Below are 144179 nucleotides of genomic sequence, written 5' to 3'. Positions count from 1 at the left end.
TTTATCCTTATTCCCTATTCTGTCTTTTCCATAGAACTTTGCAACTTTATAGTTAATTGACTGCCTCCTCAGTATGTAAACCTTTCTCTATGTCTTATATAAACTTCTCAATATTTTGTCTTACACTCTCCGTCCTTCACATTGTGTGTTGTTTTATAAACATGCTAGCAATAATCATGTATATTTCATTTGGATCATCCTTTCTCTTTCCTGGTGACATTTGTTTTTCCATTTCAGATGAAGACATCAAAACTACAAATGTGAAATCTGCTTCAAGGCAAAAGACTTCTTTAGGCATAGAACTGCATTGCAGTGTTTCCAATATCCTTCATATGAATGCCTCCCAGAGTTCCACATATAGAGGAACCTATGAACAAGATGGTAGGTTTGAAAAGAGACAAGGAAACCCTTCTTGGAAAAAACAACAGAAATGTGATGAATGTGGCAAAATCTTTAGTCAGAGCTCAGCCCTTATTTTACGTCAGAGAATCCACAGTGGAGAGAAACCTTATGCATGTGACGAGTGTGCAAAGGCATTCAGCCGAAGCGCAATTCTGATTCAGCATCGACGAACCCATACTGGTGAGAAGCCCTACAAGTGTCATGACTGTGGCAAAGCCTTTAGTCAGAGCTCAAATCTTTTTAGACATAGGAAAAGACACATTAGAAAAAAAGTCCCATAAGTATCATGAGGGAATCAAAGCATTTACTCAGAGCTATTTCAGCACAAGGGAAGACACAAGATGCAAACGCTCCTTAGTACAAATCAGTGGTCTTAGTAAGCACCAGTCTCCTTTCAAGAATCATGAAAGCCACAGGAGAGAAGGTTGAAGATCTCATGTCAGCATTATTTGCTTTTCTGCTTATCAATGCAGTCTCAATTCTGACGTTTGCAATTCCAAAGCTTAATTCAGATTTCCATCCCTATGCAGCCCTTGAAAAGGCATTCTCAGACATGTTCTACTATTTTCATTATTAACACATATAATGAATTAATATATATCTTTTTAGACAAGTATGTTTTTTCCCTCATTGAGAAGGAATGTGTGAGTTACTCAGTGTAAAAATAGACATTCTCCTCCATTTCATAACTTGAGCACTAGAATTCTAAAGACCAAAAATTAAAGCACTCAAAAAGAATTCCTGGCTGGATGCGGTGGCTCATGCCTGTAATCCTAGCACTTTGGGAGGCCGAGGCGGGCAGATTGCCTGAACTCAGGAGTTCAAGACCAGCCTGGACAACACGGCGAAACCCCGTCTCTACTAAAATTCAAAAAATTAGCCAGGCATGGCAACGTGTACCTGTAATCCCAGCTACTAGGGAGGCTGAGGCAGGAAAATTGCTTGAACCGCTCAGACAGAGCGAGACTCCATCTCTAAAATAAATAAATACATAAATAAATAAATAAAAATAAAAATAAATTCCTATTTTGTCTTCTGTTACCAGATTCAAAATATGAACATGTGATGGCAGAGGCCCAAAAGAATATGTACTTCAAGACTAGGCTGAAGTGTCCCAGGTCACTTTCAGGAGGCAGATAAATAAAGGGCCTTATCTTATGAAAGCACACAAGAGCCTCCATACTATTAATATCAAGTTAATTTCCCGTGTTGGAAAAAAATAATCTCCTTTGCAATGTAATTTGGAAATAAGTCAATGGAAACATGAAAATGACTGCTTGTCTACAAGGAGTCAGCTAAACATAAGGAATGTTTTCATAACAATATTAATCTATGGGTGCTTCTGTAAGATGGATGATCATCTTAATATAAAGAAAAAAGGGAGATGAACAAAATTGTCAAACAAGACTGATGTACCACAAGTGTTGTCAAGTACAGTGTATGTCGGAGAGATGTACCACAGCTTAACTGGAAGAGGAAGACCGTAACTACTGATGACAATAATTTCAGTGTCCCCTTTTCTGGCATAAATCAACTATGAATATGTTTCAAGCATCACAAGACAACCTTTTCAGAGTCTTCTGTATTCTTAGTAAGATGAGTTTCTAGACACGCTGTCATGAAATGAGACCCTGGATTTTGATGCTCTTGTACATATGGACAAATCACTGAAGTTCAATTTAAAGGGTCCACTGCAGTCCCTTATAAACAATTGTTGAACCTAACCATTCTAGTTTATAAGTTTTAAGACATTTATGGGATATCTTATTTGGCTTATCTATGGGATATGAGTAACTATGTTTTACCTGCATTTAATTCAGCCAGATTCCCTGTTTAAAAATAAAATTACTGAATCGTACATTATTAAAATTATTCTGACAGTATACAAACAACATAATTATCTATTTTCCAGAGATTCTTGATAAAACTCTGTAATGTTACTACAATAATACATGTATTGTGTTTTCCATGGTGCTACAGTTACCCAATATGGAGGCAAACATCAGAAATCAAAGTCCTTGGAATAAGGGAAGAGACTCATAGTAAACTTCTTTGTCTGGTTGGGTTCCTCATAAAGTATAAAACATTGCATTCTCAGAAAATCCAACCATATCTTAGAGTATCTCCAGAAACTGGCTTAGAGGAGCTCCAAATATGTGGAATTACCACACTCTGCTTAGTTAGTATGCTGATAAATGTAAGAGTAGTAGGAGGAGAAGTGAATGTAAATTTTATTATAGAATTTTCTGATAGTGATTATGATTTGTAGCTCTAGTGAATATGAATTTTATATTGAGTTGTGTGTATCTTGAGTCACTAAAAATGTAGGATACTTTTTATTTGGGGCTCATTGTCTTTGTAATTACGGAGAGGAACAAACCATCTATTGAAACAACAAGTGCCTCAGAGATGTATATATTGTGAATTACTGCTTAATTACGGAAAGAGTTTCTTAGGTTCTATGTGAATAAGATGGCAGAATCTAAATCAAGTATTTTGAAGGAAGCACCCATCTTCACTTGGTGCTGCCATCAACTTTGTAAGATTGCATTCTATTTATTGTGAATAATTTGAGTGTCTCCACAAGAAAGTGGTATGAATCATATCGTCTAAGTATATGATGAATCTTTAAAGGGTGTTTCTGTGTACTTTGAATTATTTTGCAGTTATGTAGGTATCCTAATGAGTGAATGGTACTAGTTTATATAAAAGGAGAATTCGTTGAGCTAACCTTGGTTTTAAAAATTAGCATTAGCACCCCCATTATATTAATTTTCAGGGATAGTATATACTCCAAAATGAAATTGGTATTGTTTTATGGCTTTCACTTCATCTGGGCCTTCAAGATTACCAATAATCCTATATGGTTTGTTTGTTTTTGTTTGTTTTTGTTTACCACTCCCATTCTCTTCAGAGACCAAGTCAAATGTTCATCACTGTCCTTACAACAGTGGCTTAAAACAGCAAGCCTTTGTGTTAGGAATGCTTCTGGATGCAAAATCCATCTTTGGTGGTTTAAACAAATAGGAATTTTCAACCTGAAATCTGGAAGGTGGGTTGCTGGCTCTCAATCTGCAGCTGGAATGACGACTGGTCTAACTTTACCTCATGCTATTTTGTCCGATTTTCGAGAGAGCTGTCACAGCTCTAGGAACTAGGATTAAGTCAGGAAGAAAGGAGAAAGACAGCCATGCTAAGCAAAAAGCTTTCCAAAAACCTTAGCAAAATCTGGCTTATGTTTCCTTGTTGCAACTGTGTCTGGTAGGGCAAGCGTTTTCAACCTCTAGAGGGAAAGCAGGCCAGATGGGGGTTGAGGACGACATTGGGTTAGCCAACCGTGTTTGCCATACTAATCCTTTGCCACCTTCCTCCTTACGGGCAGACAACTATCTTTTGCTTCCTGCATTAAAGGAAAAAAAGATAAGAACTCTTACAAGTTCCTATGACTAAATTTGCCAAATTATTTACACTTTACCCATCATTTCCTCTCCCTCTTCTGAGAATGAGAGAGGGGCCTCTCCCCCATCTGAGAATGAGAGAGGGGTCTCTCCCCTCTGAGCCTCAGCATTCTCACCTCTGAAAGGCCTTGGCTGCCAGTCATTCTTCCTCTCTTCTATTTCTTCACTCTCTGCCTTCCTTCTGCATCCATCCCTTCAACACTTAAATATGCTGTTGTGACCCTGCCTCCTACCCTATATTTTTCCAGCTTACACTGGCAAAATTCAAGATGGTGGCTAGTCCCTGAGTGAGGGGAATTATGTGGCCCTTAACTTTCCCCTCTTCATATGCATTCATCTCTCAACCAGAGTAATCTTGCTAAGGCATACATTTTATCATGCCCTTTCCCTATCTAAGACATAGGCTTTCCCTTGTTTTAGGATAAAGTCAGAACTGCTAAACAAGATTGTTAAGGCTCTTTGTGATCTGACCACAGCTTACCACTTCAGCTTCAGCTCTTGCCATTGCCTCTATGCTTCAGCCATTTTGAAATATCAGAAGTCCTCTAGCCTTTGGACCTTTCCATGTACTCCTTTTGAACTCCTATCTAGCTTTCACATGTTACCTAATTCCTGTGTGTTCTTCATGTTTTAGTTTAGGTACCACTTCTTCCCTAATACCCAAAGAGTAGGTTGGAGAGCACCACCACACTCTTATGTTAATTGCATATCAGTCTGTTCTTATCCTTACCATTACATTTATCTCATGAAATAAAATATTTTTAAAGTATTAAATTACAAGTATGGCTGCAAGGAAGAGGAGAATAAATGACACCTTGGGATGGAAAAACTTATGGAGTAGCAAAAAGAAAAATTTTTAAGGCTCTCCTAGTCCTGGGAAGAGTGAGTCAATGAGAGGGTCAGGCACAGGGTGTCCTTTCACCTCTGTTGCCCAACCCTGCAGAATTTTGGAGGGGGTTAGGGGAGAATCAAGGGGAGAAGGCTGTGCCCCCTTGCCATTGAGTGCATTGGGAGGAAAATTGTTGAACAGACTGCTAGTGCTCCAACACTGAACTCTCATAAAAACGGCCATTCAGTGTTAGGTAAATGGCTTCTATCAGCTAGTATGTGGCTTGAAAGAGATATGGCAGTTCTCTGTGCCCAGTGGGAACCTTGGAAAATAGCTGACTATAGAGCTGGAAAGTTGGGATAGTTGAGCAAGCAACCTTGTGGATCCTGTAGCTAAGAGCCGCAGGGCCCACCAGACCTTACTGGGGACCTATAGCTCTTCCTAGAAACAAAGTGGAGGCAAATCACCAAGGAAGAGACACTGGCCCCCAGCCCAACCAAAAAAACAGATGATTTGTTGCTGCAGGTTTGGTGAGCAAGCACCACAGAAGACCAGCTGCCCAGAATAGAAACCAGAGAAGATCAGAACAGCAAGCCCACCTAACACCTAATCCATAGCACCACCTCATCACAGGGAATGTATGCCCCCCTCACCTTCCCAAGCAGGTGGCAGAAAAGGGCAGAGTGAGAAATAGCCATGAGAGGGAGTTGAACTTAAAATGGACTGAATAATTCAATTTAATAATAACTAAATACAGCAATTTAATTCAGCTCTTTCACCACCCACCCACCCACCCAATGGGGCAAGGATTCAAGAAAAAAGATTATCAGTTATAAAAAATAAACTACATTTTCCTTTGCTTATTTGAGAAGCAATGTGATAACTTTTTGCCCTGCTAAATGGAGATTATATCTATTTCTGTATTGACTCCACTATTTCATGCTGCCTGAGGACATAAGCTGCCTCATTTACCATTGTTTCCCAAGCATCTGGCACAGTACGTGGCCCATAATAGGCACTCAAATACTTGTGGAACAAAAATATTTGAAAATTATATATCTGATAAGGGATTACTATCTAGAATATATAAAGAACCCCTCCAACTCAACAACAACAGAAATTTCAAAAATGGGCAAAGGTCATGAATAGACACTTCTCCAAAGAGGATACCTAAATGGCCAATAAACACATGAAAAGATGGCCAATGTCACTAATCATTAGGGAAATGCAAATCAAAAGCACAATGAGATACCACTTCACAACCATTAGGATGGTTATTATTTTAAAAAGAAACAGGTATTGGAAAAGATGAGGAGAAATTGGAACCTTTGCGCTTGCCATTGGGAATGTAAAATGGTGTAGCTGCTATGGAAAACAGTTTGGTGGTTCCTCAAAAAGTTAAACAAAATTCTCATATGATCCAGTAATTCCACTTCTATGTATATATTCAAAAGATCTGAAAGCAGAGACTCAAACAGGTATCTGTATGCCAATGTTCATAGCAGCATTATTTGAAATAACCAAAAGGTGGAAACTACACAAATGACCATCTACATATGAATGAATAAACAAAATTTGGTATAGACATACAACAGAGTATTATTCAGCCATAAAAACAAATGAAATTCTGATACATGCTACAAGGATGAACCTTAAAAACACTATGCTAAGTGAAATAAGCCAGACATGAAAGGGCAAATGTGATTCTGCTTATTTGAGGTAACTAGAATAGGCAAATTCATAAAGACATAAAGTCAAATAATGATAATCAGGGGCTAGAGGAAAGGGGGAATGGAAGTTATTGTGGATACATGGTTTCTGTTAAAATCATGAAAAAGTTCTGGAAATGTAAAGTGGTGATAGTTGAATAACATTACAAATGTTCTTAACACCACTGAATTGTACACTTAAAAATGGTTAAAATGATAAATTTTTGTTACGTATATCTTATCACAATGAAAAACAAAAGCATTGGAAGAAACAAAAATGAAGCTGCTTTTTTATAATCCCTGCCATAATAAAGCTTATATTCTAGCAAAGAAAAGAAAATCCTGTGGAATGAATGTTATTCAAAAGCAAAGAATCTGAAAGATAAAATCCAGATGTCCTTGGTGAAAGGACTGACTGACTGTAAGCCCAAATAATGCTCCCTTTGCCACTAAACATTGAGGACAGGGGATGATGAGATTATCCAAGGAGCCCTGGAAGAATGTTCAAATGGACCATATAGGCCACAAATCCTGAATGGCTAGGAAATAATATAAAAATTGGTTGTAATTTCTTAGACTCAAAATTATTTTCTTATATAAATCTATATGTTTAATTACTTTGCTGATTCCTGAGATTTTGCTCAATGGATGTACCTTATTGTCTGGGTGTATTAATCTTAGTTGTGTTTGAATCTAAATGGTTTGTCTTCAACTGAAGGGTCATTTTTATTCAAAGGTGACAATGACATTGAGAGACAGCTTACATAAGGTGTGGACTCTAGTGTCATAGTTAATGATCAACCACATAGACATTTGGTATCTTTTCCTATATAGCTTTGGGGGCTCCAGTCTATCCATCTTAGAAGTAGTTGTCAGGATTCTAGGTAGAATATCTCCATTTGGACATGTTAATGTGCTGCATCAGAAATGGATCAGCCTATTAAATTTTTTTAATTTTTTGGCTATTACCAGTCTTGTCACCTAGGTGGTTTTACGGTTTGACTTCTTAATACTTTTTCTACCCCAAATGATTAGTCCAAGCCAATCATGATCATCCAATTCCACCTGTGGGCCAGGCATGGTGGCTCACACCTGTAATCCTAGCACTTTGGGAGGCTAAGACCAGAGGATTGCTTAAGCTCAGGAGTTCAAGACCAGCTGGGCAGCAAAGCAAGACCCCATCTTTTTAAAAAGAAAAAAAATTAAAACAAAAACAATTCCACTTGCCTGCTTTTGGTTTAGGAATGAGTATTTCACCCAATCCAGGCCAATGAGACATCAGGAGAAGCCTGCCCCCTGACTTCTGGGAAAAGCTTGCTTTCTTCTAAAAAAAAAAAAAAGAGACATACAGATGATATCGTCCTATTCCCACATGTTACTGTGAATGGTTATGATGCTAGGAAATGCTGCATCAGCTGGAAGATGAAGCTGACACATGTGGAAGAAAGAGCTATGAAAACTGCAGGATTTTAAGCACATAAATGTGAAGGGAAAAAATAGAAAACAACAGGAAAGCACGACTGAAGCCCAGATGTACCATTCCTTTAAATAGCTATAGTAAAAGAGAATATTTAAAATGAATTATCTAATCATCCACCTTAATAAACTAGAGGGGAAAAAAAACAAAAAAGCAACTTAAACCAAGTAAGTAGGAGGGGGCGTAGAATGATAAAAACAAGAACAGAGGCTCTGACTCCAGGGAAGATAGAGTAAGCACACTCCCCCTTGTCAGGCCTCTGAGCCCAAGCTAAGCCATCATATCTCCTGTGACCTGCATGTACACATCCAGATGACTGGTTCCTGCCTTAACTGATGACATTCCACCACAAAATAAGTGAAAATGACCTGTTCCTGCCTTAACTGATGACAATATCTTGTGAAATTCCTTCTCCTGGCTCATCCTGGCTCAAAAGCTCCCCTACTGAGCACCTTGTGACCCCCACTCCTGCCTGAGAACAACCCCCCTTTGACTGTAATTTTCCTTTACCTACCCAAATCTTATAAAATGGCCCCGCCCTATCTCCCTTTGCTGACTCTCTTTTCAGACTCAGCCCGCCTGCACGCAGGTGAAATAAACAGTCTTGTTGCTCACACAAAGCCTGTTTGGTGGTCTCTTCACATGGACGCACATGAAATTTGGTGCCGTGACTCGGATTGGGGGACCTCGCTTGGGAGATCAATCCCCTGTCCTCCTGCTCTTTGCTCCATGAGAAAGATCCACCTACGACCTCGGGTCCTCAGACCGACCAGCCCAAGGAACATCTCACCAATTTCAAATCCGGTAAGCGGCCTCTTTTTACTCTCTTCTTCAACCTCCCTCACTATCCCTCAACCTCTTTCTCCTTTCAATCTTAGCGCCACACTTCAATCTCTCCTTTCTCTTAATTTCAATTCCTTTCATTTTCTGGTAGAGACAAAGGAGACACATTTTATCCGTGGACCCAAAACTCCGGCGCCGGTCACGGACTCGGGAAGGCAGCCTTCCCTTGGTGTTTAATAATTGTGGGGACGCCTCTCTGATTATTCACCCACGTTCCATTGTTGTCTGATCTCTGCGGGGATGCCTGCCTTGATCATTCACCCACATTCCTTTGGTGGCAAGTCAATTGCGGGGACGCCTGCTTTGGCTGCTCACCCATGTTGCAGCCCAGGGCTGCTCCCCACCCCCTTCTCCGTGTCTCTACCCTTCTCTTTAAACTTGCCTCCTTCACAATGGGCAACCTTCCACCCTCCATTCCTCCTTCTCCCTTAGCCTGTGTTCTCAAGAACTTAAAACCTCTTCAACTCACACCTGACCTAAAACCTAAATGCCTTATTTTCTTCTACAATGTCACTTGACCCCAATACAAACTCGACAGTGGTTCCAAATAGCCAGAAAACAGCACTTTTGATTTTTCCATCCTACAAGATCTAAATAATTCTTGTTGTAAATTGGGCAAACGGTCTGAGGTGCCTGATGTCCAGGCATTCTTTTACACATCGGTCCCTCACTAGTCTCTGTTCCCAATGCAGCTCGTCCCAAATCTTCCTCCCCTCCCACTGGTCCCCTCAGTCCCAACCCCAAGCGTCGCTGAGTCTTTCTAATCTTCCTTTTCTACAGACCCATCTGACCTCTCCCCTCCTTGCCAGGCCGAGCTAAGTCCCAATTCTTCCTCAGCCCCTGCTCCTCCACCCTATAATCCTTTTATCATCTCTCCTCCTCACACCTGGTCCAGCTTACGGTTTCATTCTGTGATTAGCCCTCCCCCACCTGCCCAGCAATTTCCTCTTAAAAAGGTGGCTGGAGCTAAAGGCATAGTCAAGGTTAATGCTCCTTTTTCTTTATCCAACCTCTCCCAAATCAGTTAGTGTTTAGGCTCTTTTTCATCAAATATAAAAAACCCTGCCCAGTTCATGTCCCCTTTAGCAGCAACCCTGAGATGCTTTACAGCCCTAGACCCTAAAAGGTCAAAAGGCTGTCTTATTCTCAATATACATTTTATTTTATTACCCAATCTGCTCCTGACATTAAATAAAGCTCCAAAAATTAAATTCCAGCCCTCAAACCCCACAACAGGACTTAATTAACCTCACCTTCAAGGTGTACAATAATAGAGTAGAGGCAGCTAAGTAGCAACATATTTCTGAGTTGCAATTCCTTGCCTCCACTGTGAGACAAACCCCAGCCACATCTCCAGCACACAAGAACTCCAAATGCCTGAACCGCAGCTGCCAGGGGTTCCTCCAGAACCTCCTCCCCCAGGAGCTTGCTACGAGTGCCAGAAATCTGGCCACTGGGCCAAGGAATGCCCACAGCCCGGGATTCCTTCTAAGCCATATCCCATCTGTGCGGGACCCCAATGAAAATCCGACGTTCAACTCACCTGGCTGCCACTCCCAGAGCCCCTAGTACTCTGGCCTAAGGCTCTCTGACTCCTTCCCAGATCTTCTCGGCTTAGCTGCTGAAGACTGACACTGCCCAATCGCCTTGGAAGCCTACAGGACCATCACAGACACTCTGGGTAACTATCACAGTGGAGGGTAAGTCCATCCCCTTCTTAATACGGAGGCAACCCACTCCACATTACCTTCTTTTCAAAGGCCTGTTTCCCTTGCCTCCATAACTGTTGTAGGTATTGACGGCCAGGCTTCTAAACCTCTTAAAACTCCCTAATTCTGGTGCCAACTTAGACAATACTCTTTTAAGCACTCCTTTTTAGTTATCCCCACCTGCCCAGTTCCCTTATTAGGCCGAGACACTTTAACTAAATTATCTGCTTCCCTGACTATGCCTGGACTACAGCCACACCTCATTGCCGCCTTTTCCCCCAGTTCAAAGCCTCCTTCACATCCTCCCCTTGTATCTCCCCACCTTAACCCACAAGTATGATACCTCTACTCCCTCCTTGGTGACCGATCACGCACCCCTTACCATCCCATTAAAACCTAATCAACCTTACCCCGCTGAATGCCAATATCCCATCCCACAGCACACTTTAAAAGGATTAAAGCCTGTTATCACTCACCTGTTACAGCATGGCCTTTTAAAGCCTATAAACTCTCCTTACAGTTCCCCCATTTTACCTGTCCTAGAACCAAACAAGCCTTACTGGTTAGTTCAGGATCTGCACCTTATCAACCAAATTGTTTTGCCTATCCACCCCATGGTGCCAAACCCATATACTCTCCTATCCTCAAAACCTCCCTCCACACCCCATTATTCTCTTCTGGATCTCAAACATGCTTTCTTTACTATTCCTTTGCACCCTTCATCCCAGCCTCTCTTCACTTTCACTTGCACTGACCCTGACACCCATTAGGCTCAGCAAATTACCTGCAAGAATTCACAGACAGCCCCCATTATTTCAGTCAAGCCCAAATTTCTTCCTCATCTGTTACCTATCTCGGCATAATTCTCATAAAAACACACGTGCTCTCCCTGCTGATCGTGTCCAGCTGATCTCTCAAACCCCAACACCTTCTACAAAACAACAACTCCTTTCCTTCCTAGGCATGGTTAGATGCTTTCAACTTTAGATACCTGGTTTTGCCATCCTAACAAAACCATTAAATAAATTCACAAAAGGAAACCTAGCTGACCCCATAGATCCTAAATCCTTTCCCCACTCCTCTTTCCGTTCCTTGAAGACAGCTTTAGAGACTGCCCCCACCTAGCTCTCCCTGACTCATCCCAACCATTTTCATTACCCACAGCCAAAGTGCAGGACTGTGCAGTCAGAATTCTTACACAAGAACCAAGACCGTGCCCTGTAGCCTTTTTATCCAAACAACTTGACCTTACTGTTTTGCCTAGCCCTCAAGTCTGCATGCGGTTGCTGCCGCCGCCCTAATACTTTTAGAGGCCCTTAAAATCACAAACTAGGCTCAACTCACTCTCTACAGTTCTCATAACTTCCAAAATCTATTTTCTTCTTCACACCTGACACATATACTTTCTGCTCCCCAGCTCCTTCAGCTGTACTCACTCTTTGTTGAGTATCCCACAGTTACCATTTTTCCTGGCCCAGACTTCAGTCCGGCCTCCCACATTATTCCTGATACTACACCTGACCCCCATAACTGTATCTCTCTGATCCAACTGACATTCACCCCATTTCCCCATATTTCCTTCTTTCCTGTTCCTCACCCTGATCACACTTGGTTTATTGATGGCAGTTCCACCAGGCCTAATCGCCACACACCAACAAAGGCAGGCTATGCTATAGTAAAAGCCACTAGCCCGCCTCTTAGAACCTCTCATTTCCTTTCCATCGTGGAAATCTATCCTCAAGGAAGTAACTTCTCAGTGTTCCATCTGCTATTCTACTACTTCTCAGGGATTATTCAGGCCCCCTCCCTTCCCTACACATCAAGCTCGAGGATTTGTCCCCACCCAGGACTGGCAAATTGGCTTTACTCAACATGCCCCGAGTCAGATAACTAAAATACCTCTTAGTCTAGGTAGATACTTTCACTGGATAGGTAGAGAGAGGCCTTTCCTACAGGGTCTGAGAATGCCACCGCAGTCATTTCTTCCCTTCTGTCAGACATAATTCCTCAGTTTAGCCTTCCCACCTCTATACAGTCTGATAACAGACCAACCTTTATTAGTCAAATCAGCGAAGCATTTTTTCAGGCTCTTAGTATTCAGTGAAACCTTTATATCCCTTATGGTCCTCAGTTTTCAGGAAAAGTAGAATGGACTAAAGATCTTTTAAACACACACTTCATCAAGCTCAGCCACCAACTTAAAAAGGACTGGACAATACTTTTACCACTTTTCCTTCTCAGAATTCAGGCCTGTCCTCACAATGCTGCAGGGTACAGCCCATTTGAGCTCCTGTATAGATGCTCCTTTTTATTAGGCCCCAGTCTCATCCCAGACACCAGACCAACTTGGACTGTGCCCCAAAAAACTTGTCATCCCTACTATTTTCTGTCTAGTCATACTCCTATTCTCCGTTCTCAACTACTCATACATGCCCTGCTCTTGTTTACACTGCCGGTTTACACTGTTTCTCCAAGCCATCACAGCTGATATCTCCTGGTGCTATCCCCAAACTGCCACTCTTAACTCTTAAAGTAAATAAATAATCTTTGCTGGCAAGGCTATGCTGAACCTCTTTAGGCACTCTCTAATTAGATGTCCTAGGTCCTCCCAATTCTTAGTCCTTTAATACCTGTATTTCTCCTTCTCTTATTCCGTTTAGTTTTTCAATTCATACAAAACCGTATCCAGGCCATCACCAATAATTCTACACGAAAATGTTTCTTCTAACAACCTCACAATATCACCCCTTACCACAAAATCTTCCTTCGGCTTAATCTCTCCCACTCTAGGTTCCCACGCTGCCCCAATCCCGCTTGAAGCAGCCCTGAGAAACATCGCCCATTATCTCTCCATACCACCCCCCAAAATTTTCACCATCCCAACATTTTACTGCTATCTAGTTTTATTTTTCGTATTAATATAAGACAGGAATGTCAGGCCTCTGAGCCCAAGCTAAGCGATCATATCCCCTGTGACCTGCAGGTACACATCCAGATGGCCAGTTCCTGCCTTAACTGATGACATTCCACCACAAAAGAAGTGAAAATGGCCTGTTCCTGCCTTAACTGATGACATTATCTTGTGAAATTCCTTCTCCTGGCTCATCCTGGCTCAAAAGCTCCCCTACTGAGCACCTTGTGACCCCCACACCTGCCTGCCAGAGAACAAGTCCCCTTTGACTGTAATTTTCCTTTACTTACCCAAATCCTATGAAATGGCCCCACCCCTATCTCCCTTCGCTGACTCTCTTTTCAGACTCAGCCCACCTGCACCCAGGTGAAATAAACAGCCTTGTTGCTCACACAAAGCCTGTTTGGTGGTTTCTTCACACAGATGCGCATGAAATTCCCCACTTGGCATCTCTTTGCTTATACTCAAAGGCAGCCTGAAACCCAGAAGTGCACACCGAAAATGAATAGAAAGTTCCAAGATAAGAGTTCTGTCTCTGGCCTAAGGAATTGTACACTTAAAATGGTTAAAATGATCAATTTTCATGTTACATATATTTTACCACAATGAAAAAGAAAAGTATTGGAAGAAACAAATTGAAGCTGCTTTAAAAAAAAATCCCTGCCCTAATAAAGTTTGGAGTGGGAAAGCGGGGTTCTAAGGGTCAGAGAGAATGGGGAAATCCCACATACAGTATTCTTCGCTTTATTTCCCTTCTCTTCTACCCCAGTCTTCAGGGAATAGTATGGCAGTAGCATTGGCATCAGCAGCATTGCAATGGCAGTAGTCTTTTGGAAGGCATTTAATTAAATTAATTTATTTAATGATCTATTTATTTTAGAGACAGGGCCTCACTCTGTCACCCAGGCTGTGGGAAGGCACTTTAAACTCAGAGGGAGATGAACACTTTGTTCTGAACAGAGTTGCTTTGGTCCCAGAAGCATGGAGCAAATCCTCATTGCTTTTATTTTCTCTGTGTCCTCTGGCTGCTTGGACCAGGATGCAGAATGCAGCTGGGAGAAGTAAACAGCAGAACTAAACCAGGAAACTAAAACCCCAGCTTTCTAACTGAAGAACTGGTAAGAGAGACCCCAGGGAGCCAGAAAAGTGATAAAGTTATTGCAAAGAAGATGGAGATCAAGTGAGATCCCCTAAAGTTTTGTATGAGCGCTGTCTGCTTGCCTCTAAACTGCGCATGTGTGAAGCTGACCCTAACTGGCACATCACAGGCATTGAGAACTGAGCTACAAGATAGACTACCGCTTAGGCCCCAGATTGGCCACTGGGTGGCAGACACAAAGACCCAAATTGAACTGGAGATGTTTGAAACCTGAACTGACATTGGAACTACAGCCCACACAATGCAGATCAGAACTTGCAACCTGACCCTAACTAGGGCAGTTGACTGTTAAAGAAAAACATCAACATTCTCCTTATGACTTAAATAATGCCCAGGATCTGACAGCATAATATTGAAAATGTGCAGGATACAATGCAAAATTACTAGGCACAGAAAGAACCAGGAATATCTCCACTTGCAAGAGAAAAAAAAATCAAGTGATGCCAACACCTAGATGATACAGACATTAGGGTTCACAGAAAAAACTTTAAGGCAAGTTTTATAACCATGCTTTGAAAGTAAGGGTGAATGAATGGAAGGATATATATCAGGAAAGAAATGGAAGATATAAAGAGGAAATGAATGGAAATTTTTGAAGTGAAAAATACAACAATCCAAATAAAATATTCACCTGATGGGTTCAATAGGGAAACAGAGATGACAGAGGAAATAGTGATAAATCAATAGAAATTACTGAATCTAAATGACACAGACAGTAAAAGACCAACAAACAAAAAAAGGTCAGTACAAGAAAACTACAATCCAATATCCTTCATAGACATAGGCACAAAACTCCTCAACAAAATACTAGCAAATTTAATTCAGCAATGTATAGAAAGGATAAAACATCATGACCAAGAGGGTTTATCCCAGAACTGTAAGGTTGACTCAGTACTCAAAAATCAGTGAAGCTAATTTACCATATTAATAGTCTCAACAGGAAAAACCACATGGTCATATCAATTGATGCAGGAAAAGTATTTGACAAAATTCACATCCATTTATGAAAAGAATAGAAGGAGGCTTCTTCAAACTTGTAAAGGTTATCTACTAAAAATCTAGAGTTAATATAACACTTAATTATGAAAGGCCGAATGTTTTTCTCCTTAAGACTGAGAACAAAAAAAGGGATGTCTACTCTGCACTCCTATTCAACATTGTAATTGAAGTCCTAACCAGTACAATAAGGCAAGATATGAAAATTATGCACAGCTTGGCATGGTGGTTCACACCTATAATCCCAGCACTTTGGGATGTCAAGACAGGAGGATCACTTAAGGCCAGGAGTTTGAGACCAGCCTGGCAACACAGCAAGACCCCATTTCTACAAAAATTTTTAAAAAGCCAGATGTGGTGGCAACACCTGTAGTGCCAGTTACTCAGGAAGCTGAGGTGGGAGGATCACTTGAGCCCAGGAGGCTGAGGCTGCAGTAAGCCATGATCACGCCATAGTACTGCAGCCTGGGTGACAAAACGAGACCCTGTCTCTAATTTTAAAAATTAAAAAAGAAAGTTATGCAGGCTGTTTATTTTAAAAATAAGTGCTCCCAATTTGCAGGTAACTTGAACATCTACCTAAAAAAACCCACTGAATCTATAAAAAACTTCCTAATAATAATAAGGGAGTATAGCAAGATTGTAAAATATAACGTTGTCTTAGTGAGTTTGGGGTCCTATAACAAAAATACCATAAGCTGAGTGGTTTAAACAACAGAAATTTATTTCTGTACAGGAAGCATGATGCTAGCATCTGTTTGGCTTCTGGGGAGGCCTCAGGAAACTTACAATCATGGTGTAAGATGAAGGGGAAGCAGGTACCTCTTACATGGCTGGAGCAGGTGCAAGAGAGAGGTGGGGAGGTGATATACACTTTTAAATAACCAGATCCCTTGAGAACTCTATCACAAGAAAAGCACCAAGGGGGATGGTGTTAAATCATTCGTGAGAACTCACCCCCATGATCCAATCAATCACCTCCCACCAGGCCCCACCTCCAATATTGGGGATCACAATTTGACATAAGATTTGGGCAGGGACACAGAACAAAACTCTATCATTCTGCTCCTGGCCCCTCCCAAATCTCATGTCCATCTCACACTGCAAAATACAACCATGTCTTCCCAACAGTCCCCAAAGTCTTAACTCATTCCAGCATTAACTCAAAAGTCCAAAGTCTCATTTGAGACAAGGTTAGACCGTTTCACCATAAGCCTGTAAAATAACTAGTTACAACCAAGATACAATGAAGGTATAGGCATAGGGTAAATACTCCTATTCCAAAAGGGAGAAGCCCACCAAAAGAAAGGGGCTACAGGTGCTGTGCAAGCCCCAAATCCAGCAGAGCAATCATTAAATCTTAAAGTGCCAAAATAATCTCTGTTGAATCCATGTCCCACACCCAGGGCATGCTGATGCAATGGGTAGACTCCTAAGGCCTTGGGCAGCTCCACCCTGTGGCTTTGCAGGATTCAGCCCCTACAGCTGTTCTCAGGGATTGACACTGAGTGCCTGTGGCTTTTCCAAGTGCAGGGTGCAAGCTGCTGGTGGATCTGCCATTCCCCCACTAAGCAGTGCCCCAGTGGGAGTCTGTATGGGGGCTCCAATCCCACATTTCCCCTTTGCACTGCCCTAGTACAGGTTCTCCATGAGGGATCCACCCCTGCAACAAGCCTCTGCCTGGACCTCCAGGCTTTTCCATACATCCTCTGAAGTCTAGGTGGAGGCTCCAAAATCTCAACTCTTGCACTCTGCATTCCCACAGGCTTAACACCATGTGGAAGCTGCCAAGTCTTATGGCTTGCACTCTCTGGAGCAGTGGCCCAAGCTGTATCGGGGCCCCTATGTGACGTGGCTGGAGTTGGAGTGGCTGGGATGCAGGGAACAGTGTCCCAAGGCTGTGTAGGGCAGCAGGGCCCTGGTCCTGGCCCAGGAAACCATTCTATCCTCCTAGGCCTCCAGGCCCATGATGGGAGGGGCTACCACAAAGGTCTCTGAAATGCCTTCCAGGCCTTTTCCCCATTGTCTTGGCTATTAGCACTTGGCTCCTTTATACTTATGCAAATTTCTGCAGCCTGCTTGAATTCCTCCCATGAAAATGGGCTTTTCTTTTCTACAACATTGCCAGGCTACAAATTTTCCAAACTTCTACCCTCTGCTTCCCTTTTAAATGTAAGTTCCAGTTTCAGCTAATTTATTTGCTCATGCATATGAGCATAGGTTGTTAGAAGCAGCCAGGCCACATCATGAATGCTTTGCTGCTTAGACATCTCTTCCACCAGATACCCCAAATCATCATTCTCAAGTTCAAAATTTCACAGATCCCTAGAGCAGGGCACTATGCAGCCAGGCTCTTTGCTAAAGCATAGCAAAAGTGATCTTTACTCCATTTCCCAATAAGTTTCTCATCTTCATCTGAGACCTCCTCAGCCTGGACTTCACTATTCATATCACTGTCGGCCTTTTGGTCAACAAGTCTCTAGGAAGACTTCAACAAGTCTCTAGAAATTTCCAAACTTTCCCTCATCTTCCTGTCTTCTTCTGAGCCCTCTAAACTCTTCCAACCTCTTCCCATTACCCAGTTCCAAAGCTGCTTCCACATTTTCAGGTATCTTTATAGCAATGCCCCACTCCTCAGTACCAATTTTCAGTATTAGTCCATTCTCACATTGCTATAAATAAATACCTGAGACTGGGTAATTTATAAAGAAAAGAGATTAATTGGCTTTTGGTTCTCTAAGCTGTACAGGAAGAATGATGCTAGCATCTGTTCAACTTCTGGGGAGGCCTTGGGAAAGTTCAAATCATGGTGGAAGGCAAAGGGGAAGCTGGCACATCTTACATGGCTGGAGCAGGAGGAAGAGAGAGAAGAGGGGAGGTGCTACACGCTTTAAATTACCAGATCTCATGAGAATTCTATCACGTGAACAGCACCAAAGGAGGATGGTGCTAAATCATTCATGAGAACTTGCCTCCATTATCCAATCACCTCCTACCAGGCCTCACCTCCAACATTGAGGAATCACAATTCAACATGAGATTTGAGCAGGGACACAGATCCAAACTATATCACCTCCTAAGGCCTCACCTCCAAATACCACCACATTGTGAATTAGGGCTTTAACATACAAAGTTCGGGGTAACACAAACACTTAGTCCATAGCAAAAGCCAATATACAAAAATCAATTACATTTATATATACTGACAATAAACACTGGAAATCAAAAAATTTTTAAATACTATTTAAAGGCCAGGTGCAGTAGCTCACGCCTATAATCCCAGCACTTTGGGAGGCTGAGGCTGGTGGATCACTTGAGGCCAGGAGTTTGAGACCAGCCTGGCCGGCATAGCGAAACCTCATCTCTATTAAATATACATACACACACAGATTAGCTGGGCGTGGTATCACTTGCCTGTAATCCCAGCTACTCAGGAGGTTGAGGAATGAGAATCCTTGCACCCAGGAGGTGGAGGCTGCAGTGAGCTTAGATTGCACCACTGCACTCCAGTCTGGGTGACAAAGCAAGACACTGTCTCAAAAGAAAAACATTTAAAATAGCTCATAAAACACTTAAGTATTTAAGAATAAATTGAACAAAGCATGGGTAGAATTTGTATACTGAAATCTACAAAATGATGATGAAGAAAATCAAAGAATATCAAAATAAATGGGGAGATGTAGAGTGTTCATGGACATCACTAAATTGAACAATAGATTTAATGTAATTCCAATAGAATTTCCAATAGAATAGGGTGTTTTTGTAAATATAGGCAAGCTGATTTTAAAAGATATATGGAATGCTAAATGGACTCAAACTACCAGATTTTTTTTTTTTAAACAAACAGGGTCTTGCTCTGTCACCTAGGCTGAAGTACAGTGGCACAATCGTAGCTCACTGCAGTCTCAATCTTCTGGGTTCAAGCAGTCCTCCTGCCTTAACCTCCTTAGTAGCTGGGACTACAGGTGTGCACGACCACATCCAGATAATTTTTTCTATTTTTTTGTAGAGATGGGGGTCTCTCTATGTAGACCAGGCTGATTTTGAACTCCTGGCCTCAAGTGATTCTCCCACCTTGGCCTCCCAAAGTGCTAAAAGCACTAAAAAATAAATTGATGTTCATAAAAATTAACAAGTGTTGCTCTGCAAAACACACTAGTAAGAGAAGAAAATATAAGCTACAGACTCAGATATTTTCAAATCACAAATTAGACAAAAGACTTATGTCCAACATAGAATTCCCAAAACTCAATAGCAAGAAAAAAAATTTTAATGGGGAGGGAGACTTGAGCAGACACTTCATAAAAGAGTACTTATGGGTGGCAAAAAGCACCTGAAAAGTTGTCCAACATCATTAGCCTTTAGGGAAATGCAAATTAAAACCATGATGAGCTATGACAACACATACATTAGAATGGATAAATGGCAGCAGCAAAAGACAATACCAAGTGCTGTTAAGGATGGGGAGCATTTGGAGCACTCATGCATTGCTGGTGGTGCAAAATGGTGCAGACACTCTGGAAAACAGTTCAGCAGTTTCCTTGAAAGTTAACCATGTACTTACCATATGACCCACCAATCCCACCTCTAGATATTTACTCTAGAGAAATAAAATCTATGTTCATATAAAAACCTGTCCATGAATTTTTTTTTTTTTTTTTTTTGAGACAGAGTCGCACTCTGTCGCCCAAGCTGGAGTGCAATGGCGCAATCTCGGCTCACTGCAACCTCCGCCTCCCAGGTTCAAGCGATTCTCCTATCTAAGCCTCCCAAGTAGCTGGGATTACAGGCACGTGCCACCATGCCCGGCTAATTTTTAGTTTAGTAGAGACAGGGTTTCACCATGTTGGCCAGGCTGGTCGAACTCCTGACCTTAGGTGATCTGCCTGCCTTGGCCTCCCAAAGTGCTGGGATTACAGGCATGAGCCACCACGCCTGGCCTCTGTCCATGAATATTTATAGTAGTTCTATTCATAATCACCCAAATCCAGAAACAACCCCAAAGTCCTTCAGTGGTTGAATGGATAAACAAACTACGATAGATACAAGTGGAATATTACTCACTAATAGACTGGAATCGACTATTGATACGTGTGACAACACAGATGAATCTCAAAGGCATTATGATGAATCAAAGAAACCAGCCTTAAAAGATAACATACTTTATGATTCCATTTTTATTACATTCTGGACAAGTCAATACTATTGTGACAGATGACAAATCTGTGGTTGCCATGAATTGGGATGTGGCGAAGGCATGAGTACAACTTGATGGAGTTTTATAGAATGATGGAACTATTCTGTGTCATGATTTTGGTGGTCGTTTCACAAATCTAAAACTCAGAAATATCTGCCCCCCAAAAAGTGCCATATTTTGCTGTCTGTTAATTTTATTAAGAGAAGAACTCCATAAATAGAGAACAAATAATGAAACAAACAAAGCCAAAAGTTGATTCTTTGAAAAATTAATAAAATTGATAAGCCTCGAGCAAAACTTGAAGTCTTGATTAAGAAAAAAGAAACCAGAAATTAGCAATGTCAGGAATGAAAGAGGGGACATCCCTACAAACATTAAAAAGATATTAAGGAACTCACATTAATGATATTAAGGAAATAATTGTGAACAACTTTATGCCAATAAATCTGACAACTTAAATGAATTAGACAGATTTCTTCAAAGATACAAACTATTTCCCCTTATATCTCATGGACCAGAAATGCATCACATACTCATTCCTCGGTGCCAGCAAGGCAAAGCGAGTGTCTGGCACAGGGAAGCAGAATGGTCATGGATAGCTTAGCTCAATTACACTTTATTGCTTACAGCTGGGCACACTGTTCCCCCTCTCCATCCAAAAAAATCAGGAGTGTATTAGAAGCAAGGGAAAGCACTTTGTGTGGGAAGCTAACGATGCTTGCCTATTAGGTTTTCAGTCACTTGCAATCAAAAGACTCCTCATACTGTATACTTACTAGCTAAAATGGAATCTTTAAGCAATGTACTTAAAGTGCCCAGAGGGAGATACTTTTGAGCTGAAGGGGACTGAGAGCTCCAAAGCCTGGAAAAAAAATCAGTCTTGGATGGAATCTGATAACACCAAATCTGAAGGTCTACGCTTTCCTTCCAGTGTGAACACTTTTTTTTTTTTTTTGATCAGGATCTCACTCTGTCCACAAGGCTTAAGTACAGTGATGCGATCAGAGCTCACTGCATCCTCAACCCCTCAGGTTCAAGCAATCCTCCCACCTCAGTCTCCTGAGTACCTGGGACCAAAGGTGCAGGCCACTATGCCCAGCCTGAAAACTTTTCTGGCTGGCTTCCTCCATTTCAGGGTGCCTCCCTTCCCTCTCAGCACACTATCTCATTTAGGAGCCCTTACAGGCCTTCTGCTTTTCTCTACTGTAGCACTTCTACACTGCCTTGTGAATACTTGTTTTTTTCTGTTGTTGTTGTTGATTTCCTTAACAAGATGGTAATGTTAAAAGAAGGAATCAAACTGGACATGGTGGCTCACAACTGTACTCCTAGCGTTTTAGAAGGCTGAGGCAGGAGGATCCCTACCAGGAGTTCCAGGCTGCAGCAAGCTGTGATTATGCCACTGCACTCCAGCCTGGGCAACAGAGTGAGATCTCATCTCTTTTAAAGGGAAAAACAAAGACGGAATCATGACTTCATTTTATTCATCTCTATTATCTCTGGTACCCAGGTAGTATCTGTCTGGTCATTTTGTTCGTTTTACCATTAATTAATGAATCAGATGTTTGGTATCAAGGCAAGGTTGAAAGATTTGGCTGGTAAAGAAATGAACCCTTTTTGAATTTAGACATATTATTATTTGCACAGACATTGAAAGCAAAAGCAAGTGCCAGCTCTCCATGAGCTTTTGTCTCAGATACCAAAATGATGACACCAAAACAGAAGGGGCTGGATGACTACAGCATACACTGTGGACACCTTGTTGCTGAGGGGTTAATGCCATGCTGCAGCTAAGCCTTGTTATAACCTGCAGCTGTACTCTAAAAGGGTAAGGCAGAATGGCTCATTGGAACCCAGGAAGCAATAGAAACTGCTTCATGATAGTCTCTTTGGAAGACAGAGAGCTGAGTGGGAAATGGCCTTGCACTAGCTGCTTACAAGCCTCTCATGCACTCATCTTCTGGGAGGATCCCAAGGTGTTCTGCCAAGACTCAGATCAGCTGTGGTTCAGGCATTGCCTATGTGGCCTATGTGGATATGTGCAAGGTTGTCAGGCCTGGGTATGAAGCTGCTCCCTCCATTCAGGTTGTCCAGAGGAACATGTTTTATCTTGACTAGATCTTTAAGATGGCAACAAGGGCCACCATTCAGGAAAAAATCCCAGAGGACCTCAGAAGGATGGTGTTTCAAAGCGGGTGTTAGTAGCCCCTGCCCTCAAAGGAGTAACTTAGTGAGGAAAACCTTACTGTGGTTTCCATTTAGTAGTTTACAAATAATTAAGAATAAAAGAATGGAGGCCAGGCACGGTGGCTCATGCCTGCACTCCTAGCAATTTAGGAGGCCAAGGCAGGAGGGTCACTTGTGCCCAGGAGTTGGAGAGCAGCCTGGGAAACATAGGAAGAACTCATCTCTGAAAAACAAACAAACAAACAAACAAATTAGCTGGGCATGGTGGAGCACACCTGTTGTTTAAGGACTTATCAAAAGTGTAAGTCCAGCCTTCCATAAGCATTTCAAGATAAATTATTACAGCATAAAATGGAGGCCTTTAAATAGGAGAATGAAGTGGTTTGATTTGTAATTTTAAATGATTGCATCAACAGCTGTTTTATGGTATAAAATGCCCAGTTAGGAGGCTGAGGCGGGAGGATCACTGAGTCTGGGAGGTTGAAGCTGCAGTGAGCCAAGACTGCACCATTGCCCTACAGCCTGGGTGACAGAGCAAGACCCTGTCTCAAAAACAAAACAAACAAACAATATAATCACAGGAAAAGGGTTTTGTAAAATTTTGCAACATTTTTAACTTCCTCAAGGTTAGGTTTGAGATTTATTATTTTTGTTTTCCAACATTAATTAGATGTAAAAACTCTTAAAACAAAAATGCCTTCAGCTAGCCTTTACGAATCAGATAAGAGGGAAAGGTTGGGAAGAGCAGCCAAGTTGCTTAGGGGCCGTATCCAAGTAGCAGAGTGAAAAGGCTGTATTTCTGAAGCTTCCTGCAATGGAGAGAAGTGTTAGCAGGGGTTGTGAGAAGAGCTCTGGTCGGAGTGAAAAGCAGTTGTATACCATCAGCTGCTCGCTCACTTGCTCTCTCATGCACGAATCCAGCGGAGCCTGACGGCACTTTTCAGAGGGCATTTTCTCCAATGAGGCAAAAAGTCAAAGCCTGAGGATCTTGAAATGCTTATGTTAGGCTGGATCTACACTTTTGACCAGTCCTTAAACAACAGGGCTCCTTTGTGTGGTGTCTGATGCCAATCATGTGACCTAGCTAAAGGCAGCAATGTAACCATCCCACAATTCATTTATTTATTCAACAAATATTTATTGAGTTCTCTATTTACCACGCAGTCAGCTTCCAGGATCTAGGATGGGATACTGTGGTGAACAAGACAGACAAGGTCCCTGCCCTTAAGGGACTTAAAGACAAAACAAAACAAAACAAAAAACAAGTAAATAAATGAGATCACTTCCATTAATAACAGTGCCATGAAGGGTCATGAGCCATGAAAGGCAGGCGGTGAGGCTGAGGATCTTGGGCCACAATGAGCCGAGGAGCTGAGGTGACTGGGGGCGCCAGGGTCTGGGGGTGCGGGCAGGCAACAGACCACAGGGGACTTACAGGCCATTATAAGGAGTTTTTATGTCATAAATTATTATGACATAAATTGGAGGGCTTTAAATAGGGGAGTGAAGTGGTCTGATTTGTAATTTTAAATGATCGCGTCAGCAGTTGTTTTATGGTATAAAATGCCCAGCTTTAAGATGACCATGCATTCTACAAATTCACCGTGACATCACTGCCAAAACTCTTAACCTGTCTTATCTAGTTTTCCTGACAGATAAATAGGTCGGAATAAAGCTCCATGACATAACTAGTGGGAGCCAAAGATTTGAATCACGTCTTGGTTTCAAATCTTGCTACCCACAAATGAGTTGTGAGCTCTTGTCAGGTTATTTACTGTATTTGTGCCTCAACTATCTCAGCTGTGAAATGGGGATAATGAAAGTTCCTACATCATTTATTTGTGAAAAAAAAAATGACATGTAAAGCACGACGAGAGCGCCTGGCACAATGTAGTAAGCTTTCACAAATACTCGCTTTCATTCCTTCTTGCAGGGGATTACTGAGAGGATCCACAAGATAATGCACGTGAAAGGGCTTGCGAAATTGTAAGGACTATCTTAATGGTAGAGTCCTCTTTATGTTTTCTTTTAAACGGTCCAGAGGACGCTGGGCTGTTCGAGGAGAGGCGCGAGGCCAAGCGCAGCCTCAATGCGGTCATTGTCGTGGGGCCGCCCCTCCCCCGCCCGGGGCGCTTCTCCATGGCAACGTGGGCTTTACCTCTCCCCGCCTCCTCAGGCCCGCAGACCGGAAGCAGCCCGCGCCGGGGGCTTCTGGGAAAAGGCTTGTGAACGGCGTTTCTGCGTCTGCCGTGGACAGCGAAGCTGCTGCGGTTCCTGAGCCGGAGGTTTGCGCCGGTGTGCGGGGAACGTTATGAGAGGGAGGGGGACACCGGGCTAGGGTCTGCGGACCTCTTAGCAGGAGCCGGCGGGGAAGCCTGTCCGGGACCTTCCTCAGCTTCCCGGGAGGCGCGGGGAACAGGCCGCGGTCTCCGCGCCTAGCAGTTGTGGGGCGGGAGAGGTAGGCGGCAGGCCTGCTTGGGTCTTCGGCATTTGCAGAGAGCTCTCTAACCCCCTGTGTCCTCCGAGACCCTCACCTTCCCCCTCCCCCACCGGCCGGTTTTGTTCTATTTCGAGGCCCTGGCGTCTCGCGGAGGGTTCTGGGAGTCGTGATGGGAGGAGGTGGTAGTGGGACGAGACTTGCGCGGGGCTGCTGGGATTTGTAGTCTCACCGGCCGCAGGCGGAAGTGCCGTGGTTCCGACGCTGTTGTCACAGGGTGGCCTTTGGTCATCTGAAATCCGCCGTCCTGAGTGCTGGGAAGAGGGGCTAGAGGACGTCGGGCCGGGGCCGGGGCCGGGATACACAGCAGGTCTATGCAGCAGTAAGGTGGGCGATCCACCTGGGACGAGGTACCCTGCCCAAACGTTGTCGGGACCGTGGGCCTTCCCTCCATTTCCCACAAGCAGTATGCTCTACAGCATAAAAGGAAGAGAAAATTATGTAGAAATACTTGCACCGTTGATAAGCAGGGTCTTGGAATAGGAACGAATGAATGTTGGCTAGACCTTATTTATAAGGCCACCACACTCCAGGGTATTTAATTAAACCAGTATGTATTACTTGTCTGATAAGGCCTTTTCTGATTCTAGTCTTCATCTTGCTTGGGTTACAATAAGTTTTTTAAGTTGTTATTGTTCAGATTTTGGGCCCTGAATAAATAAATAGGCTGAATGGCTCATTGCTAGTATGTGTCGTAAACAACAGCACGGGCATGATCGTGCAAATAATAAAGGTCCAGAAGCAGTATACAGTTTCCCTGAAGGTAGAAGCTGGGGAAACTGTGAGTCCTCCAGTGTAAGGACAAGACACTGGACCACTGCAGGAAGTCAAGGTGCTTATGCGAGTGCCTTTTCTTAGTAGAAGTTTCTGTGATTAATGCCTATCATTATAAATATAAATGTACGTATGGTGTGGTGGAAGACTGAATATTTACGTATTATGTGCAAGATAATTTTTCAAAATTATGTGATCTGTTTTTCACATATGATCTTTTCAATATTATGTGATCTGCTACTCAGCAAGTGAACATTTTTTCACATATATTTTAAGTCCAAGGAGTTCTTAAACACCTTAAAACTATTTTTTAAATGGTAAAGAAAAATTTTTTAAGCACATAATAATAAAGCGAACCTTCCTTTTGAGTTGACTTGTGTGTGTCAGGAAACACCAATCCTGAATTGGAAATAATGCGTTCCAGGGTCAGGCACATTTAGAAAGCACTGAAGTAGTCTGGTTCTTACTTGGATTCTTTTGATTATTGACATAGGGTTTGTCGTCTTAGTAGGTCATGATTGGCAAACTTTTTCTGTAAGCGGCCACATAGTAAATAAGGTCATGCATAACTCAACGATAGTGCTATGGTCTGAGAAATGTGTTAGGCTATTTCATCCTTGTGCGAACGTCATAGAATGTACTTGCACAAACCTAAATGGCGTAGCCTACTACACACTTAGGCTATCTGGTATAGCCTATTGCGCCTAGGCTACAAACCGGTACGGCATGTTGCTGTACTGAATACTGTAGAGAATTGTAACACAATGCTAACTATTTGTGTATCAAAACATAGAAAAGATAAGAGTAAAATATGATATAAAAGGTTTGAAAAAAAAAAAAGATATGCCTGTACAGGGCACTTACCATGAATGGACCTTGCTGGACTGGAAGTTGCTCTAAGAAGTCAGTGAGTGAGTGGTGAATTTGGAGGCCTGGGACATTACTGTACATTCCTATAGACCATATAAACACTGAACACTTAGGCTACACTAAATTTATTAAGAAAACATTTTTCTTCAATAATTAACCTTAGCTTACTGGAACTTTTTCACTTACAAACTTTTACATTTTTTTTAACTTTTTTACTCTTTTGTGATAACACTTCACTTAAAATACAAACACATTGTACAGCTGTACAAATATATTTATATCCTTATTCTGTAAGCTTTTTGCTTTTTTTTTTTTTTATAGACAGAGTCTCGCTCTGTCGCCAGGCTAGAGTGCAGTGGCGCGATCTTGGCTCACTGCAGCCTCCACCTCGCGGGTTCAAGAGATTCTCCTGCCTCAATCTCCCCAGTAGCTGGGACTACAGGCGCAATCCACCACGCCCAGCTAATTTTTGTATTTTTAGTAGAGACAGGGTTTCACCATGTTGGCCAGGATGGTCTTGATCTCTTGACCTCGTGATCTGCCTGCCTCAGCCTCCCAAAGTGCTGGGATTACAGGCCTGAGCCACCGTGCCCGGCACAGCTTTTTGCTATTTTTAAATTCATTTTTTAGAGACAGGGTCATACTCTGTTGCCCAGGCTGTAATGCAGTGGTGTGATCATAGCTCAGTGGAGCCTTGAACTCCTGGTCTTTAGTGATCCTCCTGCCTCAGCCTCCTATAGTGCTGGGATTACAGGTGTGAACCATTGCACCTGGCCAATTTTTTTTTTCTTTTGGAACTGTTTTTGTTAAAAGCTAAGATAAACACATACATTAGCTTAGGCTTACACAGGGTCTGGATTATCAGTATCATTGCCTTCTACCTCCATATCTTGTCCCACTGGAAGGTTTTCAGGAGCAGTAACATACATGGAGCTGTCATCTCCATAATAACAATGCCTTCTATAATACCTCCTGAAGGACCTGCCTGAGGCCATTTTGCAGTTAACTTTTTTATTTAGTAAGTAGAAGGAGCACACTGTAAAATAATATAGTATAAAAAGTATAGTAAATACATAAACCAGTAACATAGTCGTTTATTATTGTTATCAAGTTTTATGTACCATACATAACTGTATGTGTTAAACTGGCAACACAGCAGGTTTGTTTACACCAGCATCACCACAAACATGTGAGTAATGTATTGACCTTACAACAGCTACAGTGTCACTAGGTGAATCTTGAATTTTTCAGCTCCATTATAATCTTATGGGAGCACTGTCATCTATGTGGTCCTTCATTGACCCAAACATCATTTTGTAGTGCATGACTGTGTTGGGTTTTTTTAGGCCATCTAGTCTGTTGAAACTACTCAACTCTGCTATTGTAGCGTGAAGTATGAATAAGTACAATTATTTATGGACACAGTCATGTTAATTTCATATCATTTTCACGTGTCATGAGGTATTCATTTGATTTTGGGGAGCTCCATTCCCTAAATATCATTAGGTATTCATTTGATTTTAGGGATCTCTGTTCCCTAAGGCACTGTGATGAAGACCACAGCCATTTAAAAATGTGAAAATTATTGTTGGTGCAAGTGTTGTACAGAAATGGGTGGCAGGCTAGATTTGGCCGTGAAGCTGTAGTTTGCCAATTCCTGGTGTAGGTTATTGATTGGAATTTTTAACTCAAAGAACAAGTATCTTTTACTTTTACCAGTATAAGTTCAAATTCTTAGGATATTTTTGCTTATTTATATATCTTTTATTTCTTATGCCTCAGGAGTGCCTGTGAAGAAAACGGGGTATTGCCCTGAGGCTTATATTCTGCCTCAGTTGTCTTTTCTTGAAATATTATAAATCAGAATGTCTGCACAGTCAGTGGAAGAAGATTCAATACTTATCATCCCAACTCCAGATGAAGAGGAAAAAATTCTGAGAGTGAAGTTGGAGGAGGATCCTGATGGCGAAGAGGGATCAAGTATCCCCTGGAACCATCTCCCAGACCCAGAGATTTTCCGACAGCGATTCAGGCAGTTTGGATACCAGGATTCACCTGGGCCCCGTGAGGCTGTGAGCCAGCTCCGGGAACTTTGCCGTCTGTGGCTCAGGCCAGAGACGCACACAAAAGAACAAATCTTGGAGCTGGTAGTGCTGGAGCAGTTTGTTGCCATCCTACCCAAAGAGCTACAGACTTGGGTTCGAGATCATCATCCAGAGAATGGAGAGGAGGCAGTGACAGTGCTGGAGGATTTGGAGAGTGAACTTGATGACCCTGGACAACCGGTGAGCCTGCTTGTGTCATTTCCTGTGTCAGAAGCACTGGCATAGTTAGTAGGCAAAGCTGCTGAATTAATTCCACTCAACTAAGTTAGAATTATGTTTATGCCTTTTCCCCCATTCCCCTACCACTCCTTGTTATCTGTGCCGCTTTGCCATCTAGGCTTCTGCAGTATTTGTTTCATGGGGTTTCTCTTACGTGTTTTTAGTTCTGATTCTCATTACAGTTCCTTCTCTGAATCAAATCTTTCTGTTTTCAGGTTTCTCTCCGTCGACGAAAACGGGAAGTACTAGTAGAAGACATGGTATCTCAAGAAGAAGCTCAGGGATTACCAAGTTCTGAGCTTGATGCTGTGGAGAACCAGCTCAAGTGGGCATCCTGGGAGCTCCATTCCCTAAGGCACTGTGGTGAGGACCAGAACTCTGTGTGGGCTAGAGGGTGAAAGAGAGTATAGGCCTTTTGTTCAGAACTTTGCTTGTTCTCACTGGTGGGGGGATCATATCACTCTTAATCTAATATCTCGGTTTTTTTCTGATTAAGTTGATTTTGCTGGCCTCAGACCTTTTATTCCTAGACATTAACATCTTCAGCCTTTTCTTCCCTTTCAGTCTCCTTCCTAAAAAGAGTTGCCCATGTCAGGCTAGCATTTGCCTTACTTTGAGCCAGCACCCACCCATGGACCAAGTCCCTCTATTTTGCATTCAGTATTACTTGTCATCTGTTTTACATCCTTTTACTTTCAATCTCCTGCCTAATTCCATTGGTACAGTAAGCTTACCTGAAAACCTCTTCTAATCTCTTTGTTGTATATCACTGAAGTCTTTCTAAATATTTATTTCTGATTTCCTTCAACGTCTACCTAGAGTCATTTTCTTCTAAGAAGCTTCTTTTGTAGAAATATTTGGAGTAATTTTTTTCCTTTTTCTAAGTATTTATGCAAAAAAAGCCTCCTTAGCTATAACATGCTTTAAATGCAGAAAAAGCTTTTTTAAAAGCTCAAAGTTGTATTAATTCACGAGACCAGTCTTTCCCAATATATTAGCCATTAACACCATATACTTATGTGTATCCTTTGATATGGCCCAGTATATTCCTAAAACTGCTAGATTGCTTTCTCATGTTTATGTGAACTAAAATGAAATTTTGTTTGACTCTGCTTTAGTAATCATTCCTTGAGGTAGTTGGAGATGGTGCTGGTATGCCACTGAATGAGGTCTGAGCAGGCTTTCTTCACATCTGAGGGGACAGTGCCAGCCAGTCAACTTTTGGGGTGGGGCTGAAGTCTGCTGAAAATCTGCAGTTTTACATGTTTCATGGGACATTCTTCTGTGCAATAAAGTTTGAGAAGTATCATTCTTGATATATGGGGGTGATATTTTCAACTTCTCATCATCTGAATTTTAGAGTGACTTTTCACCTGCGTTCCTTATTTCAGCTGTCTAGTCTCTTCCACACTTGGGAATTTCTGTTTCCTGTGTGCCGTTTGTCTCCACTTAATCTTCACACTCCTCTGTTTTTCAAGTCTCCAAGCCTCACTACCCTCCTCTAACCTTTCAGTCTCTCTCTCTTAGCCTTATCTCCTGACTTGATCTTTTTGTTAATTATTTACTGTTTTCCTCTTCGCTGAAGGCAGTTGCTAACCCTGTATGAACTGGATCTTTACTCCTTAAGGCATGAAGTTTTAGAAAAGTCTTAAATGACACTTGCTGTTATCTCTGCCTGCGTGTGAGTGATGCTAACCCATGTTGGTAATTCAGGCTTTTCTTTCATTGGACACGTTTCACTGAGGCTTAGAAATAACCATTTTTCTAAGTACCATGACAAATACCACATGGGAGAAGCTTCTTTTATTGGAAAACTTTCATTTATTAGGGGCATACTGAATTTTTATGTCATGTCTTTGGTTAACACAGGAGGCCCCCAGCTTATCTTCAGCCCCTTCTTGTCAAGACTCCTGTGTTCTGCTTTTAGGCTAACATTGGCTGTGACCTGACTTGGCTTGTTCATTTCAGAAATAGCCACTTTCTGACATGTTTTTTTAATTTACATCTTTGTATTTTGATGTAATTTCTCCCTTTCTCAAAGTAAAAGAACATTATAATGATTTCCTAGTGGCCAATTTTATTTTATTTTTATTCTTACAAAGTTTCATCCATACCTAGCCACATCACTTTGACTATCTCCCTAACCATCTTAGAATCTACCATCTTTCTGACCTTTGTTTTCTGACTACCATTTGTAAACCACTTGCCTATGTTTTATTCAGATATCTCTTATATCATGATGTTATACTGTTATTCAGAGTAATTTCATTTTTTCTTTTTTGAGAATAGGCCTTAACACCAGTGTCAGAGTGGTTTATAGATGTGTGCTAGCTATCTTCGTTCATTAAAAAAATTTTTTTTTAGGTTTCTTTTTCCCTTAATAGATAATGAATGATATTTACATTTTCTGTTTATTTCAGATGATGATGGTAGGACTGAAAATGGAGCACTAGCTCCAAAGCAGGAGCTTCCTTCAGCAGTAGAATCCCATGAAGTTCCTGGCACTCTCAATATGGGTGTTCCTCAAATTTTTAAATATGGAGAAACCTGTTTCCCCAAGGGCAGGTTTGAAAGAAAGAGAAATCCCTCTCGAAAGAAACAACATATATGTGATGAATGTGGAAAACACTTCAGTCAGGGCTCAGCCCTTATTCTTCATCAAAGAATTCACAGTGGGGAGAAACCTTATGGATGTGTTGAGTGTGGGAAAGCATTCAGCCGAAGTTCCATTCTTGTGCAACACCAGAGAGTCCACACTGGAGAAAAACCTTACAAATGTCTTGAATGTGGGAAAGCCTTTAGCCAGAATTCGGGGCTTATTAATCATCAGAGAATCCATACTGGGGAGAAACCTTATGAATGCGTTCAGTGTGGGAAATCGTATAGTCAAAGCTCAAATCTTTTTAGACATCAGAGAAGACACAATGCAGAAAAACTTCTGAATGTTGTGAAAGTTTAAGAAATTGAAAAAAAAAAAAAGAATCAGCACTCAGGTCTTTTTCTTCAGAAATGAAGACAAAATTTAAAATATGAAATGATGCAGAATAGTTTTTTCCCTGTTGACTGTCAGAAAATCCACTGGGAAATGTAAAAATCTTCACTCACCATTATGATATTTATCTTGAAAGAAATGGTGTCATACCTGCCTAGAAACTGAAATTTTAAACTTAATTCAGGTCTTAATGCCTAAATTTTCCATGTGATGTTTATAGTCTGTATTACTTCTCCAAATAATGAACTACCTGATTCATTGTCCCTTTCTTGAAAGTTTCCTTTTTTTAAGACAAATACATTATTTCTGCATTGATCATTGAAATGTTCTTTATATGGATACATTCCCTTATATATTAAAAGGCAACAGGAATTACAAAGTCTGAAAACCATTTTAAACCATCTTTTAAAAATTTACCCTTGTTTCCTTTTACCTAATTTGAATATGCATTTGAGAAAATAAGAGGATAAAGGATGGCTAAGAGCCTCAAAATGAGCCATAAGATCTCAGATAAGAAGTGATGGTGATAAAACATCAAAAAGTGAATGGAACACCTTGATTGGGGAAGATATGCAAATACTTTGATCTAAGAATTGAAATGTATCAAGAATTTATATTTTGCCTGCAGGAAAATTCAAAAGCTACTCATCCTCTCTATAATTTGGAGTCATCTTACTAATGAAAATAATGTTTTCCCATATATTATTAAAAAGCATACAGTCTAAATAATAAACAGTTGTAAAATAATGAAGGTAGAAATTATAACACTAGGGAAAAATTTGTAGCGGATGGCAGTGTTGAAGGCAAATGTAAACATAAGGGTAATGGTCTGTCATGGCTTTTAGAAAAAGATGATCGAGTTCATTATTTTGCCTTCATCTTTGTTAAGGACAGAAAATTCCCTGACAGGTGGGCAAGTATCAGGTTACCTATTTTTTATTCCTTTGGTACAAAAGGGTTGAACGTCAGGCTAAAAAAGTAGCCATGCATTTATTATTAAACATTTTCTACCGACAAGGCACTGTGCTAGGTACTGTAATCCTACCATAAGTAGGTAGGTATTTCTTCCACTGTAAATCATAGGGGTTTGCTGTTTTATGTGAGTTAGCCTCTTCCCCTTGTCTGAGCATTCCTCAGGGGAGGTCACCTGTGAGGTTCCCAGAACTGTAGTTTTTTTTTTACCAGGGTGTTGTATTTGGAGGGGGAGGAGGACTCGGCTCAAAAGAGCTAGCTGGCTCTCCAGTGTTGAGAGGTGAGTCCACGATACTCTTACCACAATTTGGAAGTTTGTGAATCTTTTTAAAGAACTAATCAATCTCTAATAGCATTGAGGTTGTACCTACATATTAAGTTGAATGGACTGTTCTATTTAAAAAATAAACAACTAGACAATTAACTAGTTTATTAACCTATCACAATTGAATTTTTTTTTAATTTTCAGTCTTAACACATTTTTTAAAATGTATTAAAGTAATACATTGTAGTAGTAGGATTATATACTCCTTGGCTGAGAATTCCAAGTGCTGTGGTTCTACTGTTTAGTGGAAAACTCTGGAAGTTAAAATATAGAATATGAGAGGAGGCTTTTTTATAATGGGCATCATTGTGTGGAAAATGACCCATGTGAATACAAATATTTCCTAGTTCAGAGATTTTGGTTATATCTGGTGCTTGGATCAAGTTTAAAAATGGAAGGTGAGATTTTGCATGAGCCTATTAAAAAGCATAGTAATAAATGCAAGGCCAGCTGGTGGAAAAGTGAGGCAGAATGGAGCTTGTTTATAGGTTTTCTGATAACAATTATAAAAAATGTGCTTTATAGATTAAGATTTATTGAAGTATAAATATGTAGTAATGATATAATGTATTTTAAGTTATACAAGAAAATGTAGGGACTTTTGTTTGGGTCTTTTTCTCTTTGTGGCTGAGGGGAAACAAGTCAGTGTCCAATAAAGCTGTAAACTCCTCTGCTCTAAGATAAATGATGTGATTTATTTATTTATAACTGGCTTCTTTCCAAGTAGGTTTTGAGGTGGCATATTTGGAAGACGGCTGGGATGACAGAATTCTTGTATCAGAGTAGGTAAGAAGGGAGCAACCTCTCAATGGCTATTATGTCATGCTTTTTAAGATCGTATGCGGTTCCTATATACAAGGAAGCTTCCCTGTGGTAGATTTGTCATAAATGCCAAAGATATTTGGTAATGTGAGTGTAGAAAAAGTAGTATTAGGGTTGGCAAATACTGTTTTTGTCTTGGCAGCTCTAATATCTGCATTGTTCAGAAAGGATTCTGAGGCTAAGGCAAAGCTCTGTGGGAAAAAGGGACTGGACCAAAAAAAACTGGATGGTGGCACACAAGAAGAGGAAATGATGAGATGTGTACTTTCTATCTCTGGTTAGGCTTAGTCCCCACTAGACAAATTGATTTTAAATACTATGTAGTGATTTTTAAATTCCATCCACACATTCATTACCCACACAGATAATCATAGAAATTTGGGGGAGTGCCTAGCTTCTGATGAAGTGGTGATATGGCAGTTGCCAAGCAGTGGCATCGCCAGAGTATCTGTTTGGTTAGCAAATGAGCAGTCATTTTAGGTCATGCAGATTGCTGATATCTGCCCAGTAGCCACTGAGCATTTGCTGGTTTTTTCTTCTGGCTTTCTTGGAGGTTAAGCTCTCTGTAGTCATACCCAGTTGGTACTTGATCTTTAGCAATATGTCTCATATTCATGTAAATTGAAGGGAGGGTTACATGTACTGAAATAATCTGCATGCTAGGCATTGGCTTAGACACCGTACCTATCTCACTTAGATTTGTGGACTAGGAAAGCAAGATTCAGAGATCATGTGACTTGCATGTGGCCTAGAGATAAAATTCAAATCTGGTTCTGTAGACTCCAGGGACATATTCACCATGCCATGGGTGGTGGCTATTAAACCTTGATAAATTTGTGTTTATGGTTAACAAATGTGAAAGCTATTAAACATTGCTGGTTTGAATTTTTTACAGTGCAGAAATGTAAAATGAAAAAGGATATTTCCTTTCACAGTGTTACCCAGAAGTCATGATAATTTTGTTTGTTCTTCCAGATTTAGGCATATACTTATTTAATCAATAATGTGTTAATAGCTGACACCTGTGGTTGCTGTGACAGGCACTATTTGAAGTGCTTTATCATGGATTAACTCTTAATCCTCAGCTACCGTATAAAGTAGGACATAACCCCATTTCACATGCACTACACTGAGACTTGCCTCCTCTCCCCCCACATTGAAGATGTTCTTTTTTCATAACTATATACTATTCCATTGCATGAATATTCTGTAATTTATTTAATCCCCTATGGATTGATAATTAGGTTCATTATAGATAGAAGTGTAATTAACATTCCTGTACATGTATTTTGCTACTTATGTGGGTATTTCTGTAGGATGAATAACTAGAAATTTATTGGATCAGGTTTCACATTTGCAGTTTTGAAAACTACTACCAAAAAGATTTCACCAATTTACAACTCCATCATTAGTAAGAATGCCTGTTTGCCTATAGTCTGCCAACCCTGAATCCTTAAAAATTTTTGCCAATCTGGTAGGCAAAATTTCTTTCTTTTCTTTGAATATTAATGAGGAGGAACATCTTTTCATGTTTCTTGGCCATTTGCATTTCCTATTATGAATTGCTTTTGCCCATTTTCCTTTTTTTAATTATGAAAGTCTAATGACTACCTTCTCATTGTATAAAAAACACAGTTCTTTGAATAGAGAGACCCTTTTCTCCAATGCTACCAATCACATTCCACTTACCACAGTTTAACATACATCCTCTAGTCACCTTTCCGTACGAATATACATACACATAAAAACACTTTTTACATAAATAGGATCTCATATTCTGTAGCTTTTTAAAATTTTGGTCTCAAAAAAAGATAACAGGTCTTTAAATTTCTTTAATGGTTGAATATGATTAAATACTATGAAAATGCCATTATTTAACTATTCCCTTAATTTTTTTTCCTCTCGCTATTACATTGCCAAAGTAAACATCCTATTCAGATGTCTTTGTGCATGTGTGTGAATATTTCTTTAGTCTGGAGTCCAGTAAGGTGGATTTTTGGATCAAAGGGTTTGTTCTCTGTCCACCTTCAGTCTTCCCAAAGGCCTTCATAACTGTATTTTCACCAAGTGTATGGAGAATGTTCATTTCCCCATATAACCATACCTACACTTGATAGTTTTTATCTGTTGGGCGAAAAAGAATCTTTTCTTATTTTGCATTTCCCTGATTATTAAAAAAAATGGTGAGATGGGGTTATTTTCATGTTTATTGGCCATTTATAGTTTACTGTGGATTGTTTGTATCCCTTACCTGCTTTCTATTGGGTTATGTGTGGATATATTGTTTTTATTTGTTCAGCATCTCCTTCCCCATCTTCTGGTAACACAACCTTTATTTATTTGTGGGGAACCTATTCCCTGTGGCTTAGGTGAGCATGTGACCAGGCCTGGCCTCCTGAGTCCCACAGCTTCCTAGCCACAGTGATAAAAGAATGGGTATATAACTTAAGCCAGGCTAAGGAAAGCCCTTAACAGAACTTCTGCTGGAACTACTGGAAAGAAGGCTTTATGGAGATCCCAGGAACCAAGGACCATGTAAGCCTGAATTTGTGCCATGTGGAGAGAGTCTGTCTGAGGAGAAACTCGGATGCTAGCAGAAATGGAAAGAGAACTAAGTTCTGATGTCATTTTTCTGGAGGCCCTAGATCCAGCTGTGCCTAAAGCCTGCCCTACCTCCGGACTTTAAAGTTTTGTGAGCCAATAAAGTCCCTTTCTTGTTTAAGATAATTGAATTGGGTTTCTGTTCTGATTAATATAGGTTATTTGTATTTTCTTATTGATTTGTAGAAAACCTTTGTAATTTTAAATTCTAGACTTTATGCACTATATAAGTTAATAAAATTAGCATGGCCTTCCATGATTTGGCCTGTGTCAACTTTTGCCATTTGTTACTCCATTCTCCCTATAACACACACCCCACATACATACACTTTACATTCCAATAGTAACTGAACATTGATGTTGGGAATGTGGATGAACAGCTTTTTACACAATTGCCTCTTTGGCAATTCTCTTCTTATTCTTCCTCTAGACTCATTAACCTGGGACTTTAAGGGTTACACTGCTGAGAGCTGTACCCATCTCCTACCATTGTTCTTGGGGGATTCCCCTCAAGCATTCCCTGTATACAACCCTTGGAGCCCTTCCAATGACCTCCATCCCAACTCCATGGTTCTCTGGCTCTTTGTTTCATTCTCAGGCCTGTGGACTCAAGACGTGAATGAGCACACACAGACCTGAGCAGCCTCACTCTGTGGGCTCTTTTCTATGGCCAGAAATGTAGCAGTGCTCTATGTCACCTGGCACCTCTATTAATCACATCTCCTAAGATGGAGTTTTCAAAGAGATGTCTTTCAAATTTGAGGAAAACATTTTGCAAGCTTTTATTCAACACATTTAAATGCCTACTCTGGGTCAGGCACTGTTCTGGGATTTACATCTGTTGCTTGTGTGTGTGAAAAACTACACGTGGCAGTGGAAAACCAAAAGTAAATGAGAAACAGTTTTTTAAGAAAGCATATTGTATATCATATGATGAGAAGTGGTTAGGGAGAAAATAGGAAAGGGATACAAAATGTCAAGAAGGAAAGATAGTGCAATTTAGATAGGCTGGCCAGGGAAGGTTTTCACTGAGAAAGTGACATTGGAGAAAAGATAGTATAAGGAAGCAAGCCATGAGACTGGAGAATGTTCCAGGCATGAAAACACCAACTGCAAAGCAAGCTGATGTAAGAGCAATGCCTCATTTGTGCAAGAAACCAAAGAGGCCTGTACGGCTAGAGCAGAATGAACATGGGGGGAATTAGGTGAGGCCAAAGACAAATGTAGTGAGGGTGGCAGGGAGAAGCTGGATCATGGAGGACCTGGTTAGCCATTGATAGAACTATAACTTTTTCTTTGAATGTAATGAGAGCCCATTAGAGGTTTTAAGCAAATGAGTAATGTGACAAGGTGCTGAGAACAGCTGAACAAAACAAAATCTCCATCTAGTTTATCTAAATTCTTAAAATATTTCTTTACATATTATAAAGGTAATATAATAGGAAAAGTTTAGAAATAAAAATCACCCAAAAAGTCATGTGAATCCATAATCCTAATAACATCCCAGTAACATTTTTTATTCTCTATACACCTATATAAATGTTCTATCTATATACCTCTCCCCATCTATATCACACCATTATTCACAACAAATACATATTTAGAAAAAAAAACGTGTGTCTATATGTCTATATACGGCTTCCTTCTTTCCTCTGAACTTTAGATCAACTGTCTGCTTCTGCCTAAGGCTAACCTCTCCACTGGATCCAAGCTGTCTTCTCACACCTACGGAAAAACATACTCCAATAATCCTCACCTTTCCCACATTTCAGTTTTTCCTGTCTTCTGAACTTCTCTAATTAACATAAAAATATGCTGTTTTTATCACACAAAAACCTTCAGGCCAAGATGGAGTACAGGGATCAGATCTAACCTACCTGAATAAATAAAATATCAGACAAAATGTAGCAGACAGAGGCAAAGAATGGGAAGATGGGATTCCCAAGAGACAAAAAACAAATGAGGCAAACTTGGATTGCCCATTTACTTGCCTGGGGAGAATTTCCAGGCCTCAGCACAGGGAGGGTGGCTCAGGCAGAGACTGGCAGTTTTCTTAAGTTGAGAAGATGGAGCAAGAAGTCCTGGGAGGCCAAGGTGGCTAGCTTTTGCAGGACAGAGTATCAGAGAGGAGATAAGTGCACAGAAAGACAACAGTGGAGATCTGCAGAGTCCCTCTCAAGTACTCAGTTGAGTACTTAATAAACATATATATGTAAGGAGACTACGTGAGTTTGGGAAAAGAACTATCCAAAAGGATTAGAGGGAAAAATCACCGGAACTCACAAAGAGACAGGAATGGTATCAGCCAGAGTAGAAAACCTCATAATTCGTAGAGCATCAGAGCAGTGATTCTCAAAGGCAGTTCTGTCCCCCAGGAGACATTTTTGGTTGTCACAACCAGAGGAGATGGGCACTACTGGCATTTAGTGGGTAGAGACCAGAAATGCTACTAAGTATCCTACAATTTATAATAATGAATTAGCCCCAAATGGCAGTAGTGCTGAGGTTTGAAAAAACTCCTGGTTAGAGTACTAGGGAAGGATCTTGCCTACTTTGTGGAGAAAAATCCTAAACACTGCTTAAAACTTAAAAGCAAGACCTGAGAAGATAAAACTTAAACACATCCCAGAAGAAAGTTCAAGAATACAATGTCCCTGTATTGGACACGAATGTGTGTATGTGTGTGTATTTTTTAAATACCCAACACCTGGCCGGGCGCATTGGCTCACACCTGTAATACCAGCGGCTCACACCCGTAATCCCAGCGGCTCACACCTGTAATCCCAGCACTTTGGGAGGCCGAGGCAGGCGGATCATATAAAATGCTCAATTAAAATCACAAGACCCATGAGCCAGGTGCAGTGGCCCATGCCTATCGGCCCAGCTACTCAGGTGGCTGAGGCAGGAGGATCTTGAGACCAGCCAGGCAACATAGTAAGACCACATTTTTTTTAAAAAAGAAAAATCACAAGAGGCATAGAAAGAGCAGAAGACAAAAATAGTAACAAAAAACAAGGACAACAAATAGAAAACAGTAACGAATATGATGGTAGTTCAAGTATGTCAATAATCACTTTGAAATATCAATGGTCTAAATGCATCAATTGGAAGAGATTGTCAGAGTCGATCAAAAACAATACCCAAGTATATATTGTCTACAAGCAATGCAACCCACCTTAACTATAAAAACAAAAATAGATTAAAAGTAAATGGATGGAGAGAGCTGTGCCATACTAATGTTAATCAAAAGAAAGTGGAAGCATCTATATCAATTTCAGACAATGCAGACTTCAAAACAAGGAAAGGTATCAGGGACAACCAAGAGTATTACAAAATGATAGAGGGATTAATTCTCCTAGAAGACATAACAATTCTTAACATGTATGTGCCTGACAACATTGTCAAAATACATGAGGCAAAAACTGATGACACTGCAAGGAGCAATAGATGAAAGCACCATGAAGTCACACTTGCAGACTTCAATGCCCCTATATCAGACATGAACAGATCCAGCAGGTAAGGACATAGTTGAACTCAACAACACCAATAACTGGATATAATGAACATCTATATACCATTTCATCTAACATGGCAGAATACACATTATTCTCAAGTTCACATGGAATATTCACCAAGATAGGCCACATTCTGGGCCAGAATTATCTATCTTAATAAGATAGAATAAGAATAAAGAATAAAGTAAACCCAAGATAAAGAGAGGAAAATAAATAAAGATTAGATTTGAAATAAAGATTAGATTTACATTTACTACCAAAACGTCCTTTGGTAGGTGAATGGATAAATAAACTATGGAATATCTAGACAGTGGGATATTATTCCCACTAAAAATAAATGGGCTATCAAGCCATGAAAAAACAGAGGAAATGTAAATGCATATTATTAAGTGAAAGAAGCCAGTATGAAAGAGTTACATACTGTATGATTCCAATTATATAACATTCTGGAAAATCAAAACTCTGGAGACATCCAAAAGATCAGTGGTTGCAGGGGTTGGTAGAGGGGAGAGAGGATGAATACAAATGAATACACAAAGCACAGAGAATTTTTAGGACAGTAAAACTACTGTATATATTATAATAGTAGATATATGTCATTATAAATTTGTCCAAACCCTTGTAGTGTACACCACCAAAAGTGAACCCTAATGTAAATTATGGATTTGGGGTGATAATGTAGTGTTAATGTAGGTTCATCAGTTGTAACAAATATACCACTCTGGTGGGGGATGTTGACAATGGAGGAGGCTATGCATGTGTCGGGGTAGGGCGTATATGGGAAATCTCTGTACCTTCTGCTCCATTTTGCTGTGAACCTAAAACAGTTCTTCAAAAAATATATATTAAAATTATTATCATCATCATTAACTTCATCATCATCTATGAGATACAGTCAAAGTATTACTTAGAGGGAAATTCATAGCAATAAAGCAATTATAGTAGAAAAAATTTCTCAATTACCTCAGCTTCCAACTTAATAAGATAGAATAAGAATAAAGTAAACCCAAGATAAAGAGAGGAAAAGAAATAAAGATTAGATTTGAAATCAATAAAATAGGAAACGGAAAAACAAAACCAAAAAATGAATTTCTATACTCAATTTAAACCAAAAGTATCTTGTAAAAATAATAGTAAAATTGATAAACTTCTAGCCAAACTGATCAGGAGAAAAAGAAGATACAAATTTTATCAGGAGTGAGAGGTGTGACATTATTATATATTATACAATTTTTCTCAACATAGAGTTCTAGCCAAGTTTGATAACCTCAGTGTTGATGATTCCAATTCTCATTTCTCAGACTTACATTGCTTACCAATGAATAGTATTTTGTATAATTGACATATTTTAGTTTGGCTTCCAGAACAACACTCTTGATTTCCCTCTACCTCATGAGCTGTTTCTTCTCAGTCTCAATGCTGGTATTTCCTCACCTCTCTGGACTTCTTTCTACATATTGGAGTGCCTGAGGGCTCAGTGTTCAGCTCTCTTTTCTTTTCTAGCTATATCCACTTCCTAGTTGATTTCATGGTCTTATCTTGTTAAATACTATCTACAATCCAAAATCGATATCCCCAGCCCAGAGACCTCTTCTCTGAACTTCAGACTCATGTATCCCTTTGCCTAATAAACATCTCCACTATGAAACCTGTCTTAGTCTGGATTCCTGAGAAAATAAGGCCTAAGACAAAACCTTATTACTAAGACAATATTAGGGTGATGCAATTCAAGAAAAGCATGACTGAAGGTAAATGAGAAGTGAAGCAGAGGAGAGAAAGCAAATATGAGTAGGTGTTACTGAGCTGTCTGTACCTTCTAAAGGCACAGCTGTTTGCTTAGTCTCACTGATCATTTTCAGGGCACAAGCCATGTGAACTAAAGTACTGCATCTTACCTTACTGTGGGGTGAGGAAGAAAGAGAAGACTTCTCTGCAGACTCCTCTCTCCATCTGGTCGATTTCCACCACAGAGCATCAGCTACACCGCACTTCCAGGTTGCACCATTCAGTCTCTCCAGCAGCAATCACTGAGGAGGTCAGGCTCCAAGAAAACAGCACAGGATGAGTGGCAGGCCAGCAATCAAATGGGAGTCAGCAACCTCCAGGGTGGATGGTGCAATCTTAGACAATCATCAGTATCGTAAGAGCAGAAAATTCTGGCCCTGAAAACATAAGGAGCCTTATAAATTGGCTTTGGTACCATGACTGATTAGGCATAATAAACCTAATATACCCAGAAGCAAATTTCTTCCCCAAACGTGTCCTTCTTTAGTCTTCCTCCTCTTAGAAAATGGTAATTTTGTCCTTCCAGTTGCTCAGGCTAATAGCCTCCCTGCTTCCCTGCTTGCCCTATGTTACTCAGTTCTCAACACAGCCCCTAGATCATATAAGTCAGACCATGTCACTCCTCTGCTCAAAATGCTCTCCCATTTTACTCTACATAAATGTCAAAGGGGCATAGTGTCTGCAACTTACTCTTAAATAATTCAGACAAATATTCTACATATGTGGGGCAATCATTCTGTGATTCTCCCCGTGTATACATGTTAAATAAATTTGTATACATTTTCTCCCCTCCAAAATTAAATATATATACATATAATGTATATATGTACATATTGCATATATATAAAATATGCCTAGATAGGTATATGTAACAGTAATAGGTATAGTAGTATGTCTAGATGTGTTATATATAGATATATGTCTAGATAGGTAAGTAGATTAGATAGAGTTGGTAGGATGGAGAATTATAAAGTAAATATGGTAAAATGTTAACATTCGAGGACTCTGGGTAAAGGATATACAGGAATTCTCTGTATTATTCTTTCAATTTTTATATAATTTTGAAATTGTCAAAATTCAAAGTTAACAAAACTTAATGTCTCAGGAAAAGAGCGAATTACTTAAAGGAAAATCAGGGCAGGTGTGGCTACTGAGAAAGCTTGGGTCAGGGAGGGGGAAGGAGGAATATCAAGAAAGGAATTACTAACATCCACCCATTATAGACATAAGTTTAAATGATGTTATAGAGCTATGTTATGGACATGTAAAATATGACATAACAATAGGAAAAAAATTAGTTTACCATTATACATACAATTTGCTAAGTAGGCTTCTGGCAATAAGTGACTTTTATCTTTATTCTCTTACATGTTATTTTTTCTTTTCTTTTTTTTTTTTTTACAATAAGCTATCAGTAAATTTATAATCAGCAGGAAATCAGTAAAACATTTTAAAAGGAAGAAAATTCTCATTTAGATCAGGGGTCAGCAAACATTTTCTCTGAAGGACATGATAGTAAATATGTTCAGCTTTGAGACCATAGAGTTTCTGTTCCAAGTATTTAACTCTGCCATCATAGCAGAAAGCAGCCTTAGATAACATGGGCATGACTATGTTCCATGAAAACTTTTTATTTGCAAAAACAAGTGGCTATCTGGACTTCCTAAAATAGTTTGCTAACTCATGGTTTATATAGCCACTTATTTCCCCATAGCATGGCTTACTGGGAAGGAATGTTCGCTTTGCTTTGGAGCTTCCTGTGGAGCCCCCTAGACCAACTGGCAGTCTGGAATTTTGACTGGTCCTGTGTAATTAGTTATATTATTGAGTAAACAGACCAAAAGAAATTAAATGAAAACCATCTTTACAAATAACAAGCACCTTGTGTACAGGAGTGTAATGTAAGTGATAAATGTATATTTTGTCACATTGTAGATAGTTAGTTAGATTCAGTCTGCCAGAGAAGTGAATGCTAACTGTTGGAAAGAGATTCCTTTAAATGATGATGAAAGGCTCAGCAGTAACTACCTGACAAAGGCCTGGAGGGTGTCCTGGGGAGATGTGAGGAGAATTCTAGGGAAAACCAGGCTCCTTCTGGTCTTGTTTGAGGGAGGAAATCTTCCTTTCTAAAGAGCATAATCCACAGATTCCATAAAATTAGTTGGGTAGTATACCATCTTTTCCCATTACCTTGAAGAGATTGCGTACAATTAATTATTTTTTCCTTTAATGCTGAAAGTATTCTTCATTGAACTATCTAGCCTAGAATACATTTTATGAGCAAATTTTAAACTATAATTAATTTCCTTAAGAGACTCAGAGCTATTCAGATTTTAGATTTCTTCTTGTGTATATTTTGGACAGATTTTCAATTTTTTAAGGTTATTTAATTTATTTATTTAGAGACGGAGTTTTGCTCTTGTTCCCCAGGCTGGAGTGCAATGGCGCAATCTCAGCTCACCACAACCTCTGCCTCCTGGGTTCAAGTGATTCTCATGTCTCAGCCTCCCGAGTAGCTGGGATTACAGGCATGCACCACCATGCCTGGCTAATTTTGTATTATCCCTTATATTATATCTGTAATGACCACAGGATCTGGGCTGATGGACATTTTTGCATTCTTTGTTTGACAAATAGTCCTTTTTTTCTTGATCAGTTTTACTGGGAGACTATCAATTTTATTATTCTCAAAAAATCCACTTTGCCTTTATTTTCCTTTTTTAAATGTTTATTTTCTATTTCATTAATTCATACTCCTTACCATTTAACTCTTTCTACTTTCATTAGATTTATTTGCTTTCTTTTTATAACTTCTTGGAATAGTTAGATCATTGCATTTTAGCCTTTTTCCCCTAATACATACACTGAATACATTTATCTTTAATCAGGACTTTAGCTGTATGCCACAATTTTTACTATCATTCAGATAAAAATATATTCTAATTTCTATTGTGCTTACTTCTTTGACCCATGGGTTATTTACACTGTATGTGTGTGAGTGTGTGTGTGATTGTCTAAATATACGGTGAGTCTGTGCTTTCCAATATGATAGCCATAACCACATGTGGCTATTTGAACTAATTAGAAATGAAATTTAGTTCATCAGCCACACCAGTCATATATTAGTGTTCAATAACCACATCTGGCTAGTAACTGCTGTGTTGACTATACTGACTACTGTATTCAACAATATAAATAGGACAAAAATAGTCCTATTGGACAGCACTACTCTAAATGATTTCCATCTGATGAGATTTGTTGTAAGTTGCTTTATGAACCAGTTCATGCTAAGTTTTGTAAATTTTCTCTGTGCATCTAAAAAGAATAAGTTTTCTGCCATTGGTTGCACTGTTATCTATACATCCGTGAGGCCATTTTGTTAATTAAATTGTCAACCTACACTGTAATTCCTTAGAATTTTTTTTCTGTTTGTTCTATATTTTACAAATGTGAGAGTTGTTTCAGTGTGTAGAGGTCATGATAATAAATACATAAAAGAAAATATTGTGAGAATTGTGAAAGTCTCCTACTAGGATTACAGAATTATCACTTATTTTAGTTTTGTCAATTTAAGCTTTATATATTTTGGAGTGAAATTATTGTTATGTACATGAGGTTCTTGGCTCTCAATAGAAATTAGTAATAGAAATGAAGATGAGGCCAGGCAAACTTTTCCTAGACAAGGGTTATTAAGACTTACCCCCAGAAAGGTTGGGCATAAGGAAGACAGAACAGGAAAAAGTTCTTGGGCTGACACCCCAAGGGGAGTGCATCGTGATGTCTTAAGGAGGGTGGCATGCAGAATTCATGAGGTAGGTGAGTGTCACTATATGTGCAGGGTAGAATGCAGTGTGCAGATACAGTAAGGAATCTTGGTAACATATATGACCATAAAAGGGCAGATAAGCCCCTCCTTGGGCAGGAATTTTAGTATTATAATGAAGCATGGGTCAAAGATTGGTCATTCTTCTGGTTTTGTGCACATGTAGGTGATAGGGTTAACTCCTTTGAGTGAAATTCATGTTTGGATGTTGCTTATTGTGGTTTTTCAAAGTCCCACAATCAGCAGATATGGTGCCTTGAGTAAGATTTATGGTGGGATGCTGCTTATCTTAGTTTCTTCAGAGAGTTTGCAAGGTCTGGTCAGCAGGTATGTATGAAAAAATACATTGGTGGGGGCTGGCTGAGTCCCACCTCTACCCTGTTTCATTCCCCCTGAGAGATTTTACCCTCCTTATTCTTAAGGAGAAGGGGATGGAGGTCTTGTCTTCTGGAGCTGCTTCTTCCTGAACTGGACTGTTGTCGTTGCCTAACATTGGAGGTTGTAAAAATCTCTTGCTGACTGATCTAATGATTTATAGGGACTTAGATACTCCTAGTATAGTATATGTTGTTCCATCATCAGCTTGACTGGGGACTGTTGAAGCCTGGAAGATACGAGCTTCAACCATCCACACCCTTGTTGAGTCAGCTTCCTAGTCCTGAGAATAGATTAGTTTAAACAACTGTGTCTCATTCCAGGAGGTGGCATTGCAAACAGGCTGAGCCTCTATATTAATGAAGGCAAACAGGTTTTTAATAAGAGGCATTTCTATGGAAACAGAAGAAAAACAAAGGTTAATGTTGGACACAATGTATCTAGATGTTAGACTCAAAATATCTTTAGTTACCAGGGAGGAAGGTGGTGGCAACCTGACACATTTTTCTTGCCTATATCATGAGAAATAAGCTTCAGCTTGCAGAGCCTCAGGAACATGGGGGCAGCAATTTCATTGAGTCCTAGTCTGAAAAATAGAAGAAAATTTTGAAAATGTTGGTTTGGAACCCAGAAAGAATTGAAGAGCCAATCCAAATTGTAGAAAATAATAAAAACTCAAAAACAACAGACAAGAACTGGAATCCAATAACTGGTGTACTATACATTTTCTTTTTAAACAAAACGTAATCTTCCTGTCCAGTCTCCCAGTTTTACCAAAGATAAATCATGCTGGAACATGGTATAACAAGACTAAAACTTATCTTGCGGTAAGTTTTAGTCTTTTTTTTTTTTTTTGAGACAGAAGCTTGCCCTGTCACTCAGGCTGGAGTGCAGTGTGCACTCTCAGCTCACTGCAACCACTGCCTCCTGGGTTCAAGTGATTCTCGTGCCTCAGCCTCCCAAGTATCTGGGATTGCAGACGTGCATCACCATGCCCAGCTAATTTTTGTATTTTTAGTAGAGAAAAGGTTTCTTTTTCCATGTTGGCCAGGTTGGTCTCGAAATCCTGGCCTCGGGTGATCCACCTGCCTTGGCCTCCCAAAGTGCTAGAATTATAGGTGTGAGCCACCATGTCTGGCTGTTTTATCTTATTATACTTGGTGTGATTATTTGTATAAAGTACAGCAAGAATAATCATTTGCCATATAGTATCCTTTTTTTAAAAAAAATTGGTTTTGCTGAAACTTCCATAGGAATCTCTGGTTAGACTTTTTAAAGCCTTGAGCCCCACTGTGGATGTATTTGCGCCTACAAATACTTGTATGAATTGGGTGAACTCCTTTCCTCTAGAAGTCTTATAATAGTTTGGGGGCTCCTGGACCTGTCAGAAAGTGACATTCTTTTCCACAGGTCAGGAACCCTGTGCAGGGACTGCATAGACAAAGTATGAGACCATTTCCTCCAAGGAGCTTTTATTGGTTCTCTAAGTAATCCCCAATTTTTAAAAGCAATCTGAAAGCATGCTATCCCAGTCAAAGCCTTAAAACAAAAAGTGTCTCTAATTATGCCTGTTACAAAAGAAGACAAATTCTTATTGCACTTAGGCAAACAACTATATTGCTGCAAGTTAGGAATACTCACAAATAATTTTCAAATTCTGGAGAAGTTAACTAGACAGAAAGAAATAATGCCCCAAATTTTGCTTACAGAAGTCTACTTTACTCAGTTGTTAAAAGGTATAAATAGCTTAAAAGAGAAAAAAGTTTTCTTGATTCTGAAAAACTTAGAAGGATCAGCAATGTTTTAAATAAAAAGGTCTAAGAAAGATTATTTCAGTCTTTTTTTGTTGTTTTGAAACAGGGTCTGGCTCTGTCACTCAGACTAGAGTGCAGTGGTGTGATCACAGCTCACTGCATCCTCATCCTCCCGGGCTAAAGCAACCCTCCTACTTTAGCCTCTTGAGTAGCTGGGACCACAGGCATACGCCACTATACCCAGCTTATTGATTGATTGATTGTAGAGACAGGGTCTCCCTATATTGCCCAGGCTGGTCTCAAACTCCTGGGCTCAAGTGATCCTCTGGCCTTAGCCGCCCAAAGTGCTGGGATTACAGGCATGAGCTACTGTGCCTGGCCTATTTCAGTCTTCTACTAGGTAAGTCCATGCAATTAACTCTTGTTCTGCCCAATATTGGGCCAATAGTCCGCATGAACACATTGGCTCTCTACGCAAGTCCTGGAAGTTTTTTTTTTTTTTTCTATTTCAATGGCACAACCACTAAAGTTATCAGAAACCTTCATTCAAGGGCACCCATGAGAGTTTTATAGCTGATTATAAGCCACCTTTTGAAAAGGATCAAGACAACAATTATCCATGGATGACAAAAGTCTTAGGACAGTCACAGTTAAAGACACAATTAACAAGGAAATCTAGCCATCTCTGTGGCACACAGTAATTTCACATAACCATAATTATTACTGATAACAAATACTGAGACAAATCAGAATTATAGACAAATCAGAATGAGAATTAGGAAAAAAATTGTATTTTGTTCCAAAAATACAATTTTGGAATACAAATTAATAACATTTATATGATTATGACCCAAAGAAATTTAAACACCGTTTTATATTTGACAGTGTTTTCTATATGATCTTAATATACCAACTAAGCTCAATATGTCTTTTTTGGACTTCAGGGGACCTAATAGTTAAAAAGTTAATTAGGACCAAAAAAACAGATTTAATTTAGAAATTGATCTTGGAAAATTTGTCAATAGCAAATGTTTAAAACACTTGATATCACAAAATAGAATCCCAGGTCACTATAAGCCATTTATTTAGCCAAAATAATAATAATTTAAAGATATTTTAAAAGCAAAACTTTTATTCTTTGGTAGAGACTTGGTTTTCCAGACAATAAGATCTGGTGAAGACATCATAAGGCCAACTGAATCTGTCTCCTTTTGAAATCTTTTATTATCCTTTTAATTATTACAGAAAAATCTTGTTTAAAAGAGAAAACCAAATTCTACCTTTGTATTAATGCATTATTAGCATTAAGGTTAATTTTAAATAAAATCTTATAAACAAATCTATCTAATTTTACTTAGTTTGACCACAAGGTAAGATGCCCATAAATAACTCTACAATTTTTGCTTAGAGCAACTTAACGTTCCAAGAAACCCTTTTTATTTTGACACATGGGCCCACATTTTGGCTTTGCATCATGTGCTTTTATTTTAATGTTTAATTTGTGGAAAAAGTAAATAATACCCTTTTAATTGTAACTCAACTTGCTCCCACATGTAATTTTTTTACAAGAGTAGTCTTTTATAAATCTTTTATAATTCATTTAAACCTTTAGTTTTATCCTATCTTTAATTCAAAATAATTTTTAAACCCTCTAAACTGGAAAAAATTACTTTCTCTTTAATAAACCACATCCCCATGCCTTTTTATAAAAAAAAAACACATCGCTTTTATTTTTAGTGTAAGCAATTTTAATTATGTACCAGGTGCAGAGCCTAGGACACAGGAACTGAAGATAATATCTGACTCTTTTCCATCATAGTGAGGGGCATGGCTAACTCCACATGTCCCCGGGCCTTGCCTAGAATCTAATGGCTTCCAAGCAGGCAAGTTGAACAGTTATCAAAAATTACAGTATCAGTTTATGATGTTATAGCATCTAGCAAGCACAGTCTTTTAACCTGCCTAATTGAGGCCAAAGGTATGAATTTTGAAGATGTTTTTATTTTGCCAATAATCTTTAAAATGATCTTTATTTGTCAAAGATTGCTAAAGTCATATAAACTAAAACAGCATTGGACTTAATTTATGAGTATTCATTTACTTATAAGCCAATTTAGGAGCATGCTAGACACAACACTTAACATAATGCATGTATACACACATAAACACATCTAAACACGTATATATACACATAAAGATCCGATAGCTCTTACCTCAGAATTCTATCCATATATGATAGCAATACAAAGTCAACACATCATAAAAGATAGATGGAGCCAAATGATTTTTTTTTTTTTTTTTTACAAAATTGGAACCTGTTCACATGGCTAAATTTTGTTTACCCCAATAGATAATCTAAGGAAAGTTGTGGACCAAAATTTGGGTAAAGCAGTCTCTATGACAGTTTGTTTTAAAAAGCCTCTTGTACCCGTTGTTTCCTTCAGTTTCAAATGAGTTTCCAATGTTTATATTTCAGTTAGACCATAAATAATGAGTCTTACCTCAGCACCAACAGCTTAGTAGCAACAGATTCAAAGCAGGCAGAAGAGAGGAAGATAGTATTAGAAGACTCAACTTAACTCCATAGTTGCAGGTTAATCATTTGAGCTCTCAACTTTTCTTACTGTGCAGAAAACCAACACTGACTGTCACATCCAGGCATCCCTGATGCTTTCCTTAAGTCCAGCCAGGTGTCCCTGGCACCATCTCAGGCAGTCTCCCCAAACTGACAGGACTACACACAGGACAGACAAACATCAGGAAGAGTCACAGATCTCTCCTCCTCACTAAGTGTGGCACAGGGAAATGAAGTAGAGAGGGCTTTTAAACAAAGTTACAGAGTCAACAGCCAGAGTGCCAGAAACCAGATTCTTTGGGACTCCAGCCCAAACCAGTCTGCCTGATTCTTCGGGACTGAAACCCAAACCAGACCACGTAGGCCAAGGGAGGGATGCAACCTGTCCTGCTGTCTGCCAGGTTAATCAGACCCTGGGGGAAACTGTTTTAATTCATCTCTCACAGATGTTTATTAAGGCAATCCAAAATAGTAAAACTATGGGGAAAGTGAAGAAAAAACAAAAGGAGTGCTGAAAGGAGCAAATGAAGATAGAAAGGAAAAGAGAACATTGTTTATGGGTGAGCAAGGAGCCCCGTGAGGCCAGAGGAAGACTTACCATTTGTGGTGACACTGAATCAAAGGTTCAGGTACCTCCTCATTAGCTGCAAAAAGGGGTCACATCAACCAGTCCTGCTAGCTCTCAACCCCCCCAGAATAAGTATAAAAATCCTCACAATCCCTTCATGGTTGCCAAGAAATATGTTATTGGTATGACATTTTCAGCTCTCAATGTAATAGAAATTAATATCAGGCCAGACAAACTTTTCTGAGATTAAGTTTTATTAAGACTTATGCCCAGAAATGTTAGGCATAAGGGAAACAGCACAGGAAAAAGGGTTCTCTGGCTGACTCCCTGAGGAGACTGCATCACGGTGTCTTAACGAGGATGACATGCATAATTCATGAGGTAGGTGAGCATCACTACATGTGCAGGATGGAATGCAGAGTGGGCAGATGCAGTAAGGAATCATGGTAACATACATGTCACATGATCAAAATGGCAGATAAGCCGAGTGTGGTGGCTCACACCTGTAATCCCAGCAGTTTGGGAGGGTGAGATGGGAGGATCACTTAAGCCCAGGAGTTTGAGACCAGCCTGGGCAACATGGTGAGACCCCGTCTCTACAAAAATAAAAAAATTAGGGAGGGCATGGTGGTGTGCACCTGTAGTCCCAGCTACTTGGGAGGCTAAGGTGGAAGGATCACTCAAGCCCAGAAGGTCAAGGCTGCAATGAGCTGTGATCATGTCACTGCCCTCTAGCCTGGGTGACTGAGTGACATCCTGTCTCAAAACAAACAAACAACACCCCCTCCTAAAAACACCACCACCTCAACGAAACAAAATGGCAGATATGTGGGAAATTTAGTATTATAATGAAGCATGTGTTAAAGATCATTCTTCTGGTCTTGTGCACATCAGGGCAACAGGGTTAACTCCTTTGAGTGAGATTTATGGTGGGATGCTGCTTATCTTAGTTTTTTTCAGAGAGCTCGCTAATCTCCAGTCAGCAAGTATGTTATGAAAAAATACATTGGTGGGGGTAGGCTGAGTCCCATCCCTACTCTGTCTCATTATTAGATGTATATACTTTAAGAATATTTATATTTTTGCCAAATTGACTCTTTAATCAATAGAATGTTCTACTTTATCTCTAATAATATTTTTGCCTTAAGGTCTACTTCTTGTCTGATATTAGTAAAGCTATTTAAGAGCTCTCTTCAGTGTTTGAATATTGTATCTTTTTCCATACTCTTAATGTTAAATTTCCTGAGTCCTTATAGTTATTGTGTGTCCTGTGTAAGTGACATATAATTAATTTTTTTTAAAAGTTTCTAGTGGAGAATATTTGTCATTTAGTTCACTTACATGTAATATAATTACGGATGTATTTGGGTTTATATCTACCGTGTTTCTATTTGTCTTCCCTGTTCTGTTTTTTTTCTATTTTTGTTGCGTTCTTTTAATCAATACTTTTAATTAATGCATTTTACCTTCTATTAAGTTGCTAGATATACTCCTGTTTTACCCTAGAGATTATAACATGCCTCCTTGGTTTTTATTAGAATCCATTATAAATTGATACTTTTACTACTTCCTTGAGAATGTTCTGATTTTAGGGATTATTATCTTGCAGTCAATATTCATTTACATTTACCTTCAGATTTACTCTTTCCATGCCTCTTCATTTCTTCCTAAAATTGTTTTTCAGGACAGGATATTTTTCCTTAATTTTTGGCTATTATGAGTAGTAATCACCATGGACATTGATGTACAATATCTGCTTGAGTCCCTGATTTTACTTCTTTTGGGTATATATCAAGAAGTAGAATTGCTGGATCATATGGCAATTCTATTTTTAAGTTTTTCAGGAGACAGCAACATTCCCATCAGCAATGCCCAAGAGTTCCAATGTCTCCACATACTTGCTAACAAGTTCTGATTTTGTTTGTTTCTTTGGAAAATACCCAGCCTAATGGATTTGAAGTGGTATCTCATCATGGTTTTTTATTATTTATTTATTTATTTATTTATTTTTGAGACGGAGTCTCACTGTGTCACCCAAGCTGGAGTGCAGTGGTGCGATCTCGGCTCACTGCAACCTCCACCTCCCGGGTTCAAGCGATTCTCCTGTCTCAGCCTCCCGAGTAGTTGGGTCTATAGGCACGTGCCACCATGCCCGGCTAATATTTTTGTATTTTTAGTAGAGCCAGGGTTTCACTGTGTTAGCCAGGATGGTCTCAATCTCCTGACCTCGTGATCCACCCGCCTCGGCCTCCCAAAGTGCTGGAATTACAGGCGTGAGCCACCGCACCCAGCCTTCATCATGGTTTTGATTTGTATTTTCCTAATGATTAATGATGTTGAGCATCTTGTCATGTGATTATTGACCATTTATATATCTTCTTTGGAGGAGTATCTATTCAAGCAATTTGCCCATTTTAAAATCGGGTTTTGTTGTTGCCTGTGCTTTTACTGTCATATCCAATAAAATCATTGAAAAATCCAATGTCATGAAGGTTTTCCCCTGTTTTCTTGTAAGAGCTTTATATTTTTAGCTCTCATGTTTAGGTCTTTGATCTTTTTTTGTTGTTGTTAAATTTTGTATATGGTACAATGTAAGGGTCAAACTTCATTCTTTTGCATGTGAATATGCAGTTTTCCCAATTCTATTTGTTGAGAAAATAGTCCTTTCCTCATTGGATGGTCTTGACACCCTTGTCAAAAATCATTTCATCATATATGGGAGGGTTTATTTCTAGGCTCTCTGTTATATTTCATTGGTCTATGTGTATTGACCCGAAGGAAGAAAATGAGGGAAAATTAATGTAAAGAGTATATTTTGGCCAAGGTTGAGGACTGGAATTTGGGAACCACTGGGAAGTGCTTCAGAGAGCAAAGGAGAGTCTTGAGTCTTTTAAAGAAAAAAGAAAAGGATGAATCAAAAGAGAAAGCAATTTACAAAAGTTTCAGGAATTGTCATTGGTTTACAGAAATAACACTGATTAGTGATTAGCTATACATTGTTGAACTACAGGATATGAGCTATGGTGTCCAGCGTAAGGCATTGTTAGGTTTATGGCTACTTGGTGGTGACAGTCTAGAGTCCCTATAGCAGGTACGTTAGAAATAGTCAGCTCGAGCGTGGAGTAAAAGGTGACTACTGTCACATTTTAATGTCTATTTGGGCCTGGTAATTTAAAGGAAGTTCACATTCCTCAAATTAAAAGTTTCTTGTCTTCCTCAAGTGTCTGTCTTTATGCCAGTACCACACTATTTTGATTACTGTGGCTTTGTACTAAGTTTTTTTTTTTTTTTTTTCTTCAAAGACTGGGTCTCACTCTGTTGACCAGGCTGTTCTCAAACTTCCAGGCTCAAGGGATCCTCCTACCTCAGCCTCCTGAGTAGCTTGGACTATAGGTACTCATCACCATGCCTGGCTATAGTAAGTTTTGAAATCAGCAGTGTGAGACCTCCAACTTTATTGCTTCTCAGGATTGTTCTGGCTAATTGAGATCCCTTTACGTTCCATACGAGTTTTAGAATTAGTTTTTCTATTAATGCAAAACTTGTCACTGGAATTTTAATAGGGATTGCACTGAATCTGTAGATTTCTTTGGGTAGACTGAACATAGGGTATCTTCCCAATTATATGTGCCTTCTTTCGCATTTTCCAGCAATGTTTTGTAGTTTTCAGGGAACAAGTCATTCACTTACTTGGTTAAGTTTATTGCTAAGTATTTTAGTCTTTTTGATGGTATTGTAAATGAAATTGTTTTCTTCATTTCCTTTTTAGATTGTAGATTGTCAGTATATAGAAATGTAACTGATTTTTGGGTGTTGATTTTGTATCCTGCAACTTGGCTGAATTCACTTATTAGTTCGTGTGTGTGTGTGTGTGTGTGTGTGTGTGTGATCTTAAGGGTTTTTTGCATATGAGATTATGTCATCTGCAAATAGAGATAATTTTACTTCCTCCTTTCCAATTTGGATGTCTTTTATTTCTTTTATTTGCCAAACTGATCTGCCTAGGACTTCCAGTATTATGTTGAAGTGGTGAAAGCAGGCATATTGTTTCTCTTAGAGAAAAAGCTTTCAGTCTTTTACCGTTATGATGCTCACTGTAGTTTTTTTTTTTTAATATGGCCTTTATTATACTGAGGTAGTTTCCTTATACTCCTTGTTTGTTGAGTGTATCATAAAAGCATTGAATTTTGTCAGCTTTTTTGCATCAGTCGAGTTAATCACACTTTTTTCCTTCATTCTGTTACTGTGATGTAATACATTGATTGATTTTTGTATGTTGAATCATTCTGAATTTCAAAAATAAATCTTACCTGGACATGGTGTATAATTATTTTAAAGCATTGTTGGATTGTGTTTTCTAGAATTTTGTTGAGGATTATTTATAGGGGACATTGGTCTGTAGCTTTCTTGTAGTGTCTTTGTCTGGTGTGGTGTCAGATTAATGCTGGCTTCATAAAATGAATTTGGAATTGTTCCTTCCTTTGTAATATTTTGTAGGAATTTAATAAAAGTTGGTGTTACTTCTTTTTTTGAGACAGTCTCACTCTGTCGCCCAGGCTGGAGTGCAGTGGCGCGATCTCGGCTCACTGTAAGCTCCGCCTCCCAGGTTCACGCCATTCTCCTGCCTCAGCCTCCCGAGTAGCTGGGACTACAGGCGCATGTTGCCACGCCTGGCTAATTTTTTTTTTTTTTTTTTTTTTTTTGTATTTTTAGTAGAGACGGGGTTTCACGGTGTTAGTCAGGATGGTCTTGATCTCCTGACCTTGTGATCCGCCCGCCTCCGCCTCCCAAAGTGCTGGGATTATAGGCGTGAGCCACCACGCCCAGCCAGTGTTACTTCTTTGATAGAATTCACCAGTGAAGCCACCTGGTCCTGGGCTATTTTTTTGGTAGGTATTTGATTACTGATTTAATCTTACTAGCCATAGTTCTATTCAGATTTTCTACTTTTTCACAATTCATTGGTAGGCTGTGTGTTTCTAGGATCTTGTCTATTTCATCTAGGTTATCCAATTTGTGGTGTACAATTATTCCTAGCAGTTTCTTCTAATCCTTTTTATTTCTGAAATTACAGCAGTAACATGCCCTCTTTTATTTCTGATTTTAGTTAATTTGGGGATTATAGGTTTTTAAAAAGAATACTACAATTTGAAGTGACTTTCTTGTAACATCATACCAAGTGGTACATAATATTCACATAACATCACTCACTGGTGATGTTACCCTTTAGGTGGTGCATCTTAGGCAGGTGAGAAGCCCGTCAGGGGACATTTGGCAGTGGCTGGAGACATTTTTGGCTGACTGTCGTAACTGGGGGAGGGTTGCCACTGGTATCTGGTGGATAGAGGCCAGGGATAGTATCAAATGTCCAATAAGTCCACAGGACGGCTCCCCACAGCAAAAAATTATGTGCCCCAAAATGTCAATAGTGCTAAGGTTGACAAGCCCTGCCTTATGATAGTTTTTGTCAGATTTCTCCACTGTAGTTAGTTTTTCCTTTTCCATACTCTATTCTTTGGAAGTAGGTCAACAGTTCCAGCTTCCTCTGGAGGAGGAGAGAATCTAAATATATAATTTGGAATTTTTCCCTAAGGAAGAGTTGTCTCTTCTCCCATACCTATGTTATCAGTATGGATGCATGTATGCTTATTTGGCCTTGCGAACTCCTTCAGTTTGTCTCCTATGTTCCTTTGACATGCCCCTAACCTTTTGTTTTTTGAACTCTTACCTACTTTCTGTACTACAAAATGCTCTAGGCTCATCTTGAGTTTTCCCTGCCCTAGCCCTACAACCAGTCATTTCTCAAAGGAGCCCTGGTTCCTTTTATTTGGAGAATGATATTTAGAAACCAAGATCTAGTTATGCTCATTGATGCTTGGGTGTCATTTCTTCTAGATCCTCTCAAAGAGCTAGGTAGTGTATGTATGCATACTAACATATGTATAGAGGTATGTTCTATAATTGTTTCTGCGTAATCCACCTGTGTGTGCATAAAATGTATGAATTCATATTGATGTTTCTGATTCTAATGGTTTTGGCAATTTTTGATCGAACATACTGTGCATGAAAAATTGTAGAATCTGGATAGCCATCCTCCAGAGAGGATTCACCCTTTCCTCTTTTCTAGCTGGCAGCCAGATTAGGGCAAGATAACTTAGTTCACTAAAAAGTTGACCTTACTTGACATTGCATTCAGTCTTTTTAAGACTTGGTCAGGTTTTATCCTCTCTTGGGGTGTAGCCATATGTTTACATTGAGAATGTGGGGTGTTCACAAGGACACCACCTACTTGGCGCAATTTATACTCTAATTTTTATTCCCTAGCATGAGTCAGCTGAGTTTCATTTAACCTTCTAGCATTCTTTGAATAGATTTCTTGGCCCTTTGCCCTGTCAGTTCAAGAATCAGCAAATGCCTGGAAGAATCAACCGACATAAAATGTCAGGCCCAATTCTCTGTATTTCCCTTCCACTCTATATTCTTGACAGTTGTTTGAATTTTGCAATTTTGCAACTCACTTCTAAGACCTAGTAAGCAACCAGATTTGGAAAACTGGAGGTCAGGAGTGTAGGTTGATTACCAGTTATTTTATGTGGATGACAAGGTGTTTAGTAGTGTAATTCATAAAGATAGGGAATTCTGGAGGAAGAAATCATGTGTGTGTGTGTGTGTGTGTGTGTGTGTGTGTGTTCATGAATTTCAGTTTACCCGTAGGACACTGAATAGAGAAATGTGTAGTAGGCTCTCAAAATGTATTCTCAGGAGAGATAGCTAAACTTCAGAAATAAATTTGGAGACCACCCTGTTTTTTCTTCTTTGCTTTTTAAATTCTCCAAAGAACATATAATAAATTTTCTGTTACCCACTTCTCAACCTATCATCATGTCAATGCCTTTTAGCTCCTCTACTTCTGGACCTCGTGATTTTATTTCCAGACTTTAAAAATGGGTTTCCTTTCTGTTGTTTCTCTCCCCCTTTTAATCTGAAACTCTTTTTAAAGCAGGAAGATCATTCAAGGACCTTAATGGCTTTTCATTACTTCGAGAATAAAATGCAGAAACATAAAATCTAGTCTAACCACCCCAAGTACTTTTGTTTAGAGATAATTAGCTACAGCCCAGAAAATTAAAGTGTCTGCTTGTTTAGCATCACACTCCTTTTTTTCCCACTTGATTTTCATTTCCACATTATTCTTACCCTTTGAAATGTATGTTTCAATAAGCATTTTCATAATGCATCGTAACTGTTTGTGTGCTTCTTGAGGGCAGGGGCCCTTCCCTCGCCCCTCTTCAACAGGAACCAGTACAATGCCTGACACTGAATATTTATTGAATAAATGATAACCACCATGCTCCACATTTCTTGCACTTCCTTTTGTGCCTTTGTTGATTATTCCCTCCCTGCCTTTATGCCTCTATTCCCATCCTTCAAGGCTCAAACTTCAGGAGTTCCACAAAGCTCTCCCTTTTCTTTCTAATCAGAATTGAACCCTGACTCCTCTGAGTTCTTACAAGCATGTCCTACCTTTATGATTACATTGAGCCATGTGTTTTCTGTACATATTAGTCTCTATCACTATACAATATACACTTCATTGGAAGAGATAGTATATTCTTTTAATGTACTACAAAACCTCCCAAAAGGCCTTGCCTTAGCATTACACTCTTGAGGAACAGAATTTAACAATGTCTGCTAAATTAAAATATTAATTAGACAATTATAGGGGATAATCAAAGGAAACAACTTTGTAGTACTTTTAGTAGCAGAACTTATCAAATTGTTAATACCAGAAAGATAATTTGAATTTTTTATTTTTTCAAACTATTTCTATTTTTCAGTGGAAAACTTTGCATGTATGTTGCCTGTTTTCAGTATGTATGTCAGAAATCAAAAAAGTCTGATAAATGTTGCCACTTGAAAAAAATATCAGAAAGTCTTATTTTTACACAGAATATACTATACAAATTAACGATGTAGGTACTTTAGCTACTGTATAGGAAAAACTTATTGTCTTCTCTATACTCACAACATTTCTGACACCAGATGTGTATGAGGCTTCCCCAAACCAAACAATTCTCCAATTTTCTGTGGACACCCACTAAGTGCCTGTAATTAAATTTTGAAGCTATCTACCTGGAATCAGATCAACATAGATGCTTCAGGTTAAGGGCTCAGTTCTACAACTGACACCAATCGTGTCAGTTTTGGACACCAATCTCATGTCCACGTTTTCACTGGTGCTTCTGACCAACTGGCTATAAATTCAAGGTTCCTACAATCCCCTCTTTGAGTTTCAGCATTAGCTAGAATGACTCATAGAATGTAGGAAAAGTTTATTTACTAGATTCTTGTAAAAGAACACAACTAAGGATCAGCCAGATGAAAGAGATGCATAAGGCAAGGTGTGTGGGAAGAACACTGAGCTTCCATGCCCTCTCTAGGTACACCACCCTCCTAGTACCTCAACAAGTTCAACCTGGAAGCTCTCTGAATCCTGTCCTTTAGTTTTTTATGAAGGCTACATCACTTAGGCATGAATGATTAAATCACTGGCCACTGGTGACTGAATTCAGTCTCCAGCCTCTCTCCTCTCAGAGGTCAAGGTAGGGTGGGGTTGATCTGAAAGTTCCAACCCTCTAATCACATGGTTGGTTCTCGAGGCAACTAGCCCCCATCCTGTGGTTCTGTCTTTCCAAAAGTAATCCCATTAACATAAACTCAGGTGTGGTTAAAGGGGCTTGTCATCCTAATTACTCTTACCACTCAGGAAATTTCAAGGGTCTTAGGAGCTCTGTACCAGGGGATGAAGACCAAATATGTATTTATTATAAATCACAATTTCACAGCTACCACTTTTTGTTCAATCTATAGATGACAAGATAAATGCTGCTAGAAACATCTCTACACTTTGACATATGGAAAATTTTTTTAAAGATCCTGTTTCACATGTTTAGAAGCTGTGATTAAATGGTAGTGAAGAACTTTCAAACCAATAAAGTTTATGGGCTGCATTATTCAAAGCAAAATAAATCTATATTTGCTGTGAACATTGCAAGAACTTGCACAAACTAATGTGCATTAGGAAAACCAAAACTATACCCCCCAAAACTAAAAACAAAAGAAACTTCTGAGAAAAGGGGGCACTGGAATTATGTACTTAGTAAGTTTAATATCAGAAGAGTATAGCATGTTTACACACGTGGAATTTAAAAATAGATATCTAGCATTAGCATAAAGTAAGAGTCTAGCTGTCAGGGTTAAGTGTCATATTATTATAAATGCCAATTAGGATATGGAGGGGATTTAAGTTTTCCTTACATTATCAAAAAAATTTGATACGCAATTGGTAATTTAGGCTTTCTTAAGGTTTGAGATTATAACGATAATACATTTCCTTCTGACTTTTGACTGAATACCTCCCACACTGATTTTTACAATATCTGATAAGTTCTGCATTAGATCTCTTACAATAATACAACTCTCTTCCTGTAGGTTATGTCTGAATGACTAGAGCTTTTCCAACCTTATAGAAATGATAGAAATTTGTTTCTATTGTGGTATACTGACATTCAGTAAAAATGTTTTTCAGTTTGAAGGTTTTCCCACAACTCGCAGGACTCTTCCTCAGAGTTTTTCTTCTTCTTTTTTTTTTTTTTTTTGAGAGAGTCTCACTCTGTTGCCCAGGCTGGAATGCAGTGGCAGATCTCGGCTCACTGCAACCCCCACCTCCCAGGTTCAAGTGATTCTCATGCCTCAGCCTCCCGAATAGCTGGGACTACAGGCGCCTGCCACCATGCCCAGCTAATTATTTTTTATTTTTTGGTAGAGACAGGGTTTCACCATGTTGGTCAGGCTGGAGAATTTTTCTTAATTTTAGTAATGTCTGAGCTCTGAGTTAACCTTTCATTACAAAAACTGAATTAATGTTTTCTCCCATGTGGTATTGGTGTTTTTTTTTTTTTTTTTTTAAATAGACAGGGTCTTGCTCTGTTGCCCAGACTGGAGTGCAATGGTGGAATCATAGCTCACTGCAGCCTCAAACTCCTGGGCTCAAAGATGCTTCCACATCTGCCTCCCAAAATGTTGGGATTACAGGCGTGAGCCACCGCACGTATCCGGATCCAGTGTGGTTTTAATGTAGCCTAAGAGTTGAACACTGATTAAAACCTTTTTCATACTCATCAATAATCAACAGCATTCATTAGATTTTTTCCTGGTACGGTGTCTCTGGTACTGAATAGAGTTGGTGTATACACTAAAGGTTTTCTCACATTCATCACATTTTGACTGTCTTCTCCACAATAGACTTCCTCATGAATAGTAAGTTCAGAGAGTTGGCTACAACTTCTGCTGCACTGAACACACTGGTAGGGTTTCTCCTCAGCATGGATTTTCTGGTGTTCAATAAGATCAGTACATGTGCTAAAGGCTTTCCCACATGCATCACACTTATACGGCTTTTCACCAGTGTGTATTTTTTGATGGTTAATGAGATCAGAACGCCGACTAAAGCTTTTGCCACACTCATCACATGGATTTGGTTTCTCCCCAGTGTGGATTCTCTGGTGTAGGGTAAGAGCTGAGCACTGACTGAAAGCCTTCCTGCACTCACTGCATTTATATGGTTTTTCCCCAGTGTGGATTCTCTGGTGTTTAATGAGGTCTGAGATCTGACTGAAACTTTTGCTGCACTGTGTGCACAGATATGGTTTTTCTCCAGTGTGAATTCTCTGATGAAGAATAAGGTCAGAACTCTGACTGAAGGCTTTCTCACAACTATTGCAATGATAAGGCTTTTCACCAGAGTGTACTCTCTGATGTTTAGTGAGGTCTGAGCTTTGACTAAAACTTTTATCACACTGATTACATGCATATGGTTTCTCTCCAGTGTGTATTCTTTGATGCTTAACAAGATCTGAACGGCGACTAAAGCTTTTAGTACAATCACTACATGCATAAGGTTTCTCTCCAGTGTGGATTCTCTGATGAAGAATAAGGTTGGAGCTCTGACTAAAGGTTTTCCCACATTCATCACATTCATAGGGTTTCTCACCTGTATGAATTCTGTGATGTTTAACAAGATCTGATCTTCGACTAAACATTTTATTGCACTGATTACATGGGTAAGGCTTCTCTCCAGTGTGAATTCGTTGATGATTAATAAGATCTGAAAGCCTACTGAAGGTTTTGCTACATTGATCACAGGGATAGGGTTTCTCTCCAGTATGAATCCTCTGATGTAAAATAAGGACTGAGCTCTGATTAAAAGCTTTCCCACACTCATTACATTTATAGGGTTTCTCTCCAGTGTGGATCCTTCGATGTTTAATAAGGTCTGAATTCTGACTGAAACTTTTGCTACACTGATTACATGGATATGGTTTCTCCCCAGTATGGATTCTCTGATGCAGAATAAGATCTGAGCTCTGACTGAAGGCTTTCCCACACACATCACATTTATATGGTTTCTCCCCAGTGTGGATTCTTTGATGTTTTATCACATCAGAACTCTGACTAAAATGTTTGTTACACTGGTTACAAGTATAAGGCTTCTCTCCAGTATGGATTCTCTGATGTTTAACCAGATCTGAGCGCTGGCTAAAACTTTTACTACAATGACTGCATTGATAGGGTTTTTCTCCTGTATGGATTCTCTGATGTATAATAAGATCTGAGCTCTGACTGAAGGCTTTCCCACACTCATCACATTTATAAGGTTTTTCACCAGTGTGGACTCTTTGGTGTTTAATAAGGTCTGAGCTCCGACTGAAACTTTTAATACACCAATTACAGGAATAAGGTTTCTCCCCAGTGTGAATTCTCTGATGCAGAACCAGGGCTGAGCTCACACTAAAGGCCTTTCCACACTTATCACATTCATAAGGTTTCTCACAGTGTGTTTTTCGATGCCTAAAAAGGCTTGTACTCCAAACAAAGCTTTGCCCATATTCGTCACAGTTATGAGGTCTCCTTTTAAAGACGTTCTGATCTTTTTCATTTAATTTATCCCCAAATTCACAGAATTCTCTGCCTTCAGAATCCTGGAGAACATTCTCTCTGAGACTGCTAGACTCTTCTGTCAATGGTTCAATTTTTGCTGTAATTCCCTCCTCTGAAGCTGGCTTTCCAATCTTGGTCTTGTTCTCACCATCTGGAACAATAAACAAAATCCAAATGGAATGCGTTCTGTATATTGTAAGAAAGTTTCAGGTGACACAGATTAGTATTTACCTATAAAATGTGATCAGAGTGTGAGTGTTCCAAAAAATGAACATTACCCTCTGAGGAAACCTAGAGAGATTCAATAAGTAATGGATCACATTGATCATTTATAGAAGTGATGTACCAGATATGCTCTGTATGTTTGTCACAGAAGATCTAGGAATACTGAAACCTAATTAGTGATTAGTAAATTGTGACTAAATTAGAACTAATACATAAGCATTTTATTAACATATATAAGGCAAGCAGTGTGAATCTCAAAAAAGATAAAGAAGTTGGTTTGGCTTTATCTAGTACTACCCAGCAATTTGGGCTAAATGTATGGTATTTTAAAAAAGAGAAAAAGAAAAACAAGGAAAAGAAAATGCTTCAATTACTTTGTTTGCATCTTCTCTATCAATTTTTAGAAATGGTACAAGACTGATTGTTAACACACCAGTGGAGCGTTTACTATGCTCTCAATACCTTATATAATAAAGCCACAAATAAGAATGATCCCAGTCCTTAAGTACAGCAATCACTTCAGTATTGAGTTTTCATACAACTATTTGAATTTATTATGTGAAAACATCAATAGGCTTCCAAACGGGATAATGCTGCATACCTTCCATCTTACTATGAAAATTATGGTTTTTATTTTCACTCAAATGGAGGGCCATCCTAGTTCTGCCCATAGGAATGTCTTTAGGAAGAATATCCACGAAAATAACAATAATTACACCTGAAGAAAACTGGGAGTCACACGGTTAGGAGTATGAGGAATTCTGAGAAACTTTTTATTGCATACACTTTGATAATGCTTGACTCTTTCATCACTTGCATGCATTAGCTATTTTTAAAAATGAATATATCTGAGAACCACAAATATCTGAGATGGGTCTCAGTAAATTTAGAAATTTTATTTTGCCAAGGTTAAGGACATGCCTGTGACACAGCCTCAGGAGGTCCTGATGACATGTGCCCAAGGTGGTCAGGGCACAGTTTGGTTTTATACATTTTAGGGGCACACGAGACATCAATCAATATATGTAAGATGTACACTGGTTTGATCTGAAAGGTGGGATAACCAAAGCAAGGAGGGGGGGGGGGCTTCCAGATCATAGGTAGATAAGAGATAAAGGGCTGTATTCTTTTGAGATTCTGATTAGCCTTTCCAAAGGATGCAATCAGATATGCATTTCTCTCAATGAGCAGAGGTATGACTTTAAATAGAATGGGAGGCAGGTTTGTCCTAAGGAGTTCCCAGCTTGACTTTTCCTTGTAGCTTAGTGACTTTGGGGTCTGGAGATTTATTTTCCTTTCACATACCAAAGTAAGTAAAACTGTTGAATTACGGGAAAAAAAGAGATCTATATTTGTATATGACAATTTGTAGCAGTAAACACAGACCACAAAGTGATAATATAAATCACTCTGAAAATTGGTTACAAGAAAATGTATTGTGTTATGGTCTATATGAGCCACTTTGCAAGCAGTGCACTCAACTGAGTGATCATTATCTTTATGATTTAGGACATGCTATCCAACAAAAAGAATCCAGATAGCTGGATCAGAATTAAATTTGAACCCCATAAGCTCCATTTTGGCTAGGCTGTAACTGGGAAGGTATACCTACCACCAACCAGGCTGGCCAGCAACTGCCATTAGGGGAAAGAAAGAAACATCATGCCCAGGAATGGTCAGAACAGAATCCTAAATTTTCAAAATCAGGTCTATAAAAAATTTCTACCTCTTTTGTCCTGGTTATTTCTAAGGAAGTGACCAAGAAGACATAATCCCTTTCTGGCAACAGCCATATTCAGTGAACAAACTTCCTTACTAAGGAGTGTGAACCAGAAAAAGGCTAGGAAGGTAGAGTTAGATATCTTTTTTGAGTTGACTTTTGAGGAGCCATTCCTATACTCAATAATACCAGATACCTATGATGGTAGGGCACATGAAAGCCTCACTGAATTTTTTTTTCTTTCTTTGAGATGCAGTCTCCTTAGGTTGCCCAGGTTGATCTTAAACTCCTGAGCTCAAACAATCCTACCTTAGCCCTCTAAGTAGCTAGTATTACAGGCCTATGCCACAGCACCGGTTCCCATTGAATTTCTTGGCTATCAGCCCATTGTTGAGTGGTGTTTATTACAAAAGGCATATCACTGTCAGACTACAAATAGTCTGGAGAGCTGAAAACACATTGAATTCGGGCGAAAGTCTAAAACCTAAAGGGGTACTTCCAAGTGGAGGCTTCTTCCCTCTTGCCAAAGGCTCCAATTAGCAGAATCATTAGTTATAAATAAAGACTAGCTCAAAGGAGTCATTAGGTTTGCGAGGGGTCCCAAAAGACTTCTGGCACTTCCCTATATTCAGTTCTTTCCAATAGGGAGGATCCCCTCTGGCACTTAAGTGATACTGAAATACAAGAACTAATACCTACTAAACATTCAGATGTAGAAGCAGTAACAACAGTACACTTTATCTAATTCTTCATATCAAGTTGGTCATTTTCATCAGCACTGTAATTTCAGCGTGGAGCTGTAAGAGCCTGGATACGAGTTAATATCTTGTCCATGGTATCTCGCAGGAGTTTTGTCTGTCTGAGGGAAAGCCCCCTCTCTCGTAGGGTGCCAAAGTTCCTCTATCACATCTTAGATCCACTGTAAAAGAACTCTGAAATTACTTTTACTGTCATCACCAAAGGGATCTAAGGTTGGCATGACAGACTATAGGAGGGACTAAGTAGTAAGATGGCTCAGCTATTTCCATTCTTCCTTAATCTTTAAGCAACCAACCCAAGCAAACCAGCCAAAGTTCTAACAATTCACCTGCTTTCTGTCCATAGTGTTCATCAATTTTCCTCCTTTTATGCTCAGTGTAGCTACATATCTTTGTAACTGTCTGAAAGTGGGTGGAATCTTTGGTCCACCCAATATGAAGCTTAACTGCTATTTGTTACAATGGCACACACCTAAGGCTGACCACTAAATTGAAGTTCCCCCGGAGGACAGTTAGCAACAATCAGCGTACTGTTTAGATAGCTGTCTTTGAACATGCTTCCTGGATTTGGCTTGCAACCACCTCCTGAATTCCTACTCATTAACAGGCAATAAAATGAAGAAACATTTATTGCTCTGTTGACCATACAATTTGGTCAACATATTCACTACCAATTCTCATGGACTTCCCTCAAAATCTGTTAAAGAGCCCATGAGGCCCTTATACTTCCTCTTCCAGAAAGTTATGTCTCTGTCAGCATACCATCGTTATTACCAACACTATCAAAAACTGAAAAATCTGGGATTTTACCCTAAGTGCAAGCTAACAAGTCAATCTACCCAGTTTCACAGCCCCTGGCAGAAGACATGAGAATCCTAGATAAGAAACAAATGACAGTTTATTACACACAGCAACACCATTAGACAGAATAGCAGTATTTGCCTTCCTGAACCCTAATTCCCACAAGGTGACAAAAGTAAGTTGTGTTGCAGGACAGGAACCCTGAGGCAGGGACATAAGGACACTTGTCCTCTGCTTTAGAGGGGGACACTATCACTATATTCAAAGGTTGCCTGCTATACAACTTTTTTTTTTTTTTTTCAGATAGATCCTGCTCTGTTGCCCAGGCTGGATTGCAGTGGTGCGATCTCGGCTCACTGCAACCTCCGCCTCCTGGGTTCAAGCAATCCTCCCACCTCAGCCCCCGAGTAGCTGGGTCTACAGGTGCCCGCCACCACGCCTGGCTAATTTTGTTTTTGTATTTTTAGTAGGATGGCGTTTCACCGTGTTAGCCAGGATAGTCTCAATCTCCTGACCTCGTGATCTGCCTGCCTCAGCCTCCCAAAGTGCTAGGATTACAGGTGTGAGCCACTGTGCTCAGCCACAACATTCTTAAAAAACAGTCCAGAACAAATGCAGGCAATTCCTTTGCTTAAAAGATGTGCAGACCCACAAGAGCCCATGGAGAATTCTCTCTCAACCCTAACTTTAACAGAAATGATGAAAACCAGAAGATAATGGAATGTCATCTGCCAAGTGCTTAAGGAAAAGAAGTGCCAACATAGACTTGCATAAGAAGATAAAATGCCTGAAAGAAAAGTTAAAATAAAGATATTTTCAGTTAAATAAAAACCAAGAAAGGTTTTTAAAAATATACCTGCACTAAAATAAATACTAAACAGAATTCTTCAAGAATAAAAAATATCCCAGATGCAAGCAAGGTAATGCAGGAATGAAGAGCACTGGAAAAGTAAAGTGTCCGGGTAAATCTAAATGCGTACTTACTGATTAAAGCAATATGAATGTTTTGTGGAGTTTATAAAATACATAGAATTAAAATATATGGCAAAAATAGCACAAGAGGAGGGGATAGGAAGAACTACAGTATTATAGGGTCTCAGCATTGTCTTAGAAGTAGTAAATTAAACTGTAATAAATCCAGTGTACACGTTCTAATTTCTAAGGCAGCCTTTTTCAACCAGAGTTCCAAAAGAGAATGAAACAGAAAATGAACTGAGTGACTATTTTCTTAATTCTCCAGTGATGGTACACAGTTAATACCATAGTAGATGTATAAGAGAGCCTGATAGCGTTGGGGTTTAATTCTTTCACAGAATCACATGTGAGAAAGCCTAGGATGAGGTAACCGTTAAAATAATAGAAGACTATGTAAATAATAAGCTAACAGAAGAAAAAGTGCAAAAACCTGATAATCTAAAATTGGACAAAAAGGAAAAAAAGAAATAAATGGAATAAAAAAGAAAACAAAATAAGAAGCTGGTACATTTAAATCTAAGCATATCAATTATATTCTACGCAAATTGACTACTCCAATAAAAAGCAAAGAAAAAAATACAGCTAACATAGTTAATGGTTAAATACTGAATGCCTTTCTCCTAGGAACAAGGGGGTAAGGCAAAGATGCCTACTCTTATCACTTCTCTTCAATATTGTGCCACTTCTACTCAACATTCCTAGCCAAAAAGATAAGACATGAAAAATAACTGACACATACAAATAGGAAAGAAAACAGTCATACTGTCTTTAGAGACTACACAACCACATATACCGAAAAATCCCTATCTCAAAAAAGCTATTGGAACTTTTAAATCAGTTTACTAGAATAGAATACAAAACCCAACTGTATTTATATATTCAAGCAATTAACAATCACAGTCTAAAATGTTTTTTTCAATTGTACCCCAAAATGAAATACTTAGAAATTCAACAAAATATGTGCAACATTTGCATAATGAAAACAAAACTGCTCAGAGAAACTAAAAAAGAACAGAAATATACAATTACTTATAAATAAGAACATTTAATATTGTTAAGATGGTAATTCTCGCCAAACTGATCTACAGATTCAAAGCAACGCCAATCAAAATCCCAGCAGGTCTTTTTTAGGATGAACTGACAAACTCGAGGAAAACAGCCTGTTGATGATAAGAGTAATGCCATCTTGAAATGAAACCACCATAATTACCTATGTTTGACTCCTATATGCCAAGGTATTCCTGTAGCATAGATATAGCCCCTCACAAAGAAATGTTGCCTGTAGCAGGGATAACCCCTCATAAAGATGCTTATCTAACTTCCCCAGTGGTCGGAGTTTTTAAGAGGGTCTGAGACATGACAAGCTGCAAATGTTTACCAAAAAAAAAAAAAAAAAAAAAGCTTGCTACATAAAGAGTGCTTTCTTGAGGACAAGGGTGGGGATCCAAAATCTTGCGGCCACCTCAGACGTGACTTCTCCTCATCTCTAGTAAGTGATTCTTTCTAGGAAACTGGATTTGTTAGCCTCTTTATATGGCCTCTCAGCTCCCTTGGCTTTTGGGGGCAGGTATGCATCTACCTGCCCACTGGGGAACACAAATTAGTTTTAAACTCTATGTAGAAAGGCACAGAAGAGGCTAAACACTTTTGAGAAAGAACAAAACTGGAGTAGTTACACTACCAGATTTCAAGCTTTACTCTAAAGCCATGGTAATCAAGGCAGGGTGGCATTGGCATAAGTGCAGACATACCTATTAGTGGAACAGAACAGATTTCAGAAATAGATCCAAAAACATATGTACCACTGATCTTCAACAAACGTGGCAAGGTAATTCAGTATTGAAAGGACAAACTCTTTTCAACAAAAAGTGTTGAAACTAAGCCAGGCACGGTGGCCCATGCCTGTAATCCCAGCTCTTTGGGAGGCTGAGGCAGGTAGGTCGCTTGAGTACAAGAGTTCAAGACCAGCCTGGGCAACATGGTGAAACCCTGTCTTTATAAAAAATATAAAAGTTAGCCAGGTGTGGTGGCGCACACCTGTAGTCCCAGCTACTTGGGAAGCTGAGGTGGGAGAATCACTTGAGCCTGGGAGGTTGAGGCTGCAGTGAGCTGTGATCGCACCACGGCACTCCAGCCTGGGCAACAGAGCAAGACCCTGTCTCCAAAAACAAATGAACACACAAATAAAACAAAAGTGTCAGAAGTAGATATCATAATGACAAAAATGAATCCCAACTTTTTCCTCACACTATACACAAAAATTAACTGGAAATGTAACATAAATCCAAGCATTGAAGCTAAAAGTATGTAACTTCTAGAAGAAAGCACAGATGACCATCTTTATGATTTGGGGGCAGGCAAAGATATTAGATAGGACACCAAAAGCATGAATCATAGAATAAAAAATGTAAGTTATACTTCATCAAAATTATAAACCTCTGTTCTTCAAAAGACATTACTGAGAAAAAAATTCAAGCTACAGATTGGGAGAAAATATTCATAAAGCATATATTTGATGATTATATATCTACAATATACAAGGAACTTTTACACCTTAAAAATAATACAACTCGAACAAAAGATTAGAATACACAGTTCGCAAAATAAGCATATGACAAAATGCTCAGTATCACTAGTTATCAGGGAAATAAAATTCAACCTCAAGGAGCTACTGGTACCCATTACTGACAATACAACTAACATAGTTAATGGCTAAATACTGACTAGTCTGTGGACCAACTGGCACTCTCAAACACTGCTGATGAAAATACAAAATGGTATACCTACTTTAGAAAATTCTAGCAGCTTTTCATAAAGTTAAACATTTTCTTACCATACAACCCAGCAATTCTACTTCTAGATATTAATATTTATCCAAGAGAAATGAAAACATATGTCCACACAAGGACTTGTACACAAATGTTTAGAGCAGCTTTATTAACAGCCAGAAATGAAAGCAATCCAAATGTTCATCATCAAGTGAATCAATAAACAAATTATAATATAGCCATACAATGGAATATTATTTAGTAATAAAAAAGAATTACTGATAAAGCAAGATATGGATGAATCTCAAAAACATTATGCTGAACTAAAGGCAGGCAAGTATGATTCCATTTACATGAAATGTTAGAGAAGCCAAAGCAAATATGTAGTGACAGAGAGCATATTAATGGTTGTCTAGGGATGGGGATGGACTGGAAGGAAATTTGGAAGAAGGGTGTTGATATAAAGATTCTATGTTTTGCTTGTGAGGGTAGTGGACATGGTGTATAAATATGTCAAAACTCATCTAAAGCAAGCTGGGTGTGGTGGTTCACACCTGTAATCCCAGCACTCAGAAAGGCTGAGGTGGGAGGATTGCTTAAGCCCAGGAGTTCGAGACTAGCCCTGGCAACATAGCAATATCTGGTCTCTACAAAATAAAAGAAATTAGTTTGGCATGGTGATGTGCAACTGTAATGCCAGCTATTTGGGAGGCTGAGGTGGGAGATCAATTGAGCTGAGCCTGGGAGGCTCAGGCTGCAGTGAGCTATGATTGCGCCACTGCACACCAGCTGGGGTGACAGAGGCAGACTCTATTCTCATCTAAAACCTCATCTAAATGCACAATTAAAAGAGGTATGTTTTATGGTCCATAAACTATGCCTGACTAAAGTAGATTTAATAAAAGTCAGTAAAAATATATTAGAAAGCAACAACACAAAAAACCTTGACCTTATATTCCATCCTTCTATTGCTTCATTTGTTTCCCTTTATAGCAATTCTCCTTGAAAAACTTTACTTTCTCATTTATTATTATTTTATATACAAAAATATGGATACATCTATATGCATATATGTACAATTAAAAAATGAATAATACAACAAACAAAATTGAACCTTCCATTCAACTTAAAAAAAAATTACCAGAAGGTTTCCAACATGCTAGAATTCCCTTCTGCATGCTTCCCTGTTCCTGTCTTCCTCCTCCAATGTCTTTCCCCCACCTACTCTTGTAATTACTGTGCTAAATTTTGTGTTTATCCTTCTCTGGCTTTCTTCAGAGCTTTACCAAATATTTGTATTTTTAAGAAAGTATTGTTTGGTTTTGGATGTGTTATAGACTGACTTGTGCTTGTGCACTGCCCCCTCCCTCCCTGTCACCATCCCCAATTCGTATGTTGAACCCCTAACTCCCAATGCGATTGTAGAGAGGGCCCTTAGGAAGGTAATTAAGGTTAAATGAGGTCATAGGGAGGGCTCTAATCCAATAAGACCAGTGTTCTCAGGAGAAGATGAAGAGGCACCAGGAGGCATGCATGCAGAGAAAAGCCACTCTCTGCGTGCAGAGAAAAGTCATATGCAAGCCATGGAGAGAGGCCTCAGGAGAAACCAACTCTGCTGGTCCCTTGATTTGGGACTTTCAGCCTCCAGGACTGTAAGAAAATAAATTTCTGTTGTTTAAGCTACCCAGTAGATGGTATTTTCTTATGGTAGCACTAGCAGACTAAAACAGGATGTTTTTTAACTTTATATATTTATGGAATTCTACTTGTATTCTGTGGCTTGCTTTGTTTGCTCAACATTACACCTGGAGGATCCACCCATGTTGATGTAGTTTAGCTGTAGTCCATTCATGTTTGCTACTACAGCGTAACATACACTACAATTTATTTACCTATTCTCCTTCAATAAACAATAACATTTTGCTATTATAAACAATGCTGTTATGAATATGCTTGTATATCTATCTTGGTACACATATACAAATGTTTCTCTAGGTTATATAAACTATAAGTTATATATCAAGTTTATATAACCTTGACTTGTTTAGGTCTCAACTAGGTATTTCCAAAGTAGTTGAACCAATTTAGACTTCCATCAGGATGGTGTATGAGGAGTTCACATTGTTCTATGCTGTAACCAACATTTGGTCTATTCTCTTTTTAGTCCATTGTCATTAGGCTTTTATCTCTGAAACTCCATCAAAACTGGATTTATTAAAGTCCCTAATAGGCTCTATCTTGACAAAGCCAATGGTTACTTCTCAATCTTATTCTGGATTGATTTGAATAGCTGATTACTCTCTTCTTGAAACATTTGATTTCTTCTCCCTAACTCACCTTTCTCATTATCCTGTATAAAGAACCCCAATGGCTTCCTATTATATTGGGAATAAAATTCCAAGTCCTTACTATGGTTTATAAGGTTCCACATTATCTGGTCCCTTTCTTTCTCTCTGCCCTCATTTCATTCCACTACCACCCCTAATACCTGTCTACCCCAGGCTCCCTCTGTTCCTGATACATTTAGGAGCCACTGGCATTTGCTACTCCCTCTTCCTGGAACACTCTCAGATAGTCATATGGCTTGTTTTCTCACTTCATTTATAGCTCTACCCAAATGTTACCATTGCAGGGAGGTGCAAGACTTGGAGCGCCTCTGCATTTTTGAGGTGACAGATACCACAGCTCAATGAGCTGAAATGACCAATTTAATTAACTTGTAAGGTTGCTGCTTTTGAGTGAGACTCTTATTACCAGGATAACTAATGGTATTGGAAGTGCCGGTGGCAGTCATGGATGCTGTATAGAGACTCTCACAAGCCTCCATAGAGAACCACCCTGGAGTACGGCCACATCTTCTTCTGTCAGCAACCATTTTCTATATGAAAAGCAGATCCTGGCTTACTATTGGGCACTGATAGAGATTTCACACTTGAACACAGAGCACCAAATGACTACACATTAGACTGCTCATTGTGTATTGGTTGTTATTCCACCAAATCACACACAAAGCAACGTTCCATTGCAAAAGAAAGTCTAGAAGAAAAGTAAATTCCATATGCAAGTGACTAGGATTCCACAGTACCTGGTCCTACTGCTTCACTACCTCTCCCCTTCAATTTATGTTTATGGTCTCATGGGAATTCCCTATTACCAGTTAACAGCCAAGGAAAAATTACAGAACTGGTTTACAAATGGTGGGGAGTGGCACCAGCCAAAAGTAAATAGCTTTCACTTACACCCCTACTCAGAAGTGGCCTCAAACACACTGGTGAAGGCAAATCCTCCCAGTGGGCAGAATTTCACGTATGTACCTAGTTGTCCACTTTTCATGAAAGGTAACATAGCCTAAGATATATGTTTATATTGATTCATGGGTAGTGACTAATTGGTTATTTGATTATGTAGGTACCTGGAAAGAACAAGATTGGAGGACTGGAAGCAAAGATTCTGGGGGAAAAGTATGAGGATGGAATTCCCAGAATGGGCAATGAATGTGAATATATTTGTGTCCCATGTGAATCCTCACCAAAGGGCATCCACTGTGAAGAAGCCTTTCCATCAGACAGACATGATGATCTACTTTATGACTGTCAACCAGTCTCTTTTCCAATGCTTATCCAATAGGCTCATGTACAAAGTAGTCATGGCAGTGGGAATGAAAACTATATATGGGCTCAACAATACGGACCTCCCCTCATTAAGGTTGATATGCCTATCACAACTGCTATGTGGCCAAGCAGCTAACAGCCAAGACCAAAACCAAGCCCCTAAAAGCCAAGACCAAAACCATTTCCTGGAAATGGGGGCAGATTCATTACACTGAACCACTTCTATCAAAAAGAGGGCAGCAATTTGTTTACAAAGTATTAAATACATAGTCCAGATACAAATTTGCATTGACTTAAGGTTGTTTATTACCATGGTATTTGATACTCTGTTGCCTCCAAATAACTCATTTTTCAGGAAAGAAAGTATAGCAGTGAATTCACGTACATGTAATTCATAGGTCTTGCCATACGCCCATTAATCCAGAAGTATGTGGAATGATCTGCTAAAGGCTGAGTTATGTCAACAACACAATACCCTGTAAGTCTGGGGTGCTGTCATATAGATGCAATATATGCCTTAAATCAAAGGACAATAAATATTGTTTTTTTCACCGTGGCCAGAATACATACACAGGTACAGGAACCAAGGGTGGAGGAAGAGTGAGAATGGTTCCTCTTATTAGAGACCTAATAATTTGCTTGTATTATTTTTGCTTCCTATCCCCATAATTGTTGGCATGGTGAGTTTGAAGTTCTAGTGCTTAAAGGAGAAATTTCCACCATGGAACAAAGTCATCATTTTGTTAATTTCAAAAAAAAAAAAAAAAAAAAAATGAAACTGTCTCCTGGTCATTCTGGGATCCTCATGCTGCTGAACCAACATAGAAGGGATCACTTTACTGGACAGGATGACTGATCTCAATTACCAAGGGGGAATTGATTGCTGCAACATAGGAAGGGCAAGAAAGAGTATGTCTGGAACTCAAGAGGATTCAATAGGATGCGTCTTAGTCCTCTCATGTCTAGTAGGCCTAATCAATGGTACACTGAAGCAGCCTGAAAGAAGCAGGATTACCGAGGACTCAGATCATCCAGGAAAGCAGCTTTATATTACTTAACTACGTAAAGAAATTTATGCCACTGAGGTGCTGGCAGAGAGTAAGGGAGATATAAAATGGGTAATGGAAGAAGATAATTAGGATTATCAATTTAGGCTTTGTGAATAGCAAAAACAGTGGCCGTCATGTTTTATGTTAATTATGCCTTTCCTCCCTCTCCTTCACCATTTTATGTGAAGGGCACTAGTGGTAGTTAAATTCCAGGTTGCCGGTGGGAATATGATTTAATTATGTCAACCTGAAATGAAATGGCAGCTTAAGGGACTTTGTTTTTCTGCTATGTTGGGGTGGATATTGCAGGATAAAAGTGGTGGATTATAATGAATATTGTCCTTTTACCCCTCCAGATCTACTCTCCACCTTGCTCTGTGCCCCACTCTGCTCTGTACCAGGAGACTGATGTTGACAGACTGCACCACCTGGGGTTCCATGCCCTCTGGTATGCAAGTAGATTTGGGCACAAGTGGGAAAATAGTAGAGTGACTAACTGTACTGGTTTGCCTAAAACTGAAGGGGCTATTGCAGATTTCAGTGCTAAATTCCAGGCAAACTGGGATGAACTGGTCACCCTATATCCTGGCTCTCTCCTCGCTGGGCCACTAGCTGAGCCTTTTAGCAAAGGCCAGAGCTCCTATCAGATGGCTAAATCCTACAGCTATACTTTCCAGGGCCTGGTAATCAATCTTTCCCCTGGTCCCTGAAGACCTACAGGTAGTAACTGCTCCCCAGTGTTGTCTGATCCATGGCCGTTCTCCATCCCTTGCTGATTTCTGTAATCATGCCCATCCTCTTCATGAAACTTTGAATTACTGCACTCGAATGAGCCATCTGTTTCCTGCTAGAATCCTGACTGATATATCCCGGTTTAATTTCTCCATAACCATTATCATTATTTGATAATATAATGAGCATTCATTTATTTTCTCCTTCCCTCCATAGCATGTAAGCACTTTGACAGCAAAGGCTTTGTGTGTTCAGCTCACTGCTATATCCCCAGCACTTAGAACAGTTATTGACACAGAGCAAACCCTTAATAACTAATATTATATGGCTAGTAATTAATAAGGTATGATCTTATTAGTAAACATTTATCAATAATAAATATTTGGTGAATTAGATGAATGATTTTAAGGATATATTAATGTTAGCAGTGACTATTTCTAGAGGGTGGAGCTGAAGGTTATTTAAATTTTGTTTTGTGTTCTCCTATTCTTTACAAATTGACTTTAGTATAACTGTATTTCTCTATAATAAAATGTTATTTTATACATATTCTAAGAGACATAAACACAAAGACTAAGTATATCAATTTATGCAAAACTGCAAGGAGAAGGTCTAATTCTGCAGTGATTCTCAGGGAAGAGCTAGATGTCTTGGAATAGATTATTAAGGAAGGACAAGTTCTACACATAGGCGAGAAAAACTAAGTAAAATAAAATAAAGATGCTCCAAGACTAAAAAGAAGCAGAAGATCTAGAGTGAGAAAAGGGACAACTGAAGGTGACTCACAGGAAAAACAGCGCAATGAGAGGACAAACCAAAAAGAAGTAACATATGATGTGGAAATGAGACCCTACAGAACACCTGAAAAATGTTGAGATCAAAATTATCTTACTTAAAATAATAGTGGCTACCAATTATAAAGAATTTACTGTAAGCAAAATCTGTGCTCAGAGTTTTACGTTAAGGATCTTGTTTAGTTTTTTTTTTTCTTGGTGTTTTTTTGGAGATCGCATTTTATTCTGTCACCCAAGCTGGAGTGCAGCGGTGCAATCATAAGTCACTGCTGCCTCTGAACTCCTGGGCTCAAGCAATCCTCTCACCTCAGCCTTCTAAATAGCTAGGACTACAGGCACACACACACCACCATGCCTGGCTAATTTTTTAAATTTTTGTAGAAATGGGGTCTCACTTTGTTGCCCAGGCTGGTCCTGAACTCCTGGCTTCAAGCATTCCTCCTGCCTTGACCTCCCAAAGTGTTGGGATTACAGGTGTGAGCCACTGCACCTGGCCTGTTATAGTATTAGTGTACCCCAGTGAATCCTATCTCCCAGTACCCATATCCCTGTGTAGTTTCCTTCTATAATGACTTTAGAACTGGTCATATGACCTGCTTTCATCAATGAGACATTAACAGATGAAACACATTAACAGATGAAACACAAACATAGGTATGAAAAGAGCTTGCCTTCTCTGACTGGAAACAAGCTGTCCTGTGAAAAAGTCCAGCGTCACCTGCTGAAGACATGAGGACTCAAGCCATAGCAAGCACTAACAGTTTGACATTGAGACAATGTGATTGAAACCATCTTAGACCCTGGCCCCAGTAGAGTCAGCCTTGAGATGACTGCAAAATGACCCCAGAAAAGACCAAGAGAAAAAAAAAATGCCCAGGTGAACCCAGCTCAAGTTGATGACCTACAGAATCATAAGAAATAATGTGGTTTAAGAAGTCTGATGTTTTAGGTCACTAAATTTTGGGGTTCTTTATTCTGGAGTAATACATAGATACAAATCTCAAAATAACTTCAAGGTATGAAGTACTATGCACTTGAAAAGTGAGGAAACAGAATCGTAAAATATATGAGTAACTTTACTGGAGCCAGTTAAGTGACAAAACTACTGTTTGAATCTAGGTTGTCAGACTCCAGAACTTTTAACTATGCCCCTACAGTAGATAAGAAAAATGACCAAAACTGACAGATTAGCAATGAGGTCATTATACAGGGAAAAATGAATGACTTTGGGGTCTTAAAAAAGTGGAGACAGCTGCATGAGAATTTGATTGCCAGATTTTGACATAAAGTCATGTGACTACGCTTGGTACACTAAAAAGGTAATACTGCCTAACAGAGTTAAGGGGGATCATTTGAAGACACTAGCATAGAGTGACACCCCCTCATCCTCCCCACCCCGCCAAAGCCACTAAGAAAGATATAATACCCTGCCTCTCACCTGACAGAAGGTGGTGTTCCTGAGATTCATAATTGAACTGGATCTCCATGGGCTGCAACTGGACACCTCAGTGTGCAAGTGGAGAATTACCATTTCCTCTGTAAGCTTTTCTTGTCCACATAAAGGTCTGGGACCTGGAGGCAACTGGGCACCACTGGGCTTGGAAGGGAATCATTGTGCTGACTACAGATGTAATCTCTGAGACTAGACCACCAGAAAAATCCTCAAGATATAAAAGAAGGAGAAAACAAAAAATCTCATTTGACTTCCAGTTGCTTTTCTCTCAGAATGTATTAGGCTTCCTCCCCATCATCCAAGAGCCAGGGATTAACCCACTTAAGACACACATTCCCCATTCCAAGTCTAGAGATGTTCAAACAAAATTAGGGGTTAATGCTACCGAAAAAAGGTATAACTGGAAAGATAACGCAGAGAGGGGAATTTTACAGTGAATTCTAGTGGTTAACACTATGTTATTCGCTGCCCTTCCTATCCAAAAATGACACTACTGATCATTTTTCTTCCTTTTGCTTTTACAACATTCACAAATTCAGGTGGCTCTTTCCCAGTACGGTAGGCTGATTTGTATGGATGCACCACGCTTGGTGACTCCCCCCACCCCACACAGTTTCTGGCGTTCATTCGGTTGAACCCAAGGCCAGCAAGGGCTGACTGGGAACAAACCGAACACTAGGCCGTGAACCAATCGGCTCTCCGTGCCCGGGAGCGACCCCGGGGGCCTTCACTCTCCAAGGACTCGAGAAACCACGCATAGTTTCCTGCTCGTTAGGCAAGATCACCCGGAACTCCTCTGCTATCCGCGAGCCGACATCACCCTTACCTCGACTTGGTCACCGGACCGCTGTGAAGCCTCACACCCGGCGAACCCGCCATCGCCCTGTCCGCTCTAGGAATCTGGGAGGAGTGCTCAGCTCTATGGCGCTTCACCGCGCAGGCGCAGGGCGGGGGTGGGGCACCGGGTGACGGAGGGCTGCCGAGAATTAACCCCCGAACCGCCGCGAGCTGTCCCTAGCAGTGCCTTAGCCAGGGACCTGCTTGGCCAGCGACAGATCCTTTGCTGCTCTGTCTGCCGGTTCTTGAGGTGAATGTCGGAATCCATTATCTTTCGGGAAAGCTCTCTGGGGCAGGGTAGGTTTTCTTACTACATACAAGTTCTTAATTAGTTATCGTTTTTTAAATAACCACCCCTCCCCCTATCGCTTATCTGATTCGTAGGTATGCTTTAATTCTAACTTTCTTCCTGTCCTCTCTGGTTTTTCACACCCCCAGAAGAGTAGCGCGCATCAGAATCACCTGGAGGCCTTGTTAAAATACTGACTTCTGCCCCACAACTCCGGAGTTGCTGATTTAGTAGTGGGGGAGGGGGCGGTGGCAGCCCAGGTTCTCAGGTGATCCTGAAGCTGTTGGTCCTGGGACCACATTTTGAGAACCACTGCCCAAGAAATAAGTGATGCTCAGTAATTAATCCCTGAATTAACGGAAAGTTGGATTTTTATCTACTTTGCAATCTAGAAAGGGTACGAGGTCTATTTAAGGTTTGCTTGCTAGAACAATTCTCACTGATCAGGGTGAGAAGGACCCGAAATGGAGGGTGCGGGGTAATCAGGGTAGGAAAGGATATTGCTGTGTTCATGGAAATATCTTGGGAAATGAGGAGTTGGGACCTCATTTCTGGTTTGAGACCAATGAGACGTGTGACTTGGTTTAAGCTGTCCGGTGGGGAAAGGAAGAGGTTTGAGAAAATGGTGGGTGGCTAAGTGGTAGTTGAGGTGGAGGAAGAGGGCTTCCTGTCCCAGCCCAAGTCCCTGTTGGGATATATGAAATTTAGGGATGTATGACTAAGCCCTTAATATAACCGTAAGAGGAAAGAGATGTGGGAACTTGAGTCCAACCCTCCCAAGTAGGGAGTGCAGATAGTTTTAAAAAAAACAGCTTTCTTTTTGGCCAGGCGCAGCTTAGGCCTGTAATCCTAAAACTTTGGGAGGTTGAGGCAGGTGGATCACCTGAGATCAGGAGTTGGAGACCAGCCTGGCCAACAAGGTGAAACCCTGTCTCTACTACAAATACAAAAATTAGCTGGGCATGGTGGTGCGCGCCTTTAATCCCAGCTACTTGGGAGGCCGAGTCAGGAGAATCGCGTGAACCCATGAACCCAGGAGGCGGAGGTTGCAGTGAGCCGAGATTGCGCCACTGCACTCCAGCCTGGGTGACAAAGCGAGACTTTGTCTCAAAACAAAACAAAACAAAACAGCTTTATTGAGGTATAACTGACATAAACAGCAAATATTTAAAGGATATAATTTGATAAGGCTTGTTAAATGAATACAGCTGTGGAACTATCACTGCAATCAAAATAATATGTTTATTACATCTAAACCCCAAAAGTTTCCTCCTGCCCGTTGGTAAGCCTCTCTCCCAATGCCCCCTCCACTGGTCAGCTGTTACTAGAGATTAGTTTGCATTTTCTAGATATTTATTTAAATGGAATCATACAGAATGTCCTTGTTTTTGTCAGAGTTGTTTCACTAAGCATTTATTTTGAGATTTATCTCTATTGCTGTGTGTATCAATAGTTAATTTTTGCTGCTGAATAATATTCCATTGTATGTATATACCACAGTTTGTTTATCCAATCACCAGTTCATGGGCATTTGGGTTATTCCAGGTTTTTACTGTTACAAATAAAGCTGAGAACATTCATGTACACACGTCTTTATATGGACATATGCTTTTTTCCTCCTCTCTCATGGTAGATGTACATTTAATGTTTAAAAAAACTGCCACACTACTTTTCAGAGTGGCTGTATCATTTTGCATTCCTAACATGAGTACATGAGAGTTCCGGTTCCTCCACATCCTTACCAACTCACTGTGTATCTCACTGTGGTTTCAATTTGCATTTCCATACTGACTAATAATATTTAGCATTTTGTAATGTGCTTATATGCCATCTGTATATATTCTTTGGTGAAGTATCTGTACAAATCTTTCGTCCATTCTGGACACTAGTCTTTTGTCAAATATATGCTTTGTGGCCAGGTGCCATGGCCCAAGCCTGTAATTCCTGCACTTTTTGTAGGCCGAGGTGGGTGGATTGCTTGAGTCTAGGAGCTGGAGACCAGCCTGGGCAATGCGGTGACACCCTTTCTCCACCCAGAATACAAAAAATTGTCGGATGTGGTGGTGTGTGCCTGTGGTCCCAGCTGCTTGGGAGGCTGAGGTGGAAGGATTGCTTGAGCCTGGAAGGTGGAGCTTGCAGTGGGTGGTGATCATGCCATGGTACTCCAGCCTGGGCAACAGAGCAGGACCCTGTTGCAAAAAAAAAAAAAAAAAAGAAGAAGAAGAAGAAGACATATGCTTTGCAAATATATTGTGCCTTCAGTTTTCTTTCTGTTAATATTTTTTGAATAGCATCAGTTTTAAGTTTTGATGAAGCACAGTTTATCAATTGGCTCTTTTATGGATCACGCTTTTTGTATGATATTTGAGAAATCTTTGCCTAAAATAAGTTCACCAAGATTTCCTCCAGGATTTTTAGGTTTTACATTTTGGTGTCTGATCCATCTGGAATTAATTTGTTTGTACCCATACAACTCTGAGATTTAGGGTAAAGTTAATTTTTTTTTTTTTTTGGTATGTGGATATTCAGTTGTTCTGTACCATTTCTTTCTCCTCTGAGTTTCCTTTAAGCTTTGTAAAATCAGTTATCCATATATGTGTGGGTCTATTTCTGGCCTCTCTATTTTTTCATTGATCTACTTGTCTCTTTAGTCCAACACCACACTTAATTACTCTAGCTTTATAATAAGGCTTGAAATCAGGTAGTCTGAGACCTCTAATTTTGTTGTTTTGGTTATTCTAAGCCCATTGTATTTCCATATCAGTTTTTGAATCAGTTTGTCAACTTCTACAAAGAAGCTATCTGAGATTTTGATTGGGATTGGATTGAATCTGTAGATCAATATGGGGAGAATTGACATGTTAAAGCAATATTGAGTCATCTGATCCATGAACACAATATTTTTCTCAATTTATTTAGGTCTTCCTTAATATCTCTCACCAATATTTTATAGTTCTTTTTAATATTTTACAGATCTTTCATAACTTTTGACAGATCTATTCCTAAGTATTTAATATATTTTGATGCTATTGTATTTTTCCTTTAATTTCAGATTGTTTGTTGGTAATATAGAGAAATACAATTGATTTTTGTATATTAATCTTGTATCTTGCAACTTTGTTAAATTCATTTATTAGTTCTAGTAGCTGTTTTTGTAGATTCTATCAGATATTCTACATATGAGATCAGTTTTACTCCTTCCTTTCCAATCTGGATGCCTTTCTTATTTTCAGCGCAGTAAGGCAGGCAAAGGGAGGTGGAGAAAGGCATTCGGATTGGAAAAGAAGAAGTAAAATTGATCTTTATGTATATCAGTGTTCGGTAGAAATGAAGAAAGTGGAAATCTTTGTCTTTTTTCCAATCTTAAGTGAAGATCTTTGTCTTTTTTTTTATCTTAAGCATCCTTTCTCTGTTAAGCATGATGTTAGCTGTGGTTTTTTTTATTGGTACCCTTTAACAGACTGAGGAAGTTTTTTTCTAATTCTAGTTTGGTGAGAATTTATATCAGGAATGTAGGATGGATTTTGTCAATTGCCTTTTCTGTATCTTTTGAGAAGACAGTTTGTTAATATGGTGATTTACAGTGATTGATTTTTGAACATTAAACCAAACCTGCATTCCTGTAAAAAAACCCTGCTTCACTGTGATGTATTATCCTTTTTATATATTGTTGGATTTTTCATGAAGAATATTGGCCTATAGTTTTCTTGTAATGTCGTTGTCTAGTTTTGGGATCAAGGTAACGTGGGCCTCAAAGAATGATTCAAAAAGCATCCCATTGTCTTCAGTATTGTTGAAGAGTTTGTACAGAATTGGTATTATTTCTTCCTTAAATATTTGGCAGAATTCACAGTGAACCTATCTGGACCTAGAGTTTTTTTGTGGGAAGGTTTTAAATTACAAATTCAGTTTCTTTAATAGATATGGTGCTATTCAGGTTATATATTTCTTATAGGGTAAGCTTTAGTATTTTGTATCATTTAAAGAATCAGCCAATTTTGTATAAGTTGGCATAAAGTTGTTTATAATATTACTTTGTCCTTTTTGTATCTGTTGAATCTGCAGTGATGTTACCTCTTTCATTCTTGCTATTAGTAATTTGTATCTTCTCCCATTTCCCCTTGTCGGATAGGCCAGAGCTTTGTCATTTTTATCTTTACAGAGAACCAGCTTTTCATTTATTTAAAAATTGTCTTTCATTTTCTGGTCTATTAATGTCCACTCTGTTCCTTATTATTTCCTTTTTTCTCCTTGCTTTGGGTTTAACTTGCTTTTTTTTTTCTGGTTACTTTAAGTGGAAGTTGAGGCCTCTGATTTGTAATATTTCTTATTTTGTGTTATAGAAATTTGGTGCTATAAATTTTCCCCTAAGTACTGCCTTAGCAGCATCTCACAAATTCTGATGTGTTGTCTTTTTATTTTCATTCAGTTCAGAATACTTTGAACTTGGATTATTTCAGTTTCTAAATATTTGGGGGGTTTCCAGAGATTTTTCTGATATTTATTTCTAATTTAATTTTATTGTAGTCAAAGAACATACTGTGTATGACTTGAATCCTTTAAAATCTATTGAGACTCATTAATGGCCCAAAACATGGTCTGTCTTCATAAATGTTCCATGCACATTTGAGAAGGATATATTAATATATTCTGCTGCTGTTGGGTCGACTATTTGATTATTGTTAGTTGGTTAATGGTATTATTGAAGTTTACTATATACTTTGCTGATTTTCTACTAATTTTAAAAGTAATTATTGAAAGATGAGTATTGAATTCTCTGTCAATAATTGTGGTTTTGTCTATTCTCCTTGTGATTCTATCAGTTTTAATTTTATGTATTTTGAAGCTCACAATTTGCATAAATGTTTAGGATTGTTATTCCTTTTCCTTTTTCTCTTTTTTTGAGATGGAGTCTCTCACTCTGTTGCCCAGGCTGGAGTGTTGTTGATGCCAACAGTGGGCCATCTGGACCATCTGGAGTGGCCACTGCCAAGATGCTGGCTGCAGCCGGGAGGCTCTGCCCATGCTGTGAGCTTCACAGAGCCAGAGGGAGCGGGGACAAGCAGGAGCCCAGCTCCTTCCAAGTTGGCGGGTGGGAGCTCCCCAGGCATAGCTGCAGCTGCCCAAGTCATGGCTGCTGGCTGAGCCTCCCTGTGTTCTTGGAGACCAGGAGCAGGCAGGAGCCCTGCTCTCCTGGGTGCAACTGCAGCCACCCAAGTCCTTGCTACAGACCGTGTTCTTGGAGGCTGGGAGCAGGCAGGAGTGCCGAAGCAGGCAGGAGTGCCGGAGCAGGCATGAGCCCTTCCTGCATCCCCCACCTCCTTTGTGCAGCTGTAGCCACCCAGGTTGTGGCTGCGGACCAACCTGGATATCTCTGCACTCTAGGGGCCTGGGAAGGCACCCCCACCTCAGCAGGCTTGGAGGTATCTGCTTCTGCTGCCTGGCCTCTCCCTGCTCCTGGTGACTGCTCTGATCTAGGAGCAAGGTTGGGGTCGAGCCAGGGTGCTGTTGCAGCCCAGCCAGTTGTGCGCATACTTGAGGCAGTGCTGACAGGCCATTCCTCTGCTGCCTCAGCCCCCTCCAGACTTTGGGTGCTGACAAACATAGGAGGGAGGCTGAGGGAAGGCTGAAGGCAGTTCAGCATTTGCCTGCAGATGCTTGTCCCCACGAACAGCCTGGGCACCATAGAAAGCAGTAGGAGGCGACATGCTCTGAGGCAGAAAGGGGCGGGTCCCCAGAAGGCCTGAAGCCTAATGGCCAGGCCACCAGTCCCCCTGACTGGAGGGGGAACTGGTGGTGCTTTTTCTTGGACCTGCCCATGGCCACCAATGGACCAATCAGCATGCACTTCTTCCTCTCTGAGGCCCATAAAATTCCCTGGACTCAGCCAGACTGGGGGAGAAGACCTGCCAGCAGAGAGGAGCTACCTACTCCAGGGCCTCTTTTCTGCTGAGAGCTGCAGAGACAACAGGAGGACCAGCCTGCAGAGAGGAGCTACCCACTTTAGGGCCTCCTCTTTGCTGACAGCTGCAGAGATGATGGGACAAGCTGCCTGCAGAGAGGAGCTACCCACTCCAGGGTCTCCTCTGAGCTATTCTGTTGCTCAGTAAAGCTCCTCCTTCTCAGTAAAGCTCCTCTTCACTTTGCTCAGCCTCCACTTGTCTACATACCTCATTCTATCTGGATGCAGGACAAGAACTTGAGACCTGCTGAATGGTGGGGCTGAAAGAGCTGTAACACAAACAGAGCTGAAACATGCCCCTTGCTCACCACATTGCAGGCAAAGAGGAGAGAAGAGCTGTGGCCCTTCAGGAAGCCCAGACCAGGAAGCTCCCTGAGCCAGGATTGTGACTCCCTTTGGGGCCCTGCATTTCCTGGAGTCTCCAAGCTTCTGGGCACCACTGTGGTGTACTTAGTCCAGTCACAGCCTTGCAGTGAGCCAGGGCCCGTACTGGCACCTGGAGCTGCCCACCCTGCTGCAGCAGCCAGCGTGCCTGACTGTGTGCAGTGGCCAGACCCCACACTCTTTCGCTCACACATCCCTTGCTACTTCACGCCTGGCTCACCCTTGGCAGGGGTGAGATACAGGCTGGTAGCATTAGCCAAGCACAGCCTGCCAGGCTGAGTGGGCAGAACGATCCCAGTGGGCCCAAGCAAAACTCAGGCAAAGGCACCACTGGCCACAGAGGTTTCTGACTAGAAAAGCAACACCCCAAGTATCCTGTGACACAGTGGCATGATCTCATCTCATTGCAACCTCCACCTCCTGGGTTCAAGCTATTCTTGTGCCTCAGCTTCTGGTGTAGCTGGGGCTACAGGTGTGTGCCACCACATCTATCTAATTTTTGTATTTTTTTTTTTTTTAGTAGAGACGGGGTCTCACCATGTTGACCAGGCTGGTCTCAAACTCCTGACTTCAGGTGATCCGCCTGCCTCAGCCTTCCAAAGTGCTGGGATTTCAGGTGTGGCCTACCATGCCCAGCCTGTTATGCCTCTTGATTGACTCCTTTTTCATAATGAAATGACCTTCTTTATCCCTGATATATCAGTCAGTGTTCAACCAGAGACACACAACAAGTAATTGAATATATGTATATGTACATATGGATTTGTTAAAGAGAATTGGCTTACACAATTATGAGAGCTAGTTAGGCACTCTTATAATGGTGTTGTGTCTGATGCTAGAATTTGATGTTGGCAGAGTAGTCAGAAAGGAAGATGGAAGTAAAGTGGGAGAAGTCAAGGTCAGGCTGGAAGTCACAAGTACAAACTTGAACCTCATGAAAATGGACTGAAATCCATGTTAGTTCTTGTTGCCTTTGACCTTGGTGGTGAGGGTATCCTTCAGAAGCTGGGGCTGTTTGTCATAAACACACATACATAGGCCAGGAGTTGGAGAAGCTGAAGGAGGATCTAGAGGATGGTAGAGTAGTTGCAGGCCAAGCTGCTACAAAATGAGTCAACAAAGTGAGTCACCAGTCAGCAACAACATATGTGAACTACAAATGGCTACTATTTCCTTTCCACATTACACATCTCCCAAAAATTGCCTTTTGGCCCACCCAAACTGTAAACATAAAATAAATAATTCTAGGAAAACTGGTGCACTTTAAGCAAGATGACACATTATAAAAGCATCATGGTCTGCCCCTTGTCAACTTAGTACCATACATGTTTCTTTAAGCCATACTTTAATTCTCCAAATTATGATAACAATGAAGTTGTGCTTTCACCTTACATAATACTACTATCACATAACTATTAACATGCTAACCATTTCCCAAAAGAGGAAAATAGTCTTTTTGTTGGTCCATGAATGGCATTCATTCTGCTCCCAGATGATAACCCTCCTTCTTTCATATCCTATAACTTAAATACTGACATATAAAGTTAACTATTAACACATATTGTGTTAGATGATAAGAAGATGAGAGAAGGAAGAAACATAAATTTTCAAGTAGTTTCCAAAAGAAGCTGGGTGTATATCATTGCCCACCAGAATGTTCTTCTTGAATTCAACTAGACTTTTAGACCTTCAAGACTACTGCAGATCACCCTTGGCATCAGATTAACTTAGAAGGATAGGACAGAAGCCACAGCTGACCAGTAGGCAGCACCTACCCCTCTTCGGTGGTAGTGGTACTCACAGTGTTTTACACAAGCATCCAGGCTTTTTTTTTTTTTTTTTTGGCCTTCCCATTCCAAGTTGACAGCTCAGATGCAAGGAGATGAGACTTACATTGGGAACCTGTGGGATGCATCTGGATTAGAAACTTCCACAGGAGCTAATATGTCTTATAGCAACTCCATGGACATAGCTTCTAGAATTTCTGTAAGAGACATGCCAATTACAAGAGTCACTATACTCAGGGAGGCCCAAAGTTATAGTATCCATTAGCATAGTCAATATTTATAGTTCATTTATAATTCTTTTGGTAATCAGGAAACATTTTTACCATAAACAATATTGTTGGGTAACATAATTGACCTATTAATGAGTTTTCAATAAAACAGAATGAGAAAATTAACCAAAGGTTAATTCTCATGTACAAAGGTAAAGTGTTTTGTTAACCTTTTACCCAAAAGTGATGATATGAATGTAGATTTTTTGGGTGTTTGACGAAGGAAGCCAAACCATTCTTTCAGATTATGTTAGATTTGTAGCTTTGTGGAGTGTTGCCAGAGATGTTGCTTTCTGTGTGTGAGTTTGATGAGCTAACCTGGAGTTTGTTTGTTGGACTGGCCAAAACAAATCTAGAGCCAACTATGGTCCATACCAGCTGACACTGAAGAAGTTCCTCTCAATGAAGTAAATGGAATTGAAGGGTTTCCAGAGAGATTAGCAGTGATAATACAGGCATGGGAAGTGATATAAAATTCTCAAGAATGAAACTGATAGGCCACCACCAATATTCTACCTGAATTCTATTTCTCATTTCACTTGGGGGAAACTAGGTCAAACTAACATGTGTACTAATATATGTCTAACTTAGGCATACGCTCTAGAGCAGTGATTCTCAATCTTTTTGAGATAGTAAATTTATTTGAGAAAAGGATGAAAACTGCAGACTTCTTCCTCAGATAAATGAACATAAAGACCTACATGTGGACTTTTGCTTATCATGTATTGTATTGGAAATTAATTTTCTTTGATACTTAGACTGTGTAAACAATTTTCACAAGGAAGGGATTTCAATTTAAAAATCAATTTCCAGTTCTGGGGAAAAAAAGGAAATAAATCAAAATTGTGAAGCCACATTAAAAATTAACTTGCCTTTTGCTCATATTAACAAGTAGGCTGCTGCTCAAATAAATATTAACAAGTATTAACATGTTTGTTGTGAATAAGATCTTTAAATTATGGGTAATAAGACATCTTTGACATGTCAGTGTGCATGTCCAGTTGACACTGACTTCCTAAAACTCAGAACCAGTGCTGAAAACTCTGATTCAGAAAAGAAAATAATGGCCAGTGTAATCACAGTTCCCAAGGTTCACTTTGACAGAAGTGACTGGCCTTGTGTCAAGAAATACTATAATTCCCCAAGATCTTTAAAGTTGAGTTCAGGTCAGATAATTCCCTTTGTTTTTTATCAGTAAGGTCATTGGCATCACCTTGAAAAATCTTTACCTGTTAAATAACTGAAAGCCAAGTCATGGTGTTTTGTGTGTGTGTATGTGTGTGTTTTCTTTCTTTCTTTTTTTTCAGTAAGTGTTGCTTGCCTTCTATGTCTCTCTCTCTGCCTCTCTCTCTCTTTTTATAAATGGTGGTTGCCTTCTCTGTCTCTCTCTCTCTATTTTTTTTTTTTTTGAGACAAAGTATCACTGTGTCACCCAGGCTGGAGTGCAGTGGTGTGATCACAGCTCACTGCAGCCTCAACCTCCTGGGCTTAAGTGATCCTCCCACCTCAACCTTCTAAGTGGCTGGGAATATAGGCGCATGCCACCATGACTGACTAATTTTTCTATTTTTTTGTAGAGTCAGGGTTTTACTATGTTGCCCAGGCTGGTCTTGAACTCCTGGGCTCAATCAGTCTACCCACCTCAGTCTCCCAAAGTGCTGGGATTACAGGCATGAGCCACTGCTTCTGGCCCACAGTGGTTTAAATAAATCTTGGTTTATGTTAATCACGTTGTGGATTGAATTGTATCCCCCCAAAAGATAGGTTCAAGCCCTAACCTCCATTACCTGTGAATGTAACTTTACTTGAAAATAGGGTCTGTGTAGGCTGAATGTTATGTCCCCCCAAAATTCATATATTAAATTGTAACTCCTCATGTGATAGTATTTGGACATGGGCCTATGGGAGGTAATTAGGTTATAAGGGCAGAGCCTTTATGAGTGGGATTAAGTGTCTTTATAAAGTAGGACTTGGAGTGCTCCAGGGCTTTCTGCCGTATGAGGACACAGTGAGAAGATGGCTTCTATGAACCAGGAAGCAGACCCTCTCCAGACACCAAATCTTTCAGTGCCTTGATCTTGTACTTTCCAGCCTCCAGTACTATGAGAAATAAATTTCTGTTGTTTATAAGCTACCCAGGCTATGATATTTTTTGTTATAGCAACCTGAATGGCCTAAGACAGGGCCCTTGCAGATATAATCAAGTTAAGGTCATAAAGGATTAGAGTGGGCCTTAATCCAATGCCTGGTGTTCTTATGAGATAGGCAAATTCAGACACAGAGGAGACAGAGTAGAATGCATGTGATGATGGAGGCAGAGATTGGAGTAATGCATCCAAAAGGCAAAGAATGCAAATGATTGCCAGCAACCTGAAGCTAAGACAGTGGGATGGAACAGACACTTCCCTAGAGCTTTCAGAGAGAGTATGGCCCTGCTGGCACCTTGATCTTGTACTTCTAACCTCCAGACTATGAGAGAATACATTTCTATTATGCCATCTTGTTTGTGGTACCAGAAGTGGGGTGCTATGTACAAATATCTAAAAATATAGATGTGGCTTTGGAATTGAGTAAGTGATTGAGCTGGAAGAGTTTTGAAATTCTTAATAGAAAAAGCCTTGAAGAGACTGTAGAAATAGGAGGATTAAAGGTGATTCTGGTAAGGGCTCAGAAGGAAGTAAAGAGGACAGTAGAGAAAGTTACATTTTAGGGAATACATATATTGCTATGAAGAGAATGCTGCTAGAAATAATGAACATTAAAGATACTTCTGGTGAGATCTCAGATGAAAGGAGGAACATGTATTAGAAACTAGAGTACAAGCAATCCTTGTTAGAAGTGGCAGAAACTTGGCTGAATCATGCTGTGCTATTGGGTGGAAAGTAGAACTTGTAACTAATGAACTTGAGTATTTAGCTGAGGATATTTCCAAGCAAAGAGTAGAAGGTGTAGCTTGTTTTTTCCTTCCTTCTTATGGTAAAATATGAGAGGAAAGAGATACACTGAGGAGGAAACTGTTAAGCAAAAATCATTTGATGATTTGGAAATTTCTCAGCCTATCTCAGATAGCATGCTCTGGAGACAGCACTGGGACAAACGTTTTGGTGAAGCGATTAGGTGTGTGATTTATGGATCCAATTAACTATTTCAGCAGAATCCAGGATAGAAATTTGGTTATCCAGGAAGGATCCATAGAGAATCCTTGTGCCTAATTGTATGGATTCTCTTAAAATCTATGGAAAACTGACAAGGATTTTGACAATGCTATCACCAGAAACACTGCTAATTTTGAAGAGGACAGAGACAGGATGAAAAGAAGAAAAGCTGTCCAACTTCTGGTATTACAAAAGCAGGAAACGAGGTACCCAGAGGGTGGGGACACTACCAAGGGCAGAGATGGCAGGGCCACCTCAGCTGAGGGTGGCTCAGGGACCAGTGAAGCCTCTTAGAGTCTAGAAGATAGGACCAGTTGGGTATCTATAGACCAAGAGGTTGGGGACAGTGAGGATTCCACTGACCCAGAGGGCATATTGAGTCAGCATAATTTGAGAACTCCACAAATATTTGGAAATTGAATAACATAATATAAATAACCATGATCCAAAGAAGAAATCATAAGAGAAATTAGAAAATTCTTTAAACTGAATAAAAGTGAAGTACAACATAAAATATTTTATGGGATGCTGCAAAAGTAATGGTTAGAGGAAATTTTATAGCTTTAATATGTCTATTTTAGAAAAAAAATTATCTAAACCTAAGCTTCCACCTTAAGAAACTAAAAATGAGAGCAAACTTAAAAACAATAGCAACAGAACAGCAGAAGGAAGGAAGTACAGTCATCTTTTGCTTGATGCTAGGGATACATTCTGATAAATGCATCATTAGGTGCTTTCATCTTTGTGTGAACATCATAGAGTATACATCCATAAACCTAGATGGTATAGCCTACTGTATTAGTCTGTTCTCATGCTGCCAATAAAGACATACCTGAGACTGGGTAATATATAAAGGAAAGATGTTTAATTGGCTCACAGTTCAGCATGACTGGGGAGGCTTCGGGAAACTTACAATCATGGCAGAAGGGGAAGCAAACATATCCTTCTTCACATGGTGGTAAGAAGGGGAAGTGCCAAGCAAAAGGGGAAAAGCCCCTTATAAAACCATCAAATCTCATGAGAACTCACTGTCATAAGAACAGCATGGAGGTAGCTGCCCCCATGATTCAATTACCTCCCACTGGGTCCCTCTCTTGACACATGGGGATTATGGGACCTACAATTCAAGATGAGATTTGGGTGGGGACGCAGCCAAATCATATCATTTTGCCCCTGGCCCCTCCCAAATCTCATGTCCTCACATTTCAAAACATGATCATGCCTTTCCAACAGTCCCCCAAAGTCTTAGCTCATTCCAGCATTAACCCAAAAGTCCAAATCCAAAGTCTGAGACAAGGCAAATCCCTTCTGCCTATGAGCCTGTAAAATCAAAAGTAAGTTAGTTACTTCCTGGATATGATGGGGATACAGGCACTGGGTAAATACACCTATTCCAAATGGGAGAAATTGGCCAAAACAAAGGGGGTACAGGCCCCATGCAAGTCTGAAATCCATTGGAGCAGTCAAATCTTAAAGCTCTGAAATGATCTCCTTTGACTTCATGTCTCACATCCAGGGCACACTGATGTAAGAGGTGGGCTTGCATGGCCTTGGGCAGCTCTGCCCCTGTGGCTTTGCAGGGTACAGCACCCCTCCTGGCTGCTTTCACAGGCTGGCATTGAGTGTCTGTGGCTTTTCCAGGTGCATGGTGCAAGCTTTCAGTGGATCTAACATTCTGGGGTCTGGAGGACAGAGGTCCTCTTCTCACAGCTCCACCAGGCAGTTCCCTGTTGGGGACTCTGTGTGGGGACTCCATCCCCACATTTCCCTTCCATACTGCTCTAGCAGAGATTCTCCATGAGGACTCTGCCCCTGCAGCAAACTTTTGCTTTGACAGCCAGGCATTTCATACATCCTCTGAAATCTAGGCAGAGGTTCCCAAACCTCAATTCTTAACTTCTGTGTGTCCACAGGCTCAACACCACGTGGAAGCTGCCAAGGCTTGGGGCTTGCACTCTCTAAACCCACAGCCCGAGCTTTACGTTGGCCCCTTTCAGCCATGGCTGGAGCGGCTAGGATGCAGGGCAACAAGTCCCTAGGCTGCACACAGCAGGGGAGCCCTAGGCCCCACCCACAAAACCATTTTTTCCTCCTAAGCCCCAAGGCCTGTGATGGGAGGGGCTGCTGTGAAGGTCTCTGACATGCCCTGCAGACAGAAAACTGACTAAAGAAGAAATAGAAAATGTGAATAGATGTATAATAAAGAGATTGAGTTAGTAATTAAAAAAAAAAAGACACACAAGGAAAAGCCCAGGCCCCAAGGGCTTCACTGGTGAATTCTACCAAACATTTAAAGAAGAATTAATACCAGTTCTTCACAAACTCTCCCCCTCCCCAAAACAAGAAGAAGGAATATCTTCCATCTCATTTCATGAGGCTAATATTACTTTGATATCCAAATCAGTCAAATACATCACAAGAAACATAAACTACAGACCAGTATGTCTTATTCTCAACAAAATACTAGTAAACTGAATTCAGTAACATATAAAAAAGGATTTTCTACTACGACCAAGTGGAATTTATCCCAGGAATCCATCTGAGCATCAGTTTAAAAATCAACCAAATCCATATCAACAGAATAAAGGACAAAATATGCAGAAAAAGCATTTGACAAAATCCAACACCTCTTCATAAAAAACAAACGTTGAAGAGAACCAGTATGAGAAAAAAATGGGATATCTGGAAATGGAGAATGTCATTACAGACCAACTTCAATAAGTCAGTTATGAATAAAAGAAAATAAGAAATAGGGTAATAGTGGAGTTTAGGGATGGTTTATTTGCTTGGTTGGTGGCTTGATAATTTTTAAGATAGGAAAGATATGTAATGTGTAAAAGATAGCAGGAAGAATCCAGGAGAGAGAGAGTAGATAACACAGGAAGAGAATGAACTGTTGATGGCATATGATTGATGGGGAAGGAGATGGGATCCAAGATACAAGTGGAAGAATAGGTCTTTAGATATGAGTGGCCCTTCTCCTATGCTAACTAAGATGATAGGAGAGAATGGGTGCAAGCTCAGGTAAGTTAGTGGGAAACTGAGGACATTCCAATTCATTGGGAAGAAGGAGGTTATATCATCATTTAAGAATGAGGGGTGAGGAGAATAATGCTTGAGAAAATGGCTTGAAATAAACTTCGTGCGAAGGTGAGCTTACTAGAAAAACATAAGATTGATAAGCAATACTGAGTGACCTGTAGTATTCATGTATTCTTAATCATTCTTATGATGCTAACTGTATAGATGGATGGAATAGCCTATAGCCATCTCCATCATAACACTATATGTGGGATCAAAGATGAATAATGTAGTTGAATGAGCTGGCATGAAAACCAGCATGGATAAGAAGGACAATTCAATAAGTGATTAATGGATAATTAGTTATTCATCTAGAAATAGTTATTGTAGATCTCTGCCTCATAACTGCACACAAAGCAAATAGCAAGTATATTAAATACATGGGAGAAAAGCAAACTTTTTGTAAAATTTGTAGAAGAAAATATGTGAAAGTATATTTATGACTTCAGAGTAGGGAAGGAAATCTTTTAAAAAGACAGTAAAGCCCAATATATATAAAAAGGAAATTTCAATTGGACTACATTAAAATTAAAAACTTATTATTCTTCAAAAGATACTCTCTTTTAGGGGAAAATTAAAGTCACAGAACTCAGCTTCCATTATTGGTACAGTGAGTAATGTGGATCACACTTCCCTTAAGGACAACCAGTAAATCCATATAAAAATATGAAATCAGCTGGAAGGCATTAGAACTGTCAAGGTAGTACAGAATACTAGAACAAGATCCAAGAAATGATCTAAGTCCAGTGAGGTGAACCAAAGCATCTAGTGGGCTTTCACTTTCAGATTATTTGCTTATCTGGAAGAGGCAGCTGAGGGTACTGAATGGCATTTTTGATAGCCTCATAGGACCAGAGAGAAGAAAGTTGGAATCAGAGACTTAAGGGTTGGGACCTTGGTACTTTGAATTATACCCAAAATCAACTACATTCTAGGAATAAAGGTGAACTTGTAGTAAACCAGCCCTTCCACAGACTGTAGCCCAACTGCAAGTCATCTGGTTGACCCAGAAAAATCTCAATACCTAAAACTGGTTGGTGATGACCAACAATTACTGGAGCTCCCAGATAGCTGGCAGAAGCAAACAATGATTCTCTCTAGAAGAGGAGTACCTTCGGCCGGGCACGGTGGCTCATGCCTATAATCCCAGCACTTTGGGAGGCTGAGGCGGGCAGATCACGAGGTCAGGAGATCGAGACCATCCTGGCTAACATGGTGAGACCCTGTCTCTACCCAAAACAAAAAACAAGCAAGAAAAAGCCCCAAAAAATTAGCCGGGCATGGTGGCGGGCGCCTGTAGTCCCAGCTACTTGGGAGGCTGAGGCAGGAGAATGGTGTGAACCCAGGAGACGGAGCTTGCAGTGAGCCGAGATCGCACCACTGCACTCCAGCCTGAGCAACAGCAAGACTCTGTCTCAAAAAATAAAGAAGAGGAGTACCTTCAAATTATTTCCCCATCAACTTTTCATGAAAATTCCTGATAAAAGATAACCAGGCAACCGAGCTAAGAACAACCAGCAGAAACAATTGATGATAGAAGTAGAATCACTGGAGTTTCTTATGTTAGGATAATTAGATTTGGATAAAATACTGTTTTTTATTCAGGGACGTAAAAGACAAGATTGAAAAGAATTTGATGGAAAACCAGAAGCTATTTTTAGAATGACTTATTAGACTCTAATTCCTGATTTCATTAAGCTACAATTATCAAAACAGTGTGGTACTGGCATAAGAATAGACATACAGGCCAATGAAATAGAGCACTCAGAAGTAAACCCTCACACGTGGTCAACTGATTTTTAACAAGGGTGCTAAGACCATTCAATGGTGGAAATGGTGGTCTTTTCATGAAATGATACTGGGAAAACCGGATACATACAATGGAATGAAGTTGGACTCTTGCCTTACACCATATACAAAAATTAAAAATGGATTAAAGGTACTGTTATAATGATAGTAGCATTATTCAAAACAGCCAAAAGGGCAAAGCCACCCAAGTGTCTGTTAACAGATGAATGGATAAATAAAATGTGGTATATACATGTAATAGAATATTATTCAGCCCTAAAAAGAAAGGAAAATCTGACATATACTACAACATGGATAAACCTGGAGACATTATGTTAAGTAAAATAAGCCAGTCACAAAAAGGCAAATATTGTACGATCCCACTTATTTGAGGTACTTAAGGGTAGTCAAATTTATAGAGACAGAAAGTAGAATGGTGGTTGCCAGGGGCTCGGGGGAGGGAGAAATGGGGAATCACTGTTTAATTGGTATGGAGTTTCAGTTTGGGAAGATAAAAAAGTTCTGGAGATGGATGTTTGTGAAGGTTGTACAACACTGTGAATGCACTTAATGCCACTGAAGTTGATATGATTTGGCTCTGTGTCCCCACCCAGATCTCATCTTGAATTGTACTCCCATAATTCCCATGTGTTGTGGGAGGGAATGGGAGATAATTAAATCATGGGGGTGGTTTCCCTCATACTGTTCTCGTGGAAGTGAGTAAGTCTCATGAGATCTGATGGTTTGATAAGGGGAAACCCATTTTGCTTGGCTCTCATTCTCCCTCGTGCTGTTGTCATGTGAGACATGCCTTTCACCTTCCACCATGTTTGTGAGACCTCCCCAGCTATGTGTAACTGTAAGTCCAGTTAAATCTCTTTCTTTGGTAAATTGCCCAGTTTTGGGCACGTCTTTATCAGCAGCATGAAAACGGACTAATACAGAAATGTACACTTAAAAATGGTTAAAATGGTAAATTTAATGGCATGTGTGTTTTACCATAAAAATCTTTCTAAAATGGGCCAGGCACGGAGGCTCATGCCTGTAATCCCAGCACTTTGGGATGCTGAGGCAGGCAGATCATTTGAGGTCAGGAGTTTGAGACTGGCCTGGCCAACCAATACGGTGAAACCCCGTGTCTACTAAAAATACAAAAATTAACTGGGTGTGGTAACACACACCTGTAATCCCAGCTAGGATGAGGCAGGAGAATCGCTTGAAGCTGGGAGGCTGAGGTTGCAGTGAGCCGAGATTGTGCCACTGCACTGCAGCCTGGTCCACAGAGCGAGACTCCATCTAAAAAAAAAAAAACTTTCTAAAATGATGGATACGGGCCGGGCACGGTGGCTCACGCCTGTAATCCCAGCACTTTGGGAGGCCAAGGCAGGTGGATCATTTGAGGTCAGGAGTTCGAGACCAGCCTGGCTAACATGGTGAAAGCTTGTCTCTACTAAAAATACAAAAAATTAGCCAGGTGGTAGTGAGAGGTGACAACGGGCTAGCAGCCCTCGCTCACTCTCAGCACCTCCTTGGCCTCAGCGTCTGCTCTTGCCACACTTGAGGGGCCCTTCAGCCAGCCGCTGCACTGTGGAAGCCCCTCTCTGGGCTGGCCGAGGGGGAGCTGGCTCCCTCTGCTTGCGGGGAGCTGTGGAGAGAGAGGTGTGGGCGGGAACCGTGCCAGCGCGAGTTCCGGGTGGGCGCGGGCTCGGCAGGCCCCGCACTTGGAGCGGCCGGCCAGTGCCGCTGGCCCTGGGCAGTAAGGGGCTTAGCACCCGGGCCAGCAGCTGTGGAGGGGGCGCGGGGTCCCACAGAACTGCCTGTGCCACAATCAAATTCTTGCTGGGCCTTAGCCGCCTCCCCATGGGGCAGGGCTTAGGACCTGCAGCCCGCCATGCCCAAGCGCCCCCCCCTCCCCGCAGTGGGCTCCCACGCAGCTGGAGCCTCCCCGTCGGGTGCCGCCCCCTGCTCCGTGGTGCCCGGTCCCATCGACTGCCCAAGGGCTGAGGAGTGCAGGCACGCGGTGCAGGACTGGCAGGCAGCTATGCCCACGGCCCTGGCACGGGTTCCACTAGGCAAAGCCAGCTGGGCTCCTGAGTCAGGTGGGGACTTGGAGAACTTTTATGTCTAGCCAGAGAGTTGTATATGCACCAATCAGCACTCTGTGTCTAGTTCAAGGTTTGTAAACACACCAATCAGCACCCTGTGTCTAGCTTAAGGTTTGTAAATGTACCAATCAGTGCTCTGTGTCTAGCTAATCTAGTGTGGACTTGGAGAACTTTTAAGTCTAGCTAGAGGATTGTAAATACACCAATCAGCACTCTGTGTCTAGCTCAGGGATTGTAAACGCACCAATCTGCACCCTGTCAAAATTGACCAATCAGCACTCTATAAAACGGACCAATCAGCTCTCTGTAAAATGGACCAATCAGTAGGATGTGGGTGGGGCCAGATAAGGCAATAAAAGCCAGCTGCCCCAGCAAGCAGCAGGAACCTGCTGGGGTCCTTTTCTACACTGCGGCGGCTTTGTTTTTTTGCTTTTTGCAATAAATCTTGCTGCTGTTCACTCTTTGGGTCCGCACTGCCTTTATGAGCTGTAACACTCACTGTGAAGGTCTGCAGCTTCACTCCTGAGGCTAGCAAGACCACAAACCTACTGGGAGGAATGAACAACTCCGGACGGGAGGAAGGAACAAACTCCAGGTACACCACCTTAAGAGTTGTTAACACTCACTGCAAAGTTTTGCAGCTTCACTCCTGAAGCCAGCGAGACCACGAACCCATCAGAAGGAAGAAACTCTGAACATGTCCGAACATTAAAAGGAACAAACTCAGGACACACCATCTTTAAGAACTGTTAACACTCACTGCGAGGGTCCGCGGCTTTATTCTTGAAGTCAGTGAGATCAAGAACCCACCAATTCTGGACACAGTAGTGGCCTGTGCCTGTAATCCCAGCTACTTGCGAGACTGAGACAGGAGAATTGCTTGAGCCGCGGAGGGGGAGGTTGCAGTGAGCTGAGATGGTGCCACTCCACTCCAGTCTAGGCAAGAGAGTGAGACCCTGTCTCAAAAAATAAATAAAATAATGGATGTGAACTTGAACCAAAGAGAAATTCTGAATTAAAAAATCCAATGACAGAAATTGAGAACTCAAGGGATATGTTTAAAAGTACATTATCACTAAAGAAAGAATTAGTGATTGGAAAATAGGTGGTAAAATATGCAAATGAGAAACAAAAATTAAAAAGAGCAGATAAGAGATACAGAGGATATGGCGTGTAAGTCTAACAGGTTATTGAAACCCCACAGCAAAGAAGGGCAGACAAGGTATTTGTTCCCTCGTTCCCCTATTTCTGCCTTCTTTTTATTAAGATATTTTAAAATTCAATTTATCTATTATTGCAAAGATAGATAGCACAGAGAGATCCCATATACTTTTGCATTCATTTCTTTTTATTAACATCTTAGACTGATGTGACATATTTGTCAAAATTAGTTGACCAAAATTGATACTTCATTATCTAAAATCAATGCATTATTCAGGTGTTAATACATTTTTTAAAAGAAAATAAATAAATGATAGAGAAGTGTTTATTATTGATGAAGTTGCTAATTTTCTTAGGTATATGTCACTCTCCCCTCCCCACCCCACAGTGTTAGCAGATACTGGTATTCATCTGTTCATTAAAAATGGGGAAATTGGGTACTTACATTAAAAAGTGTGTTGCGGCCGGGCGCGGTGGCTCACGCCTGTAATCCCAGCACTTTGGGAGGCTGAGGCGGGCGGATCACGAGGTCAGGAGATCGAGACCATCCTGGCTAACACGGTGAAACCCCGTCTCTACTAAAAATACAAAAAATTAGCCGGGCGTGGTAGCGGGCGCCTGTAGTCCCAGCTACTTGGGAGGCTGAGGCAGGAGAATGGCGTGAACCCGGGAGGCGGAGCTTGCAGTGAGCCGAGATCGCGCCACTGCACTCCAGCCTGGGCGACAGAGCGAGACTCCGTCTCAAAAAAAAAAAAAAAGTGTGTTGCTAGATCCTTTAAGGGAATGAACAAATTGAGTATGTTCTGTGTATAAACCTTATGGACTTTTTACGTAGAAGACAACTTTACAGTCTTTTTTTTTTTTTTTTTGGGCCACTCATTATTTTATGTGCTTCATTAGAAATGGGCTATGTTTACTTTGTTCATTTCACTCATTGGGTTCTTTTTAACAAGTACAGGCTAGCTTCACTGTCTAGTATGGAACCACTAATCCCATGTAGCAATTTAAATGTAAATTAATTAAAATTCAATGAAATGAAAATTTTACTTGCTCAGTTCCTATCAGCCATATATCAAGTGAGCAAATATATGTAAACCTACTCCCAGAGGTTGAGAGAGCTGAGCTGACAAATGCAGTTTCTCAGAAGGAAACATTTGGTAGGGATAAAAGGACTTAAGATGGTGGATCCCCATACCTGCCCTGCAGATATTATTCTTTCTATTGCAAGCTTTTTTTTTTTTTTTTTTTGGTAAAACATGTGCAGCTTGTCATGTCTGAGACCCTCTTGCAAAACTCTGACCAGTGGGAAAATTAGATAAGGATCTTTATGAGGGGTTTTCTATGCTACAGGTAGTGTTTCTTTATGAGGGGTTATCTATGTTATAGGCATTGTTTCTTCACCTTGCTGGGGGAATGCCTTGGTATGCAAGAGTCAAACACTGGTTATTATGATGTTTCACTTCAAGATAGCATTACTCTTGCCATGCAACAGGCAGCTTTCCTACACATAGCCATAAATGGCTAATGGCTTCCATATTGGATAGTAGATAAAGAACATAACTTGAAGTCGTCTCTTCCAGTCATTGGCCGTCGTAACATTCTTCAAAGTCTGGCTCAACTGTAACATCTTCTGATTAACACCTTTGTGGTCAGAGTCATCTGACATAAACATCTTCAACTTCTCCCTTTTCTCTTGCACTCACCCTCCACTTTCCTCCTATTCAGGAACAAATCACTTCCTTCTTTTCTGAGACAAACTACTTCACCAGCCCATCTGGTCTCATTTCCTCCCCATCAGCTGTATCTCTTTTCTTCCATCTTCAATTTCTTGTGCCTACTAAACTTTACCTTTTCTTTTCTACAAATTAGCTTTCCACTACCCTTGAAAATAAGAATACTTTAAATCCGGTTGCTTAGTTCAACCAATATCCTTTTTCTTTTCTTGCAGTATCACAATTCTCAAAAGAGATTATTGTCTATTTTCAGTCTTACCAACTCTTCTGAACCACTCGAAAGGACAGTCCACAGGTAACATCTCTCTCTCTTTCCCTCCTCTGTCATTCCCCCAAATTCCACCATCAGCTTAGTTCTCACCCTCTTTCGGCTCTCTGCAGCAAAGCAACAGTGTTCCCTCTCCTGAAACACTGTTGTTTTTATGATGTTTGAACCATCTGGGCGCTCCCTAAGTAGCTCCTCTTCTCGAACTCCTTTTCTTCCCCATTCCAAAACGTTGGTATTTCACAATCCCGTTTATTTTCCAAAAGACCTCCCTTGGCGATGTCATCCCTTGCCCTATTTTCAATCATACTTTCACAGATTATTACATTTTGCTAAATTCATGTGTCACCTGTATTCTTTCATCTCTTTTGTCCTTTAATCCACTCTATACGGTACAGACACCGCCCTGAACACTGTTCCAGCCATGTTATATGTGAATACCCTGCACTGATGATTCAATGCATTTCTAACACCTGAGCCTGGTATTTGACACTCTCCACAACCTAACTCACTCTAACCAACCCCTTGGCCTAGTTTCTGGCCAGCTAAGATGCTGGGCCAATTCCGAGCGTGCCCTGAACCCCGCCCCGCTGTGCCCTGGCTCCTGCCGCTTCCTACGCGGGAAACCCGTGGCGCTCCTCCTCCTCCTGTGTCAGCATCCAGCACGCGGCCACGGGCAGCTCGAGGGCAGAGTCCACCAGGAAATCTTTACAGCTTCTCCTGCCCCCCATCCCGACCCCTCCGCAGCACCTGGCGTCCTCGGCATTCGTGGGCAGGACCCGTCCCCGCCCCAGCCCTTCCGCAGCTCCTAGGACTGTCGTCTTCGCAGTCAGCACGTCCGCGGTGAGCGTGGTCAGCTCCTCTTCCTCTCAAAATGTAGAGATCATGGGTTCTCGGTTTTTATTTTCTCGATGGTATTTTCTCGATGGTATACCAGCCCGCGACATAACGAGGAAAAATATGTTTGAATATATACGTATATTTTTATGTATTAAAATATATAGAATATATAATTATATTTAATATGTATCTTATGCTCCCCACCCTTTCAGCAGCGCATCAATCGCTTGTACTCTGCGATGCCCCCGCCAGGTCTGAGCCGGACCCGCGCCCCCGCTGCGAGACACGACCAGCGCCTGCCACAGAGCTGCGGTCCTCCGGGCTCCTAGAGGGGCACCCTCCCCCACTACCGGCGCGCGTGCGGCCGGGCATTGTTCTCGCTCCCGGGGGTGGGTTCCCGCCGCCGCCGGTAGAGCGAAGGGTGAGTGGGGCGGTCCAGCAGGGCGGTCCCGGGTGCTTCCCAAACCGCCCCTGTCCCGCATCCGGCCTCCGCGCCGCCTTTCTTCGACCCCTCGGCCACAGGCCGGGGCTCGGCTGTATCTGGGGTCCCGCCCGCCGCTCCGTCGGTCAGTCCCGCCATCCATTTCCACTTGCCCACTCAGCCACCCGCCTTTTTGGTCAGCTGACTCCTCAGGCGCTTACCCAGCGTGTCTTGTGTCGGGCTGCAGGCTCAGGAGTCTGACACTCGCCAATGGGCTCCTTCCTGCCACTTCTCACGTGGCCAAAGCTCGGTTTTGAGACGGGTCTCAGCCTTTCTCTTGGCTCCCCGAGGAAGCCAAGAGGGGACAGGATCTCACTATGTTGTCCAGGCTGGTCTCAAACTCCTGGACTCAAGTGATCCTCCTGCCTTTGGCCTCCCAAAATGCTGGGATTACAGGCATGAGCCACTGTGCTTGGTCTCTGGTATTTTACACTAAAAAATTAAGAGAAGGCCCTGCGCGGTGGCTCATGCCTGTAATCCCAGCACTTTGGGAGGCCGAGGCGGGAGGATCACGAGGTCAGGAGATCGAGACCATCCTGGCTAACACAGTGAAACCCTGTCTGTACTAAAAATACAAAAAATTAGCCAGGCGCAGTGGCGGGCGCCTGTAGTCCCAGCTACTCGGGAGCCTGAGGCAGGAGAATGGCGTGAACCCGGGAGGCGGAGCTTTCAGTGAGCCGAGATAGCGCCACTGCAGTCTGGCCTGGGCGAAAGAGTGGACTCTGTCTCAAAAAAAAAAAAAAAAAAAAAAAATTAGGAGAAATATCCCCAGGGTTCTTGTGTTTAGCTATGTATGAAAAATCTATTAATACCTGGCAAAGCACGGTTTAGGAGACGCTGCTTCATAGGCATCTCAGACCTAACTTTCTTAATGAATAGCTCAGCAAATAGCACCATCATCCTCTAGTCACAAGGGCCAACCACAAACTTGAGTCCTTGACCCCTCTCTCTTCCAAGCCCTTATACGGTGTGTCAAGTCCTGTCAAATCTCCCATCTTTTTGTCTTTTGCCTCCCATAGCTCAGTCTCTCAGTCTCTCTTCTGAATGGTTGCAACAAACCCCTTCCCATGTCTTCTCCACGCCACTCTCTGGGTGGGCACACAGACCTTCCAGCCATCACTGTGGCCATGGGGATCAAATGCAAACTCTGTAGTTCAACTTCTCAGACCTCCTCTCTCACCATTCATTAACTGTGCCCCAGGGTCTGGCACCGGCTTCTTAACCTGCCTGCTCATCAGAAGCTCTTGTGGCACTTACTAAAGCCCTGTCCCATGGAGATTCTGACTCAAGAAGTCTGCCTTGCAGTTCATGTTTCATGGCTGATTTTGAGCCGTAGTCAGAAGTGACAGCCATTAATCTGGTCTCCCCAAACTACCTTCAGTTTCCTCAGTGGGCCACATTCTCTCATACCCATTTTCACTTTGCCTGGGTGACCTTCCTCTCCATCTCACTCAGCTCACTCATATCAGGCTCTGCTGAGATGTCTCCTCCAGGCAGCTCTTTCTGGCTCTTCCCATCCCTTTCTCCTTGGTCTTGGTCAGTCATCTTTCCCTTGTGCTACCTTGTCTACTTCGCTCCGTCCTTGGATTTATCACTGTGTTTACGTGTTGCTTTCCCATAATAAACTAAGAGTCCTTTGGTACACATCTTTTAATTCTGAGACTGCTCTTTAGTATGCTATCTAGCACAGAGTGAATGCTGAAGTGTTTGTTGAAAGAATCCATTTTTCTTTGTGCTGTTTCAGAACCTTGCGACTTAAAAGTCAAGAATAATTTTTCCTTGTTTCTACATTCACCTTGCCCATTCTCCATGATCCCTTCCTAACATTTTCACCATCATTTCTGATTTAGTATCAGCCAAGATTGTCCTGGGCATCAACCCATTCTGTAATAAAAAGAAATAAAAAGAGCAAGTACTGTAGAGTTGCAGCCTGGGTTCATGTCTCGACTTTGCTATTTACCAGTTTGTAGCCTTGGACAAATTACTTGGCTTTTAAGAACCTTAGTTTCCTCATTTGTAAAATTGAGATGATAATACCTGATGGTGTTATTGTCAAGCTCCAGTAAAATAGTATTTGTAAAGTGCTTGGCCCATAGTAGGTGTTTATTAAGTGTGAGTTCCCTTCTTTTGGGATGCCCCATAGCATAATAGAAAGAGCTAAAGACTTTGGTTGCAGAGCCCAGTTCTGCTGCTCCCTGGCTGTCTTTGGTCAACTTATGACTTAGTAGCCTCGTTAGGAAAATGGGCGTAATTTTTTTTTTTTTTTTTTTCCGAGGCGGAGTCTCACTCTGTTGCCCAGGCTGGAGTGCAGTGGCGCCATCTTGGCTCACTGCAAGCTCCCCCTCCCCGGTTCATGCCATTCTCCTGCCTCAGCCTCCCGAGTAGCTGGGACTATAGGCGCCCGCCACCACGCCCGGCTAACTTTTTGTATTTTTAGTAGAGATGAGGTTTCACCATGTTAGCCAGGATGGTCTCGATTTTCTGACCTGGTGATCCTCCCGCCTCAGCCTCCCAGAGTGCTAGGATTACAGGCGTGAGCCACCCTGCCTGGCAAAAATGGGCATAATTTTGATTGTCCTTATAGACTTGTTAGGAAAAGCATATAAAATTTATGTTAAGTATCAAGCTAGTGCTCAATAAAATGGTGGTTATTTCTGAGATGTAATCATATACTATAGTGCTTTTCTTGCTCTCTGTAATCTACAAGCACTATTTTATTATCCCTAATGTTGTTCCTAACAGTATTACTAAAGGCCAAATTGATTTCAGCCATACTAACATTTTTCTTTCACATCCTAAAAAAATCCTGAGTCATCTATAAATGTATCATTTATGTGGAAGTGCCCTGTTAGTCAGTTTTCTTTACAATGCTATGCTCCCTGGCAACTGGGCTTCAAAAACCTGTATTTATATTCCAAGTACATTATTTTCCCTGTGTAACATGAGCATTGTCCACCCTCAGGAGCGTCCTGGGGAGTTGGAATTCAGAAGGAATCTCTCAGACGCAAATCTCCATCTCCTCCCTGCCTCACCTGGGCAGCCTTTTCAGACTGTCTCTGCCCAGAATGTCAGGAGAGGCCACAGTCTTGGCCTACCATGCTCCAGAAGAACAGGAAGGACTTCTAGTTGTCAAGGTTGAAGAAGAAAATTATGTTTTGGACCAGGACTTTGGCCTTCAGGAAAACCCCTGGAGCCAAGAGGTATTCCGGCAGAAGTTCAGGCAGTTTAGTTACTCTGACTCCACTGGCCCTCGGGAGGCTCTGAGCCGGCTGCGAGAGCTTTGCTGTCAGTGGTTGAGGCCGGAGGTGCACTCCAAGGAGCAGATCCTGGAGCTGCTGATGTTGGAGCAGTTCCTGGCCATCCTTCCTGAGGAGCTGCAAGCTTGGCTGCGAGAGCATCGGCCAGAGAATGGAGAGGAAGCTGTGACTATGCTGGAGGAGCTGGAAAAAGAACTGGAGGAGCCAAGGCAACAGGTAAGAAGTAAACATTTTTGTTTGTTTGATCTATTGTAAGTTAATGGGGAAGCCATAATTATGACTGGGGCATTGACTCAGCTCTCAGAGAATTATACAGTTTCTTTCTTTTGGGTTATTAATTATTCACTCATTGGGTTCAAGTCACTAGGGCTCTTAAGGTCCTGTTTTTTTTCTCTCTAATCATTTGAATGAGTTTTTGATTCTTCTGTTACTGCCCTGTTGCTCTAGGAGTTTTCTGCTTGTGTATCCTCAGAATGATAGTGCTGGTACTTGATTACTCCTAGGACACAACTCATGGCCAAGAAATGTTCTGGCAGGAAATGACATCCACAGGAGCACTGAAGTCTCTGTCTCTGAATAGCCCGGTGCAGCCCTTAGAGAACCAGTGCAAGACTGAGACTCAGGAGTCCCAGGCTTTCCAGGAGAGAGGTGAGAAGCCCCAGTCCATGTGGGGTTGAGGATGGAGGTGAGAGCTATCAACTGTGGCACGGTTCATTTTCTTAATGACAGCCACTTGTGGCTATCACTAAGTATTGTGGAAAGGCTTCTTTGCCTAGAAATATTCTTCCTTAGGCTCTGCCTAGAATCTGAAATTCCAGTATCATTTGTAACTTTGGGTTAAGAATTAAAGTCTTTAGTAAAATTCTCTAATACCCATAATTATTTTTTTTCTTTTTCTTTTTTCTTTCTTTTTTTTTTTTTAGATGGGGTCTCACTCTATCACCCAGGTTGGAGTGCAGTGGTGCAACCACAGCTCACTGCAGCAGCCTTGAACCCCTGGGTTCAAGTGATCCTCCTGCCTCAGCCTCCAGAGTAGCTAGGACTACAGTTGTACACCACCATGCCTGGCTAAATATCCATAATATTCAAAGCTCAGTATTCTGTTATTTAATTTTGGCTTCATTGGCAAGACAGTCCCTAAGATGGAGATGAATACATTTTCAGTAATAGAAACCACATAATCACTTGAACAGGGAAAGTTTAATGTTAAGAATTATTAACTACTAAGTGTTATAACAAAAAGTGAAACTCAAAAGAATACAGGAATAACAGATATAGAGTGTCTCTAGGGCTGAGGCAGAACATCCAAGGTAAGAACAAATTTGCAGGAGGGTGCCACAACTTCCCCTTTCCTGCCAGGTCTTAGATCCAGGCCTTGTTGGAGAGGGCACAGCCACAGCCCACTGGATGGAGATGCCACTGCAGTGCTGAGCTGGCAGAACTCACTGAGGAGCCACACTCTGGGGTGCTAGGAGCTCCCCATGGGGAGCTGACCTGGTACAGAACTTGCTGGGAAGCTACCCATAGGGATGGGGCGTTTGGAACTCATTGGGATGTGTACTGCTGGGTGTCCCATGTGCTACAGAAACAAACACAAAGAACATGCCAGAACCAGGAAGAAAAGCCCTTTCTTCCAGTTCCTCTGCAACCCCCTCTATTGATAAAGCTCACATCATGCCAGCTGGCAAATAGTCCAGTATCACAGACAGGGCAATGAAGCGTAGATTTGAAACTGAGGCAATAAATTGATAGCTGTCACAGATGCCAGGGATTAGAACTGAAAGGACTTTGATTATGTTATTGGCAAAATCATCCTTATGGGCAGCAGATATATCAGGTATACCAGCTTGTTCTCATTAATCTTTTGTTAAATCTGACTACCCTTCTGATTTTGTCTTCACCAAGCAATCTTATTAACTTCCTATGAAGCTTAGCTGTAATAAGAAAATTGCATTTGTTCAGTCCAGTCCATGTGATGGTTACATTACTCATTAATTCTCATTCTGTTTTTATTACTGAGTTTCACGGGCTTAGTTATTAAGAGTCTACCCCAAGAGATAAATCTATTTTTGTATGATGATAAAATTAGGTATATGAGGACCTAAGCCCAAGGGCCAGACCCTGGACCTTGGCAGTTCACCAAAGGAATCCATACCATCCATCCACTGAATTCTTCTGGGAAACTGCTTCCCAACCTTCCCCAGGCATCATACCCTGATACTACCATTAGCCAAGCAGGCCCTCTTAAGTATCTTCTGCACCAAGCAGGTGCTACATTAAAACGGGTTTTGAAAATTCATCTCAAGGAAATCAAGCTGTCTCTATTTGCAGAAAATATGATCCCATGTCTAGAAAACCCTATCGTCTCAGCCCCAAAGCTTCTTAAGCCAAGAAGCAACTACAGCAAAGTCTCAGGATACAAAATTAATGTGCAAAAATCATAAGCATTCCTATATACAGAGATTCCTATATCTCTGTGTCTGTACTGCACACCTGAACAACAATAGACAACCAGAGAGCCAAACATGATTAACTCCCGTTCACAATTGCTACAAAGAGAATAAAATACCTAGGAATACAGCTAACAAGGGAGGTGAAGGGCCTCTTCAAGGAGAACTACAAACCACTGCTCAAGGAAATCAGAGAGGACACAAACAAATGGAGAAACATTCCATGCTCATGGATAGGAAGAATTAATATCATGAAAATGGCCATACTGCCCAAAGTAATTTATAGATTCAGTGTTATTCCCATTAAACTACCATTGACATTCTTCACAGAATTAGAAAAAAATACTTTAAAATTCATATGGTACAAAAAAAAGAGCCCTTATAGCCAAGACAATCCTAAGCAAAAAGAACAAAGCTGGAGGCATCATGCCACCTGCCTTCAATCTGTACTACAAGGCTACTATAATCCAAACAGCATGGTACTGGTACAAAAACAGACACATAGACCAATGGAACAGAATAGAGATCTGAGAAATAAGACTGCACATCTACAACCACGTGATATTTGACAAACCTGACACAAACAAGCAATGGGGAAAGGATTACCTATTTGATAAGTGGTGCTGGGAAAACTGGCTAGCCATATGCAGAAAACTGAAACTGGATCCCTCCTTTACACCTTGTACAAAAATAAACTCAACATGGACTAAAGACTTAAATGTAAAACCCAAAACTATAAAATCCCTAGTAAAAAAATCTAGGTAATACCATTCAGGACATAGGCATGGGCAAAGATTTCATGATGAAAATGTCAAAAGCAATTGCAATAGAAGCAAAAATTGACAAATGGAACGTAATTAAAGAGCTTCTGCACAGCAAAAGAAACTATTATAAGAGTGAACAGACAACCTACAGAATGGGAGAAAATTTTTGCAATCTATCCATCTGACAAAGGTCTAATATCCAGGATCTACAAGAAACTTAAATTTACAAGAAAAAAACAACCCCATTAAAAAGTGGGCAAAGGACATGAACAGAGACCTCAAAAGAAGACATTTATGCACCAAAAAATATATAAAAAATAGCTCAACATCACTGATCATTAGAGAAATGCAAATCAATACCACAATGAGAAACAATCTCATGGCAGTCAGAATGGCGATTATTAAAAAGTCGAGAAACAACAGATGCTGGCAATGCTGTGGAGGAGTAGGAACACTTTTACAGTGTTGGTGGGAATGTAAATTAGTTCAACCATTGTGGAAGACAGTGTGGTGATTCCTCAAAGACCTAGAACCAGAAATACCACTTGACCCAGCAATCCCATTACTGGGTATATACTCAAAGGAATATAAATTATCCTATTATAAAGATATATGCATGCATATGTTCATTGCAGCACTACTCACAATAGCAAAGACATGGATTCAACTCAAATGCCTACCAGTGATAGAGTGGATAAAGAAAATGTGGTATGTATACACCATCGAATACTATACAGCCATAAACAGGAATGAGATCATGTCCTTTGCAGGGACACAGATGGAGCCTGAAGCCATTATCCTCAGCAAACTAACACAGGAACAGAAAACCAAACACCACGTGTTCTCACTTATAAGTGGGAGCTGAACAATGAGAATACATAGAAACAGAGAGAGGAACAACACACACTGGGGCCTGTGGGGGTGGGAGAGAAAGCATCAGGATAAATAGCTAATGCATGTGGGGCTTAATACCTAGGTGATGGGTTGATAGGTGCAGCAAATCACCATGGCACACATTTACCTACGTAACAAACCTGCATATCCTGCACATGCATCCTGGAACTTAAATTAAACTTTTAAAAAAGAAAATTCATCTCATCAGGTCCCCTGCCTTAAATCAGGTAAATGACGAAATCATTTAGGTAGACTATTTTTACTTTGTTTTTTTTTAAATCTTAAGGAACAGAGACTGTGGTAAGTGTTTCTTGGGCTTTTCATATTGTTATTTGTTATGGGATGAGTTGTGTCCCTTCAAAATTCATATGTTGAAAATGTAACCCCCAGCCAGAACCTTAGAGTATGACTGCATTTTTTTAGAGATAGGGCCTTTATAAAGGTTAAAATGGGGTCATTAGGGTTGGCCTTAATCCAAAATAATTGATGTCCTTAAAAGAAGAGGAGATTAGGACACAACACAGACCAAGGGATGATCTTGTGAGGACCTAGCAAGAAAGTGGCCATCTGTGGCCGGGTGCAGTGGCTTATGCCTGTAATCCCAGCACTTTAAGAGGTTGAGGCAGGCAGATTACTTGAGGTCAGGAGTTCAAGACCACTGTGAAACCCTGTCTTTACTAAAAATACAAAAATTAGCCAGGGATGGTGGTGCATGCCTATAGCCCCAGCTACTTGGGAGGCTGAGACAGGAGGGTCACCTGAGCCCAGAAGGTGGAGGTTGCAGTGAGCCAAGATTGTGCCACTGCACTCCAGCCTGGATGACAGAGTGAGACTATCTCAACAACAACAAGAAAAGAAGGTGGCCATCATCTGCAAGCCAAGGAGAGAGAAGAAACCAAACCTGCTGACACATTGATCTTGGACTTCTAGTCTCTAGAATTGTGAGAAAAGAGATTTCTGTTGTTTACCACCCATTTTGTGGTATTTTGTTATGGAAACCCTAGTAAACATACTATATTAAAATTCTTCCTTATGTCCATATGAAATACTCCCAACTTTATTCATAATCCACTTTCTTTAGTTTACAGAGTCCTCATAAAACACAATCTATACTTGAATGCAGTGAGTACACTGCACTTTGACCTTTTTTTTTTTTTTTTTTTTTGAGATGGAGTCTGGCTCTGTCGCCCAGGCTAGAGTGCAGTGGTGTGATCTTGGCTCACTACAACCTCCACCTCCTGGGTTCAAGCGATTCTCCTGCCTCAGCCTCCCGAGTAGCTGGGACTACAGGCACCCGCCACCACGCCTGGCTAATTTTTGTATTTTTAGTAGAGATGGGGTTTCACCATATTGGTCAGGCTGTTCTCAAACTCCTGACCTTGTTATCCACCCGCCTCGGCCTCCCAAAGTGCTGGAATTACAGGCATGAGCCACCGTGCCCAGCCTCCTGACCTTGTTTTAACTAAGCCTCTCACTCCCTCTGATCCCATCTGTGTTCTGTCTGTTTGGATATCTTGCCACTTTTCTCTGGACATGCTTCAGTTTCTCCACATTCATCTGAAGTTTGGGGATCAAGACAAAATAAAATACTCTAATGAGGATCTGATTGATTTAAAATATATTCACCCTCCAACTGTTATCTGTTACATTTTTTAACTTTTTATTTTCTTATTACTTCATAGTGGCAGTATGTTGTTGACTCAGTCACCATATCAGTAATAGTGACTCTATCTCTCCAATGTCCTTGGACTTAGCAAAATTTACTCGTTCTCCATTTATGCGTGGTCCCATGGCCATGAATGGCCTTGACTGGGTTCCTGTTAAGTCTCCTTATGCTAGTCTCTTTTCAGTCTTGAAAGTCTTAGCCCTGCCTCTGAAGAATTAATGTGGATCCTTTTACAGCTTTCACCTAGGTCATGAGGTTTAAATTGTTGGAGAGGCCCACTGTGATATGATTGTAAGAGTCACCATGCCATTTTTACAACCTTGAGTTATAAGTTTCTTGTAGGTGCTTCACTAGCCTCATGATATGCCTTGCCAGAAGTAGCGCCTGAGATGGAGATTTGGGTGCAGGTGATTTATTGACGATGTGTTCTTCAGGAAAAATCTGTAATGGAGGGAGAGAAGCAGGATTAGGAAGGGAAAAGAGCAAGCAATGATGTGGTCTCAGTTACAGTCTAGCCTTGGTCTAATCCTTGGAGCATTTCATGGGCCGCTGAAGCATAATTGCACTGCAGAGTTGTCTCTTCTTGACGCAGAGATGGGGCAATGAAGGTGGAAGTTACTTCCTGGGCCAAGTGGCTCTCATCAGCCAGGGTAATTCTCCACAGAAGGAGGCATCTCTGTATAGTTAGGAGCTGTCTTAATCGGTTAGGACTGCTATAACAAAATACTATCAACTGAGTGGCTTGTAAACAACACGGATTTACTTCTCACAGTTCTGGAGGCTGAGAAGTTCAAGGTGCTAGCAGATTTGTATTTGGTAAGGTCCCACTTTCTCATGGATGGCACCTTTTCACTGTGTCCTCACGTGGTGGAAGGGGCAAATGAGCACCATAGGGCCTATTTTATAAGGTCACTAAGCCCTCATGACCTAGTCACCTTCCAAAGGGCCGCACTTCCTAATACCATCACCTTCGGGGTTAGGACTTCAACATATGAATTCTGGGGAGACACAGACATTCACATCATTGGAGGAGCCAACATTCACAGTGGCTGAGGGAAGGAGGCATCATATTGGTAAAGGGGAACTGGGTGGGCAGTGGAGCATCACTGACATAGCATTAAGGCTAAAAGCATATTCGTCAATATGCAATTGAAGGCCACATCCCTAGTTAAAAGGATTTTAAACTAAACAGGATGGAATTGCTCACTGAACTGCTGAGCTGGCAGAACTCACTGAGGAGCCACCCCAGAGAAGTAAGAAAAGCAGGAGGTGTGTTAAAGAGAAAAGCTAGCTGGGTGTGGTGGCTCATGCCTGTAGTTCCATCACTTTGGGAGGCGGAGGCAGGAGGATTGCTTGAGACCAGGAGTTCAAGACCAGTCTGGGCAACATGGCAAGACCCCGTGTCTACAAAAAAAAATTTTTAATTAACTGGATGCAATGATGCGCACCTGTACTCTTAGTTACTGGGGAGACTGAGGTGGGAGGATCCCTTGAGTCCAGGATTTCAAGGCTGCAGTGGCTGATAATTGTACCACTGAACTCCAGCCTGAGTGACAGAGCAAGACTCTGTTTCAAAAACAAACAAACAACAACAACAACAACAAAAACAGAAGAGCTCTTCTAACAGAGATACCTGTGCCTTATTTCTCCTCCAAAGAGCCTCTTATAAATCTGTACCCCACCCTCCAGCCTCCAGACTTGGGCCTGATTACGAATTAGTTTTCATTCTTGGGAGATACTAATTGGGTTATCTCTATGCAAGTATTTCTGAATAATCAAGTGACCATTTCTTATTGTAATCTTTTTTTTTTTCTTTTTGAGACAGTCTTGTTCTGTCATGCAGTGGTGTGATCTTGGTTCACTGCAACCTCCACGTCCCTGGTTCAAGTGATTCTCGTGCCTCAGCCTCCCGAGTAGCTGGGATTACAGGCATGCACCACCATGCCTGGCTAATTTTTTATACTTTTAGTAGAGATGGGGTTTTGCCATGTTGGCCAAGTTGGTTTTGAACTCCCCTGGCCTCAAGCGATCTGCCTGCCTCAGCCTCCAAAAGTGCTGGGATTACAGGTGTGAGCCACCGTGCCCAGTCTCTACTTGTAATCTCTATTTGTCTTTTCTAAGAATTACTCTAGTTAGCTATTTATTCCAACTTTTTAAATACAATAATAAATGTATAGTTGAACAAATAAAAATCTTGATGTCTTCCTGATGTATACATCTGAGGACAAAATTTTTCTCTGGTCTCATAATTTGACTTCATATAGTTACAGAATTTGAAGACGTATTTAAATCCCATAAGTTACATTGCTTTTCTAATTTTCATTGCCCTTAATTTTGTCCCTACACAATTATATTGCCACTTTATACCCTATAATTGATACTCTTAATAATTTGACCTATTTATTACTTTCAGAAAATTTCTCATTAGGTTGTTGGGTCTCTGACTTTAACCTATTTGGTACTTTTAATTTTTATGCCTCTATTGTATGCAAGTATATTTTTCATAAATGTTTTCTTTTTGAATAAATGAAACAATGAATAAATTTCTATCTAAAATCCAAGGACAATATGAATTTTAGAGGTGATGTCGTCTGTGTTTAATTTCTGGTAAGGAATGGGGAAAACGGGAAGCCAGACAACCCTCTGCTTTGATCAGGTATCAATTGTGGTGCTTTATTGTTGTGTTTGAAGTGTTGTGAACTTAATATCAGAAATAGGTATTCATTTTTATATAAAAGCATAATGCTTTTCCAAAGCCAAATTTAAATGATTTTTAAGTTATATTTTGATTCAGTGCAACTACAGCCCTGCATCCTTCCAATATGGAAGGCAGATAGCATAAAGATTACAAGTTTTGATGTTAAGAATGTTTATTTGAATCCTAACTCTTAGCAATTATTACTTCTATGGCCTCACTTAGCTTCTCTGAGCCTCAGTTTCCTGATATGTAAAATGCATATACATTTAGAGGGCTTTTGGGAAGATGTATTTTTCAGAATAAAATAATTCAAGTTATATCAGCCATTTCTAGTTACTAGAAATCTCTAGATATAACTAGTAGATGGCTGACATAATATGCCCCATCTCTAGTAGCCTTCTATTATGAGTTACTGTAGTTATCTAGAGAGATTTCCAGTAACTCATAACAGGAGACTACTAGAGATGGGGCATGTTTTGTGAGAGCCAGAAGGTCTGGCTCTGGGCAGTCATGTTTTTAGGTATAAATGCTCAAAGAAGGAGTTGTCTCCATCCCCTTCTTTGATACTTATACATTTAAAAAAGTAAAACTATAAGATTCTTTTGTATTCCATGGATGATTTAAGTGAAAAATTTTTTTTAAAGTTAAAAAAAATTCCCACCTGACCTGAGAATGAGTCAGGAACCTGTATTTCTTTTCTCTGGGTCTGTGTCTTATTCTATTTGCTTATAATTATTTAATTCATTTGGAACCTATCAGAATCTGAAATTGCCTTAATGCTTTCTAGTTGCTGCCCAGCTACCTCTGTTCAGTGCTAACTCCCAAAGCATTTCCTAATCATATCTTCTGCTCTCCTATATTGATAGAAGACCACAGATTTAAGACTCTTAGATATCTTTCTTTATCCTGATCATTCCTTTTAACTTTTTTTTCCTGATTATCTCATTACCTAAAAACGTATCTTCTCTAACCCAAGATTGTCTCCTAGCTTCCTGGTTTATCGCCAATATTCCTGTTTGTCACCATTCCCTCTAACTAATGTCTTTCCTTGTTCACCATCCCTCTTCTCCAATACTAATTCATTTCTTTGTCTACCTTACTCTCCAAGGGGGCCATATTTGGCTACCCCAGGCCACTTCTCTGAATTCTAGATTGGGAATCTAGTTTTGAGAACTGTCCTCCTAATAAATAAATACCTATTTCATTGAGTTTGTGTTCCTGCTACAACAGTTTCTTCTGTCATGGGAAGTAAATGATACTTACACTTTCTATTCACATTTTTAGGTGGCAGGATGGTGGCTGGCAAAGTGTTGATGGCAAAGCAAGAAATTGTTGAATGTGTAGCCTCAGCAGCTATGATATCGCTGGGAAAACTTCCTGGAGAAACACATTCCCAACAGATAGCTGAAGAAGCTTTGGGAGGTCTGGACAACTCTAAGAAGCAAAAGGGAAATGCTGCAGGGAACAAAATCAGTCAGCTTCCTTCCCAGGACAGACATTTCAGTCTGGCAACCTTCAACAGAAGAATCCCCACAGAACACAGTGGCCTTGAATCTCATGAGAGTGAAGGAAGTTTCAGTATGAATTCAAATGATATTACACAACAGAGCGTTCACACTAGGGAAAAGCTCTATGAGTGCTTTGACTGTGGGAAGGCCTTTTGCCAGAGCTCAAAGCTGATTAGACATCAGAGAATTCATACTGGAGAGAGACCTTATGCATGTAAAGAATGTGGCAAAGCCTTCAGTTTGAGCTCAGACCTTGTTAGACATCAGAGAATTCATAGTGGTGAAAAACCCTATGAATGTTGTGAATGTGGAAAAGCCTTCAGGGGCAGTTCAGAGCTCATCAGGCATCGGAGAATCCACACTGGAGAGAAGCCTTATGAATGTGGAGAATGTGGGAAAGCCTTCAGCCGGAGCTCAGCCCTTATTCAGCATAAGAAAATTCACACTGGAGATAAAGGCTATGAATGTATTGCATGTGGTAAGGCTTTTGGTAGGAGTTCTATCCTTATTGAACATCAAAGAATTCACACTGGAGAGAAACCTTATGAATGTAATGAATGTGGAAAATCCTTCAATCAGAGCTCAGCCCTCACCCAGCACCAGAGAATTCACACTGGAGAGAAGCCTTATGAATGTAGTGAATGTAGAAAAACATTTAGGCATAGGTCAGGCCTTATGCAGCATCAGAGAACACACACCAGAGTTTAACTCTGTGGGTAAGAGTTGTACAATTGTGAAATGCAAGGAGTTCACTGTAGGGGTGAGACTCCACAGAAAAGAAAAGTTTCCTGAGAGCAGAACTTCTGTCCTTCCCGCCCAGTTCGGTACTATAAGAAGACATCCACACAAAGATGTTTGTTATGATTATTGAAGTGTTAAATGGAAGAAAAATGTTACCCAAGTCTTCTCCAAAAAGAATGGTAGATATTTCCTTGAAATGCCTAACCCATTTCTGGATGAGACTCATCAATATCCCCTTCACTCCACTCTCTGCCAACTCAGATATAATTTCCATTGGGCACCTTCACAGTAATGCCAGGATTGGGGCAGAGATCCTGAAAGAGCTTCTTATAAGATGGCAAATGTGCCTGGCAAGAGCATTTGTATTTTGTCAGGTGGAGGCATGTGCTGAGAGTTATTCAACTATCTGAAATGTTGAATTGGGAGGTTGTGAAAATATTGAATTATGCTATTAGTTTAATAATATCTGAGGCAGTAAAATAGTACCTGAGGAATGGTGCCTCATTCTGCCCCCTTGCCAGTTGTCTCCTCAATCCTGAGCTTCCTGCTGAGGTTAATTCAAGTCTACTTGTTTATTGAGCACCTGCTATGTGCTAGGCATTGAGGTAGACCTGGTCATTGCCCTCCCAGAGTTAAGGGCTAATAAGATATGCATATATACTAAACAGTAATTACAGTAAAGTGTGGTAAGTGCTTTGGTAGGAAAAATGCGGGTTTCCATCAAAGTACATGGCAGGGATATCTAAATCTGGTCTATGAGTCACTAAAGACTTCCTGGATATGATGGTATCTCAGACGTAAAGGTGGGTAGAAGGTAGCAAGGGCAGGGGAGAAGAGAACAGGATCTGGAGACACTCCATGAAGACTCTTCTCTACTGCAGAAATTGTCATAGACCTAATTTTTAAAAAAATGAATCTGAGGGAGTAATTCAACAAATATTTATTGCCCTCAAGTATAATAGCTCAGGGCCTGCAAGCCTGGTAAGGAGGGGTGTGGGCAGGGAATGGGGAATAGCAGAGCCTGGGAAGGCAGATCACCGTGTTCCTTTATACTTCCCACTGCCTGAGTCCCAGAGTCATGGGACACAAACACTCCAGTCCCCACTGTCTCTCTAGCCTCTGATATGCATTCTTTCCCTGTGTATATACATGCCTTTTCCCATAAAATGCACCAGTCTCTCACCACACTAATTCTGAGCACTTCAGAGTCTCACAGGTCATTCTGGGTCTAGAATAGGCTCCCCAACTCAGTGATTATAAGTAGGAAGAGGAAAAGCAACACATGGGGATTCTGAGCCAGGCTTTATGACAACTAATTCCTGCTGGAGAGAAGAGTCCTGATGATGGGCTGTCTCCAGATCCTATCTTATCTTCATGCCATTGTATGGGCTATAACCTCTGCCTGTAACTCTCTCTGCTAATTTTTATTTTGGCAGTTTTAATTAACCCACAATTGCTGAGGGCAATTAATACCTAAAAGAAAGTTTGATTCCTCTTCTAAGATATCCTAGGTAGTGTCATTTCTAAAGAAGACTTGGTGATCACTGCTTGTATTAGTCCATTTTCACAGTGCTATGAAGATACTACCTGATACTGGGTAATTTATTTAAAAAAAAAGAGGTTTAATTGACTGACAGCTCCGCAGGGCTGGGGAGGCCTCAGGAAACTTAAATCATGGTGGAAGGCGAAGGGGAAGCAAGCACCTTCTTCACAAGGTGGCAAGAGAGAGTGCAGGGGAAATGCCAGGCACTTATCAATCAGCCAAATCTCATGAGAATTCACTATCATGAGAACAAGGGGGAAATCTGCTCCCATGATCTAATCACCTCCCACCACGACTCTCCCTCAACACCTGGGGATTACAATTGGAGATTTGGGTGGGGACACGAGCCAAACCATATCACTGCTGTTGTGGGTAATAGGGGAGGTGAAATTGGGGGGACAATTCGGCCTCTTTGTGTCCAGAGGTTGTGCAGTTATCGAGTGAGGTCGATCAGAAGTCTAAAGGGATCTTTCAAATGGATAGTGAGTTGCCTTTTCCTATAGGTGACAATCAGAGATTTAATGTTTTAAGTATCATATAATAGGTTTTTCTCCTGATTGTGAATTGTAAGTGTTGGTAATACAGAAAATGAGAAAGTATAAACCACCCCCAATCCCATTGCCTATAGAAACGTTGTTAACATTTTGGAGTACTTTCTATTAGAGTGTTTATTTTTCCCAATCCTAGTATTTTTAGTAAAACTACTGTTTAGTAAATGATTTTTGGTAACTAATTTCAAAATTTATACTTCAACCGTTTATTATTAGAATGTAATGCAAGATGTATTGCAATAAAACTTGAGTTTTAAAAGTTTGCTTTGAAATTATTCATTCAGGAATACGGAACACAATAACATGAACAGAGATAATGCTAGGACGATGGGGAAGAGGTTGTGGGAAGAAGATAGGGAACTGGTGTTCTCAGTTTCTATTTTCTGGGCCAAAAAATGTCGGGAAACTAAAATAGACAGTCTCTGGGGCTGCAGTTAACCAAAGTGAGGGGGCATCTGAGATTTAGTTGTTGTTGGAAGACAATGGGAATGAGAGCAAGAAGGAGCCTCTTAAACACAAACATGTCCTGTGTTCATCAGAATTAGGACTCTCTCTTCCCTTTAGTGGAGGTGGCTGTATGCACCAGACTGGAATCTTCAACACTAATTGCTGAGAAGGACCAAGCTTAGACCTGTGGACCTGCCATGACCACCTCCTCCCTCAGCAGGTCTTCAATGAGCTTGGAGAGATGAGGGTCAGATTTGCTTTAAATTTCCAATCCTTTCAGCTGGATGTATTAGTTGCAGGCTATGGAAATGAGGGAAGGGGAAAGGCAGGAAATCAAAGTTAAGTACACTGCCTAAATTGCACATTATCTTTTAAAATCTGTTTAAGACTCATTTAAGGTAGACATTATTATTCCCTGGACTGCTTCTATACCAAGAGAAACAGGACAGCCCTGAGCAGAAGGGAAAGGCATGAATTACTTTTCTTCCAAGCAAGAGTGGTGAAGACAAAAAAATTTCCTTTGACATCCACCCTATATTGGTGCCCCTTCCATTTCATAAAAAGTGGAATGTTGAAGCTTTGACCATAAGAGATCATCTACATCAGCTCCTTTAAGTGAGGGTCTAGAGTTGGAAGATGACTTGCTTATGGCTACGGAATACATGGAAAAACTCTAATAATCAAAGATCTCCACTTCAAAGCTATTGCTTTTCTCAACTGTAAATCTTTCAGGCAAGAATTCCTTTTGCACCCAGATTTATACTTTGTAGACTTTTTAATATACTAGGTGTGAGATGGTTATGTTTACCATTGTCATTTTACCAGTGATGAAGGGATCAGAGTTAACAAGTTAGCTAATTTCCTGAAACTTGGAAGAGACAAGAGATGCTATGAAAAGCAAATGCTTTTAAAATATTTTCTCAAGCATCCTGGGATTCCATTCACTCTTGCCCCCTAATTTTAAGAGTATCAGAGGTTTACTATAGAAAAATTTGGAAAACACAAAAAAGCACAAGAAAAAAATTACATCACCTACAACCTCAGCACCCACAGATAACCAGTATAGCACTTTGAGTTTATGTTTTCAGTATTTTTAATACATAAATATGTATTTTACATAGGATCATACTGTACATATTGTTTTGTAATATTTTTACTTAACAATATATCATGAATACTTCATTTAATATTAATTGACATCAGTTTTTTTTTGTTTTTTTTTTTTTTTTTTTGAGACACAGTCTCACTCTGTCACCCAGGCTGGAATACAGTGGTACAATCTCGGCTCACTGCAACCTCCACCTCCCGGGTTCAAGCAATTCTCCTGTCTCAGCCTCCCAAGTAGCTGGGACTACAGGCACATGCCACCACACCAGCTAATTGTTTTGTATTTTTAGTAGAGACGGGGTTTCACCATATTGGTCAGGCTGGTCTCGAACTCCTGATCTCAGGTGATCCACCCGCCTCAGCCTCCCAAAGTGCTGGGATTACAGGCATGAGCCACTGTGCCTGGCCTGTGACATCAGTTTTAACAGTTTCAGGATTTTGTGTACATTCATGATGGTTACTGAAACATACATTTCCAGGTACAATTTCAAAGTCAAAAGGCAATGCTTAAGGCTTCTGGTATTGATTGCCAGAGATGGTATGTATTTATTCATGTCTTACCAGCAGCATTAGAGTCCCAATGTCCCTGAATCCCTGTCTGTTTTATAAGGAAAAGTGTCATCTCAACTCTTGCTTTAATATACATTTTAACTGTAGTGAGGTTGAACATTTATTGTTCATTGGCACTTATTTTGTGATTTCCCTACTTAAGTAGCATTTTTTTTTCTATTGGAACTTTCTTATGGGGAGAGAGTATACTGAAGTGGCTCCACAGTCAGGTTGTGGGTTCAAAGTCTGACCTCCCCACTTTGTAGATATATGACCTTTAGCCTTCATTTCCTCATCTGCTACATACGTGCTGAGAAATAACAATAATAAGTATATACAAAGCCCTTAGCAAGTATCTATTACATTTACTTTTTTCCTTTTTTTTTGGTTTGGAGACAGGGTCTTGCTCTCCCAGGCTGGAGTGCAGTGGTGTGATCTTGCCTCACTGAAGCCTCGACTTCCAGGGCTCAAGCGAACCTCTCACCTCAGCCTCCCAAATACTTGGGTCTACAGGCATGCACTACCACGTCTGGCAAATTCTGTTTATTTTTTGTAGAGATGGGGTCTCACTATGCTGCCCAGGCTCGGCTTGAACTTCTAGACTCAAGCAATCCTCCAGCCTTGGCCTCCCAAAGTGCTGGCATTATAGGTGTGAGCCACTGTGCTTGGTCTATCTATTACATTGCTTTCTGACATACAGTAGAGCTTTCTTATATAAAGAGTATTTCCGTTTTACAATTCCTACTTTACGTCCTACCTTTTCAGTTTGTTCAGGTCTTTATCTATGGAAAAGGAGGAAAACAAGAGTTGAGTAGCTCTTACCATGTATTTTAATATCTTACATCTTTTCCAAATAATCCCATCCATTTTTTCCATATTCTCTCCCTAAACATGGGCATTTAGGCCTCCTGCTGTTCTTACTGGTTAGCACATGTCCACTGATGCACGCCCCAATAAGAGCATTACTTCTCTTTGCTTCTTTTTATCCTCATGAAAATTCTTTTTCTATGCACGATTCTAGATTTCCATACAGATTTGTTTTTGGTGTGGTGTGTTATTCTTCTGACCTATTAGGTCTTTTGAATATGTCTTTGTGTTGCTGGCTAACCTGTACAACATTCCTTCTTACACTAAGCATCAGTCTAAATATTCTCTTCCTGCTAGGCCCCTCAGAAAAGGGAAGTCTCGACTGACTGTGACCATTAGTTTCAGTTGTCACTTCCTTTTAGCATTGTCTTTAATAAAATTTGCAAAAGATGGTTGGGCGCCATGGCTCACGCCTGTAATCCCAGCACTTTGGGAGGCCGAGGCGGGCGGATCACCTGAGATCGGGAATTCGAGACCAGCCTGACCAACATGGAGAAACCCTGTCTTTCCTAAAAATACAAAATTAGCCAGCTGTGGTGGTGCATGCCTGTAATCCCAGCTACTCAGGAGGCTGAGGCAGGAGAATCGCTTGAACCCAGGAGGCAGAGTTTGTGGTGAGCCAAGATCGTGCTATTGCACTCCAGCCTGGACAACAAGAGCGAACTCCATCTCAAAAAAAAAAAAAAAAAATTGCAAAAGATATTGTGAAATACTGGTGACGTAAGACAAAACTGAACATGTGCGAGGTGCCCAAAGAATGTCACAGACCCAGCAACTGACAAATATTTTTTGAGCACCAAAGCCCAAGGGAATGTACTAGGAATTGTGGGCGTATAGCCCCAGAAACAAATGATATGGCAGCTTCTGATCCAGAGCGTTGGGAATTTTAAGAAACCTGACAGCAGCTCTGATATTGTGTTTAGACTCAAAGGAGAATAGAGTCTTAACACTCTAACAGACTCTTGAGGTATAGGCTGGGCTCTTTCTCACCCTCATTCCCACCACCACCCTCATGGAAGTTCTAGGATAGCCTACAGGTTGGGCAAGGAAACCACATAGTTGCCCTTTCCCTGGGGTCACATAAACCAAGACAAAGCTCTTGACTACCCTGTGGCCCAAGGGCTCCAGGTTTTGTCTATTAACAGGAACTTCTCCATTGGCACTGCTTAAGAGTCTGGCCAGACCCAGACTTCTCTGACAGACAAGATCTCACTACAACAGGAACTCAAGGAATGCTCCACACTTTGTTTCTGGCCTTTGGCTACTGTTCTTTACTGGGGTACCACTTCCCTGGAGTACCACCTTGGCTAACTCCTCCTCATCCTTCAGGCCATTTCCCCCATTTCCTTATCCAAGGCTGAGTCAGGTGCTCCTTAAGGTCACATAGGAGCATTCCACTTTCACTGCCTGTCTGGCTGCCTTGCCCATTAGACTGTAGAGACTACAGTCGTTTTCCACTGTATTCCTAGTTCCTGGGACAAAGTAGGTACTCAAAAAATAAACTTTGGGTAAATCATATTCTTTCTTCTCATGCCTATCTAATTCCTGGCCTGCCCTGGGCTCAACAAATCATTGATGAAGCCATTTCCCCACTTTTCCTGCTGCTCTGTCACTGTTCTTTATTGGGTCAGTTTTTTTTTTTTTTTTTTTAGTTCCTGAGACAAAGTGCCTCACACAGTCCACACCAGCCCCATAACCTAGCACACTAACAATCAGATGCAGTGACAGAGCCTGGGTTGCTATATTCATGACACTTTCATACAAAATGAGGTTTCAATGTTACATTCCCACTTTTCGTATTTCCTGAGTATTCCTAATAAGAGAAGAGCTGGAAGTAATGATTCTTCTGTATTCTGTTCTGATTAGTCACAGGAAAAGCTTTCAAGGGACACTTTACATTAGCACTGGGAAATGCTGCACAAAGCAAGCTAGACTCAAGACCTAGTATTTTATAACCTTTATGGAGTTTTGCTCCAAAGTAAACTCTTTTGACTAACAAACATAAAAATCTGACTGAAGTATTTACACTATTCACAGTATTCACAAATTACTTTATAGTGTGGACTCTTTGATGGCGCATAAGGACCGATCTGTGCCTGAAAGCCTTCCCACATTCATTACATATATAAGCTTCATCCCCAGAATGAATTCTCTGATGCTGAACAAGGGCTGAGCTCCTTTTGAAAGTTTTGCCACATTCATTACACTGATAAGGTTCCTCTCCACTATGAATTCTCTGATGTCTGATAAGGTTTGAGCTCAAACTGAAAGCTTTTCCACATTCACTACATTCATAGGGTTTCTCTCCACTATGTATTCTCTGATGAGTAATCAGCTCTGAGCTCTGCCTGAAAGCTTTTCCACATTCATTACATTCATAGGGTCTCTCTCCTGTGTGAATTCGCTGATGTCTAATGAGTTTTGAGCTCTGGCTAAAGGTTTTCCCACATTCATTACACTCATAAGGTTTCTCACCAGTGTGAATTCTTTGATGTATAATGAGATATGAACTTTGACTGAATGCTTTGCCACACTCATTACATTTACAAGCTTTCTCACCAGTATGGATTTTCCGATGTCTAATGAGGGCTGAGCTCTGATTGAAAGCTTTCCCACATTCACTACATTCATATGCTTTCTCACCACTATGAATTCTCTGATGAATAATAAGATAGGACCTCAAACTAAAGGCCTTCCCACACTGGTTACATTTATAGGGCTTTTCTCCAGTATGGATTCTCTGATGTTGTGTTAGAGAGGAATGCTGCTTGAAGCTGTGCCCACATACATCACATCTATAAGGTCTCTCTTCTGGAGGAACTTTCTGACACATTATAGAGTCTGTAGTTAGAATCAAGCATCTTTCAGCCTCATCATAAAGGTCTCTCTTTCCTAGAGATTTGTTTGTGAAGATCACTTGACTAAAACTGCCCCCTTGGGAAGGAGATCTTAGTTTCTCCCCTGTAGCACTTCCTTGCTTCCACACTAAATTGCTTTCATGCTCACTAATTCCTCGAAATGAAGGTTCCTGAGGGAGTCCCTGTGATTTTTCTTCTGAGATGCCCTCTTTTGTTGCTGTTTCACTGTTCTCACAATCTGAAACAATAAGTAGCAAAAAAACAGATATTACATTTCTCTTGTCACCGTCAAAACTTTCTACATGAGAGAAAACAGAAGCTTCTACCTATAAAGATGTCACTGTCCTCCAGTATCTTTTTTTTCAACTGGCCAAAAGAGGGTCTCTCTTATCTAATAATAAAGTCTACATCTACACTTTGAATTCCATCCTTTCCTGCCTCTTTTGAGACATCAACTGATAAATTACCTACAATTTTTTTCTACTATTTACAATCTCTTTCTCAACTGATTCCTGTTCATCAGCTTTTAAATAAGCTTAAGTGTCTCTCACCTTTTAAAATCAACCTTCTTGCCTACATATCTCCCTCAAGCAACCTCACTCTCTCTCAAGTGGTTTCGCAACCTCACTCTCTCATAGTGATTTCTTGAAAGAGTTGTCTGCAGCCTTTCAAGTGAAAGTATCCTCATTCCACAATCTGGTTTCTGCCTTACTGTCCTCCCCCGCCCCCCACCGCCCCGTCCCCTACTTCCACTGATACTACTCTCATCAAGATCACTTCATAGCTCTTTAATCCACTAAGTACTTTCTAGATTATTACTTAGCCTCTCTGTAGCATTGACACTGAGGATCACACCTTCCTTCTAGAGACATTCTCTTCCAGTGATATTAGCCTGATTTCTGTGGCTGTTCCTTCTTAGATTCTAGGGTAAATCACTCAAACACGAGCGTTCCTCCAGATTCTGTTTTGGGCTCTCATGTATCCTTACTCTACAAACTCTCTACCCTTGGCTTCCATTACATCTTACATTGTAAGCTATTGTCTGACTAATGTCTGCCCAGATCCCCAATTATATCCATATTTTATTAAGCTCTAGAGTCTTATGCTAATCGGCCATTTTACTTTTGAATATTTCACAAGCACCAAATGTACCAACCTAAACACATCATCAGATGTATTTGTTTTTCCTTATGTTTTCTCATTCACATGAACAGTACTACCATTAACCAGACTGTTGAAGACTGAAACCTCAGTACCATTAACCAGACTGTTGAAGACTGAAACCTCAGTATCATCCTCAACTCCTCTCCCTCACACTCTAGTTTTAATAATTACCAGATGTTGCAAAACAACTTAAATGCTGATGAACAGGAGTCAGCTTTTATGTTCTCCACCGCTTACCATAACACATATTGATTGAATACACTGTGGCCACTTGGATTACAGCAGTCTTTAATAGGACTATACTCTTGCCTTCCTCACGATTCTCCATTTGCAGCTAACTTCTAAACTACAAATCAAACTATGTCACTCCTTGTCCAAAATCCTTCAACTGCATCCCACTGCACTTAAGAAACTATACAAACAAATTAGCATGACATACAGGTCTTCATGACTTGGATCCTATTTTCCTCTCTGGTTCTTCTCTTACCACCTGTCAATTCTCCATTCAAGTCAAATTAAACTACCTGCAATTTTCAGAATGGGTTATATTCTCACACCTTCGGGATGGTATGGCCTTTACTTGGGCTACTCCTCCTCCCACCTATTTACCTGGCTTTCTCTTACTCATAGTTCAAGTCTTAGCTTAGATTTTCTTCCTTCAGGAAGTGTTCCTTGATCCTCTAAGATTGGGTTAGGTGCCTTTAGATGTGCTCCAACAGTACCCACTGCCTACTTATATTCTATAATTTACTACATTGCAACTGCCTTTTTATTTGTCCATCACCCACCTATACCTGAAACCTCTCCTGGGGCCTACCACAGTACCAGACATGTATTGACGCTTTATAAAGTTACAACATAATGAAATGAATGAATGAATAACAGGGAAACTCACACAGGAGGGCTGACAGCAATTCATGAGGGGTGAATACAAAGCCACTAAAGCGAGCACCTCTGGTTTAGAATAATAAAGGTGATGCTCACATGTGGCAAGTTTGTCAAGTGCAATTAATTCTGCATTCTCAAAAACAGAGGCCTAAGTGTCAAGAGTTTCCAGATGATTTCCCATTCCTCACCACTTTTAGGGGAAAGGCATGGTTTCCAGGATTTCAGCTGTGTCTTTAAGGGCTGGAGGTGGATGTCTGTTGACTCTTGGGATGCTCTGAGACATGTTAAATCCTTCCATGGCACTGCTGGTCCCTGTGGACTAGCTGGGACCTGAAATCAGTAAAATATGGTTAGCTTTGTGAGAAAATCCCTAAGAAAACTTGCTTAGTAAAAATCTCAAAGAGGTCAATGATGACATCTCCAGGGATGAAGGACAGGGGAAAAAGACCGTTCAAGGGTATAGACAAGTATGGTTCTATTAGTCACTTCAGGTTAGGGTTCAGTAGAGACATAAAAATTTTTATCCTACTGTTATGATACCATTACATGCTCCAGGCTGTAAATTCCTTTTCCCACATCACTTTTCTCTGTTCCTACCTGCTGCCCTGGGTCATCAAACTCCCTCTCTAAATCCTCCAACAGGGTCACAGCTTCCTCGCCGCTTTCTGGATTATGTTGCTGAACCCAGATCTGCAGCTCCTCAGGCAGAATGCTCAGGAACTGCTCCAGTACCAGCAGTTCTAAGATCTGCTCCTTTGTGTGCAACTCTGGCATTAGCCACTGATAGCAAAGTTCCTGGAGTCGGCTCAGAGCCTCCCGGGGCCCAGGTGTCTCCTGGTAGCAAAACTTTCTGAATTGCTGACGAAACAATTCTTGGCAGGATTGAGTACTCCCATTCTGCTTAAATTTCTCATCCCAGGACAAGTTATCTTCTACTTTCACTAGTATTAGTTCTTGTTCCGGAGGATCCTGAGGTATCAGGGTTGAAATCACTCCAGATTCCACAGCCATTCTTGGCTGAAACAGCTTAGCAAAAAGCTCAGTACAACTGGTTCTGTGCTTGAGAAGGAGTGTGAGTAATCTCTTCTTTCCTGAAGGATATAAAAGCAGTTAACTTACAGCAATCAATAAAATCTCTAAGTACTTGTAATAATAAAGATGAGTAACTTTAGTAATATATTGAAAGGGAGTAGATTTGGGGCTATCACTAAATAAAACAATAATGTGATGATAAACTAAAAATCATTAACCTCAATTAGTGTCTCCCATTATGAAGAATTCCTACCACTAATGTTAGAAAAAACTATTTTAGAAGCCTAAGAATGTGAATGCAACATTAATATCAATCACATAGTGAGAAAATTTCCTTTCCAATTCTCTTTCAATTCTGATTGTATCAAGGAGAAAAGTCTATCTTTAACATGTATGTATTAATAAAACTTGTAGAACTCTCTTTTAAATAAAATACAGGCTTCAGAATCAGACTTCCAAGGGTAAAAATATTTAGGCAGAATTTAGTAATACTGATTTTAAACATTTATTTTTACTTACTTTCTATCTAAAGCAAGTAATGTTGATTTTCATTTAAGGCAGTAATAACGTTTTTTTAAAAGTTCACATTAAACATGAGTTGATGTAAATATTGGATATTTGTCATTTGATCGCATTTGGTGTTTACCGAATTACTTCAACAAACACTGAGGCACTTACTGAGCATTAAGATTTTTGCTTATGAATAAACGAGTCTACAGAGGAATTGACCAAGAACCAAGACGTATCTGTAAAATGCTTACCATGTGTTCAAAAACATGATAGGTATCACATACACAAAAGAAGCAAAAAGATCCGTATCAGTTCTGAAAAAGCTTAGAATATCCCAAGACTAAAAATGTTCAAAAGCAAAATATGGTAACAAATGGGTATTAAAATGTTGTGACACAGACCAAACTTGACCTGCTTTTAGGATGGCGAGATATCGATAGGAATGTATGCCCTTAGTTTGTCAGGACAGATGAGTAAAATTCATTCCTCACACTACGGTTAACGTTAAGAGATTAATTAGAATATTTAGCCTACAAATTTAAGGTTTAACCAGTAGCCCTTCTATTTTTATATCCTTGGTTAAACCGCAGCATTTACGAAGTCACGGGGTCAGCGGAACTGCGTTTTCCTTTGGAAAGCAGGAGTTTGAGTGCTGGCCTCCTCTGAGTTCCCCAGTCGCTTGGAGACGCCGCGCGGGCCAAGGGGCCGCGACCTGGGGATGGGCAGGCCGAGGAGAGGGGCTCCTCCACTGTCCGGCGCGCGCTCCCAACCCCACCTCCCTCTTCCTAGGGGCCCACGTCCCTCACCGCGAAGCCCAGGAGCGGCCAGGAAATGAGCCACCCACCCCGAGCTGCAAGCCACAAAGACCGGAAGTGCGCGTACGCAGTGTTCCGCTCTCGCGCCCTTCGGGTCCTCCGCCGCCCCGCCCCCTTGCTCTGAGGTAGCCAATCAGAGCCGCGGGCTCTACCGTTTCCACCGCCTTCTCCCGGTAGCCGCTAGCCCGGCGGAACCTCCAAGCCCAGGGGAGGGTGCGCTAGGAGTCGGGGGTCCTTGTGAGCGGCGGCACCTGGAGGGTCCCGCATCTCGCCTCGGCCGTTCCCACCCTGGCTTTCTCCTGGCACCACCCATCATTGTTGGTGTCAAGTAATTCCCGAATCTCACTCCCAGTTTTCCATTAAAATATTCAGATTTTCGGCCGGGCGCGGTGGCCGAGGCGGGCGGATCACGAGGTCAGGAGATAGAGACCATCCTGGCTAACACGGTGAAACCCCGTCTCTACTAAAAATACAAAAAATTAGCCGGGCCTGGTGGCGGGCGCCTGTAGTTCCAGCTACTCGGGAGGCTGAGGCAGGAGAATGGCGTGAACCCGGGAGGCGGAGCTTGCAGTTAACTGAGATGTGCCACTACACTCCAGCCTGGGCGACAGAGCGAGACTGTCTCAAAAAAAAAAAAAACAAAACTCAGATTTTCCTGTGATTCCAGTTCTTTTCCGACAAAAGTAAATGTAAGGATGAATAGGCTGAACAAAAACTAACAGTCACTTATATTGCTTTTGCCTATGAGTATCACTGGAGCCTTACAACAGTTCTGTGCTGTGGCTATATAATCCCAAATTTACAGCCGTAGACATCGCCCAAAGTCAGGCAACTTGTGACCGGGGACGTCCACGTCCCCATAGTTAAGGAGACTGGTATCGTAGACTCCAGGAGCCTATCTTAGGGTCTTCCCGTTCTTCAGTGGAAGCTTGCCGGTATTGTCTGTTTAAATTTTTCTTTGGCTATTTAGTCGGTGAAAAATGATGCCTCATGTTTCAACTTTGTGAGCTTAAGATGGTCCCCCTTCATGTTTACTGACCATTTATGGTTCTTCAGAGATGGCTTTTCCCATTTAAAAAATTAAGGGAGTAAAATTTTTCTTTTTTATTTGTGAGAATTTTTTGCTTATTAAGGATAGCAACTCATTTGTTGCAAATCGTTTCCCATTTATTTGTATTTATTTTTAAAATGTTACATTTTACATGTTTAAATGTTACATATTTTTAAAATGTTATATTAAAAAAGTACACAGGATAATAACAAAGCGATACATACATACATAGAAACAAATTCTCCTTTGTGAGCCAAGACTTAAAACACATATTTGAGAAAAATGTTCGTTAGCATTCAAAGCTATTAGTGACTCACTAAATAATTTTATCATTGTGAAATGACTACAGCAATTTTACAAAGCAAAAAACCAAATAATATTAATTTGTTTATAAATTATCAATTGCTTCATAATGAACCACTTCAAGACTTAGTGACTAAAAACAGCAGATGTTTTATTGCTCACAGTTCTGTTGCCAGGAATTCAGGAAGGGCTTAGCGGAGATGGCTAGTCTGCTTTATGATGTGTCAGCTATCTTCACTTAACTGGGGTGGAAGGTCCAAGATGGCTTCACTCAAATTGCTGAAGTCTTGGTGTTGCCTCTTGGTTGAAGTTACTTGATTCTTCTCCACAAGGCCTCTCTCCATTCAGGAGTTTAGCCTAAGCTTTCTTACATGGTGACTGGCTTCCAAGAGAGTTAAGGAGGAGGAAGGATACTAATTCTCTTAAAGCCTGAGTCTGGAACTGGCATTATATTTTTCTGCAGTATTCCATGACAGAAGGACTAGAATGGTGGAAAAGGGAAATAGACATTAAGCAGCTTGATCATAGGAGGAAATTTTGGCAGTTATCTTTGCATCCAACCTAACACACCTTGTTATATTGAGAAACCTACTATGTAAGAGTGAAACTATTGAAAGAGAGAAGGCATATCAGTTGAAATGCTTTTGGCTGCAGTAACAGGAACCTTACTAAATGTCCTTATTGTTTAAGCCTTTTAAAAACAAATCCTAATAGCTAGATGCATGGAGATAAAATCATTCCCAGGGTTGGTTACTTCTGCATCTGGACAATATTGTCAAGGACACAGGTTTCTTCCTTCTTTTGGCTCTGCCATCTTTAAGTGTGTTGTTCTCCAGTCTGGCTTCCTTTATGGTCCTAAAATGATTTCCTCAGTTCCAGACTACAGATAATGTTCAGAGACCAAAAAGGGGAACACCTTTATCTTTTGCCCCTTTATACGATTAAGGAGACTCTTTTTCCCTGACAGATTTCTCCGTCATGTCTTATTAACTGAAATTGCTTTGAGTGCTTATGTCTATCACTAACAAGGGAGGTAAGGCCTCCATGGTGGGATTAGGACAATTGAAATTTATATCCCAGGGCTAAGGAGAAGGCCAGCCTCTCCTAAAGGACACAGACACTCTGGGGAGAATGCATGAAATTAGGGCTGTGTTAAAAAGGCAGAAAAGGGAGATAAATAGATGAATGTTGAATTTGCAACAGTAATATCTGCTTTGATAGGTAATCTGATTCCCTTGTATAGGTAAGAAAGTGAGACACTGAGAAAAAAATCCAGACTCCTGTCCTTCCTTATAAGATGTTACATATGTTTAAAATATAAAATATTAGTAATTACTTACTTGCAAGAGATGTAGATTAGAGATCTAGAGCCAGTTTCTGGGACATAGTTTAAGTTCCTACTGAGAGAGCAACTGATTACCCCATAGGACTGTAGGACCTTAGGGCCTCCTTAGAGCCCCTTAAGGACCTTAGCCAACAATTTCCATGACTTATTTAACTTTCAGTGCTATCGATTATATCAATGCCCTTGAAATCATTCCCTCTATCTTCCCCCATCCCCAGTTTCACACATATCCAGTCTGCTTTAATGTGAAAATATTTGCAAAATTATTGAATCAAGGGTAGAGAAATATAATGTTTGTTTTTCTCCTCCTTCAGATGTTCTTGATTTTTGTTTCTGTTTTTTTAATGATATGGATGACAGGTGTGAAATAATGTCAGCTCCAGGCATTACCAGTGATTAGTGAGTAAGGTTGCTCATTCAGTGAAGTCCAACTGCTTGAATTACTGTATCATACAACATCGGTCTACTTTATGATATTTATCAAGTGAGATAAGCCCATTGAAAGTCTCTTAACTATAAACAACTATTCAATAATAAAGGATAGAGAAAATGGCTTCTGATGCACAAAGGAAAGGAATCATTTTCTTTTCTTTTTATTTTTTATAGAAAACATTTTTTTTCATAGAGACGAGGTCTCAATATATTGCCCAGGATGGTCTTAAACTCCTGGGCTCAAGTGATCCTCCCATCTCAGCCTCCCAAAGTACTAGGATTACAGACATGAGACACCACGCCTGGCCAAATCATTTTCTCATTCAGCAAATGTTATGAAATATTTGTATATGTGAAACACTGAGAAGAAAAGTAGGGATTCAAATGAAGTAAAATATATACCCTTTCACCTCACTCATCACTGTAATTCCTAGAGTATAAATTCCATGAGGGGAAGGATTTTGTCTTCCATTGTTGTCTCTCCTGTATGGCCTAGCATTGTGTAGATATTTTGATGAATAAATGAATGAATATATAATACATATATACAAGAGGAAGTATTGATGCAAAAACTAGTGACAGTATTTGAAGCATTCAAAGAAATGGAGTATACAGGTAGGAACATTTTTAATAATATGCTTAGACTATTTTAATATGAACCCAGGATTTGTTTTTATCAGTTATGGTAAGATGACAGACACAGAGGCCATTGCCTTTACAAAAAGAGTTTTTTATTACTCACAATGTGTTCTATGGCTCTTCCATGATGTCACTAATTTAGCAGTTGTATTTTTTAGAGACAGATAATAGGATGTATTAACAGAGCATGACAGTGCTTATTTGTAGTATCCAAAACAGTAAACAAAGGCCTTAGTTACTGTTGTTTCTGTTTGCTGCTAATGTCAAAGAAAGCCTTTGAGGTTTCTCCTGACATTCATTCTTGTATTTATCATGTATAGAACAGAGTTAAAGCTTCAGGTAGGCTGTTATTATTGTTTTATTTTTTTCAGGTTAATCACAATGATAAATCATTTGACAGGGTCCCACCCCAACTCTTAATTCTGTCAGCCACTTCAGAAAGATCTTCCACTGGGATTCTGTTCTGTCTTAGGGATAATTCAACCATGATACATGGATACATTCTAAGAACTTTTTTTAAAAAAAGGCAATGCCTAAAAGCATGGCGTATGAGTAATAAAAAGAAAAACACATGTTCTCATAGTTTTGTGGGTAGGAACCTTGAGCATTTGGAGAGAAAGCATAAAAAAAAGCTGTAGGAATTAAGTGATAAAAGACACTCACCCCATTTCATTACACCTATTATATGTGATAAGGTGGATATGTTTAAAAATCTAATCTGTGGATATGTTTAATAATCTAATCTGGTTGCCTTGAGCTTGTATTATTTGCCTAAATTATTTTGTTGTAGCTATCATTATTAAAAGGAGATTTAGATTTTAATTGAATTCTTGATAGACAGTGAATTTATTGAATACTCATTGGGTTTCTGTTTGACAGTGTCTAATAAGAAATTTATTTCTTTTAATCTTTCTTGGCAACATAGTGGTAAACAAATAACTAATTTATATATTCCCCCAAATTACCTTAAAGCCCCCTAAATGCCAAATATACTTTTATTTTTAAATATCTTTCAGGTGGTACAATATAATTTGCTTATCTTTTTGGATATGTGTAGCTTTTAAAAGTTATTTTATATATATTATTTTATACATTATGTTTTTATGACTGGGATTATACTGCTGCAGGTAATACTTTTCTTATAAATGGCTACTTCTTATATTTAAAATATCCAGTTGAATACCTTCTTGTGGAACTTCCTTTATTTATAATCTACCAGTTTGAAATTGTAATCAAGTATACAGAGACAATAAATTGACTTTCATTACCGGTTATGGAAATGATTATCCAAAGGGAACTTTTGGGGCTAGCACCTTGGGGAGGAAGGGGCAAGTGAGTATGGACAGAGTAATATAATGATTAAAAGTTCGGATTCTGGAGAAAGCCTGGTTCAAATCTCTGCTCTCTTAATTCTTAGCTCTGTGACCTTGTACAAGTTTCTTAAACTCTGTATACCTCAGTTTCTTCTTCTGAAAAATAAGGATAATTATTGTGTCTACCTCATAACGTTGTAAGCATCAAGTGAATCAATACATTTAGAACAGTGCACAATAAATGTGTATTGTTATTTGTGGGAGGAGATATTGAGTCGGTGGATGTGTATTGTTATTTGTGGGAGGAGGTATTGAGTCGGTGGGGAGAATGCGGAGGCTAGAAGAAGGAATATTTCTGCAGGTTTGGATATGCCCAATGATAAGAACAATTTAGGGTCATTATTAAAAATAAACATTTCTAGGCCTTCAATCAGAACACCTGGGGAGGGGGTTTTATCTATTTTTTAGCAATTACCCCAGATGATTCTTAGTATCAATTAGTTTAGGAAACTGTGATATGGTAGACAGAGTACAGGCTTTAGGGTCAGACAGATGTGGATTCTGATCCATCCATTAAACAATTATGTGTAAATGTCTACATGTACCATTCTTTGGCTACAGCAGATACTAAATCTGATAAAAAATATTTCTACATTTATCCTTATAGACCTTATAGTATATACTGGGATTACCACTCTAAGGCACCAACCAGGGCCTCCCTGAGTGACTTTAATGGACTTATTTTTTATTTTTTTATTTTAGAGACATAGTCTTACTCTGTCAATCTGCTCAATTGATCCTCCTGCCTCAACTCCTGAGTAGCTGGGATGACAGGTGCCCATCTCCGAGCCTGGCTAATTTTTGTAATTTTTTTTTTTTTGTAGAGATGGGGTCTCACCATGTTGCCCTGGCTGTTATCAAGCTTCTGGGCTCAGCAGTCTGTCTGGCTTGGTCTCCCAAAGTGTTGGGATTACAGGTGTCAGCCACCATGCCCGGCCCATATTTACCAAATTTGTAATACCAAAAAGTATTTGACAGTGGTTTGAACTGGAGTTCAGTTTAATATAATTGGTGTCCTTATCTACTTCTAAGATCAAAATAGGAACAGAAACCCTGTTTTGTTTGTTTTTTAGTAAATGAATTAAAGAACACTAGTATTAAGATCAATGTAAGAGTGCTATTTAATTTAATACTGTGAAAAATAGACATTAAAGATAAAATACTATTTTCTTGGAATCTTTTGAGTATTGCAGTTTTTATCCTTTGATTTGCAGATTCTGGATATATCTCCCACTGGCTATGGTGGTTTTCTATTCTTTCTACTGTTGGTGCTCATGCATTAAGTACAGTATTAAAAAACATTAAAAACAAACATGCATTTTGGACATTGCTGTGGAGGAAATGAGATGTTCATTCTAGTGGCATTTTAGATAGCTGAAGCTTACCTCTTCAAGAGCCAGAGTTATCACATTTTTGCACATTCTAGTTATGTTGTACATTTCCATCTCTTTACAGAGTATATTGAACACTCTTAGGGCTATAATTTACTTTCACACAAAGTATGATTTTTGGAAATTATGGAAGTATGGAAATAAGGATACAAACTCACTTCTCATTTACTGTTCAACCTGAGGCAATCCACTTTCCTCTTACCATTCCACTTAAGTTGCATCCTTGAACATAATGACATCTCAATCCTTAGCCTTCCTGCATTTTAGCGTTTATCACTGCTGATAACTTGTCCATTTTTTTAGATTCTAGGGCACTATTTTTTCTCTACCTCTCCATCCACACCTTTGCCTTACAGCTGCCTCCTCTTTTCTGCTTACTTCCTTCTGAGGTCATCTTCAACACTCCTCTCTTTTCCATATATATTCCTTCTCTGGCAGTGATTTCATTCTTCCACTTATGCATAAACTGTCCCCAAATTTGTACTTCCAACCCTGACTTGTCTACCAAGCCCTAAATCTTAATATCCAATTTGTGTGAGCGTCTGTTCTGGACAATTCACCAATGCCTCAACATTCACACAGCCAAATCCAATTCGACTACCTTCCTCTATCTTAAATTTTATTATTAATCATGTTATTATTATGAATTATTAAAATAGAATAATTATCTTACTTTCTTAACTTTCCTTTTTGCCTCACACTGTCAAGACTAAGTAGAAATTTTAGGGCCAGTGTAAGGGACCAGAAAAATTGGCCATTCTTTAACTGTGGTCCTATTAAAGCATCATTTGAAATAACTCAAATTTATCTTCTTTTTCTTACTGCTGTTTCAATTCCGGTCTTCGCTGTCTTTCTTGTAATAGCTTTTCAGTCCTTGTCTCCTATCTCTCCTCTTATTCCAATGCATCTTTCAGATTGCTGCCAGAGTCTTAATATGAATTTGATTATGTAATCATGCTATTTTATAAATATTTGCTGCTTTGCCATGTCCACTGAATATAAGGTACATACCCTTGACATACCATCCAACATCTTCCTTCTTCTGACCCATACTCATGTACACCCCACATACTCAGGCACCAAAGGTGATATGCCATTTCTGTTATCCTATTTTGTCCAACTTCCTTGAATTTGCTCCGAATATTATTATTATTATTATTATTTTGAGACGGAGTCTAGCTCTGTCGTCCATGCTGGAGTGCAGTGGAGCGATCTCTGCTCACTGCAAGCTCCGCCTCCCGGGTTCACGCCGTTCTTCTGGCTCAGCATCCCAAGTAGCTGGAACTACAGGCACCTGCCACCACGCCCGGCTAATTTTTTTGTATTTTTCAGTGGAGACGGGGTTTCACCGTGTTAGCCAGGATTGTCTCGATCTCCTGACCTCATGATCCGCCCACCTCGGCCTCCCAAAGTGCTGGGATTACAGGCGTGAGCCACTGCACCGGGCCTATTATTTTTAATAATCTTTTTGCTTTTGGTTGAAATTTTCAGCATGCTTCAGGCCACATTATGTTATTTTCCTTGTGAAACCTTCCTCAGCTCCCTAGGAAGGGCCCTGCTATGATATGCTCCTCTTGACTTATTTATTTGAGACAGGGTCTCACTCTGTTGCCCAGGCTATGTGCAGTGGCCTGATCTCTGCTTACTGCAATCTCTGCCTCACCAACTCAAGCAATCCTCCCACCTCAGCCTCCAGAGTAGCTGGGACTACAGGCGTGAGACACCACACCCAGCTAATAAGTGTGTGTGTGTGTGTGTGTGTGTGTGTATATATATATATATTTGGTAGAAATGGGGTTTGCCGTGTTGCCCAGGCTGGTGTTGAACTCCTGGGATCCAATACCAAGCTCAAGGGATCCACCCATGTCTGCTTCCCAGAGTGCTGGGATTATAGGCGTGAGCCACTGCTCCTCTTAACTTATTTATGTTAGTCTTCTCAGGACCTGGCAAAGCACTTTGAGCACACTGTTAATTTCTTTTTAAAATTAAAATTACTCATATTTAGAAATTACCCTTAAAAGGAACTTTTCATTACCATTTAGTTCTTTATTTGTAAATCTCCTTTTTGATTTCTTAGAAAACCAAAGTAATATCATGGTCATAATCACTTTGACAAACATTTAAAAAATGTCTACACTGTTTACATACAATTGAGGTACAGAAAAATTTAATAATTGGTTCAATACTCATCAACTAAGTGAACTGTATAATAGAGCTAGAGTGATGTTTCCTGATTGTACTTCTTCAGTGCTGCGCTGCCATAGAGCCATCAGTGAGGACTAGCTGAGATTATGAGAGCCAACCAAGTCTTCAAGTCTCATTTGAAGTATGAGGTCATAACCTGACTCCTACTTGACACATTTCTAAGCTTAGTGGCTAATATAATTTTAAACAAGTCTCAAGTAAATTATTTGAAGTTAGACAAGTCTAGCCAATGTTTAAATAGCAACTGATTTCTCAGTATCCTAGGAAACTGCATCAAAAGTAGGGACTCAAAGACTCTTTAAATAGAGGGAATGTCAGGATCTCTTCAAGCTTCAAAATCAAGGGTACTATTAATTAACAGTTTGTGTGGGTAAGCATGACAACATAGCAGAGTAAAATTAAGAATATACACAAATGAATGCCTTTTGCTAAAGAACAAATCTAACCAAATTGAACAAAATAAAAAAGTAATTATCTTTCTAATCTAACTTGCCTACAATTTTACCATAATTTTTACTACTGTATATTAGTCTATAAAAGGACCCCATACTAGTAACATCCTACAGTTATAGTAAAATATATGATATTGAATGTCAATCTATTTCATAGGATAAATTTTTCTGTTTTTACAGAATTTACTTGTACAAAGAATGAATACATTAGCCTAAAAATCCTCACTAGTTCTTATAGTTATTTGAGTGCATTACTATTATTAGTATCTATGTTAATAATATATATAAGGCATTAGTATTATAAACAGTAAAAAATCACATATTAATCATGTTTATTAGACTGAAAAGTCATTAAGTGTGCAGGTAATAAGTGTTCCAGATTACTTAAGCATTTTTCAATATTTCATGTTCCCAAGATTCTTTTAGTTCTTTCTTCTCTCCTCTCTGGCTTGACAGGAAACTTGCTATTTTGTGTTATATTAACCTATTATTATGCATTAACAAGCAGGTGATAATTAGTGGTGGTATTGAAACTAATTGTAAAATGATTGAAACCATAAGATGACCTCTACTGCTTTAGAAGTAGTTTGACTGGAGCCAGTAAATAGATTTTTGTTTACCCTGCATTCCACAGTCCAAGAGTTCTGGTGGCAGTTCGGCGACTGTTTTTCGTCACAAAGACTGTTGCAGGATTCGAGACATTGCCCTAGAACATGCTGCCCCCTGTTGGCCATTTAAAGCAGGGCACGTTCAGAAGGATCCTAGCGGAGCCTGCAGTGTAATTTCTCATTCCCAGTAACACATAATTTCTGGACATAGAAATTTGGATTTTAAATGTCTAAAGGCTTTATCAAATATTTTAATTATAAATAAAAATTATATAACATCCTAAGGAACCAAATAATCTTGAATACTTTCTACAAAATACTTGAATATAAAGATGCTGTAGAAGAATAAATTTTATGGCCGGGTGCAGTGGCTCACTCCTGTAATCCCAGCACTTTGGTAGGCCGAGGCCGGCGGATCACCTGAGGTCAGGAGTTTGAGACCAGCCTAGCTAAGATAGTGATACCCCGTTTCTACCAAAAATACAAAAAATTAGCCGGGCGTGGTGGCGAGCACCTGTAATCCCAGCTACTCGGGAGGCTGAGGCAGGAGAATTGCTTGAACCTGGGAGATGGAGGTTGCAGTGAGCCGAGGTTGCACCATTGCACTCCAGCTTGGGCAACAAGAGCGAAACTCCGTCCAAACAAAAACAAAAAACAAACAAAAAAACCAAATTTTATTATAGCTACTTTTGAGTTATATGAACAGAGAAAGAAAATTAGCCCTGAAGAATTTGTTTACTAGAATTTTACAGTGAATCTCCTAAGGCTGAATTTCTCGTAAACTTATTTAGTCTTATAAATTCAGCATCACTTATTAAGTGATGGTGTATGTGAAAACTAAATAACTTTGGCCTAAATGAAAATGTTGGGTATTTAAAATGTCATTAATATACAAAATATTACTATGTCTTAATTTTTAAATACTTAATTAAATTCAAAAAATGTTTATTGAGCATCAATGAGCCAGGCACTGTACTAGGTTCTGTGAATACCACAGTACCAGTTGACCCTTGAACAACTTGGGGGTTAGGGGAACTCATACACCTACATATAGGTAAAAAATCTGCATATTGGCCAGACACAGTGGTTCACACCTGTAATCCCAGCACTCTGGGAGGCCGAAGTGGGGGTATTGCTTGAGTCCAGGAGCTCAGGACCAGCCTGGGCAACATAACAAAACCCCATCTCTACTAAAAATATAAAAAATTAGCCAGGCGTGGTGGCACACACCTGAGTCCCAGCTACTTGGGAGGCTGAGGTAGGAGAATCACCTGAGCCTCAGAGGTTGAGGCTGCAATGAGCTGAGATCACGCCACCACACTCCAGCCTGGGTGACAGAGAGAGAACCTGTCTCAAAAAAAAAAAAAAAGCATATAATTTTTTTTTTTTTTTTGAGACAGAATCTCACTCTGTTGTCCAGGCTGGAGTGCAGTGGCATACCATAGCTCACTGCAGGCTTGAACTCCTGGGCTCAAATGACCCCCCTGCCTCAGCTTCTGAGTAATTGGGATTATAGGTGTGCACCACCAGGCCAGACTAACATATACATATACATTTTTTGTGGGGAGAGTGATGGGGGAGTCTTGCTAAGTTGCTCAGGCTGGTCTTGATGCCTGGCCTCAAGTGCTCCTCATGCCTTGGCGTCAGCCTCCCAAAGTGCTGGGATTACAGGCATGAACCACAGTGCCCCAGCCCACAGTCGACTCCCCCCAAACTTAACTACTGATAGCCTACTGTTGGCTGCAAGCCTTGCCCATAACATAAACAGTTGATTAACATATATTTTGTATGTTATATGATTATATACTGTATTCTTATAATAAAGTAAGCTAGAGAAAAGAAAAGGGTGTTATTAAGAAAATCATAAGGAAGAGAAATATATTTACTATCCATTAAGTGGAAGTGGATCATCATAAAGGTCTTCAACCTTCTCATCTTCATGTTGAGTAGGCCGAGGAGTAGGAGGAAGTGGAGGGGTTGGTCTTGCTGTCTCAGGGATGGCAAAGGTTGAAGAAATCCACATATAAGCAGGCCCACAGAGTTCAAAAATTGTTTTTTGTTTAAGGGTCAACTGTAAATAAAAGACACATGGACTGGGCCTCTAGAATCCATCTAGGGTAAGAAAGAGACATCAAGAGTATTCTAGAACAACAAAAGTAGGTACAGTTTAGAGTGCTTGGGAAGAATTGAGGAAGAACTCTGAACCCCAACTTAGATTATGGAAAATAAAAAACAAACCAGATGTATTAGTCCATTTTCATGCTGCTATAAAGAACTGCCCAAGACTGGATAACTGATAAAGGAAAGAGGTCTAATTGACTCCCAGTTCTGCATGGCTGGGGAGGCCTCCAAGAAACTTAAAATCATGGAGGAAAGGGAAGCAAACACATCCTTTTTCACATGATGGCAGGAAGGAGAGGTGCCAAGCAAAGAGGAAAAAGACCCTTATAAAACCATCAGATCTCATGAGACTCACTCACTATCATGAGAACTGCATGGGGTAACCACCCCCATGTTTCAGTTACCTCCCACTGGGGCCCTCCCATGACATGTGGGGATTAATGGAACTACAATTCAAGATGAGATTTGGGTGGGGATATAGCTAAACCATATCACCAGATTAATGTAAATATTTTTTAATTGGTAAGCTACTTTATAGCTGACAAATACAGACTTAAATTTACATCTTCGACAATTTTTTTTTTTTTTTTTTTGAGATGGAGTCTTGCTCTGTTGCCTAGGCTGGAGTGCAGTGGCAGGATCTCGGCTCACTGCAACCTCTGCCTCCCGGGTTCAAGTGATTCTCCTGCCTCAGCCTCCTAAGTAGCTGGGACTACAAGCGCATACTACCACGCGTAGCTAATTTTTGTATTTTTAGTAGAGATGGGGTTTCACCATGTTGGGCAGGCTGGTCTCGATCTCCTGACCTCGTGATCCACCCACCTTGGTCCCCCAAAGTGCTGAGATTACAGGCATGAGCCACCGTGCCCAGCCCCACAAAAAATTTAAACTCCAATTTTATATTGTCAGATTTCCATCTAAAGAGTATGTTATTCATTGTAAAATTTCCTCTTCTCTTGAAGAGAAAACTTAACTTCAGAAAAATTGTGAATTCTTTTCATGGTTTAGATGTAAATAATTTAACTTAATAACTAAAGCTTAGACAGAAATGACTAGCAGTTATAAAAGTGTGTATGTTTATAATCTCTCTGGACTTAATAGTCAGTGTTTCAGGAATGATCATGTTTACTTTTTGTGGTCACTTACCAATATTATAATTATGCTGTCCCCCATCTTATAATTTAGGTTAATGTTTTGTAAAGACTTCTTCTCTAAATAGATTTTGTGTGTTTGTTTGTTTTGAGACAGAGTCTCACTCTGTCACCCAGGCTGGATTACAGTGGAGTGATCTTGGCTCACTGCAACCTCCACCTCCCGGGTTCAAGCGATTCTCATGCCTCAGCCTCCCGAGCAGCTGGGATTACAGGCATGTGCCACCACATCTGGCTAATTTTTGTATTTTTTGTAGAGACATGGTTCTGCCATGTTGGCCAAATTGGTCTTGAACTCCTGGCCTCAAGGGATCTGCCTTCCTTGGCTTCCCAAAGTGCTGGCAAGGCAGAAGAATAGGGTCTGGAGGCAGAGAACCTAAGGCCAATTCACACTGACTTCCTAGAAGTAAAGCAAAAGGAAAGGACCAGAGGCTATTCCCTTTGTATTGCCCCTGCTTTTCTGCCTGGCAGATGAAAAATTGAAAGTACCTCTGATTGGTCCCCTCATGCAACCAATCAGGCTGGTAGTGGGCCAAGTCTTCATTTGCATAGGAGTATAACTTTGTAACTTCACTTAAGCCTCTGATTGGTTGCTTTCCAAAACCAATCAGACGTTTGCATAGGATGTAACTCTGTAACTTCACTTCAGCCTTTGATTGGCTGCTTTCTACAACCACTAGGACTGATTCATTTACATAGGGTGTACATCAAGTCACCAATAGGAAATTTCTACAGGGTATTTAAGCCCCAGAAAATTATTTAACTGGGGCTCTTAAGCCCGTATGCTCAGGCCCATTCCTGCCCTGTGGAGTGTACTTTTGTTTTCAATAAATCTCTGCTTTTGTTGATTCATTCTTTCCTTGCTTTGTTTGTGCATTTTGTCCAATTCTTTGTTCAAGACGCCAAGAACCTGGACACCCTCCACCAGTAACACTGGGATTACAGGCATGAGCCAGGGCTCCTGGCCTCTAAGTCAATTTTTATTTCTGTAGGTCTATAAGTTTTGGGAATACAGTTCCCTCCTGCTTTTAAATTGTGTATTTAAAATGAAAGGAAAAGTTGCCAGTTTGGAATGAATAAAATAAATAAATAAATAAATAAATGAACAAATAAGCACACACACACAGAGTACACACATATAATGAATGACCTGCTGGAATATTTTTCTCAAACTTTAGTTACTCCTGTAATGAACTGCAGATCTTTGATATTTTTCTACTATTCACCTGTCTACTGCAAAGCCTTTTTCTCATCTCCTACAATTGCTTACCTTCATTGTTATCTTTTTCTTATGTTTTATGTTCCTTTAATATAGTATGGCATTGCTAGGTCTCAGAATTTTATATGGTTCAATTGTTAATACCTTTAAGATTTGCAAAAAATTATACGATGTTCATGTTTTATTTTATTTTACTTTACCATTATTAGTTTTTTAGACAAGGCCTGGCTCTGTCACCCAGAGTGTAGTGGCACAATCATGGCTCACTGCAGCTTTCGCCTTCTGGGCTCAAGGATTCTCCTGCTTCAGCCTCCCAAGTATCTGGGATTGAAGGTATGTGCCACCACACCTGGCTAATTTTTGTATTTTTTGTAGAGTCGGAGACTTGACATGTTGCCCAGACTGGTCTTGAACTCCGGGGCTCAAGCAATCTTTCCACCTCAACTTCCCAAAGTGCTGGGATTATGGCATGAGCCACTGTGCCCAGCCCATTGTTCGTATTTTAAAGTAAATTTTAACTAATTTCTTAGACAGCTGAATGGGAAGTCATCTTTCAGCATTTTAATCCAGGGGCTTTTTGTAGTATCTTAAGTCTCCTGGTCTCTGATTAGAAGGTGTTTTCCAGAATATTTTCAGTCTAAAAAAGAATCTCTTGGGATATTTTTTAGTGGAGGTTAAAATGAATAAAATAATATTTTCTCATCTGCTTAAATGTTGTTGTAATCCAATTTTTGAACAGATAAATTTTTTAATGGTTCAAAAAATTGCAAAAGGTATAAGATGAAAAATTGTAATTACCTATTCATTTCCCACTTACCTGCCTACCCTCTGGATAGCCAGCATAATTGGTTTATTATAAGTCATTCCAGAGTTTCTTTATGTCTGCAGAAGCAATGAAAAAATACGTTTCCTTATTTTACCCCTTTTACTCAAAAGGTAGCATACTATACACCCGGTTTTCACTTTGCTTTTTAGAAAGCTAATAATATACCTAAAGATCTTTCCATATTATTTACTTAAAGAGCTTTCTCAGTTTTTTTACAATTGCCTAATATTCTATAACATATAATTTATTAAACCATAATTTATTCAATCAGCCTCCTAGTGA

The 144179-nt window shown here is 40.3% G+C and overlaps 5 protein-coding genes across 15 annotated transcripts in view; 3 read left to right on the top strand and 2 right to left on the bottom strand.

The window, feature by feature from the left end:
- Positions 1–2260, top strand: part of ZNF396 (zinc finger protein 396) — a 9406-nt gene extending 7146 nt beyond the window's left edge. For 3 of the 4 annotated variants that reach the window (XM_008955679.4, XM_055102443.1, XM_055102442.2), the window contains one exon: positions 238–2260. In XM_008955679.4, coding sequence (XP_008953927.1) covers positions 238–683 — 446 coding nt within the window. In that variant the 3' untranslated portion in view covers positions 684–2260. The remainder of the gene's footprint in view (positions 1–237) is intronic. The other variant, XM_063597322.1, reaches the window with a different exon arrangement.
- A 22106-nt stretch (positions 2261–24366) lies between these two features.
- On the top strand, positions 24367–37313 carry ZNF24 (zinc finger protein 24). Of its 4 annotated transcripts, none has more exons than XM_003830239.7 (4): positions 24367–25162; positions 28801–29303; positions 29558–29705; positions 31763–37313. In XM_003830239.7, exons 2-4 carry the CDS (start codon positions 28884–28886, stop codon positions 32299–32301), a joined length of 1107 nt encoding a protein of 368 aa, XP_003830287.1. In that variant the 5' UTR covers positions 24367–25162; positions 28801–28883; the 3' UTR covers positions 32302–37313. The 4 variants fall into 4 exon arrangements, with proteins under 4 accessions (XP_003830287.1, XP_008953929.1, XP_054958476.1 ...); XM_008955681.5 differs by having other exon boundaries at positions 24367–25172; XM_055102501.2 differs by having other exon boundaries at positions 25103–25335.
- Positions 37314–59043: 21730 nt separating this feature from the next.
- Positions 59044–79263, bottom strand: LOC103783604 (zinc finger protein 271). The gene is made up of 3 exons (XM_008955691.5): positions 79162–79263; positions 78321–78543; positions 59044–63600 (listed from the first exon to the last, which is right to left on the bottom strand). The coding sequence occupies exons 2-3, from the start codon at positions 78367–78369 to the stop codon at positions 61631–61633; spliced, it is 2019 nt and encodes a 672-aa protein (XP_008953939.1). The 5' UTR covers positions 78370–78543; positions 79162–79263; the 3' UTR covers positions 59044–61630.
- Positions 79264–79321: 58 nt separating this feature from the next.
- Positions 79322–118806, top strand: ZSCAN30 (zinc finger and SCAN domain containing 30). Of its 3 annotated transcripts, XM_063597321.1 has the most exons (5): positions 99673–101994; positions 102204–102412; positions 105435–105945; positions 106233–106377; positions 115486–118806. In XM_063597321.1, the coding sequence occupies exons 3-5, from the start codon at positions 105538–105540 to the stop codon at positions 116415–116417; spliced, it is 1485 nt and encodes a 494-aa protein (XP_063453391.1). In that variant the 5' UTR covers positions 99673–101994; positions 102204–102412; positions 105435–105537; the 3' UTR covers positions 116418–118806. The 3 variants fall into 3 exon arrangements, with proteins under 3 accessions (XP_008953934.1, XP_003830284.1, XP_063453391.1); XM_008955686.4 differs by lacking the exons at positions 99673–101994; positions 102204–102412 and adding an exon at positions 79322–79422; XM_003830236.5 differs by lacking the exons at positions 99673–101994; positions 102204–102412 and adding an exon at positions 79336–79469.
- Positions 118807–120422: 1616 nt separating this feature from the next.
- On the bottom strand, positions 120423–131689 carry ZNF397 (zinc finger protein 397). 3 transcript variants are annotated; one of them, XM_008955682.4, is made up of 4 exons: positions 128773–131689; positions 127022–127515; positions 126613–126754; positions 120423–124610 (listed from the first exon to the last, which is right to left on the bottom strand). In XM_008955682.4, the coding sequence occupies exons 2-4, from the start codon at positions 127433–127435 to the stop codon at positions 123562–123564; spliced, it is 1605 nt and encodes a 534-aa protein (XP_008953930.1). In that variant the 5' UTR covers positions 127436–127515; positions 128773–131689; the 3' UTR covers positions 120423–123561. The 3 variants fall into 3 exon arrangements, with proteins under 3 accessions (XP_008953930.1, XP_008953931.1, XP_034799335.1); XM_008955683.4 differs by having other exon boundaries at positions 128218–129994; XM_034943444.3 differs by having other exon boundaries at positions 128811–129994.
- Between the last annotated feature and the right edge of the window lie 12490 nt (positions 131690–144179).

Source organism: Pan paniscus, chromosome 17 (assembly GCF_029289425.2).
Source record: "Pan paniscus chromosome 17, NHGRI_mPanPan1-v2.0_pri, whole genome shotgun sequence".
Lineage (NCBI taxonomy): Eukaryota > Metazoa > Chordata > Mammalia > Primates > Hominidae > Pan > Pan paniscus.
The sequence above is the reverse complement of the archived record's forward strand: the minus strand, read 5'-3'. Positions and strand labels throughout refer to the sequence as shown.

Bases quoted from the DNA above. Each gene is read 5' to 3' on its own strand.
- ZNF24 (XM_003830239.7), top strand. From the start codon at position 28,884: ATGTCTGCACAGTCAGTGGAAGAAGATTCAATACTTATCATCCCAACT. The intron at 29,304-29,557 runs GTGAGCCTGCTT...TTCTGTTTTCAG, and splicing joins TTGATGACCCTGGACAACCG to GTTTCTCTCCGTCGACGAAA. The intron at 29,706-31,762 runs GTGAGGACCAGA...TGTTTATTTCAG, and splicing joins CCATTCCCTAAGGCACTGTG to ATGATGATGGTAGGACTGAA.
- LOC103783604 (XM_008955691.5), bottom strand. From the start codon at position 78,369: ATGGAGATCCAGTTCAATTATGAATCTCAGGAACACCACCTTCTGTCA. The intron at 63,601-78,320 runs GTGAGAGGCAGG...TTATTGTTCCAG, and splicing joins GGAACACCACCTTCTGTCAG to ATGGTGAGAACAAGACCAAG.
- ZSCAN30 (XM_008955686.4), top strand. From the start codon at position 105,538: ATGTCAGGAGAGGCCACAGTCTTGGCCTACCATGCTCCAGAAGAACAG. The intron at 105,946-106,232 runs GTAAGAAGTAAA...GATTACTCCTAG, and splicing joins TGGAGGAGCCAAGGCAACAG to GACACAACTCATGGCCAAGA. The intron at 106,378-115,485 runs GTGAGAAGCCCC...TCACATTTTTAG, and splicing joins CCAGGCTTTCCAGGAGAGAG to GTGGCAGGATGGTGGCTGGC.
- ZNF397 (XM_008955682.4), bottom strand. From the start codon at position 127,435: ATGGCTGTGGAATCTGGAGTGATTTCAACCCTGATACCTCAGGATCCT. The intron at 126,755-127,021 runs GTAGGAACAGAG...TACTGATTTCAG, and splicing joins TTGATGACCCAGGGCAGCAG to GTCCCAGCTAGTCCACAGGG. The intron at 124,611-126,612 runs GTGAGGAATGGG...TTATTGTTTCAG, and splicing joins ATGCCTTTCCCCTAAAAGTG to ATTGTGAGAACAGTGAAACA.